Below are 144,179 nucleotides of genomic sequence, written 5' to 3' on the forward strand. Positions count from 1 at the left end.
CTATTTGAAGCATCCTTTGTACAAAGCACACACAAAAAAATAGTGAACTGGTGCATTTTTAACCACATTGACCACAGACATTAAACACCTGCTCCTGGAAGCGGTGCTGGCCCTTGTAGTCTAGGTGCAATAATCCACAGCACCTGCAGTGAGCGCTGTGCATTGGTGCAGTGCTCTGTGGGTACCTGAAACGAGATGGCTTGTGCTGGGTCAGTCCCACTGGTGCAATTCTCTAGGGTAGATGCATCCTTCTGTAAGATATTCCTCCTATTATACTTCAAAAGTTCAGTAGCTATAGTTGCCTGTTGCAGATGATGGGCAAAAACTCAAATCCTTTACATTTACAAAGAAAGCCCTTCTGCATAGTGTAGAGATCCTCAGAGCATCAGTAGCGTCCTTCCTGGGCTTCGATGACATACCACAGACATTCTCTTGGACAGTGAGGTCAGTAACGAGGGCTCTCCTCCTGCACTGTCTGCTGTGGCCACGTACCCTGAATCTGACGAGCCATGAACTCTCACAGGAGCAGTCAGATTTGCTGTTCCATTCTGCTGTTGTTTGGTATGTCTGGGAAGGGGAGAGAAATGTACTAACTGGGACTGGATGAAACCCAGTACGTGACATACGGCACTTGAATAGTGATGAAAGAGGAAACGAGGTGGTGACCATCCGAGATGTTTCTGTTTGGATTGGGTTTAATAGCCTGCAATACTGTAATTTCAGGTTTCAGAGTAGCAGCCGTGTTAATCTGTATCCGCAAAAAGAACAGAAGTACTTGTGGCACCTTAGAGACTAACAAATTTATTTCAGCATAAGCTTTCGTGGGCTCACTTCTTCGGATGCATAGAATGGAACACACAGACAGAAGATATTTATACATACAGAGAACATGAAAAGGTGGAAGTACCCATACCAACTGTAAGAGGCCAATCAATTGAGATGAGCTAGCAGCAGTAGGAGAAAAAAACCTTTTGAAGTGATAATCGAGATGACCCATAGAAGGTGAGGAGAACTTAACATGGGGAAATAGATTCAATTAGTATAATGACCCAACCATTCCCAGTCTCTGTTTAAACCTAAGTTAATTGTATCTAATTTGCATATTAATTCGAGTTCAGCAGTCTCTCTTGGGAGAACACTTCAACCTCTCTAACCACTCAGTGACAGACTTGAAGGTGACAATTTTGCAACAAAAAAACTTCAAAAACAGACTCCAAAGAGAGACTACATACAAAGCACTAGCAAAGTCAGTGCAAAATTTCATACAGACAATGACTTGTTTATACTGCTCTATACACTGAAATGTAAGTACAATATTTATATTCCAATTGATTTATTTTATAATTATATGGTAAAAATGAGGCAGTAAGCAATTTTTGAGTAATAGTGTGCTGTGACCCTTTTTATGTCTGGTTTTGTAAGTAAGTAATTTTTAGGTATGGTGAAATTTGTGGGTATTCAAGACAAATCAGACTCCTGAAAGGGGTACAGTAGGCTGGAAATGTTGAGAGCCACTCCGTTACTGAACTGGGGCTCAGAATTGCTCAATAGTTCCATTTGTGTAGTTATAGAAGTTGTCAAGGCAAAGTATTTTAAAAAGACCATTTCCCACATGATAGACTCATCTTTCTGAGCATTAATCAGTGTCGCTGCCCTCCCCTAACATGCAGACTTAATTTTTATCAAAATTCCCAGCCAATGGACTCCTTCGGGAGAATTGTTATAGAACCTACTTGAGCCCTGTGATAACCATTACGTTACTGGAAAATAATAAAATATATAGAATATGGTGGTAGGCTTTGCCACAACACTTGTAGTGTTCCATGTAGCAAAACCTGGGTGAAATGAAATAAACTCTTTAAAATACCAACAGATTACAATTTTCCCTATAGAAAAGCGGAATTCAATTAGAATGTTTTCTCTGGTAACCGGTGCAGGTGATTTGCTGATCTATGTCTCTATTTATTGCAGGTTTCTCCCAGCCTGTCTTCACTGAAATCCCTCGGAGTTCAGGCAATGGAACAGTAGGTCAGTCTGTCGTTATGTCTATCTCCTATAAATTCAATAGATCTTTTCACCATCCTCTGTCAATTCAATGGAATTTCAGCAATGCCCCTGATCCACTCACCATCTACACAGTGACTAACTGCTCTGTCAGTGCTGAGGGGATTCCCACCCATTGCTCTGGACATAATTTTATACATCTCACATACCAAGGCCGGACACCATTTTGACAGTCTCTTCTCACAGCAGAACCACGCTCTGAAATACTCAGAGTACTATCTCATTCTGCTGCTTTCACTTACCTGTAACTTCCATCCCAAATTGTCTTGTGACTTTGAAATCACTGGAAAAGATTTAGACCCCAGTGTCAGCCTGTGATGATGCTGCCCGTAGGAGCTAGCTGAGGTCACTCAATTAGGGTGAACTGCAAACAGAACAGGGTAGACAAACCCCAAACGCTGGTGGATATTCCAATACTTAGATTTACCAAGCCAGGACAAAATAACTTCTATATTACCATACAGGTTACTCAGAAGTCCAAACAACGCAGTTCCCTTAAAGTATCCAGCCTCAGGCCTCCATCCAGACACACCTGTCAGATATGCTGATGATTACTGAAAATCTTATCTCATCATATAAAAGAAAAGGTTCTTCCAATCCCAAAGGATCAGCCACATACCCAGGTCCAATTATAACTTAGATCTTCCCCAAAATACACGCTAATAGTCAATTCTTATTAACTAAACTAAAATTTATTAAAAAAGAAAAGAGAGAAAGTGTTGGTTAAAAGATCAATATACATACAGACTTGAATTCAATTCTTAAGGTTCAGATACATAGCAGAGGTGAGCTTGTAATTGTCAAAAGTCCTTTTAGAAATAGTCCATATGTTATAGTCCAATATTCATAGTCAGGGTGACTCCAGTCAGTCACTGGGGATCTCAATCCTTGTGGCTTAAGGTTTCCCCCTCTTGAAACCCAAAGCAGATCTGAGATGCAGAAAGATCGTGTCCCACGGTTTTTATACATTTCCAGCAGCCTTTTGGCCTGAGAAAACAATAGGCTCAACTTTCCTTCTTCTAAACATCATGGCAATTAGCACAGGATAATTTATCCATTAAAAAGTTCAGATACAGGTTACCACAACCTTCAAAGAGACATATAGACAATAATACTATTTCTTTCAAGTGTCTTCCTAAATACTGATACTCCTTTTTTGATCTTTGAATCAAAGCTATACTAATAGACAAGACTTGTTTGCTTACATCACAAGACCTGAGCAAACATCTACCCTTCTATCTCTAACAATGCAGACTTGCATTTCAAACCTCTATTCATTTACCTATCTTCCTAACCATTCTCTAAGGTTTGGCCCCGGGTTAGGTCAGTTTGTGAGTTAATTAACTCTTCTGGCCCTCTCATCTTTCAATGAGATATTATATTACACTCATAACGTCACACAGCCTCTTAACATTTTTCAACACTGGGTGGGTAGAAAGTCATAGTTTGGGTTGGGGGCGGTTTGTTATTTGTTTTTAGGGTGGGGGTGAGGAGTTGTACATTACTTTGTCAATACAATACTCTGGGATATGGTACCATTGAACCATTTTCACCAACCAATTCCTAAATATTTGTCTTGCCTTCTGAAAGGCATTCATACATAAACTGGCTTCTCATTCTATGGCCCACCCTCCAGAAGAGGCTCTCAGTATGTAGGTGGTAACTTAGTGCCATAAAATCAAGAGCACCGGGAAGTGTTTACGAGGTTACTAACAAGTAGCAGTGAGTGGTGTGACAAAGTTCTTCCTCTATCTTGGTGGGTCCTGCGCTTATTGGCGGATTTTCTTGCCTCAGAGATTCACCATGTGGGTTGGGGAACAGCCCAGAGACCTTCCCCTCTGGAAGAACCCACAGTCCAGGTCAATTGGGAGGTTTGGGGGGAACCCGGGCCCGCCCTCTACTCCGGGTTCCAGCCCAGGGCCCTGTGGATTGCAGCTGTCTATATGCCTCCTGTAACAGCTGCATGACAGCTACAACTCCCTGGGCTACTTCCCCATGGCCTCCTCCAAACACCTTCCTTATTCTCACCACAGGACCTTCCTCCTGGTGTCTGATAACGCTTGTGCTCCTCAGTCCTCCAGCAGCACACCCTCTCACTCTCAGCTCCTTGCGCCTCTTGCTCCCAGCTCCTCACACTCGCACCACAAACTGAAGTGAGCTCCTTTTTAAAACCCAGGTGCCCTGATTAGCCTGCCTTAATTGATTCTAGAAGCTTCTTCTTAATTGGCTCCAGGTGTCCTAATTAGCCTGCCTGCCTTAACTGGTTCTAGCAGGTTCCTGATTACTCTAGTGCAGCCCCCGCTCTGGTCACTCAGGGAACAGAAAACTACTCATCCAGTGACCAGTATATTTGCCCTCTACCAGACTCCTGTACCCCACTGGTCTGGGTCTGTCACAGTGGGGTAAGGACATGAGGCATGAAATCATTGCAAAGGTTATGCAGTGGGTTTGCTTGCCTCTGGTTGAAAGTAACCTCTGATGACAGAGGGTGGTGCAAGACTCTACACCACATTACCCCCACATAGGGGCTGTGCTAGGGATTGACCAGATGAGTGGTTGCACAGGAGTGACTGGGCACCTGCTGTGCGCAGCCCAAAATCAACGTATGAGAGGGCTGAGGATGGCTGGTTGGTGTGGGGGCAACACTGTCCTGTAAGACCAGTATGGAAGGGCTGCAACTGCTTTTGTCTCCCAAAATCTGAAGCAGCAGCTGCAGCGAGGTGAAGGAGGGGCTGCAGGAGGGCACCGGGCCTGAGCTGCAGCAGTGAATTTCGCCTCCACCTGCACAGACACCAACTACTTCAGCTGTACAGGAGCAGAGTGAATCCCACCCACATGAGCCTAGATCTTGTAAAGGACAGTTACCTGTTCCGTAACTGGTGTTCTTTGAGATGTGTTGCTCAGGTGTATTCCACATAGGGTGACCAGACAGCAAGTGTGAAAAATCGGGACAGGGGTAGGGGGTAATAGGAGTCTATATAAGAAAAAGACCCAAAAATCGGGACTGTCCCTATAAAATCGGGACACCTGGTCACCCTAATTCCACAGTAGGTGTGCGTGTTCACTACGTGCACCGGTGCCGGAAGTTTTTCCCTTAGCAGTACCCGTAGTGGGGGAGCCCCACTGCGACCCCTGGAGTGGCGCCTCTATATCGCGCTATAAAGGGGGCTGCATGCTCCCCCCACCCTCAGTTCCTTCTTGCCAGACAATTCCAACAGAGGGGAAGGAGGGCAGGATGTGGAATACACCTGAGCAACACATCTTGAAGAACGCCAGTTACGGAACAAGTAACTGTCCTTTCTTCTTCGAGTGATTGCTCAGGTGTATTCCACAGTAGGTGACTCCAAGCTATACCTGATGAAGGTGGGTAGGAGTTTAAGGGTTACCCGGGCGGAGCACCACCCTACCAAACCCGGTGTCATCCCGCGTTTGGGAGACGATTGCATAATGCGATGAAAAGGTGTGGACAGAGGACCATGTAGCAGCCCTGCAGATGTCCTGAATAGGGACACGAGCCACGTAGGCAGCCGACGAGGCCTGAGCTCTCGTCGAATGAGCCTTCACTATAGGAGGCAGGGGAACCTCTGCCAGGTCGTAACATGTGTGTATGCACAAGGTGATCCAGTGGGAGATCTGCTGGGTGGAAACCAGTTGCCCCCTCATGCGCTCGGCCGAAGCAATAAAAAGCTGAGAGGATTTTCGGAAGGGCCTGGTTCGGTCTAGGTAAAAAGCCAGCGCTCTACGCACATCTAGCATGTGCAGGCGTCTTTCCTCATTGGAGGAATGGGGCTTAGGACAGAGGACTGGGAGGAAAATGTCCTGATCCATGTGAAAAGCCGAGACTACCTTCGGCAGAAAAGCTGGGTGCGGGCGGAGCTGGACCTTATCCCTATGGAAGACCGTATACGGGGGTTCAGAGGTCAGGGCCCTAAGCTCCAAGACCTGGCGGGCTGAGGTGATAGCCACCAGGAACGTCACTTTCCACGATAAGTGGGACCAAGAACACGTGGCCAAGGGCTCGAAGGGGGGCCCTGTGAGGCGGGAGAGCACTAGGTTCAGGTCCCAGAGCGGGACTGGGGGTCTAGCTTAAGGGAATGCCCGATCCAGCCCTTTTAGGAACCGGTAAGTCATGTGGTGTGAAAACACCGAGTGGCCCTGCACTGGGGGGTGGAAAGCCGAAATGGCCGCCAGGTGTACCCTGACCGAGGAGGGCGCCAGCCCTTGGGTCCTAAGGGAGAGGAGGTAATCGAGGATGAGCTGGATAGATGCGGAGGAGGGGGAGGAACCCCTCTCCCTTGCCCACGTGGAGAACCGATACCATTTGGCCAGGTAGGTTCATCGTGTGGATGGTTTCCTGCTGTCAAGCAGGACCTGTCTAACATCCTCAGAAAACCTCCCCTCCTCCTCATTCAACCATGGAGCAGCCACGCTGTCAAATGGAGCGCGGCCAGGTTGGGGTGGAGGAGACGTCCTCCCTCCTGGGAGAGGTCTGGTCAAAGTGGCAGCCTGCGCAGAGGGGCCACTAAAAGTTGCAGGAGGGCCCCGTACCAATGTTGATGGGCCCAATCCAGGGCTATGAGGATAATCCGTACCCCGTCTGCCTTTACCTTCTGTAGGACCCTGCCTATCAGGGGGAAGGGCGGGAAGGCGTAGAACAGGCAGCCCGACCATGGAATTAGGAACGTGTCCGATATCGCCCCTTCGCCCTCTCCCACCCTGGAGCACAGTCGTGGGCATAGGCGATTCTGGACGGTGGCGAACAGATCTACCTGGGGAGTACCCCACTCTAGGAAGAGCCGCTTGGCCACCTCCCTGTGTAGAGACCACTCGTGTTGTTGGGAGAAAAACCTGCTTAGGTGATCCGTGAGCGTATTGTGCTTGCCAGGCAGGGGAAAAGCCCTCAGAAGGATGTTGTGGGCTATACAGAACTCCCACAGGAGCTGGGCTTCCTGGCACAAGGCCACGGAATGCGTGCCACCTTGCCTGTTGATATAATACATCACGGTCGTATTGTCCATGAGGAATCTGACCACCTTCCCCCCTAGGTGCTGGCTGAAAGCTACGCACGCCAGGCGCACCGCCCTGAGCTCCCTGACATTTATGTGCAGAGACAATTCTGAGGGCAACCATCTGCCCTGGGTTTTGAAGCTCCCCAGATGGGCTCCCCATCTCAGGTCCAAGGCGTCTGACACCAGATCTAGTGAGGGAGGGGACTCCCGGAAGGGGATACCCTGAAGCATGTTGCTCGGGAGGGACCACCATTTCAGGTCGGTCACTACATTGGGTGGCAACGTGATGACCTTGTCCAGGCCGTCCCTGGCCTGGGAATATTGGGAGGCCAGCCAGAGCTGGAGGGGCCTCATCCTGAGCCTAGCGTGTCGCACCACTGAGGTGCATGCTGCCATATGGCCTAGGATTTGAAGGCACACCTGTGCCGTCATCACAGGAAAGGTCGTGACCGAGGTGATGAGACCTTTGAGCGTCTCGAATCTGTCCCGGGGGAGGGAGGCCGTGGCCACCAGCGAGTCTAACAGTGCCCCTATGAAGTGTATGCGCTGAACCGGGACTAACATGGACGTTTCCTCGTTTACCACTAGGCCTAGACTCATGCAGGTATCTATCAGGAATTCCATCTGTGCCTGCACCTGGGACCGAGACTTGCCCTTGAGCAGCCAGTCATCCAGGTAGGGGAAGATCTGTAGCCCGTTCCTCCTGAGGTGGGCTGCCACCACCGCCATGCATTTGGTAGAAACCCTGGGGGCCATGGAAAGGCCAAAGGGAAGGACCGTAAACTGGTAGTGGTCTCTCCCTACCAGGAAGCAGAAGAAGCACTTGTGACCCTCGAAAATGTGGATATGGAAGGACGCATCCTGGAGGTCCAGGGCTGTGAACCAATCTCCCGGGTCCAGGGACAGAACAATAGAGGTCAGGGACACCATACGGAATTTGCAGCGAACCAGAAACTGGTTGAGATTCCGCAGGTTGAGGAAGCCTTTTGCCTTCAGGATCAGGAAATACCGGGAGTAAAACCCTTTGTCCTGGAATTCCTGAGGTACCCTCTCCACCACGCCCAGGGTGAGGAGGCGCGTCACCTCCTGGTTTAAAAGGAGGGCGTGTTCCAGGTCCCCAGGGACATCCCGGGATGGAGGATGGTGTGGTGGGGGTGAATCGAACTGCAGCCTGTATCCCTCGGAGATGGTACTGAGGACCCACTGGTCCGACGTTATACGGGACCAATGCACTCTGAAGGCCGATAAACGGTTGCCAAAAAACAACTTTATTAACTGGGGGGTTCCCATGGCAACAGGCCAGGTGGTCCCCCACAAAGAGTCAAAAACGCCTCTTCCCCTTCGAAGGGCGGGGCGTGGGGCTGAACGGGACTAGCGCTGGGACCTGCGCCTCTGGTCCCTAGGCCTCTTAGGCGGGGGCTCGTATCTGCCCCTTACGGGTGGAGCCGAGGGCTGTGGCCTGGGTTTGTCCTTGGCTGGCGGGACATACAGGCCGAGAGTCTGCAGGGTGGTGCGGGAATCCTACATCCCATGCAGATGAGTATCCGTTTAGTCCGCAAATAATGCCTTGCCGTCAAATGGCAGGTCTTGCATGAGGGACTGGGATTCCACGGACAACCCCGACAGCGACGCCCGTCGCATGGAGATAGCAGAGGCCATCGAACGAGCCGCTGTGTCAGCCGCATCCGAGGCCGCCTGGAGCGCTGCTTTCGCCGCTGCCGCACCCTCGTCGACTAGAGCTCTGAATTCCTTCCTGTTCTTTTCTTGGAGGGAAAGCTCGAATTGCGACAGAGACCCCCACAAGTTAAAGTCATACCTGCTCAGGAGTACTTGATGGTTTGCCACCCTGAGCTGGAAACTCGCAGAGGAATAAACTTTTTTCCCCTCCTGGCATCCTTGTCCTTGGGGGTGGGTGCAGGCTGGCCGTGTCTTTCACGGTGGTTGACGGACTCTACGACCAGTGAGTTCGGGGTAGGATGAGTGTACAGGTACTCATGCCCCTTTGTTGGCACAAAGTACTTTCGCTCTGCCTTCTTAGAAATGGGCGGCAGAGAGGCCGGGGTTTGCCAGAGTCCGATAGAAATGTTGGTTACCCCTTGGTGAAGAGGTAGGGCCACACGGCCTGGTGCCGAGGAGGACAGGACATTAAACAAATTGTCCAACGGCTCCTCCATCTCCTCAGCCTGGAGCTGGAGGGTGGTGGCTACACGTCGGAGAAGTTCTTGATGAGCCTTAAAATCCTCCTGAGAAGGAGGGGGGCGGCGCCACTATGGACTCGTCTGGTGCCGACGAGACGACCGGTACCGCCTCTAGGGCATCAGGTGGTACCAGTGGGTCGCACTCCATGTCCAGGTCCGGGTGCGGTGCCGGTGGTTCAGTACCCGAGGACTGCTCTCGGTGCCGAGGTGGGGACGCCAAAGGCACTTGGGATGCCCTAGCCATGGAGCAGGGCCTCGCTGGTGCGGGTGCCTGGGGCCACGGTGCCCACTGGCACCACTGTCCTTGCCATGGCGCCCCTTGCCATTGAGCCATCTGAGGTCCTACCAGGGTTACATGTACCTGAGGGACAATGCGTCCCGGGGAAGGATGGCTGCGAGCCAAGGCCCAAGTAACCGAGGAGCGCACAGTGCCGTAAGAGCGGCTGGACCGATCCCGTCCATGTCGGCTCCAGCCCCGGGATTTTGACCTCGACAACGATGAGATGTATACGTCGAAGGTGCTATCTCTGGACTCCCTGTGGCAACCATGGCTCTGACGCCTCAGTGCCAGTGCCGGTCGGGATGTACTCTGAGTATGGTACGCGCCGTGGTATGAGCGGTGGTGCCGATGGCGTCGCGACCTGCTATCACTCCGGCTGGAAGAGGAGCGTCTACGCTTTCTGTCCCAGCGCCTGCGGCCCCTGTGGGCCGAGGAAGATTCCGGCGACTCGCTCTCAGGTGACCCCGACAACGGAGTGGAGATCTGACGCAGGCTACTGGAAGGCCCCGCGGATCGAGCAGGGACCTCAACCTCCGACCTGGCCGGGAAGGGCTGGTGGGCACCCAGCGGTGGCTTTCCTCGGGACCGGGGGCCTGACTCGGGTGGCACGCCCGGTACCGGCAGGACGAGGATATCACGCGCTGCCTGAGCTGCCTCCGGCGTTGACGGAATTCCCATCGTCGGAGAGGCACGCGTGGATGGGGCCAGACTACTCCGCTCCACACGAGTCGGAGGTTTGGGTCCCGAGGGGGATCATGGGCTGCCCAACTCGGGTCCAGCCTCACCCCTGTCCTTGTCTCGGTGCCACTGGGTCTTGCCTTGCTTCCTGGCAGGGGATCGGTGCCGACTGGTGGATGGGGCTTCGCTCCGCACCGAGGATGCGGTGCCCGGTGCTGGGTTGGGTCGGCGCGCCGGTGCCGGGGCCAATGCCGACTCCATAAGCAGGGTCCGGAGTCGGATCTCACGTTCGCGCTTAGTCCAGGGCTTGAAGGATTTACAGTTTTTTGCAGCGCTCACTTATGTGAGCCTTGCCCAGACAGGGAAGACACTCGGAGTGTGGATCGCTTCTGGGCATGGAATTGTGACAGGAGTCGCACGACTTGAAGCCTGGGGCTCGGGGCATGCCCCGAGCCAGGCCATTAACTGTAGAAACTACTAATGGTCGAAGATCGTACTACTAAGGAAAAGACGCAGCAGCAATGCTGGAGCACAAGTTCCGACTACCTTTACTGGCGGCAAGAAGGAACTGAGGGTGAGGGGAGCACGCAGCCCCCTTTATAGCACAATATAGAGGCACCACTCCAGGGGTCGCAGCGGGGCTCCCCCACTACAGGTACTGCTAAGGGAAAAACTTCCGGCACCGGTGCACGTGGCGAGCACGCACACCTACTGTGGAATACACGAACAATCACTCGAAGAATAAGGGGCAAGGTCACATCACCTTTCCGCTGAGTGGGATTTCTCTAAGTGATAAAAGGTTAGGTTACCCGCTGCTTTTCTTACCACTGGGAACACTAGAAAGATCCCACTTCCCCTATGGGGAAGGATAGCAGATCTGGTCCTTTATGTTATGTATAGCATGTAACACATTCATATATGTATGCAAAGTATATGCATATTCCAATTCCTGTATATCTACTTCACTTAAAGTAATCTTTGGTAGTATTTTTTTTGCCTTTTTCCATTTGTTTTACAATCTAATAAAACTACTTTTAAAACTAAACAAAATTTAAGACTACAAATTTCAAACCTGCTGCATCTGAAGTTTGGCATCTCAAGCCATATTTAGGCACATAAATAGAAGCAGGCTGATTTTTTCAGAGTTGCTAGCCCCTTTTAGCTCCTATTGAAGGCACCTAAGTTTCAGAACATTGGTGCTACTATCCAGATATGGTTGTCTAATAGAAGAAAAAAATAGAGTGACATTTGGTCATGTGCAGAAGTTTTAATATATACTCCTAATGGTCCTGTACACTACTAGATTACTTATTCACTTATCTATCTACTTAATCATATTTGTCATCTATGACCTATCAAGTTTCAGGTATTTTTTAATTCTATTTTTGCTTTCTCTCCATTTTTACTTAATTAACTTTGAATTAATTTATAGCATTCTATCTAGAGACTTATTAGATCACTCTAGAACTTGAGTGTCTCACATACATCAAGGAATATTACCTCAGATGGGTGTTGTGAGGTAGAGGGTACAATACATTTTATGTTCATCTATAATATGCATCTGTCTTGCTTTAGTGTTTATATGTGCCTGCAATATTGCTGAAAAGTGATAGTTAAATAAAAACCCCTCACTACTATTGATTTGTTCTTTCCCTTACTTCTGAGCTGCAAAATAGTTGTAGACACTATCTGCTTACCATCGGCATATAAGCTTTTTAGACTCTGGAATTCTCTAGATTGTTTGTTTTCTATCCAACAGCTATACAATCACCCAAAAGGTGTGTGTTGTGGTTCAGAGTGCGTCCATCTCTCCATACTTGGGGATGGGGAGAAGGGATTCAGTTAAAAAGACAGTTCTTTGTATTAGGGTTTACTGTGTGCCAAATTGGATGATGAAATAGCAAATATAATGGAAAAATATAATTTCTCTGTGCTAACCAGAAGTCTTAAAAGGTAGCTAGCCCTGTTCTCCTAAGACAATCTTAGCATCTGCTCTGTACAGGCGTAAACTAAGTCAAGTAATGACCAAAAAGGAAGTCAAAAGGATTACTGTAAAGAGTTCTAGTAGCTCTGTGTGCAGAGTCTCCTGGACCTGTCTAAGGCCACCAGAATGATACTACCTGGAGACCTTTCTAATACCTTACACACTAAGGGAAGTTTGAGATGGGGAGTCGCATGCAAGGCTAAAGTGACATGGATGTCAGCTCACTGGCCAAGCTGCCCCTGTTCTTACCACTGGTGGCTGTCCACTTGGTGGGTTCCCCTCTGTTGTCCTGTTAGGGAGACTATCTCTCCACCAGGTATTCCTATACAGCAGGGAAGAGCTAGATGGTGGTTTCCCTTGTTTAGATCTCTCTGCGTGAAGGGACCTGATATAGTGCACTAGGTTTCTTTCTTTATTCTAAAGAAAGGCAAGTGTATGTTCATAGAATCATAGAATATCAGGGTTGGAAGGGACCTCAGGAGGTCATCTAGTCCAACCCCCTGTTCAAAGCAGGACCAATTCCCAACTAAATCATCCCAGCCAGGGCTTTGTCAAGCCTGACCTTAAAAACCTCTAAGGAAGGAGATTCCACCACCTCCCTAGGTAACCCATTCCAGTGCTTCACCACCCTCCTAGTGAAAAAGTTTTTCCTAATATCCAACCTAAACCTCCCCAACTGCAACTTGAGACCATTACTCCTTGTTCTGTCATCAGGTACCACTGAGAACAGTCTAGATCCATCCTCTTTGGAACCCCCTTTCAGGTAGTTGAAAGCAGCTATCAAATCCCCCCTCATTCTTCTCTTCTGCAGACTAAACAATCCCAGTTCCCTCAGCCTCTCCTCATAAGTCATGTGCTCCAGCCCCCTAATCATTTTTGTTGCCCTCTGCTGGACTCTTTCCAATTTTTCCACATCCTTCTTGTAGTGTGGGGCCCAAAACTGGACACAGTACTCCAGAGGAGGCCTCACCAATGTCGAATAGAGGGGAATGATCACGTCCCTCAATCTGCTGGCAATGCCCCTACTTATACAGCCCAAAATGCCATTAGCCTTCTTGGCAACAAGGGCACACTGTTGACTCATATCCAGCTTCTCGTCCACTGTAACCCCTAAGTCCTTTTCTGCAGAACTGCTTCCTAGCCATTCGGTCCCTAGTCTGTAACAGTGCATGGGATTCTTCCGTCCTAAGTGCAGGACTCTGCACTTGTCCTTGTTGAACCTCATCAGGTTTCTTTTGGCCCAATCCTCTAATTTGTCTAGGTCCCTCTGTATCCTATCCCTACCCTCCAGCGTATCTACCACTCCTCCCAGTTTAGTGTCATCTGCAAACTTGCTGAGAGTGCAGTCCACGCCATCCTCCAGATCATTAATGAAGATATTGAACAAAACCGGCCCCAGGACCGACCCCTGGGGCACTCCACTTGAAACTGGCTGCCAACTAGACGCTGAGCCATTGATCACTACCCGTTGAGCCCGACGATCTAGCCAGCTTTCTATCCACCTCATAGTCCATTCAACCAGCCCATACTTCTTTAACTTGCTGGCAAGAATACTGTGGGAGACTGTATCAAAAGCTTTGCTAAAGTCAAGGAATAACACATCCACTGCTTTCCCCTCCTCCACAGAGTCAGTTATCTCCTCATAGAAGGCAATTAGGTTAGTCAGGCATGACTTGCCCTTGGTGAATCCATGCTGACTGTTCCTGATCACTTTCCTCTCCTCTAAGTGCTTCTGAATTGATTCCTTGAGGACCTGCTCCATGATTTTTCCAGGGACTGAGGTGAGGCTGACTGGCCTGTAGTTCCCCGGATCCTCCTTCTTCCCTTTTTTAAAGATGGGCACCACATTAGCCTTTTTCCAGTCATCCGGCACCTCCCCCGATCACCATGAGTTTTCAAAGATAATGGCCAATGGCTCTGCAATCACATCCGCCAACTCCTTTAGCACCCTCGGATGCAGCGCATCCGGCCCCATGGACTTGTGCTCGTTTAGTTTTTCTAAATAGTCCCGAACCACTTCTTTCTCCACAGAGGGCTGGTCACCTTCTCCCCATACTGTGCTGCCAAGTGCAGCAGTCTGGGAGCTGACCTTGTTCGTGAAGACAGAGGCAAAAAAATCATTGAGTACATTAGCTTTTTACACATCCTAGACTCATAGACTCATAGACTTTAAGGTCAGAAGGGACCATTATGATCATCTAGTCTGACCTCCCGCATGATGCAGGCCACAGAAGCTGACCCACCCACTCCTGGAATAATTCTCTCCCTTGACTCAGCTGTTGAAGTCCCCAAATCATGATGTAAAGACTTCTAGTCGCAGAGAATCCTCCAGCAAGCGACCCCTGCCCCATGCTGCGGAGGAAGGTGAAAAACCTCCAGGGCCTCTGCCAATCTACCCTGGAGGAAAATTCCTTCCCGACCCCAAATATGGCGATCAGCAGAACCCCGAGCATGTGGGCAAGATTCTCCAGCCAGCAGGGCCGGCTCCAGGCACCAGGCAACCAAGCTGGTGCTTGGGGCGGCACCTGGAGGGGGGCGGCGCGGCGCTCGGGCCGCCGGGGAGAGCGGGGCCACAGCCGGGCTCGCCGCCCTCCCCGCGGCGCTCTGGCCGCCCTCCCCCCCCGCGCCCTCCCCCCGGCTGCCGGGGCTCGCCGCCCTCTCGCCGCCCTGCCCCCGGCGCTCTGGCCGCCGGGGGCGGGGGGAGAGCCGAGCCCCCGCCGGGGCTCGCCGCCCTCCTCCCAGGGCTCCGGCCGCCCTCCCCTCCGGCGCCCTCCCCCCGGCCGCCGGGGGGAGAGCGGAGCCCCCGCCGGGGCTCGCCGCCCCCCCCCCCCGGCTCCGCCCCCCCCCGCGGGGGGGGGGGGGGGGCGGCCGGAGGCTTTTTTGCCTGGGGCGGCAAAAAAGCCAGAGCCGGCCCTGCCAGCCAGACCCGCATTGATCATTGATACTAATTACCTGCGATGGCACGTTATTGACCTATTGACTAAAATCACGTTATCCCATCAAACCATCCCCTCCATAAACTTATCAAGCTTAATCTTAAAGCCAGAGAGGTCTTTCGCCCCCACTGTTTCCCTCGGAAGGCTGTTCCAGAACTTCACCCCTCTGACGGTTAGAAACCGTCGTCTAATTTCAAGCCTAAACTTCCCGAAGGCCAGTTTATATCCATTTGTTCTCGTGTCCACATTAGTACTGAGCTGAAATAATTCCTCTCCCTCCCTGGCATTTATCCCTCTGATATATTTAAAGAGAGCAATCATATCCCCCCTCAGCCTTCTTTTGGTTAGGGTAAACAAACTGAGCTCCTCGAGTCTCCTTTCATACGACAAGTTTTCCATTCCTCGGCTCATCCTAGTGGCCCTTCTCTGTACCCGTTCCAGTTTGAGTTCATCCTTTTTAAACATGGGAGACCAGAACTGCACACAGTACTCCAAATGAGGTCCCACCAGTGCCTTGTATAACGGAAGCAGCACCTCCTTATCCCTACTAGAAATACCTTGCCTAATGCATCCCAAGACCACATTAGCTTTTTTCACAGCCACTGTTACTAGGTTGCCTCCCTCATTCAGTAAGGGGCCCACACTTTCCTTGACTTTCTTCTTGTTGCTAACATACCTGAAGAAACCCTTCTTGTTACTCTTAACATCTCTTGCTAGCTGCAACTCCAAGTGTGATTTGGCCTTCCTGATTTCACTCCTGCATGCCTGAGCAATATTTTTATACTCCTCCCTGGTCATTTGTCCAATCTTCCACTTCTTGTAATCTTCTTTTTTGCATTTAAGGTCAGCAAGGATTTCACTGTTAAGCCAAGCTGGTCGCCTGCCATATTTACTATTCTTTCTACACATCGGGATGGTTTTTTCCTGCAACCTCAATAAGGATTCTTTAAAATACAGCCAGCTCTCCTGGACTCCTTTCCCCCTCATGTTATTCTCCCAGGGGATCCTGCCCATGAGTTCCCTGAGGGAGTCAAAGTCTGCTTTTCTGAAGTCCAGGGTCTGTATTCTGCTGCTCTCCTTTCTTCCTTGTGTCAGGATCCTGAACTCGACCATCTCATGGTCACTGCCTCCCAGGTTCCCATCCACTTTTGCTTCCCCTACTAATTCTTCCCGGTTTGTGAGCAGCAGGTCTAGAAGAGCTCTGCCCCTAGTTGGTTCCTCTAGCACTTGCACCAGGAAGTTGTCCCCTACACTTTCCAAAAACTTCCTGGATTGTCTGTGCACCGCTGTATTGCTCTCCCAGCAGATATCAGGGTGATTAAAGTCTCCCATGAGAACCAGGGTCTGCAATCTAGTAACTTCTGCTAGTTGCCGGAAGAAAGCCTCGTCCACCTCATCCCCCTGGTCTGGTGGTCTATAGCAGACTCCCACCACAACATCACCCTTGTTGCTCACACTTCTAAACTTAATCCAGAGACTCTCAGGTTTTTCTGCAGTTTCATACCGGAGCTCTGAGCAGTCATAGTCCTCTCTTACATACAGTGCAACTCCCCCACCTTTTCTGCCCTGCCTGTCCTTCCTGAACAGTTTATATCCATCCATGACAGTACTCCAGTCATGTGAGTTATCCCACCAAGTTTCTGTCATTCCAATGACATCATAGTTCCTTGACTGTGCCAGGACTTCCAGTTCTCCCTGCTTGTTTCCCAGGCTTCTTGCATTTGTGTATAGGCACTTAAGATAACTCGCTGATTGTCCCGCTTTCTCAGTCTGAGACAGGAGTCCTCGCCTCTTGCACTCTCCTGCTCGTGCTTCCTCCCAGTATCCCATTTCCCCACTTACCTCAGGGCTTTGGTCTCCTTCCCCCTGTGAACCTAGTTTAAAGCCCTCCTCACTAGGTTAGCCAGCCTGCCTGCGAAGATGCTCTTCCTTCTCTTTGTTAGGTGGAGCCCGTCTCTGCCTAGCACTCCTCCTTCTTGGAACACCATCCCATGATCGAAGAATCCAAAGCCTTCTCTCCGACACCACCTGCATAGCCATTCGTTGACTTCCACAATTCGACGGTCTCTACCCAGGCCTTTTCCCTGCACAGGCAGGATGGACGAGAACACCACTTGCGCCTCAAACTCCTTTATCCTTCTTCCCAGAGTCACGTAGTCTGCAGTGATTCGCTCAAGATCATTCTTGGCAGTATCATTGGTGCCCACGTGGAGAAGCAGGAAGGGGTAGCGATCCGAGGGCTTGATGAGTCTCGGCAGTCTCTCTGTCACATCGTGAATCCTAGCTCCTGGCAAGCAGCAGACCTCTCGGTTTTCTCGGTCGGGGTGGCAGATAGATGACTCAGTCCCCCTGAGGAGGGAGTCCCCGACCACCACCACCCTCCTCCTTCTCTTGGGAACAGTGGTCATGGAACCCCCATCCCTAGGACAGTGCATCTCATGCCTTCCAATTGGTGGAGTCTCCTTCTGCTCCCTTCCCTTAGATGTATCGTCTACTCCACTCTCCGCATTAGTACCTGTGGAGAGAACATAAAAACGGTTGCTCACCTGTATCTCTATTGCTGGTACATGGACGCTCCTCTTTCTTCTTCTGGAGGTCACATGCTGCCAATTTTCTTCACCGTCCCTCAGTCCCCTCTGCGCAACCTGCTCCGATTCTTCAGAACGTTGTGCCTGTAGAAGCATATCCTGACGTCTGTCCAGGAAATCTTCATTTTCTCGTATGCAACGCAGGGTCGATACTTGTTTCTCCAGACCTCGAACCTTCTCTTCCAATATGGAGACCAGCTTGCACTTTGTACAGACAAAGTCGCTTCTGTCCTGTGGAAGAAAGACAAACATGGCACAACCTGTGCAGGTTACAACAACTGAACACTCACCTTCCATATCACTTTCCTTCTAAGAGATGTCCGCGAGATGTAAGGCTCAGTGGGCTCTCTGCAGGCCAACTCCCAGGCAAACTCCCTCTGTTAGCCTCCGCTGTTCGCCGCTCAGCTGGTTCGCTGCTGACTGCCTTTTTATAACAGTCAGGCCCACTCAAGGCCCACCTGGAACAAAGCACTCCCAATTCACACTGTTCAAACAAACAATCAAACAATGAAGCACACGTTCAAACTGACAAACTGTCCCCTGCAACAGACACTCAGATGTTGTAGTGTTGGTCAGCGTACATTAAGGCTGGTTGAAATTTTTCTAACAAAACTTGGGTTTTCAACTTATCAAAAATTTTTGCTAAAAGAATCTTTCTGCAAAATCTTACTTTGTCATTAAAAAGGAATGCCTGAAAATTGACATGTTTCGGCCAAAACCTGAAGTATTTTATTCAAAATGGTGGCTCCGTGCATTGTACAAGTTGTAGTTTAGGTGTCTTCTGCTCCCATTCTCTTCTTTGGGGGTCTCTATCTGGACTACATATCCCATGTGGCACCATTGCCCCATGACTCCTATGATGCACCCACACAGCTCACCAAGAGGGGAAGAGGTGGTGCATTATGGGAGATGTGATTTGGCCTGACAGTCTGGCCCCGAGAAAAGAATGGGAGCATAAGACCAACCTCTACGATATGAGCCATTTTGAATCAACATCTAGTTTTTGACCAACATACTTTGATTTTCAATATTTTTGTGAAAAGGTCAACCTTTTCCAATGAAAAGTTAGATGAAAATGAAAAATGGATTTCACAACACCACAGGAGAAAAAGACCTATTTTTCCAAGCAGCTATAATGTTCATAGAGACTTGCCCTGAAGGTAGGAAATGTTTGTGCTGTGTTACACACCATTTCTTTTTGCAGGGTTATTCATGAATGATTTTACTTACTTGGAAGAAAGGAATGCCTTCTTTGGCCTAGCATCCAGTTGTGCTTCCAGAACCACTTAGCACCTCCTCAACTTTCCACTGGTTGTGAGTGAAAATATAAGGCGTTGGGTTAGGTGGAATCCTGTGGTTCTATGTCCCCTCTCTTACTCTTGGTTACAATTCCCTCACTCTCTTTTCTGATGCCCAACCATGATGCATCAAGTGGCAGGGAGCCAAGACACTGTTTCACCACATGCCAGCCAGGTGGGGGAGAGGAAAAGACGCTCAATTGCACTGACCTACCTGCAGGAACAATAAGTAACTTCCCAGGCAGCTCCTGGAGCAACTTGGATGTCACATTAGAACATAAACTAAGAAGAAAACACTGGTTGTGATGGGAGCGGCGCATTCACCCAGATGCTCTGTGAGTACCATGTATGGAACATGGATAATGTATGTTACATGTGCAGCTACTACCTATCGTGGAGCAAGAGACTTTGGTTTGATGCGTCAAGGTCAAGCATAAAATTTTACACGCCGCAGGGATTAATGGTAATAGGTGTGGTTTGCATCGTGGGAAAGGCTCCTCTGCTCCATTTTGGCTGGGTGGAGCCAGCTTTTTCCTGCAGTGTTGCATGTATTCAAATGGATCTTATGTTAAATCTTTTTCTCAGACATGTTTGTGGTCAGGCAACAGTCAAGGGGTTAATGATACAAATGAAAGAAAAGGCACCGAGTGTAGGTTCAGTTATAAAAATGGAAGTTTTTTATTGAGCTCAACTGGCAGTGAATTTATTGAGTCAAATTATCAACAAATTAACTGAGTCAAACTGGCAAAGTATATTTTTAGTCCTGAGTAGTTCTCCAGAGAAATGCAACATCCCAGAGGGAAAACCCCTCTTTTTAAAGAGGGGAAAACCTCTGGGAAATTCCTTTCTGACCCTCTAGGCAGCGATTGGAAAAATGCCCAGGAGACCAAAACAAAAAACTAAAGTATAAAATGAAAAATACAAAAATATCTGTTATAAGCAAAAGAGAGAGAGCAAAATGATATTTTAAAAATGTCTTGGCAATACATAAACTAGGGTCCAAATTCTCAAAGGTGCCTAACTCCCATGACCTAAATGCCTTTGAGAATCTGGGCTTGGGTTACCGAAGATCAGCAGGTGACAAAGCAATGACCAGCCATTTTTACCAAAATAGAAATTAGCAACCACTATTTCTATTGATGGCAAGCCACAGTGATATGGCAATGGAAAGCAGGCTAAGGGGAACAGCGCACTCTTAGCTTTGAAAATAAAATCCACGCCAACCCAGTAAACCCAGTACCTTTTCAAAAGATAAAAAGCTAAGTATAAGATATCAAGAAGATTGAATATTTATATAATATAAAAACCTCTATATCAGAATTCCTTGGCTCCAGCTTTCGGGCTCTCCGGCCCATCTTCTATTATGCCATTAAGGAGTTTTCCACTGCTTTGTTTAAAATATCACCGAGCATTGTACCAAACAACCCTCCACCCCGCACGCACAATCACATACCAACATGCACACTCCTCCAACACACCATTGCACCATCCACATCACACACACCTTTGCACCATCAACACATCAGCATGCTCACAACACACAAACATGTTTTAGATGTTGTTCTAAAAGATGTGCTCTAGGCGGTCAGACTAGACGATCACAATGGTCCCTTCTGGCCTTGGAATCTATGAATACACATCACACAATCCACCCACAAAAGGCCATCTGTATAAGATTTTTCCACCTTTCTGCCCAGCAAACACTGGAGTAAGCCCGACCGCTATCTCCTCCCTAATCCCTGCACTCACACACCCCTTTTCAAGACACACCTCATTCTAGCCATTCACCTCTGTCCTCCCCTTCGAAATGAGATGGAAAAATTTCATTTTGTTTACTTCTGAATTGCACTTTTCATTTTATTTTAGTTTTTGGCCACTGAAATAATACACTTGTTTTCAGACTTTTTTCTTCCCATTTCTATCATTTAAAAAACAAACACTTTTCCTCCTTCCTCACGGGACGAGGTGAGAAAAACAATTACATACAAAAACCACCCCATACCTTCCCCCTTCTCTCTTTTTCCTCAAAAGTAAATTTTTTTTCAATTTGAGACTGCACAGTCTCCCACCTACTATCTTTCTTGTTCCGTTGGTTGACACTGACTGAAACATAATGAATGCCAAGATTTTGTTTTGAGGGGTTTTGGTTTCTTTCACTTTTTCCATTTTTTCCCTTTTGATACAACTTTTCCACACTTCCTCATGGCTCCAGTCCTATAAACACGTATGGATGGGCTAAACTTTACAACTCTGAGTAGTTTCATTGAAATCATTGGATTACTCCCACTAGTAAAGTTAAACATGTGAAATAAGTTTGCAGAATCAAGGCTTAAATTCGGAAAAGTTGCAAAAAGAAAAATGAAACTACACCACTTTGTAACTTTTCACTGTTCCTTCTGCCATGCCATAACTTTTTGTAAAAATTTGAGAAGTTTTGTAAAGTTACAGATTGGCAAAAGGAAAAAGGAGGAGGAGGGAGGTAAAAAGAACACACCAACTCTCCTCAGGTATTATTTAGTTTCTTGCACTCAGTGACAAGATGAGTAAGAGAAACCCTACGACAATCAAAAATTTTGAAAGTCTATATAATAGCACTGTCATGCCGGAGCCTACTCTGAGTCAGTGTGAAGCAATGGAAACAGCTGCAATCATGGCTGAGAGCACTTTGTTCAGAATATCACCAGGATGAATAAACACTGTACTGTGCAATCTGTTAATATCCCATTTTTAAGTTCTCAGCCATTTTGACTTTCCAAATTACACTTGTGCAGTGTACAGCTACAGTATGGAAGGTTTGTGCCATGCCAAGAGTCCTAGACCATTGTGATATCAGGGGAACCCAACCAATCACCACCCTTATTCTACAGCTAGTTTGCATGCAGCAATTTCATTGGTTGTGTGAGGGTGACTGCACTGAAGGTGAACCAACTGCCTAACCTGTGTGCTCAATTGTCATGTGCACAAAATACAAATCTCCCAGCCCAACTCTTTCTACATACAAATCAACACAACTAACACACACAGCCCCTCACCACAGCATACACCCTTCATTTGTTACCTGCACAAACTAACGACTGTCCCAACACAACACACACATTCTCTCACTCAGACTTACCATAAACTTGAGCGGCAAAGCTGCAGGTCAATTTCTAGCTCAAAATAAGATTTTTTAGGAAAACTGGTCTATTTCTAACCCTGATTGAGATCAGCTGAGGGAATAATGTGAAAAAGATCAGCATTCCACCATTCTTCCACCAATACTAAATGATGGATAACCTTTGGCTTCGCTATGCCTGGTGGGATATTTGGAGGTTTAAGGTTATGTTCTGCTCTCAGTACTCTCTGTTCTTCAGCCACACCATCTTGGGTTGTGCTTTCATAAATTAATCAGGGTCAAATTAAGATGGCTTTGGTGGGAAACCTCTAAGAAAATAATGGCTGTGATATAACAGTTGGCATTTTTCCTACAGGGTCAGAATTGACTGAATAGAGTGAACAGATCTCATAATAAAACCTTTTTCCCTTCTGATATCCAGCCTTATTTTTGATTTTTTTAGGAATGTCATCCCCTTGTCAAGCGTAATGGATCCTTGTTCAACATTACAGGGGTAAGTGTTTTTCTTTATAAATGACTTCAAGGCTGTTTTATGTGGTCAACAGGTTGTGCAGCTGCTTCCTTGAAACGTGTACATGCACAACCTCCATTCACATTGGTGCGATCCATTCAGTACAAATTTTGTGTGTGCTGCCACCTGTTTTAATATACTGCTTTATAAATACTTCTGCTCATTCACTTACCTAAGCCCTGGTCTACACTGGGGGGGGGGAGGGGAGGTCGACCTAAGATATGCAACTTCAGCTACGCGAATAGCGTAGCTGTAGTCAGCATATCTTAAGTCGACTTACCTGGCCGTGAGGACGGCGGTGAGTCGGCCGCTGCCGCTCCCCCATTGACTACGCTTCAGCCTCTCACAAGCTGGAGTTCCAGAGTCGACAGGGAGCGCATTTGGGGATGGATTTATCCGCGTCTAGACGATAAATCAATCCCTGATAGATCGATCTCTAGTTTGCCTGGCTTCAATTTTGCCAGACGGTAGCTCTGTAGGTCCCGCTGTCTGTCTCTTGTACGTTTTTCAACAAGAGGGAGCCATTGGATGAATAGAAAATAACTCTGTCTTCATAAGGTTTATAGATCATAAGTTTTCTTCCAGTTCTATAATAATCCACAATATTGGGAATTGTGGTGATATTTATGTATTCTCACTGTATATGTTCTATGACTGTTTGGACATTGGTGGGCAATGCAGTCAGCAGCACTGAAGAGCCCGTACCAACGGTTCTATGTTCTTGTGCTTCTGCTGTTTTTGGACCCCAGTGGGAAACCAGCAGCAGCACTAGAGAGAAAGGGAAGATAGGAAGAGCCAGGCTAGTCAATTTTATGCCGTATTTATCCCAGATCTATGAAACAATGTTCACTTGGGGATCTAGGACAGGGGAATGGTAATGGGGACCTGTTCCTCAGAGATGTTAATGTGAATCTGGCCTAGAAAGGTTGTGATGAAATGTTAACCTTTCTGATAGTGGTTGGGTGGCGTATGTTTAAGCAGTTGGTGCTCTCTGTCCATTTCCTACTGGACAGGTGGCTGGATCACAATTAGGCCTCATCCTATACGCCACCAATGTAGATACATGCCACAGTGAAAAGCAGGCTGCGTTCACGCTGCGGTGTATAGCTACATGTGGCAGGGAAAGGGTCTGGCAGAGGGGAGGCACCAGAGAAAGGTTCTGGCAGCTCTCTGCAGTGGGTGAAAGGCTCTGGTGGTGAGCACATGGGGGACACTGCAGCATAGATGGAGGAGGCATGGCTTGGGTATGCAGAGACATTTAGGGTACCTATCCACCGGTTCTCTTCTCTGCTTGCCTAAGCAATGCCTAACCATCTACACAGTTATTTATAGCTGAACTAGGGGTATGAGCTGTGAAAGTACTCTACACACTGCCATAAGTGTAGATGTATCCTTAGAGAGGTGTGAGCCAGAATCCCAAATTCAGACGTCCCTGGTGGTGTGGGCAGGGGAGGGAGTTGAAATCTGAACCTGTATCTGAAATTGTGTAGCCTGGGCCCATCTCGAGTTGCAACTGGCACTCTTGTTTCATAGATTGTTAGGCCAGAAGGGATCACTGATCATCTCGGCTGACCTGGGGTATAGCACAGGGCCTAGGACTTCTCTGAAATGATTCCTGGTTGAACTAGAGCATCTATTTTTAGAAAAAAACACCCAATCTTGATTTGAAAATTGCCAGTCCCGGCGAATCTCCTGCAGCCCTGGGTAAGTTGTTCCAGTGGTAAAGTAGAAGATTCAGCCCCTTACATGCAGAGAACAGGGGATTAGCGGTCCATTGTCTTTACCACTCAGCCACTTCCATCTCAGAGGCTGGCAGCCTCAGAAGGGTGGCGAAGAACAGAACAGGCATAGAGGAGTGCATCCTGACAGGGTTGGCAAAAGCTAATGTAGAAAGTTTTCATTGCTGCTGTTCCCCATGCTGTGCTTATTGTAGGCCTCATTCATCCCTGCGCTGGTGCAGAGCCTGAGACCAAGAGTAGGCTATTTCCTCTGTCCAAGGGGCCAATTCAACTCTCAGGGTAGCTTAGAGCAGCTCTGTGGGATACCCTAACTTGTGCCCTGTCAAGGCTGTACATCTCTGGGAAATTAGATCACATCATAGGAAATGGGGTAGGGGGTGTCAAGGCTGATTCCCCACTCTGGCACTTTGAGTGCAGAAGGTGGGGGCCCGCAAGGATTCTAAACATTAATACTGGACACTCCAGGCTTGTATTAAACTCCCAAGGTTACAGCTTCTCTCTGACTTTTGATGGGTAGATGCTGCCACCACCCAAGTGCAGAACCTCTTGAGAGCCCAGGAAGGCGCACTTGGGAATTCCTTCCTGTGGGCTACCCTCAAGCCCTTTCACCCCTCCGCCCCCCGAGGGAAGAGCTGAGAAAAAAAAACAAAGGAAATCAGCTGTTGCCACCAGCTAATTAAACAACATGCACAAACCTCTTAGGGACACAAAAATCCAGTTCTGTTCTTAAAAAAGGTAAATTTTATTAATAAAAACAAAGGAAAGAAAATGCATCTGGAAACTCAGGCTATTGCTAGACTTAAAAAGAGCAATTACAAGGATTGAGTACCGAGAATAGCTTTCTTGAGGTTCAGCTTAAAGGTTACAAGCAGAACAAAGCACCTGGGGTTAGCACAGAGGAATCCACAAGCCATAAAGAAATAAAAGGGATAAACCTAATCGCATCTTCCTAGACATTTCCTGATCTACTTACATATCTGGGGTTTTAAATGAGTAGTTTCTAGGTATGATACTGATGATTTTTTCACACCTGGCCCAAGCTTCTTACAGCATAGCTCTGCCCTGTCCCCTCTCTCCAGGAGAACAAGAACAGATAAACAAAAGGAGAGTCTTTTCTCAATTTTAAAAAGTTCTAGCCTTCCCGTTAGCTCTTTTGGTCAGGTGCCCACTCACTTCCTTTTACCTATGCATAGCAGTGAGACTTTTAACCCTTTACAGGTAAAGCAAGTAGAGAAGAGCTACTAAGAGGGATTTTACAGTTAACTGACTGGCTGGGTGTCCATAAAATGGAGCTACCTCTCTCCCCCTTCATTTATCATGTGCCCTGTCTGCCATAGGCCTGGCTACAAGCTGGGACTAGCCAAAGCATAGGGATGCTGCAGCCACACCTCCTCTCATTCATTCTTCTGGGAGCTCCACCAAAGGGAGTGGAGAGTTAATAAAGCTGCCTCTGTGCCTGGCAGGCAGGCCCCTTACCAGAATGGATAGTGGGGAGAGGACTCCGCTGGTCAGCTGCTTTGTGGCCAGTTTGCAGATCACAGAGCACTAGTGAATAAGGCCCTCACTGAACAAACTGAGGACTTCTCTCTCAAGTACTCTCCACCCAGCACTTTTCGCAGGCACTCGGGGCTGGCCTTGGGTCAAAACGTACCCCAAGAGAGCCAAAATTTGGGGTCCCAAAGCAAGTGGTGGTAATTATTCACCTACAATTCCAGTGGGGCATTGGCCACTGTCAGAAGACAGGATACTGGGCTAGATGGATCCATTGGTCTGACTCAGTGTGGCCTTTCTTATGTTCTTAATACCCAGGTAAGTCTCATCAATGTTATCGCTCAGTAAAACAGAGTGGAGTGCCTAAGGCTGGGCTAGAGCTATTGCAGAGAATGTAATGCGTACAGAGGCTGCACCAGCAGATCCTGATTCCCACTCACACGAAGGTCCCTTTGTGCTGTTTTGGCAGCATAAGGGGGCCTTAAATGGGGTGGAAATGAGTCCCTGAGGATACTTTTCATGCCAAGGATCTCCACAGCCAATGTAGAGCTGGAGTAAGGGCTCTGGGTATGTCTGCATTGCAATATGAGGGTGTGATTGTAGCACAATAGAAATCATGCCTCATAGTGATAGGCTCAAGGAGCTCGATATAGTTAGCTTATAGAGGAGGTTAAGGGAGGGACTTGATCATATCTATAAGCAGCTACATGGGAAAAAATATTTGATAATGGGCTCTTCAATCTAGCAGAGAAAGGTCTAACATAATCCAATGGTTGGAAGTTGAAGCTAGACAAATTCAGATTGGAAATACAGTATAAATGTTTAACCGGGAGGTAATTAAACCATTGGAACAATGTACCAAGGGTTGTGGTGGATTCTCCATGAGTGGCAATTTTTAAATCAAAATTGGATGATGTTTTTCTCAAAGCTCTGCTCTAGGAATTATTTTTGGGGCAGTTCTCTGGCCTGTGTTATATAGAAGGTCAGACTAGATGATCACAATGGTCCCTTCTGGCCATGGAATCTAGAAATATCAGTGCTAGCTTTAAACTGGCTAACATGGGTAGCAATGGTAGTAAAGACGTGGGGGCACAAGTTAGCTGCCTGAGTACAAGCTGAGGTATATATTCAGGTTGCTAGTACATGCTGAAGACTGGGCCACCACATCAACGCAACTACTATTGGGATTGAAAAGGACCATGGTCAAACTGCCCTGCACTGCTGCTATTTTTGGCTTGCTAAGGATTGTGGGCCATGGGAAGCAGAGCATAAGATGGAGCAGCCCTGAGGCTGATCTAGATTACACAAGGGTCAGACAGGTCCTGGCTGCTCCAGAATACAGGAGGTGCAGAAAGGGCTTAGAACCTCCCCCTCCAATATCTCTACTTCCTGCCTTGAGTGCAGGAATGGAATGGCTGAGAGTCAAGCCCCCAGTGCCGCTACTCAGTGAAGCACATTGGGGTACTTTCGATATAAGAGCTGTATAAAATCTGACAAAAGAGACTGATGCATATTTCAGTGTCCAACTAATACTATTTTTAGATCTGTTTCGATACTGGAAGGAATATATACATACTCAGGCACCGGCTCATCATTCTGTAACTCATCCTGCCGAGGAGGCCTGCACTAGCAGGTAACGTTTTGGTACAATGCCAGCAGGATCCTGTAGAAACATACACTAAAAATCAGCAATACGGTAATGAGGGGATCAATGCAATCACTACACGTGACCTGCAGTTCCATATGAATCCCTCCCATAGGAGAATGTGAAGGCTGCACAGTTAGCATCAGGCACGGCCAGAGCTAAGGTCATACTAGCTCTAGGGCTGCCCAAGGAGAGGCTGTAGGAGCTGCATGTAGCTCTCCTCTGTCGAGAAGTGTCTTAATGCAACATAGGACATTCGGGGCTGTGAAGGATTTTGAAGAAAGGGGAGGAGAGGAATTGTGGAGCTCCCGGGGATGTGACGACATTCATTTTGCAGCAGCAATAACTAGTAATTGTCCCCAAAAGTTACCAGTGGTCTGAGCATTGGATTATAGGCCAGGAACCCCTGTGATCTAATTCCAACTAAAACTGACCATCCCTCCGAGTTAAGTCACTGAGACAGAGGTAAAATCGAGGGATAATTTCCATACTTAACTCAGAAGTGTTGTGAGAATCAGTAATGTTGGTAAAACCTCCTACATCCTTCATGCCATTCCCGTACTGCCCCAGCATTATTAGAGCTGAAATCACCACAGCTGCATTACATGGTGGAGCCCCCAGAGCAGACCAGCCAGTGTTTCACTTAGGGGCTGGAGATGGATGTGCCTGAACTCTGGCCTTCACTATTTTCGACACTGGTGAGGCCTCATCTGGAGTACTGTGTCCAGTTTTGGGCCCCACACTACAAGAAGGATGTAGAACAATTGGAAAGAGTCCAGTGGAGGGCAACAAAAATGATTAGGGGGCTGGAGCCCATGACTTATGAGGAGAGGCTGAGGGAACTGGGATTGTTTAGTCTGCAGAAGAGAAGAATGAGGGGGGATTTGATAGTTGCTTTCAAGTACCTGAAAGGGGGTTCCAAAGAGGATGGATCTAGACTGTTCTCAGTGGTACCAGATGACAGAACAAGGAGTAATGGTCTCAAGTTGCAGTGGGGGAGGTTTAGGTTGGATATTAGGAAAAACTTTTTCACTAGGTGGGTGGTGAAGCACTGGAATGGGTTACCTAGGGAGGTGGTGGAATCTCCTTCCTTAGAGGTTTTTAAGGTCAGGCTTGACAAAGCCCTGGCTGGGATGATTTAGTTGGGAATTGGTCCTGCTTTGAGCAGGGGGTTGGACTAGATGACCTCCTGAGGTCCCTTCCAACCCTGCTATTCTATGATTCTATGAACCCTAGACAACAAACAGTGAGCGGGGGTGCAGTGGAAGGGGTGGACTGGCTGTTGAAGGTGCATTGCCTGTTTGGGTGTTCACACCACAAGTGGAAAATTGACTCTAAAGACTATTACCAAAGCACTGCTGGGTGTGTGTGTGTGTGTGGGGGGGGAGTTTTACTTAGTAGTTATATAGATAGATATTTGTGTTTTATTTTTTGCTGGTTTCCCCCAAGGTGATTCTGTGTCTCTTTTCCCCCCTTCTAATACAATGTTCCCTGCTTCATACACAGACTCAGTGCTTGCGACTGGGGAAGTATTGCCTATGGAGGGTGCACAGGGGATGTATTTAGTTTTCCCAGGTTTCAGGGACGGGGGGCTTGAGCTGGCGGTGTCTGATAATTGCTAAAGGAACTACCAGCTAGCTGAACCTGACTCTTGTTGCTGCCAACAAAACCTGTCAGATGGGTGGCAGTCTGCTAGAACAGGGCACAATCTTCTAGCCAGTTGCAGATAGAAATGGTGTCTTTGTTGCTGTGGATATTTGAGTGTCCAACAGCACTGAGTCCAAGAGGACCCCGAGGCTATGGACTGCCTTAACATTCTGGGAGCACATGTTCTCGGGATAGTTATGGGGGAAGGAAGTTCTTCAAAGCACTTCCTTCTTTCTACCAGCATCACCTCAGGCATGCCCATGTTCAGCTTTAGCCTGCTGGTTTTCATCCAGGTGCTTATTTGGCTAACTAACCATTGAGATTACTGGCAGAGGTGCTGTTTGAAGTTGACATGAAGGAGTTGTAGACCTGGGTGTTTGCAAATTGCTGGCCCTGCAACCTGTGTTGCCTTATTTGTTCCCTTGTGGCTTCAATTAGATGTTGAATAATAAGGAGTGGGTGGACTGCACCTTGTGTAAGCAAGAGACAAGTAGGTGCTATAACAATCTCAGGGAAGTCTGATCTGACTCTAAGTTCTCATGGTGCAGAGGGACCATAGTCATTGCTACACCCTTTAAGAGGGTGCAACCAGCCCCCACAATGACAGGGAAATGATTAAGTGAGGTACATACAGATAATCCTGGCAAGTGACCTGCATCCACATGCTGCAGAGGAAAACTAAAAACCCTCAAGATCACTGCCAATCTGACCCAGGGAAAAATTCCTTCCCGACCCCACACCTATGGCAATCAGTTAGAGCACATGATCATGAATCAGTCAGCCAAACACCTAAGAGAGAGAATGCTCGGTGCCACCTCAGAGCCCTGGACCTCCCTCCAATGTCCCATCTCCAGCTGTGACCATCCCTGAGGCTTCAGATGAAGGAGATTAAAAAAATCCTCCCAGAATACATTAGGGGGTCCCTTCTTGACCCTGGCAAATGCTGGCTCAAACCCTGAAGCATGAGCTTTAGGAAGAACCAATATATAAGCCAAAGAGAGCCCCAGGACTGCTGAGCCCTGCCCCCTACAATCACATACAACCCTGTTATACAACTGCACTCAAAAATTTGTCCAGCTCTCTCTCCGAACTAATTAAATTGTTTGGCCCCACAACAACTAGTGGAAGGCTGTTCCAGAACTTCACCCCTCTGATGGTTAGAAACCTTCTTCTAATTTCCAGCCTGAATTTGTTCATGGCCATTTTATATCCATTTGTTTTTATGCCAGCATTGTCCTTCAGCTTAAATAGCTCTTCACCCTCCCTAGTATTTACCCTCCTAATGAATTTATACAGAGGAATTTTTTCCCTCTCTGCCTTCTTGTTGCTAGACTAAACAATCCAAGCTCTTCCAATCTCCTCTCATAAGATATACCCTCCATTCTCCTGATCATCCTAGTAGCTCATCTCCTCACCTGTTCCAGTTTAAATTCATCTTCCTTGGACATGAGTGACCAGAACTGTACACAGTATTCCAAGTGAGGTCTTACCAGTGCCTTGTACAGTGGCATTAAAACGTCTGTCTCTACTGGAATGCCTCACCTCATGCATCCTAGGATCTTTTTCACAGCTGCATCACATTGGTGACTCAGAGTCATCCTGTGATCAACCCACACACCCAGGTCTCTCCTCCTCTGTCATTTCCAACTTGTGTTCTGTAGCCTTGCATACTTCTGAGGTTAGTTTAACAGGGTTGTAATTGTCTGTATCACTTCCTCCCCCCCCCCACCCTTTCTTAAATGTAGGTATGACACCAGCTATTCTCTAGTCATATGGTACAACCCCCAAATAGATTTATTACAAATTTTTGCTACCGAACTAGCAATCTTATCTGCCAGTTCTTTCAGTATTCTGGGACGGAAGTTAGCTAGTCCCCCTGATTTTTGAGCACATTAAGATTTTTAAGTTTTTCTTCTACCTCAGATGTGTAATTTCCATTTCTAAACACATATTTCCATCAGCCATACTGTTAGCCCAAAACAGTTTAACCATGGTCTACACAGATCAGAAGATGGGCTGTCTGCAGATCCCACCCCCTCCCACATCTATCATTGGGTGATTTATTAAGACAGAGGCAGAATAAGATGTAACACACACACACATTTATTATGTCACTAGTCAGTAAACTAGACAAGGACCCCCTTAAGACAATAAACAACCTAAGGAAGACACACTTGTTGTTAACAGTTACCAGAGCAAGAAGCTCAGAGCCCTTAAACCCCCTTAACCTATGGATGTAAAACAGAGGAAAACCACAATGGATATTACAATACCATATCCTGAAGACAGGGACACAATGACAAGAACTCAGGATACCAACAGGGATAGTGGTGAAAATCAGGGGTGCTGGACACCAAACAGGAACTCAGGAACTGGGTATTCTTCTCCCTCTGGACAGGTCGTCTCCCTCTTGGGCAGGTCTTCTCCCTCAGGTAGGTCTTCAGTGCTTGCCCACGCAGTCTCTGCTTGACATCGTAGTCAGTATGCGCTCACTAATGGTGTGTAGCAGTTGAGTACAAGTATCTTAATAGAGACCAAGAATCCAAAGTCCTATGAGTCCTGGTCCTTCTGGGGCTCCTGGCAGCTAGCTGAACTGTGTGGGACACTGACTGCCACTCAGATGGACAGCCCTGAGTGACAGGCGTGCCACTCACTAACTAACCTGCAGTTGCTAGGCAGATTATGGCTGTCACATGACCCTAACTGCCCTGACCTTTCCCCTCCTTGATTTGAAAAAGGCTGAAAGGGAACTAATTCATCTGAGGAGAAGGGTATCCAAGATGGAGGCTTAGCTGTCCTTTTACAAATCCAAGATGGACATTACATAAAACAGGTCAGAAACAGATTTTACCCAACAATACTGCCTTCATGCACATGTTCCATATTATTATCCTAATTGAATACCAAGGCAAAATATTCATTTAGTTTTTAGATTATATTTAGATTATTTTTCATCTCCTTCCCAGACACACTGCACAGTGGCCCAACCTCATCCTTCCTTATCTCTTTTCATTTATATAACTAAAACACCTCTTCAGATTTATTTTAATTTCCTTGACAAGAGCAAATTCAGCTTGACTTTTATTCCTATATTTTCTAACCTTCACAATGTAGCTTTCTTTGCTGATCACTTCCTTTTTTCATTCCCTACAGGCTTTCTGACTTGGGATGCACATTTGATAGCCTTTGTGTAGTTGACCTGAAGAAATTTCAAGCCTCCTCTGTATTTAAGTCCTTGCACTCTTCAGTCCAGCTGAATTTTTTAGCTAATTCCCTTAATTTTCCAAAGTCTGCCCTTTTGAAATCATAGATAAACAGATAATGCATGTTCCAAAGGTGAATCAAACAATTTTAGTCCAAAATTCCACCACCAGGTTTAGTGCACTTGTTAACACTGGGTGTAAATTGCACAGATAGAACAACTAATATTCAAGTGTTTTTATACTTAGATTGTAAGTTTTTCAGGGCAGGGACTGTCTCTTTGTACAAGGCCTAGCACAATGGGGCCCTTATCCATGGTTGGGGATCTACATGTTACTGTAATCCAAAATAATAATAATAAAGAGTTACCTGTTTAGATTTATTTAAGCACAGATCTAAACCAGATGCTCAGTACTTTAGAGGAAGTATAATTTTATTTTCATTTCTAAATTGTGGACATAATATTGAAGGAAGGTAAAGGACAAATTGCCCAGGAGGCTGCTGCTTTCTATACATAAAACAACATATTGGACATTCCATTCTTAGCAAACACAAGTATAAAGTGACCATTGATCAAATTACATTTCAGTTGCACACTAATCGAATACAATGCAACTTTGCAGAACAGAGCTTTAAACACGTACATACAATTCCTTTCTCATGTGCTGCAACAACATAAATTACTACCATTTAGGGTTGCCAACTTTCTACTTGCATAGAACCGAACACCCATGCCCCGCGTCACTCCGCCCCTGCTCACTCCACCCCACCCCCATCAATCACTCTCCCCACCCTCACTCACTCGCTCATTTTCGCTGGGCTGGCTCAGGAGGCTGGGGTGCAGGAAGGGGTGAGGGGTGCAGTCTCTGGGATGGGGCCAGAAATGAGGAGTTCCGGGTGTGGGAGGGGGCTCTGCCCTAAGGCAGTGGGTTGTGATGCAAGAAGGTGTGAGGGCTCCGGCCGGGGGTGCAGACTCTGTGGTGGGATCAGGGATGAGGGGCTTTGAGTGCAGGAGGGGGCTCCGGGCTGGGAGGTGGAGCCGAGGGGTTCAGAGTATGGGAGGCGGCTCTGGGCTGAGGCAGGGGGTTGAGGTGTGGGAGGGGGTACGATTTCCGAGGTGGGGCCATAAATGAGGGGTTCAGGGTGCGGGAGGGGGCTCTGGCCTGAGGCAGTGGATTGGGATGTGAGAAGGGGTGAGGGCTCTGGCTGGGAGTGTGGGCCCTGGTGTGGGGATGGGGATAAGGGATTTGGGGTGCAGGAGGGGGCTCCAGGCTGGTGCTGAGGGGTTCAGAGTGTGGGAGGGGGCTCTGGGCTGGGGTAGAACGTTGGAGTGTGGGGGCATGTGAGGGCTTCAGCTGGGGGTGCAGAGTATGAATATGACCTCCATTTTGGTTAGCAAATCATTTGTGAACTGTTCCTGATTTCTGCATATTCATTATTTGTAAGTATTCACCAAATAGTTTTTATGAAAAATTTTCAGCCTATTGATTTCTTCCAAATTGTTCAATTAGTATATCTTCCATTCAGCATGGGTGTTGGAGAGAATATTTGCTTCAGAAAATATTAAGATTAGTCAACAAATATGTTTCTTTACTTTAAAAAGGGAGAATAAAAAAATGAGCAAAAAAGTCAGTGTAAACGCTCTGCTTGAGCTCATTTCATGCACATATACCCGCATTCTATTCTGAAGCGCCGACCCATTATCTTTTCCAATTTAGCTAATAATTCCCCCTGTGGAACCGTATCAAATGCCTACTGAAATTGAGGTAAATTAGATCCACTGTGTTTCCTTTGTCTAAAAAATCTGTTACCTTCTCAAAGAAGGAGATCAGGTTGGTTTGGCACAATCTACTTTTTGTAAAACCATATTGTATTTTGTCCCAATTACCATTGACCTCAATGTCCCTAACTACTTTTTCCTTCAAAATTTTTTCCAAGACCTTGCATACTACAGATGTCAAACTAAGAGTCCTGTAGTTACCCAGAACACTTTTCCTTTCTTAAAAATAGGAACTATGTTAGCAATTCTCCAGTCATATGGTACAACCCCTGAGTTTACAGATTCATTAAAAATTCTTGCTAATGGTCTTGCAATTTCATGTGCCAGTTCCTTTAATATTCTTGGATGAAGATTATCTGGGCCCCCCGATTTAGTCCCATTAAGCTGTTCGAGTTTGGCTTCTACCCTGGATGTGGTAATATCTACCTCCATATCCTCATTCCCATTTGTCATCCTACCATTATCCCTAAGCTCCTCATTAGCCTCATTAAAGACTGAGGCAAAGTATATGTTTAGATATTGGGCCATTCCTAGATTATCCTTAAACTCCACTCCATCCTCAGTGTTTAGCGGTCCCACTTCTTCTTTCTTTGTTTTCTTCTTATTTATATGGCTATAGAACCTTTTACTATTGGTTTTAATTCCTTTTGCAAGGTCCAACTCTACATGGCTTTTGGTCTTTCTCCCTTTATCCCTACATGTTCTGACCTCAATAAGGTAGCTTTCCTTGCTGATCACTCCCATCTTCCACTCCTTGTAGGCTATCTGCTTTTTCTTAATCACCTGAAATGCTTGCTCATCCAGCTTGGTCTACAACTCCTGCCTATGAATTTCCCCCCCTTTCTTGGGATGCAGGCTTCTGATAGTTTCTGACTTGAAGTAATTCCAGGCCTCCTCTGCCTTTAGATCCACAAGTTCATCAGTCCAATTCACTTCCCTAACTAATTTCCTTAATTTTTTAAAGTTAGCCCTTTTGAAATCAAAAACCCTAGTCACAGATCTATTTTTGATTATCCTTCCATTTAGTTTGAACTGAATTAGCTCCTGATCGCTCGAACCAAGGTTGTCCCCTACAACCATTTCTTCTATGAGGTCCTCACTACTCACCAAAACCAAATCTAAAATGGCATCCCCTCTTGTTGGTTCAGCAACTATTTGGTGAAGGAATCCATCAACTATCGCATCCAGGAAAATCTGAGCCCTATTATTATTACTAGCACTTGTCCTCCAGTCTATATCTGGGAAGTTAAAGTTTCCCATGATCACACAATTCCCGTTAGTATTTACTTCATTAAAAACATTAAAGAGGTCTCTATCCATATCCAAATCAGATCCCGGTGGTCTATAGCACACCCCAAGTACTATCCCAGGGGAGGATCTAGTACCTTTCTTCCCCAATGTGATTTTTGCCCAGACAGACTTTGTCTTATCCATTTCATCACTTCTTATTTCTTTACAGTCTATCTCATCATTGATATACAATGCTACTCAACCACCTTTGCCTTTATTTCTGTCTTTCCTAAACAGCACATACCCTTCAATACCTGTACTCCAGTCATGACTACTATTCCACCATGTTTTTGTTATCCCTATAATATCTGGTTTCACTTCCTGCACCAGTAGCTCTAGTTCCTCCATTTTGTTACCTAGGCTCCTTGCATTAGTGTACAAACATCTTAATTTTTGCTGTTTGGCTTTGCTAACATTCTTTACCCGATTGGGCACAGACATTCTACCATCAATATCACCTATTAGACTGGTATCTACACTACCCTTCCTCCTAATGTCCATTCTCCTACCCATGGCTGTATCCTCTCTTACTTCGTTTTCTTCCCTCTCAATATTAAAATCCGGCGTGGAGATTACCTGGACATCTCCCAACCATCTCCCCCAAATTCCTAGTTTAAAGATCTCTTGATCAGTTGTGCCAACCTCCATCCTAGAAGTCTATTTCCCTCCCTACTCAGGTGAAGTCCATCCCGAGAGAACAGTCCTCTGTCCATGAATGCTTCCCAGTGGCCATACATCCCAAAGCCTTCCTTATAGCACCACTGCCTGAGCCATCTGTTGATCATTATAATCTTGTCAAACCTTTGTTGCCCTTCTCTAGGAACAGGCAGAATCCCACTGAAGGTCACCTGAGCCTCGATTTCCTTAAGCGTCTTCCCCAGCCTGGCACGGTCTCCCTTGATACGTTCCAGTGAGAATCTAGCCGTATCATTTGTTCCCACATGAAGGATAATCAGTGGATTCTTTCCCGCTCCCGTTAGGATCTTCTTCAGCCTCAGATCCACATCCTGTATCTTAGCACCCAGCAGACAGCACACCCCTCTGTTCTCTGGATCAGCTCTGGTTACAGGCCTGTCTATTCTTCTCAGTAATCCCTTTGCTATGCAATAAATAGCACTGAGGATAACAAATATGTTCTGAGGGAGAGAATATCCATTATCCTCCCTTCACACGCCTCTTCATCAGAGCCTAGTCTACAGTACGTTACTTGTAATACCCAGTGAGTGCAGCCCCACCAGTGGTACCAACAATAGATGCTACAGCAGTGGTTCTCAAACTTTTGTACTGGTGACCCCTTTCACATAGCAAGCTTCTGAGTGTGACCCCCATTATAAATTAAAAACACGTTTTTTATATATTTAACACCATTATAAATGCTGGAGGCAAAGTGGGGTTTGGGGTGGAGGTTGACAGCTTGCGACCCCCCCATGTAATAACCTCTTGACCCCCTGAGGGATCCTGACCCCCAGTTTGAGAATCCCTGCGCTACAGCATCAATGATACGCAGGCATTTTTACCACCTTCCCTGAGCAGGTCTAGATGACACAATTGGAAAAAAATGCATGTGCCATCTCCAAACCGCCCACCTCTGCCATTGCCACCACCAGTCAGTCTGCCTCTGCTGGGAATAATTATGAGTAAGACAAAAACTCAAATGCAGACACAACCTAGACGTGAACTAGTGGGGGGATAAAACCCATTCTTTCACCAATACTAAATTATGGCTAAACTTTGGCTTTGCTATGCCTGGTGGGATATTTGGAGGTTTAAGGTTATGTTCTGCTCTCAGTATTCTGGAGGAATGCCATGGAAGTCAATGGAGTTACTCCAGAGTATGTAAGAACAGAACTGGACCTGAATCTGTTACTGCAATAATAATGTAGGTTTCTGTGTTGGATAAAATAGAATATGTCTCTGGGCCCCAGCACGATGTAATACAAATGCATTGTGTAAAAGAACAGGCTTGTCACATAGCTATGTTCACTGGCCACGGTAGTGACAAAGATTGGGTTAGGTGATAAGAGGGCTTTCTCTCTGTTTCAAACACCTGGTGGTCACAACTCAGTGTAAACACAAGAAGAGAAAGCCCCATGTTTTTTCAGTCTCAAGACCAGTGAAGCAGGAAGCTTGAGTCGCTTTAGCTAAAGCAGAGTTATCATTGTGGTTAGCATGAGTTCTTCAAGGGCTGTGTGTCTGAGTGAGGAGGCAACTATGTTCCCTACAGGGAGTTATCTCGTATATACAGAATTCCACAGGAAATAGTTACTGTCTTTAATACTCAGTACACTGAATTATATTTAAATTGTTGTGTTCCCTATGTCCTTTCTGGTGATATGGAGGTTCCTCTTGGGACAATTAGAAGGCTCTGTGCATGGGTTGATGTTGCACCATTTCATTCACCCCATGCAGAAGACGGTTACTCACCTTTGTAACTGTTGTTCTTCGAGATGTGTTGCTCATATCCATTCCAATTAGGTGTGCGCGCGCCGCGTGCACGATCGTCTGAAGATTTTTACCCTAGCAACACTCAGTGGGTTGGCTGAGGCGCCCCCTGGAGCAGCACCCTTATGGCGCTGGATATATGCCCCTGCCGACCCAGCGCCCCCTCAGTTCCTTCTTGCCGGCTACGCCGACAGTGGAGAAGGAGGGAGGGTTTGGAATGGATATGAGCAACACATCTCGAAGAACAACAGTTACAAAGGTGAGTAACCGTCTTTTCTTCTTCGAGTGCTTGCTCATATCGATTCCAATTAGGTGACTCCCAAGCCTTACCTAGGCAGTGGGGTCGGAGTGAGATGTCGTGGAGTGAAGGACTGCTGAACCAAATGCCGCATCATCCCTGGACTGCTGCACTATGGCATAGTGGGAAGCGAAGGTATGTACTGATGACCAAGTTGCTGCTCTACAGATCTCCTGTATGGGCACATGAGTCAGAAAGGCGGAGGATGAAGCTTGAGCCCGAGTAGAATGGGCAGCGAGGCGGGTAGTTGGGATACCAGCCAAGTCATAGCATGCACGGATGCACGATGTAATCCAAGGCGAGATTCGCTGCGAGGAGACCGGGAGTCCCTTCATCCGGTCTGCCACTGCTACGAACAGCTGGGACGCCTTCCTAAAAGGTTTTGTTCGTTCGATGTAAAAGGCGAGAGCCCTACGAACATCTAGGGAATGTAGCTGTTGCTCTCGTTGCGAAGCGTGCGGCTTCGGAAAGAAGACCGGGAGGAAGATGTCTTGGTTGACATGGAAGGCAGACACTACCTTAGCGAGGAAGGCGGGGTGTGGTTGCAGCTGTATCTTGTCCTTATGGAACACCGTATATGGTGGGTCCGATGTGAAGGCCCGAAGTTCTGACACTCATCTCGCTGATGTGATAGCGATGAGGAAAGCTGTTTTCCAGGAAAGGTACAGAAGCGAGCAGGTGGCCATCGGCTCAAAGGGGGCACCCATGAGTCTAGATAGGACCAGATTGAGGTCCCACGTAGGGGCCGGAAGATGAATTTGCGGGTACAGACGTTCCAAATCCTTGAGGAACCTGCTGACCATGGGATTGGAGAAAACCTAGCGCCCATTTTCGCCAGGGTGGAAGGCTGAAATCGCTGCTAGGTGTACTCTGATGGATGAGACAGCTAGGCCTTGCTGTTTCAGGGACCAGAGATACTCTAGGATGGTAGGTACTGGCACCTCCAGAGGGACAGTATTGCTCAGGGCACACCAGCAGGAGAAGCACTTCCACTTGGCCAGGTATGTGGACCTAGTGGAGGGCTTTCTGCTACCCAAGAGTACTTGCTGCACTGAACTGGAGCAATGCAGCTCAGATTGAGTTAGTCATGCAGCATCTACGCTGTGAGATGGAGGGACTGCAGGTCCGGATGACATAACCTGCCGTGTTCCTGAGTGATCAGATCTGGCCACAATGGTAGAGGAATTGGTTTGGTCACTGACAGATTGAGGAGTGTGGTGTATCAATGCTATCTGAGCCACGCCGGAGCGATCAAGATTAAGTGGGCCTTGTCTCTGCGTAACTTGAGAAGGACCTTGTGGACCAACGGAAACGGAGGAAAGGCATAGAGCAGGTGGTCTTTCCACGGTATCAGGAAGGTGCCCGACAGGGAGCCCAGGGAGCGTCCCTGGAGAGAGCAGAACACCTGGCACTTCCGATTCTCGCGAGAGGCAAAAAGGTTTATGTGGGGAAATCCCCACTTCCGGAAAACAGAATGGATAATGTCCGGACCTATCGACCATTCGTGAGCCAGGAAGGACCTGCTGAGGCGATCTGCCAAGGTGTTCTGGACTCCTGGGAGAAACAACGCCACCAGGTCGATTGAGTGGGCTATGCAAAATTTCCAGAGGTGTATGGCTTCCTGACAGAGGAGGGACGACCGCGCTCTGCCTTGCTTGTTGATGTAAAACATGGCCGTTGTGTTGTCTGTGAAGTTTTTGATACAACGGCCCTGAAGGTGTTCGCGGAATACCTGACACGCCAGGCGTACTGCTCTCAGTTCCCTTACGTTGATGTGCAGGGTTATTTCTTGTGCGGACCAAAGACCTTGTGTGCGAAGGTCCGCGAGGTGAGCGCCCCAGCCCAGAGATGACGCATCCATGGTCAGGACTAGAGAGGGCTGTGGGGCATGGAATGGCATCCCCCAGCAAACAAAGCTGGGGTTTAGCCACCAACCCAGAGAGGATAAGACCTCCGTCGGCACTGTGAGTACTGTGTCCAAACTGTCTCAGCCTGGACGGTACACAGATGAGAGCCAGGTCTTAAGTGGACGGAGGCGTAGTCTGGCATGTCTGGTCACGAAGGTGCACGAGGCCATGTAGCCCAGAAGACCAAGGCACGTGTGTGCTGTCGAGGTCGGGAAGCTTTGGAGGCCGTGAATAATGGTCATCATGGACTGGAAGCGGGCCTGCGGTAGGCACCCCCGGCGCGATTTGAGTCCAGGATCACCCCAATGACATCTATTCTTTGGGTTGGCTCCAAAGTGGACTTTTCGGTGTTAAGCAGCAGGCCCAGTTGCCTGAACAAGCTCATGATGAATCGAACATGAGACCGCACCTGTAGCTTGGAACGACCCCGAATGAGCCAGTCGTCGAGGTAGGGAAACACTTGGATCTGATGTCGGCGGAGCGAGGCCGCTACGACAGCCATACACTTTGTGAAGACCCTTGGTGCTGTGGACAGGCCAAAGGGAAGGACAGTAAATTGGAAATGCTGCTGGTTAACCACAAAGCGAAGGAATTGCCTGTGTGGCAGATACATTGCTATGTGGAAGTACGCGTCCTTCATGTCGAGGGAGGCGTACCAGTCTCCAGCATCCAGGGAAGGGATAATAGTCCCTAGGGAAACCATGCGGAACTTCAACTTTACCATGAATTTGTTGAGTCCCCACAGGTCCAGGATGGGCCGTAGTCCCCCCTTTGCCTTGGGGATTAGGAAGTAATGGGAGTAAAAACCCCTGCCCCTCAAATCCTTTGGGACCTCTTCCACCGATCCAATAGACAGGAGCGTCTGTACCTCCTGTAAGAGGAGTTGCTCATGAGAGGGGTCCCTGAAGAGGGATGGGGAGGGGGGGCAGCGAAACAAACTGAAGATGGTATCCAGTTTCCACCGTGCGTAGGACCCAGTGATCTGATGTTATGCGGGACCACGCAGGGAGGAAATAGGAGAGGCAGTTGAAGAAAGGCGGGAAAGGATCCTGCAAGGAGACTGGTGCTCCGTCCTCAGGCACACCTTCAAAAGTTTTGCTTGGGTCCCGCCGATGGTTTTGGGAGGCCCTGATTCTGGCCTGATTGAAGACCAGATTGTCTCCTCCTATTACCACGACCACGCCTTCTAGCGAAGTCTTGCCGTGGTCGAGGGTTAGGGTAGGTGCGCTGCGGTTGGGGCCAGAAGGGCCTATGTTGCATCACCAGGGTATGCATTCCCAATGAGCGCATGATGGCCTGGTTGTCCTTCAGACTCTGCAGTCTGGGATCAGTTTTGTCTGAGAATAGACCCTGGTCATCAAAGGGCAGGTCTTGAATAGTCTGCTGCAGCTCCAGTGGAAGACCGGACACTTGCAGCCATGAAATGCGGTTCATAGCCATGCCCGAGGCTAGAATTCTAGCTGCTGAGTCTGCCGCGTCTAAAGACGCCTGCAGGGATGTCCTCGCCACTTTCTTGCCCTCTTCTAGCAAGGCCCCAAACTCCTCCCTGGACTCCTGGGGAACCAACTCCTTGAACTTCCCCATCGAGTTCCAGGTGTTATCATTGTAACGGCTCAGGAGGGCCTGCTGGTTAGCTACCCTGAGTTGTAGTCCACCCGTAGAATAAATCTTGCGCCCGAATAAATCCAGGCACCTAGTGTCCTTGGACTTAGGGGCAGGTGCTTGTTGGCCGTGTCTCTCCCTCTCGTTCACAGACTGTACAATGAGGGAGCAAGGTTGGGGGTGAACATACAAATATTCATAATCCTTATAGGGCACCATGTATTTCCTCTCCACCCCTCTGGCCGTGGGAGGGATAGATGCTGGGGACTGCCAGATCGTATTGGCATTAGCCTGGATGGTCTGAATGAACAGTAAGGCTACACGTGTGGGGGCATCGGCTAATAAAATGTCCACCACAGGACCCTCAACTTCCACCACCTCCTCCACCTGTAGGTTCATGTTCTGTGCCACCCTACGTAGCAATTCCTGGTGTGCACGAAGATCTATAGGCGGTGGGCCAGAGGAGGACGTGCCTGCCACGGCCTCATCAGGCGAGGATGAGGAGGACACCCCTGGGACTAGCAGATCCTGGGGAAGGGCTGGTTGAGGAGGATCCGGTTGCCCTAGGTCCACCCCGCTAGGGGCATGAGCCTGTTCTGGTGGCAGGGCAGTCACCTCCGAGGCTATCGGGGGAGGGCGGCTCACAGTGGCCTCTGGCACCCGTGGCTCCGAATGAGCAGAGTGAGAAGCACCTGAGGGGACACCTTGGGCTTGGTGGTATGCCCAAGGAGTCCAGAAGGACCATTGTGGGGGTCCCTGGTCAGGATCCTGTCCTTCGTCTTGCCCCTGGCTAGCACCACCCGTGTCTTGGCCCTGGACGTGGTAGCCACTACCCGCTTGGGACAACGTCAAATTTAGACGTGAAGGCCAAGGCGGTGCCGAATGCACATGCTGCGTTGCACCGTCCCGCTCTGTCTCTCCGCGCCTGGGAGCTGGGGACCGGTGCCAGGGTCTCAAGCAGTACCGCGATTGGGATCGGGACCAACGGTCATAATGGTGCCAGGAGGCCGATCTAGATCTCAACGAGGACCTACGGCCCAGGCGGTGCAGGGATCGGCTGCGAGACGATCGGTGCCGGGACTGGTGCCGGGAGCTGGATCGGTACCGATCATACCGGGAGGGAGACCTTCGTGAGGCGGAGTGGCGCCGCAAGTACGACCGGCGCTGAGATGGGGATCGGTGCCGGGACAGCAAGCACTGCTGAGACCGGGACCATCGGCGGGACCACGACCTGGACCGGGACAGAGATCAGTGCCGAGCTGTCTCGCTCTGCGATGGAGGTTGCATGAAGGCGGGCTTCCCTATGGATGGAATAGTCCGCACCGGCGGTGCCGGAGAATGAGACGGTCCAGGCTCAGTTAGCGCGATCAGGTCACGAGCGGTGGAGAAGGTCTCCGGAGTGGACGGCAGGCCGAGCTCAACCACAGTGTGCATCGGGGAGCTTGTGTGCACCGGACTCAACGGCACTTGCGGCGCCGGAATCAATGGTGCCAGAGTTGGAGCCTTTGTGGGGCGGTCCGGCATGGGCCGTGGCTCCAATTGGGGCACAGGCGGCGCCTGCAACTGCAGGGGAGCAGCAGGTGGTTTGTGCTGCTTCTTGGGCCGCGGAGACAGTGAGCGGTGTCGCATCTGTGCCGGTGCCAGAGACGTCTGGTGCCGAGAGTCTTTGCTGGTGCCGGGTCGTTCCGGTGCCAGAGGCGCGCTTCAGACCGATGGCGCCTGGTCTACGGGTGGTGCCGAGGGCACCGGGCTAAGTGCCGCTTCCATTAGGAGCTGTTTCAAATGAAAGTCCCGCTCCTTTTTTGTCTGAGGCTTGAAAGCCTTACAAATGTGGCACTTATCTGGTTGATGGGATTCCCCCAGGCACTTCAAGCAGGAGTCGTGGGGGTCTCCCGTAGGCATCGGCTTGAGACAGGCCGAGCAAGGCTTGAAACCCGGAGACCTAGGCATGGGCCCTGGTACCGGGGAGGAGGGAAGGGGATGCTGTGGTCAAAGACCCCCACGCAGTTATTTTAGTTCAAAGACTCAAGCCTGAGGCCAGTTTATTGACATACATACCAGTGCACTGGGGTGCAGTCCGAAGACTGACACCCCGAGCAGCAGCTCGCAGGCTGCTTTATTTCGTCAAACCGCAAGCAAAGTACAAACAATAGTCATGAGTTAAGAAATTAGGGTTGGGGTTAGTCCCTCCCCCAAACCGCAAGTTAAGAAAGTAGGGTCGGGGTCAGCCCCCCCCCCCCCCCGTACCTTCCTTATTAATTTTCCGAGAAGTGGTTTTCCCCAGGGGTGGTACTTGGCACCAGTTTGGGTACATTTCTCAAGACACGTTATTTTCCGGGGTCTTTTGGTTAAAGATTGGGGGGGGGGGTTCCATGGGACGCCTAAAGAGGATCTATGATTGGCTATTTTTGCAGATAGCTGGAATCACGGAGTGGGTCACAGATCACGCAAAGGAGAAGCTGCATGAGTCAGTTTGCATTTAGCTAAAGTTACCTATTGCTTCACACAAGCGGTTATTATATTTCATTAGCCATGAACATATTTCATTAGTGCTGCTGCTGGGGCTTTTTTATTCTTTCCCTCCTTGCCCCACCTTGCCCCTCCCCCCTCCTCTGGACATGACACTTGACCGAGTTTGGCAGAAAACTGTGCAGTTTAGTCTAGTTCAAGCTTTAGGCCTGCCCTACTCTGTGTAAAGGCCATCAGCATAACAGATCTGTTGGAGGGTTTATTTCGGGGCCTTCAGATTCACAGCTCTGGCTATTAAAAAGAAGGCCCCCCTGTTCTATTTCCCCACAGGGATAAACCCCGTTTCCTCCAAGTACTATCTATACTATCTACAAAACTTACTATTAACTACACTATAACTGTTAAAACTATTAAAAACTACACTAAACAACTATCTACAGTACAACGAGTAAAGAGCTAGGGATGTGGAGATCAGCTATGTCGCACTCCACAGTTCCAACGACCGTCACGGGCGGTAAGAAGGAACTGAGGGGGTGCTGGGTCAGCAGGGGCATATATCCGGCGCCATAAGGGCGCCACTCCAGGGGGTGCCTCAGCCGACCCACCGAGAGTTGCTAGGGTAAAAATCTTCCGACGATCATGCACCCGGCGCGCGCACACCTAATTGGAATCGATATGAGCAAGCACTTGAAGAAGAACTAAGAGTTCTTGCTTGAGTCTCAAAGTAACTGGGCCAAATTCCACTGTCAGTTAGAACTTGCAAGCTTGTTGAAGCCTATAGGGCAGCACTCATTAACTGATAGCAGAATTTGCTCCTCTAATTGAACCTGGTCAATTCTATTTAGAAATGATGTCTCCTCTTTTGTATCAGTTTCATGTCATCTGACATTACCAATTATAGACACCAATGGCTAAGGAAAATTACAAACAGGGTTTCAGCTCCATGTGGATGAGGGTATGCCTTGACTGTTAGTTAGATGGGTGGATGGATGGACAGAATATTCATTATCCTCTCCCAAAAGTGCTCTCATATTTATACATTCTTACTGTATTTATTGGAAGCAGGATTGTTAGAAATTCTTAGAAACCTGGGGTTTGACTGTTTCTTATAGTCGTCTCCTCAATATTTATTTGGTCCCAGAGAGACACTGAAGTTGACGCCTCACCAAGAGTGGGAAGTTGACTGGACTTCATGATAGGGTTAGTTGAAAATTTTCTATTAAAAGTTTTTTGGACAGTTTTAGAACAATTCAATTTTTCACCAAAAAGTGTCTGCTTTTCTCAGAAAAAAAAAAAGTTATTAGAAAAATGAAAATGGAAAATATTTTGATTATCAGTAGAGCTGGTTGGGAAATTTCCATCAGAATAAAAAATTGAACAATAATCAGAATCTTTTTGTGTGGAATTAAGAGTAAAATTGAAGGGGTTTTTTTCATCATGAATATGGAGAAGGACACTTGAGTAACAGACCCTGAAAATTCCATGCCTAGTTATGAACCACGTTTTGGCTTTTTGATGAAGTGTGACACATCTCAAGTAACTCGGAGGGGAGATACCTGAGAACAACTTGAGAGAGAGTAATTTGTTTTGAACTGGTGTTACAGAAACAAAACAAAATGATAACATGGATATTTTCTTTTCAAAATGGTTGGATGGATTATTGGCATTAGGCAAAATATATTCATTCAACTTTTGTGATGATTTAACTCTTTGTTAGTAAGTCATCAGCTATGACATATGATTGAAAATAACAACTAGTGTTTCTCCTAGGAACAGAATTCTTGAAGTAGCTATATTGGCTAATATACCAGAATACAGAAGGACTCACGTAGGTACTGTAAAGGATGTGTTCTGAGATGTGGGTCTAAATACTGTTGTGCTCTATCCTTCCACACACATGGAGATCAAGGTATTTAATTTTTGGTGGCTGCTAATTCTATTTGTGTAAAACTGAGTAACTAGTGAGACTTGTATTCCAACAGGTTAGATGGGTTTACTGTAACATGGATTAATGTTAGGTTAGGCAATCCTTGTGCTCAAAGTAGCATGGAGCTGTCTCTGCTAAACCACCAGAGATTTTTAAATATGTACTAGGCCCAGAAAATTAAGAGCTAAATGAAAGTATTTTCCCATCTATATAAGCATACTTCAATGAAAGACTAGTTAGGTATATTCTCCTTGCTTCCTCCTTCCCCTCCCCTCCCCCCAGCACTTTCCCCCAAGTTTTCTGATTAATTAGTAGTCTTATGTAGTCTTTCCTCTGAATTAAGTTTGAGGATCCAGCTATGTTTTTCTTTAAAGTACTTTCTCTAATTATTTTGAAATCTATGAAGTGACACATTCTATAATGCAACCCGAGCTAACACCTATTTTAGGCCATGATTCCAGAAAGCGCTTAGGTCCCAGTCAGGGCCGGCTCCAGGGTTTTTGCCGCCCCAAGCGGCAAAAAAAAAAAAAAAGCCGCGATCGCGATCTGTGGCGGCAATTCGGCAGGAGGTCCTTCGCGCTGAGCTGGAGTGAGGGACCGTCCGCCGAATTGCCGCCAAATAGCTGGACGTGCCGCCCCTCTCCAGAGTGGCCGCCCCAAGCACCTGCTTGGCAAGCTGGTGCCTGGAGCCGGCACTGGTCCCAGTCCTGCAAAAACTTGCTCACATGCTGCTTAACTTTGAGCACTGTAAGTAAGTCTGTTGAAGTGTTTGGATTATTTACAGTGGGTAAAGTTAATCACATGAGCAAACTTTTGCAGAATTGGAGCTTTAATCATGTACTTAGGTCCCATTAACTTCTTTTGAAGGAAAGCACAATGCTTACAGCTAAACATGTGCATAAATACTTTCCTGATACTAAGGATGCTTTCCTAAATAAGAGCCTTCAAATGTAATTTACTGGTATTTTTTAATAATTTGCAATGTGAGGCAAGGTAGCAATTGTTAATCATAGTTGCTGCTGTGTGAGGAATTTTTAAATAAAGAGACAATGGTGTTTATGGGTGTTTGTGGTTCTTTTTATAGAAGGTCTGATTTTTCTTCCTGTTTGTTTTTTATATATTAGAAGGCCTGGTCTTATCTGCTTTGTTTTTCCTCCAAGAACCCATGAAAACTGGAAATAGAATTATGACATCACAGGTACCAAAGAAGTATAACCAGGTTGAGAGGGAAAGTAATTTTTTCAAGACCGTTTAAAATTTTGTTTTATTTTTGCATCTATTAAATACAAATGCCCTGCCACAGCTTAAGAAAGAGTCTCTTTGTTAGAGAACACTGCCTCTTCAGATAAGGTTTGAAAAGTGTTATGGTTGATCTCCTCTCAGGGATAGCGGTGCAATACAGAGATTGAGCCCAGTGGGTGTGGAATTATGAGCAAAGGGCCGTATTCTGCTCTGTCACCCCAATGTAAATTCATTGACTTCAGTGGAGTTACTGTGGATTTACACCAATGTATCTGAGAACAGAATTTGGCTCACAATGAGGTTCAGACCTTATTTTAGTAAGTACTAACTTTAGGAAGAGATCATAGATTCATAGATTCATAGATTCTAGGACTGGAAGGGACCTCGAGAGGTCATCGAGTCCAGTCCCCTGCCCGCATGGCAGGACCAAATACTGTCTAGACCATCCCTGATAGACATTTATCTAACCTACTCTTAAATATCTCCAGAGATGGAGATTCCACAACCTCCCTAGGCAATTTATTCCAGTGTTTAACCACCCTGACAGTTAGGAACTTTTTCCTAATGTCCAACCTAGACCTCCCTTGCTGCAGTTTAAGCCCATTGCTTCTTGTTCTATCCTCAGAGGCTAAGGTGAACAAGTTATCTCCCTCCTCCGTATGACACCCTTTTAGATACCTGAAAACTGCTATCATGTCCCCTCTCAGTCTTCTCTTTTCCAAACTAAACAAACCCAATTCTTTCAGCCTTCCTTCATAGGTCATGTTCTCAAGACCTGTAATCATTCTTGTTGCTCTTCTCTGGACCCTTTCCAATTTCTCCACATCTTTCTTGAAATGCGGTGCCCAGAACTGGACACAATACTCCAGCTGAGGCCTAACCAGAGCAGAGTAGAGCGGAAGAATGACTTCTCGTGTCTTGCTCACAACACACCTGTTAATACATCCCAGAATCATGTTTGCTTTTTTTGCAACAGCATCACACTGTTGACTCATATTTAGCTTGTGGTACACCCACATCTAGAATCAGCTAGATTCTATTTCAAAACTTCTGTAATTTTGCATACCTGTTTCAAGTGATGGGGGCAAAAAGCTGAATTTTTTACATTTATAAATAAAGCCCTCTGCCTGTTGTAGAGACCCAGAGCGTCAGTAACTTCCTTCCTGGCTGAGATGATATTTCAGACGTTCACTTGGACTATGAGGTCAGTACTGAGGGGCTCTCCTCCTGCACTATCTCTGCTGCAGCCACATATACTGATTCTGAAGAGACATGAAGTCACGCAGGAGTTGCTGGTCTATCCTGCTGTTACTTGGTAAGTGCGGGAAGGGGAGAGATCTGAAAATGCCTCATTGGAAATGTTCTAACTTGAACTTGATGAATAGGCTTTGCATCGTTTCTAAATTGTAATCAGCACTTACATAGTTTCACATCATGTGAGGAAAAGGGAACTGGTTGGTACAGTCCAAAAAAGGTTTTCTGTTTGTATTTGATTTAATTTAATAGCTTGTAATGGTTTGATTATATTAATCAGTTAAGCCTTGGGGGCACAGTGAGTATGCAAGGTGCAGCATATGATAAGGTTTTATTGTACAGGTATCTTTTCTGAATGGGTTCATTTGCTGTTAACTATTACAACATATCTTACATTATTTCCCTGTAGATTAGTATGAACGCTGTTTGAACCCCACTGATTTCTGTTAGTTCAGAGCTCACACACTGTGGGCTGGGTTCACGGCAGTAGGCAGAGGTCTGTCACACGCACCTTCACTGGGAGGATGAAGTTTGATTAACTTGAACTTCCAAGGAGAAGACCCCTCTCCCTGGCACCTCCTAGCACAGTCCCTCCTTTCCTCCTTTTGATGTCTTTGGAAGGGAGTGACCCATCCCCCACTAACCTAGTCCTAAGCAACCTCCTCCATCTCCCCTGTGGGGTCTCCAGGGTGTACCAAGTGGTCTCTGAACCAAGCAAGGTCTTTGGGGCCAGCTTGGTACAAGCTATTACATCTCCAAGTCCTTAAAGGGTCTTCTGAGAGGAAGGAGTCAGCTGGACTTCACCCTCCCTCTTTCTCCCAGTGCAGATGCCAAGAGAGTAACCCATCAGCCCTTAGTCTTTTTATTAAATGAGTAAAAACTAAACATTCTTGAGAGCTCTTTGGGTTTGTCACGGAGTGTGGGGGAGTCAGGGCCCTGCACCCCTCTTCCTGAGATTTACCGTGACTCTCAGCCAGCCAGTAGAACAGAAGGTTTATTAGATGACAGGAACACAGTCCCAAGCAGAGCGTGTAGGTACAACCAGAACCCCTCAATCAAGTCCTTCTGGGGGGTTTAAGGAGCTTAGACCCCAGCTTGGGGTTCCCTGCATTGCACCACCCAGCCCAAACTGAAAACAAAAACTCTTCCAGCAGCTCTCTCCCCCCTCCCCTCTGCTCCTCCTCTCCTTTGTTCAGTCTCCCAGCCACAAGGTGTCACTTCTCCCAACCCCCCTCCTGGCTCAGGTTACAGCTCAGGTAGCTTCCTTCCCATCCCCAGTGTAACTCCCCTGCAACATTCCCAGGTCAAATCCGCCCTGCTCCGTCACAGAGTTATTTTAAGAAAGCCTATTTCCCAAAATGATGGAACCACATTTCTCACTATTACTGTCATGATCTGCCCATGGTTGGTTTATTCATTGGAACACTGGAAACAGCTTTATTCTGACAGATTTCATGGGGCCCAGCCATCCCCTCAGATGCATATCCACAATTTCCACTGACTTCAGTTGGAGCAACCCCGGATGTCTCTGGGGATGAGCATACCCCTGGAGATTTGTTGTTCAGCAAGAACCAAGGCTACTGCCTTCTCCTTGCATGTGGATTTCATTGTGTTCAAATTTGCAGCCCAGTGTACCCCTGGAAAGCAATGTTCTTGGAGCTACAATATTGAAGGTGTAACCATGATTGGATTGGAATATAATAAAACGTGACACATGCAGCTAGAGTTTACCTCAATGTGCCCAGGTTTGGTGCAGTTTGTAACACTGCATATTTTGTGGGAAACTGTCTTTACCAATAGCATTAGGTTATTATTTTCCTACAGACACTATGAATTATTATAAGGGGGAAGTTTTCTCTGGTGCCAGATGCAGATGATTTGCTGATCTCTGTCTGTGTGTTTTCTGCAGGTTTCTCCCATGCTCTTCTCATTGACATTCCTCAGGATTCAATCAATGGAACTGTCAGTCATTCTGTCCTTCTGCCCGTCTCCTATAGACTCCAGGGACCATTTCCCTCTCAACTGTCCATTCGGTGGGATTTCAGTAACACCCCTCATTCACTCACCATCTACACAGTGACTAACTGCTCTGTCAGTGCTGAGGGGATTCCCACCCGCTGCTCTGGACAGAATTATACACATCTCGCATACCAAGGCCGGACTGTATTTTTCCCTGAAAATGCTTCTCTGCTCCTTCAGAACCTGCAGCTCAGCGACAGCGGAATCTACAGCGTCACCTTCAATGTACCACAGCAAACCAGACACATCACATTAACTGTATCTAAACCTCATTTCAACCGTGGAAATGCAGATGATGGTATGTATGTAACTTAGAAGACACACAGCACTGAGGAAGTCTGTCCCTCCATTGGTAACAGTGACAAGCAGTTCCTTCTAATGTGCATCATTTTGTGCTTATGTACATGAAACCTCATCTATATATCGTTACCCAGTCATCTGATTTAGCTAAATCTTTCTGCAGTTCTTCAGTCTTCTCTAATCGTGACTAAACTAAATATCTTGTATCGTCTGCTAAATTGGCCACTCACTTCACAGTTCACTCCCTTCTCCAGATCATTAATACATAAATATCGGTCCTGGTGTGGATCCTTCAGGCACTACCCAAGCAGATGCCATCTGTCTTGAATGTTTGGAGCGCGCCAAGTATATATCGGACACTTCCATTAATAATATTAACCATCTATACCACATACTGAAGAGTTGTGTTTGCACTTTGTTTATTTTATTTTTTAACCAGTTTCCAATATCTGGCAGAACTTTACCTCTCACCCCTTCACTACTTCATTGCCATAAAGCCTCTTGTGAAGGACTTTACAAAGGATTTTGGAAAGTACAAGTAAATAATAGCAAATATTATTTTACTGATGCCCTGGGAGAATTCTAGCAGAGTCGAGAGGCAAATGTTCCTTCCCAGAGGCCAAACTGGTTGGTCTCTATCAGATCATTTTAATTGTATCATAGGTAATTTCATCATAGAGCAGCTGTTGCCTCAGTTTCTCCTTACACATTGGGTAGTGTAGTCCTTTGGCCAAACCCCAAAGATCCTTCCCAACACGGATAAAAGCAAGAGTCCAACAAACCAAACTGAGTAATTTCCAGAACCCGGTGATAGAGACTCATAAACAGCTATTGATCTCCCCTGGTTTCCCCAAGTCTCTAGTTTTCTAGCCCAAAACAAAACTTTCTCAAGTTGCTTTACAAAGTCCCTCTAAGCCTCCCCCAATTTTTTCCTAAACCCTTATTGGGCCTTTTGCTTTGAGAAACCAATAACAGGTCTTATTTCCTTCAGGTAGAGACAATCACAATAGAGCCTGACTCTTCCCTGGTCTCTCTCTTACTAAAGCAAAAGACTTTCTTTTATATTCCTGCTCCTTTACCCAGCATACATTGCTCCCCAGTCTACTATTCTCATGGTCCCTTTGGATTACAAGTCCCAGAATGCCTCAGTCTTGGGATCAGGACCAGGGACCAGGAATTGAGAACCAGAACTGGAACAGGGCTAAAGTTGGACCATGAACCCTTTTATAGGACCAGCTCACCCAACGACATTCATATAGGTGTCTTGTAACATTCTGTTGCCTGCCTAAAAAGGCCCGAGATGGCAAACAGGGTCCGTCGCCCGGTGTGCTTGGCACCAATAAAGACACCAAGGGGAGAAAGCAAGCTAAGTTTATTTCAGAGCTCTGAAATGGCACTAGGAGACCAGCATGTCTCAAATCCAGTGCAACAAATACAAACAAATTTTACCTTTTATACTCCAAACTGTTTGCATATATCTCTTTGTCTGGCTGTTCCCCCTTACCCCTCCCTTCCAGACAACTGTTACAATAAGCTCTACATAAGCTTGTGAGAAAACTTTCCCAGTCTTTGCGACCTTGGGTTAGATGCCTGTAAACTAACTACCCCTCCTTTCCCTGGCTCCTTATCTCTATTATTTCTGCTAGTGTGAGTGAAACTGCAGCCATCTGCTAGAAACGCTGACCAATACATTTCTGCTTCAGCCTGCTTCAGAGCATGTAAGCAGTTAGCATAGAAGTAGGTGAGAGTTCACAAGATGGGGTTTGGGGGTTCAGGTAGACCCAGAGCAAAAGAGTTTCATCGACACTTTTGGCCTTCCGCTCTCCCGAGTTACCTGGTAGCTATGCCTAGTGGACCCCAACAATTCCATAGTTATTAGTTCCGTCAGTTTACCTGATACTGAAGTAAGGCTCATTTAACTGTAATTTACAGGATTATCTGTATTACATTTAGCATTTATTAATAAGTACATTAACGAATACTTTCCATAGCTCAATAGCTCATTTAAGGATACAATTAGCTGGCTTTAATCTTATGATTTTTAGCAGCTCAGCCCTTCATTCTTAAGATCTTTAGAACTCTTAGATGAACACTACCCAGTCCTGATGACTTTTTTCCTCTTTATCTTATCAATTTGTTCCAGCACCTCTTTTGACGCCTCAGCCTTTGACAGTGCTTCTATTTTATTACCTGAAAAGAGTGCAGGTGAAATCCTCTCCCAGGATAGGTATCTCCCCAATGTACACTGTGGGTAAGAGTGATACAAAGTAGTCTTCTAGGCCAAATGTTTCAAGAGTGTTTTCATTAATTTTAGATGACTTCATTTTGGGTACCCAAACTGGGGATTCTTAGGGCCTGATTATCAGGGGTACTGAGTACCCACAATTTCCAATTTCAGGTGCCTCTGAGAATTAGGTCTTAAGCAGTGTTGCCAACCGTTGTGATTTTATTGCAAATCTCATGATATCTGATGCTTATCTGAAAGCTCCAGCTCCTGGAGTCCTGTGAGAATCTCTGATTTACGTAAAAAAAAAAGAAATTTCTAGCACCCATAGTTGTGGACAATATTTGAACACATGAATCCTAAAGGCTCAAAAGCCAGAAGGGAAATAAAGATTTCAAATCTAATTTTTTAAATCTCATCATTTTAAAGCCAATTTCATTATTTTTCTCTGGCCTGAGTCATGAATTTTGAATTCTTGGGGTTGGTGATCGTGTTTAAGTCTCACAAATAGGGAGCCCAAAAATCTGAAATGCTCAAAATCAGAGGACACATTGAAAATCTAAGTCTGAGCTTTTCTACAATATCCTTAGGCTAGCATCTGATTCTCTCAGTCTTCATATACCAAACACATTTACATAATTTGGTGCAGTTTCTTTTTATGACTTTGGCTAATTGTTCATCATATTCCTTTTTAATCCCCCCTCATTTCTACTTTACAATTTATCAGCTTTAGCTCCTGGTCCTTTGACGGGTTTTGCTTGGATTGGACTTTTGAAGTACACCATTCCTGCTTCAATATTCACTGATTCCTTGACACTTGACCATTTTTTATTGACTTCCATTTTCCTTGTTTTATTTATTGGTATGGATGCCTCTCTTATTTCATATGCTGTTTCATTGGCCTCTGGGCTGATTCTAGGGATTTTAAACTCTTCATATTTTTCTTTAATTACTTTCTAATTGGCTTCCTTTTAAAAAAAAACAACCAAAAAACCCTTTCTAACGTTTAGTGTGACAGGGCTAGTTTTTGATGTTTTCCCCTCCCACATGTTGAACTCATGATGTTGAAATGAATTATATTTTGAGTATTAATATATTACACAGTTGGTCAACTATCGATACTTCTGAAACTAGCTCCGGTGTGTCAATTGAGACTCGAGCGAGAATAGCCTCTCCTCTTGTGTGCTGTAGAACTAGCTACTCCAAGAAATAATGTTTTGTGGCATTGAGAAATTGCTTCTTCTAACTGTGTCTCAACATGTCATTTGCCTAGATGATATGCAGTTTGCCGAAGTTATCCATTGTCACTGTTCCAATAGAGTTTGTGGCCTCCTTGATCTACTTTGTTGATCTGCTAATTGCTATCATTAAGCTGGTTAGAAGGGCAGTAGTGTAATCCACTATTCCTGTTATATTCCAGTCATTTGGGATTTGTAGCCAGGCATGTGTTACCAAATGCTTCTATCCCCTCAGAAATGCTATTTCTTTAGATTCTACTGGAATTGTTTAGGTACAGGGCTACTGCTCCCACCTTTACAACCAAATCTGTTCTTCCTGTATAGTATATTCCCATGTATTACAGTATCCCTTTGGTTGTGGTCATCCACTGTGTTTCTGGGAACACAACTAGATCTTTTTCCATTGTTTTAGAGTGTTCTCTCCAACAAAGCAGTCTGAAATTTGATATATTAAACATAGGATTAACCAAGGTAGCTTCTGAATCTACTCACAGAGCTAATCGCACCCAAAGTCTTATCACCATAGAGGTGAACATCAGGAAGGGACTGACCACATCCTTATCCTGTTCCAACTCTCACTTCCTCCAGGCTGAGATCAGAATCTTACCACAATCCCATCAGAAGAAAGGAGCAACCACACAAACCCCCACTCTTAGAATTCATGGATCTAGAGGATTTCCACTGCTTCCAGTTGGAGAGCTGTTTGTCTGTGGGTCTGTCTACACTGCAAGTGAAGGTGTGATTGGAGCATGGGCAAGCATACCTGTGATAGCTTTAATCTAACCAGCAGGGGAAACAACAGTGTACATGTGGTGGCACAGGTTGGCAACTTGAGTGTGTACTGCCACCACATCCTCGCCATTGTTGTAACCCATGCTAGCTAGGTTAAAGCTAGCATGGGTATGCCTACCTGTGCTACAGTCACACCTTCTCTTGCAGTGTAGACATACCATATGAGCCCAGTCTGTCAGTGGTCTGGTCAAACACTAAATGATCTTCTATCCACATCAATTAACACATTGGTCCTAAATGTCCCTTTCCTCTCCATTACCCACACAGATTGTCATGGTTTACTGATAAACAGTGACCAATGAAATGTGAGAACAGGAGGCTTGATCACCAGTGGTGGAAGATCCACATGGAATTTGACCAACTATGGTGTAAAGGAATATGCGATCCTAGACCATGATTGGGAAGGAAACAGGGACCTTTCTTTTCTAAAGCAACAGCACCTGGTAAATTTTGGCCAAAAGAACAGTTCTAGACAATGACCATGGTCAATCCAGACTGCCTTGTGTCTACCATAGACCTGAGCACCTTCTGCTCTGAGGAGGTCTTCTCATATTTTGCAGGAAAAACTGCAATATCCCAGACAGCCTCTCACCCCTTGAGTTTTTACCTTGAATTTTATGTTCAAATGAAATGTCAATTCAAAATCATCACATTTCATTTGGTTTTGCATTAGAGACATGTGGAATTGTGCATGATTTCAGTGCAAAGCCATAAGTCAGCCTAGGTTTTCTGGAAAGGTATGTGCACTTTCTGAGGACCCAAGTCTGAGTTTCCAGGTTGTAACAAAAGCCAAATATAGCTGAGTTTTGTGCGGTTTCAAATTTCATTGCAAACATTTTGCACAGTGCCAATACTGAATCAAACTAATTAGTACTGAATGTAAATCTTTTTCTGCTCAGTATGATTCCAAGAGGCTGTTAAACTTGAAAAGACGAATTCATCTTATTTTGATAAAACTGGATGTATGTCCAGCCTTCAAAATTTTAATCTGGATCCCAACTTTCCCAGTATTTGAGGTTGTTTAGATTTGGGGTTTTGGTTTGGCCTGCTATTTGGAGAGCACTCATCATTTGGCCATATTCATATCTATGGTTTAGTTTCAGGCTCATCTCTAAATAAAAGTGAATTAAGTTTAAGGGTAGCTGGATGGTTCTCTTTCTCAGGCCATGTCTACACTACAAAATTAAGTCAAGGTAACTTACTTCAGTGTACAGCCACTGCAGTAATTACATCACTTGTGAGTGTCTAGACTTTGCTCCTTGTGTTGGCAGTGCGCGTCCTCACCAGGAGCACTTGTATCGATAGTGTTGGCGTGGGGCATTGTGGGATGGCTTCTTAAAGCCAGTAACAGTCGATGTAAGTAACGCAGTGTCTACATTGACACTGCATCGACCTAACTACACTGACTTTGATGCTATGCCACTTGTGGAGGTGGAGTTTTTAAGTCAGTGTAGTGGGGCAGTTACGTTAGCAAGAGTGAAATTGGAGTGTAGACACTTCCATAGTTAGGTCGATGTAAGCTGCCTTGCGTTCACCTAACCTAACTCTCGTGTAGAGTTCGACCAGGCATCAGTTTTGTTGTTGTATCAAGTAAAAACCAAAATAAATCAGAAGCAAAAATCAAAATTAGCCTGTGCCTGTTACACAACAATGGGAAGTAAATATATGGAATCCAGACAATGTGTAATAATAATCTCTGAGGCATAGTACTGCTCAAGAACGCCTCCTCACTTCCTGTATCATATTGCGGTGTGCCGTTCATTAAGCAGGCGTGTTTGTGCCAGCTAAGGTCAAAGTTCCATTCTTAGTTCTCATAACTTTCCAAAACTTTCACTGATCAAGTTGATCAAGTTGAAATTTTCAAAGCGTGGTGTCTGACCAAAGGTTACTTGTTTTGGAAAGACTGAGCAAAAATAGTTCAGCAATTTTGGAAAATGGAAAAATATACTTTCTTCATGACAAAAAGTTTCTTACAGCCCACGTTTAATAGCGCTGGTGCCAAAAAAAGTTAGGGATAGAAAATTGAAATTGGCAGGGAACTAGTGCTCATTGAGGACAAATGCTCTTAAACATGCCAGTGAACATTTGGGTTTAATTAATTGGAGTTATAGTCCAACTTCAAAAAGATCTCACAAAACTAAGTGATTGGGCAACAAAATGGCAAATGAAATTTAATGTGGAGAAATGTAAAGTAATGCACATTGGAAAAAATAACCCCAACTATACATACAATATGATGGGGGCTAATTTAGCTATAACTAATCAGGAGAAAGATCTTGGAGTCATTGTGGATAGTTCTCTGAAGATGTCCATGCAGTGTGCAGCGGCAATCAAAAAAGCAAACAGGATGTTAGGAATCATTTAGAAAGGGATAGAGAATAAAACGGAGAATATCTTATTGCCCTTATATAAATCCATGGCACACCCCACATCTTGAATACTGCGTACAGATGTGGTCCCCTCATCTCAAAAAAGATATACTGGCATTAGAAAAGGTTCAGAAAAGGACAACTAAAATGATTAGGGGTTTGGAACAGGTCCCATATGAGGAGAGATTAAAGAGGCTAGGACTTTTCAGCTTGGAAAAGAGGAGACTAAAGGGTGATATGATAGAGGTATATAAAATCACGAGTGGTGTGGAGAAAGTGAATAAGGAAAAGTTATTTACTTGTTCCCATAATAAAAGAACTAGGGGCTACCAAATGAAATTAATGGGCAGCAGGTTTAAAACAAATAAAAGGAAGTTCTTCTTCACACAGCGCACAGTCAACCTGTGGAACTCCTTGCCTGAGGAGGTTGTGAAGGCTAGGACCATAACAGGGTTTAAAAGAGAACTAGATAAATTCATGAAGGTTAAGTCCACTAATGGCTATTAGCCAGGATGGGTAAGGAATGGTGTCCCTAGCCTCTGTTTGTCAGAGGGTGGAGATGGATGGCAGGAGAGAGATCACTTGATCATTACCTGTTGGGTTCACTCCCTTTGGGGCACCTGGCATTGGCCACTGTCGGCAGACAGGATACTGGGCTGCATGGACCTTTTGTCTGACCCAGTATGGCCATTCTTATGTACTTATGTTCCTTTGGCAATTACATTTCATGCATGTATACAATGAACAGCATGATTTTTAGCACTGTTTGGCAGTCGTCTGAATAAACCAAGGGATGCACTACTGTGCTCAGGGAATGACACAGAGCGCTAGGGTCTGATTCTCCGAGCATGTGCTGTGAAGTGCTTACTGCTCTGAACTCCCACTTAGAACTGGGTGAACATCTTCAGACAAATCGTTTATTAATCAAAAACGACATTTGCATCCATCAAAAACTATTTTCAAATTTGACATGAATTTGCGGAATAGTTTCAGCCAGAACAAAATAAACAAATAAAATTGGGGAGGGGGTCTAGATTCACAAAACAGCTGGAGGAGGAGGAGTTGTTACTGCTTACCTTATAACCTTTAGCCCAGTGGTTAGGGCACTCACTTGAGACGTGGGAGACCCAAGCTTGAATCCTTGCTTTCGACCACAGATGTGAATGAAGATCTCCCCTCTCCCTGGAGAGGGCCCTGACTTCCAGGCTACAGACTAGTCTGGGGTGACACTCTCTTCTGTTGAAGTTGTTCCACTTTGTGTTAAATACTTGTATGGTCTCTGGGTCAGAAAGTAAGAGAGAGAATGACTCTCGCACTCACCTGGAAGGGGGGTGACACGAGTTCAAGTCTCTGCTTCAATAAATAGTCAATACAAAGTCCAACAGCTTCAGCAGGGGCTTTTGAGAGCCTCACCCCAGAATAGCTGATAGCCTGGTGGTTAGGGCACTCTGCTAGGAGGAAGAACTGATGGGTTCAAATCCCTGCTCTAAATAGGGGATATGAACCTGGGTCTTTGCTGTCCCAAGTGAGTGCCTTCACCACTGGGCTTGAAGTCCTAAGGTGAGCAGCTTTTTCTTACCCACAAACTGAGAAATCAATTATTTGCCCAGCTGTATCCCTCTGCCTGTGTCTTCTAAGCATGCAGTGAATGAGGCAGGGCTCTGCAGAAGCCCTTGTGTCACTCAGTGCACATCTTTCAAGGTGTAGTGGGAGCAAGGGCTCCACAGATGCACAGTCATCCTGGTAGCAAGTACTGAGAGACATTAACTGAAGTCATCACTTATGCCAGTGGTTCTCAACCAGGGGTACATGTGCCCCTGGGGGTATGCAGAGGTTTTCCAGGGGGTACATCAACTCAAATAGCTATTTGCCTAGTTTTACAAAAGGCTACATAAAAAGCACTAGCAAAGTCAGTAAACACTAAAATTTCATACAGACAATGAGTTGTTTATACTGCTCTATACACTGAAATGTAAGTACTATATTTATATTCCAATTGATTTATTTTATAATTATATGGTAAAAATGAGAATGGAAACAATTTGTCAGTACTGATGTGCTGGAATACTTTTGTATTTCTATGTCTGATTTTGTAAGCAAGTAGTTTTTAAATAACTCGGGGGTATGTAAGAGAAATCAGACTCCTGAAAGGGGTACAGTAGTCTGGAAAGGTTGAGAACCACTGACTTATGCTGTCCTAGCACTGCTGCCTGAGTTCAGCACAATCCTGTAACCTACCAAGACCTTCTCTGAAAAATATACATTTGCCATTATAGTTATTTCTTTATAAAATACTCAGACAACTTATTTCCTTTTATATGTCAGGAACAGGATATCCACATCTTGTCCTTCTTCATGGACTCTTGATCACCGGAGGCTTAAGTTTTCTCCTGCTCCTCCTGTTGCTGTTCTTCTGCTGCAGATGGCATAAGGGTGAGTGGTCTTGCTCATACACCTCACTCACTGCTGTTGGTGCTTCAGATTCTTCAAAAATACTTTTTAACCAACAAATCCAAGTGACCCTGACTAGCTTCTGGGAAGTCCATATGCTGCCCTCCCAGCCAGAGTGAAGCTTTCCCATTACATTGCGTCCTGAAATGTGCACAATGCTTCTGATCCATTGGGAAGCCATAGGGAAGTTGTCACAAGACAACTAAAGGGACATGGATTTATTTAGGGTTCTCTGACATAGTAGCAGGATAAAGACTCACAGATTGACTCAATGGCATCTGTATATAAAGACATTGTGCTGGTGCAATGCAATATTGCAACACATGTTGTGATTCAAGATGCAAACGCTGGAGTGTTTGCAGCTCAATATCAGGGCACTAAAATATATTGTCCCATGTCACAAATAATAATAGGTGATGTCTCTAGTATAATATGGAGCCTTTGCAGGTGGAGGGATGGAAAGTTGTGAGCGAAACTTTACGACCTCCTCCTAAAGGAAAGGTCACAGGGAGACACAGTATTTTGGAGGGATATGTACCTAAAAGACTATAGTTAATACAAATGATTGAACCTAAAGGCCTGATTCTGCTCTGATTTATACCAGTGGAAATCAGGAGTAATGCCACTGAAGTTGCTGCGGACACATAGTGTAAAACTGGTGTTAGTAAGGAGAGAATCAGTCCCATAATCTTTAGACACTTTCCAATGGATCTTTCAGGAATGTGAGGTTAATTATTTGTAAATAAATTTTCCCCTTTTGCTCCCAGAACACACACACAAATCTCTAACTCAAAGACAAAAATCCATTTCTCTTTGTGCCACTAATGGATGTCTTTGGTTTCAAAAGCACAGTGCGACTACTGATTACAAGAATTAACAGGTCTGCATAGATACAAGTGATTTATCTGAAGCACATAATGTCTACAGTCCCTGTAAAATATTAACTATTCAAACAACGTTCACAGGTGCAGTTCAGCAGAGGAGGACAAGAATCATAAAGCAACAAGAAGAGGTACTGTAAAATATAATAAAACACAGAGATCTGGTCTCTCCATATAAGAACATAAGAACATAAGAAAGGCCGTACTGGGTCAGACCAAAGGTCCATCTAGCCCAGTATCTGTCTACCGACAGTGGCCAATGCCAGGTGCCCCAGAGGGAGTGAACCTAACAGGCAATGATCAAGTGATCTCTCTCCTGCCATCCATCTCCATCCTCTGACGAACAGAGGCTAGGGACACCATTCTTACCCATCCTGGCTAATAGCCATTTATGGACTTAGCCACCATGAATTTATCCAGTCCCTTTTTAAACATTGTTATAGTCCTAGCCTTCACAACCTCCTCAGGTAAGGAGTTCCACAAGTTGACTGTGCGCTGCGTGAAGAAGAACTTCCTTTTATTTGTTTTAAACCTGCTGCCTATTAATTTCATTTGGTGACCCCTAGTTCTTGTATTATGGGAATAAGTAAATAACTTTTCCTTATCCACTTTCTCAACATCACTCATGATTTTATATACCTCTATCATGTCCCCCCTTAGTCTTCTCTTTTCCAAACTGAAGAGTCCTATATAAATTACACTGGTTTAACTAAAATCAGATTTTAAACTGAGTTAAACTGATGTAAATTCCTGTGTGGACACTCTTAGATCAGTTTACAACTGGTTTGTGTTATTTTAGTTAATTCATTACCTGACCAAATTAAGCTAAATCGATTAAAAAGCCAGTTGATCCCAATAGAACACTGCTGATTTAGACCAGCAAGGGATTTGGCTCATAAGCAAGTTTGTGAGAATATTTAAAGAAGGCAAATTTTTAACAAACAAATATAAGCATTTGCACCAGAAGCCTGGTTCTATAAGTGACATCATCCATGTATCCAATTAAGAATGTTGAATACTTGTAACAAGCTGTTTGCAAACAATCTGCACACCTAGAATTGCTTCCTAACAATATACATCATTCACAGGACATAACAGAAAAAGACAATTTCTGAAATGATTAAAGATTAAATATTTGCTCAGTTCTAAAACTAACTAAGGTGATTAGTAATAAATATAGGTTGCCTTAGTGAGATATTTCTACTTTTTATGTGCTTAAATGATCAGTTATACATTTTTATTTAGATTTTGGGGAATAACAAAAACAGCGAAATATGCAAATACATAAACATATGGCTGTAAATGTGAAATTCAAATACAACAATACTCTGAAATGATGACAAAATGGGATACAGTAGCTCCTCACAGCTCCAGTTTCCCCTGCCACTCTTCTAATGCAGCTTCAGCCCCAATTCAGTCCGCAAGCCTGGCTCTTCCATGTTGCCAGCTGCTTTTACATGACCTTAGGCTCTTCCCTGCAATGAATGTGATCAGCAGCCACCATGGTATTGCAGGGCAGGTGCAAGGAAGTTTCGTGCCCTAGGCGAAACTTCCACCTTGCGCCCCCCCTCCAGCCCTGCGGCAGCTCCCGCCCCCCCCCCCTGAGGCGCCCCCCCCCGCCCCCCGCGGCAACTCTCCCCTCCCCCGGGGAGCCGTGCGGCAGCTCCCCACCCCAGCTCACCTCTGCTCTGCCTCCTCCCCGAGCACGCCGCCCCTGCTCTAATTCTCAAACAGCTGTTTGGCGCTGCAAGCCTGGGAGGCGGGAGAAGTGGAGCGGTGACCGCGCGCTCGGGGAGGAACGCTGTAAAAAAAAATTGGGGGCACTGCTTTTTGGCGCCCCCAAATCTTGGCGCCCTAGGCAACCACCTAGTTCGCCTTAATGGTAGCACCGGCCCTGTAGTATTGCTGACAATATTTTGGGACTCTGACATAACATTATAACAGCAAAGCACATTACAGAGATTGAAACACAACAAACTGAGTAAATGCAAACTGCCTCATGCCCTGCAAGGCACTAGACTCTGACCCTGGTGGACTGCAAAGGGAGCGGTTGCCTTTGATTTGCACCTCTCTATTAGTCATTCTTGGCCTGTTTCCACAACTACAGAAGAAGCTTAGTTGGAGGTTCTCCTTTATGATCATTCACATCCCTTTTCTTCTTGTTCTACCCCCCCCCCCACCGACACACCCTACACACTGAAGCCTCTGACCACTCTGCATACAAGCGGAACTAATTTCATTTTGCGTATCCATAGATTCTCATTAGCACAAATTAGATAATTGTACTTTGCCTCTTTCACTTATCTTCTGCCTCTCTCTACTATCTGTCGAGTACTTTACATCACTGCATATATCACTCCTGAGCCGTGCTTGTGGCTACTGGAAATTATAGGGCTACTTTTTAATTAATCTGGGAGACAGACAGAGACAAATGATAGGCTACTGCAGGATGCTCCTAACTAGTAATGCCTATTTTCTGTACAGTACTTATTGGGATATGATTTTGCAACCCTTGTGCACAATGGCTAGACTGGGGAAATAGGTGGATTAAAGCATTTTAACACCACTTACCATTTAGTGTAGACTGGGTTTAACACATTTAAAACATTAGTGGGAAACTGATGGTTGACTATGAAGACAGAGCATATTTTTAAATGTGCTAAACCCTGTTTACACTAATATGTTGGCTAACACATTCTAAACCATGACCTGTTTTCCTAGTCTAGAGCCCATTGAATAGTACTTACAACATGTGCAAGCCTCATACAGTTTTGTATTATGTGAGTGCTGAGATGTATGAGCATTGACATTGGCTGTTAACACTCCTCCCTCCCCCACACATGGTGGCAGATATTGGAGGGTGGGCCTTCGGGGAAGAGGAGTGCTTGACTTTCATGCAGGCTATTAAAACCTGGCTGCTGAAACTGTGGGTTTTGTGGCCCTGGAGGCCTTGTCAGCAAACCCTGCAGCCTTCCCCTCCGAGCTGCCTGGACAAAGTGAGCATGAGCCCAAAGGGGCTGAGCTCTGACACTGCTCCAAAATCATTAACTGATTTGTTGCAGCATTTCTCTCAGTGAGCAAAAGTGAATTCACTAGAGAAGGACACAGATATTAATGATAATTAGCATTTGTAAACGGGAAGGAGAGTTGTTAATCTGAGACTGAGGTCAAATCTGTTCTGTGATGCCTGGATAATGGTGGTGATCATTGATTATTATTTAGTATTTATATCATGGTAGCACCTATTGGCTATCCAGGCCAGGGCCCCATTTGCCAGGCAGTATGTAAAAACTCCCTATTAGCTCTCTCAGCATTACAGGAGTTCTCCTTCTCAGTCTTTCTGACTCTGAACATGTGCCTCCACAGGGATGCTCTTGCAGCCCTGCCATTGGTCGTTCTGGGTGGTTATTTCCCCTTGCTGAGGGTCAGCGTGGTTTCATCATTTTCTTGCAGCAATAGCAAGGGTTGCTATAGCTCTGCAAGGTGTGGTTTTCTGTGCTTCTCCTACATAAACTGGTGATGCCTGTCTTTGCAAGACTAAGTTGTCTGCTGCTGGGGATGGAGGAACCAGCTCACTTTAAAACCAAAGCTGCATGAACCACCACGCACGTGCTAAACACAAACTTGTATAAAGCTGAGCTCGGTGTGAATACTGGGTCCCCCATATGTCACCACCTCCATCCCCCAGCTCTCTCTGCCTCTCCTTCCCTCTCCCCATTCCTTACCTCCCACCAGGCTCGGCATGGCTGACTCTCATCCTTCCCACTACTACTCCTTTTCTCCCTGTGACACCCACTACAGACAAAAGCTCAGACAGTTCCACTGACCCACCTACAAACAGGCCCATGACTAAACCTGTGTGAACGACTCAACTTGAGTCACAAATGATATTGACCTCAGTCCTGAGCTCAGACTGCCTCAGCCAATCAGCACTGCTCTGTTCTAACTGTGGTAGCTTCTGTGATCTCTCCATAAAAGGCTTTTTGCAAATGTTTACCTCTCTCTGGATATTTGTGTTCTGCACCGATCTGCTGTGCAAGGCATGACCCGAGTTTGGGTCAGGTCTTTAGGGATAGGTCCATGGGGTAAGCACATGGGAGAAATATCACGTAATTTCTACCGTGTGATTTGAGCAATGTCCCTGATTGGCTGAGCCTGTTTTCCATAAGCTGACTGGTCCTGGGCCCCTATTACAGTACTTTTGCAGTATGTCACAATGTCAGTCTTGGCCTCTGTAAACTTAATTTGTTCCTTATTTTATTGTTTTCAATTGCAGTCAGTAGTTCCCGGCCCAACTTTAAGCTCAAGGGAGGAGGATGGAGAAGGAACAGCTGCTGAACCAATTGTTGCTCCTTGGTGTTGTATGATAAAGAAATATAAATAGATAAATATATAGTAGATATATAAATATAAAAAGAAATTTCTTTTATTATGATCCCCATAAATAAGTTTCTTAACTCAGTGTGGGGGGGAGGGGGTGTTTGTTTTTATCTAGGTCCCAAACCATGAGGAATCTCACATGGAAAGTTCGTTACCAATGATGATATCAACAATTTATGCAAGGGTTGGAGAAGACTCTGGGCAGAGGCAGCGCAGATCAGAGTCACAGACTGAATACGCCTCTATAAACTTCTCTTAACAGCAGCTGTAACCCCAACATGCACAGCTGGTTTTAGGCATGATCAGCACATGCAGTTACTCTGGGAGCCACACAGTTCAAGAGCACTGCTGTAAATAATCAAATTATCCTATTTAATGGGAATGGTACATAATGGCAATGTTGTTTAGATGGTTTTTCCAGACTTCCGAGCTTTTCAGAAGAGTGTATTTTACACATGTAAATAGATGATGGATTAAATCTGAAGTGTCTTTGTGAACTCAGGACTCATCTGCTTTAAGGTGCTGCTTGAGGCACTGAAACGTGTAGATTCTCATTATTGTCTCTTCGTACTGGGGTAGAGCCTGGAGGCCCCAGTCAGGGATCAGGATACCATTGTGCCAAGCAATGTACAAACACAACCTAAAGATGGTTCCAGCCCCAAAGCATGTGGGAAATCTTAAGCACTAATATGGGTTCCATTGAGATGTACCCTGTGTGCCCCTGCTCCACTAGCTCTCTGGGTGCCTATGATATGCAATATGCATAGCATTTGGAGCCACCAGGTGGTATCCAGAATACGAAATCTACTGTACCTTGTTCTAGGCTCTGCTGTTGTCTGTGTGCTCTGTGAAGATCCTGGAATGAGCTGTTCTTTATTCATTCTAAAGTAATTTTGAAAACACTGAGTGAAGATAAAAGGAATTGGGTGAGTGGGGTGTGGAATTGCTACTTATCTGGGGAAGGAAGGATCTTCCTTTTGCAACTGTTTACATTTTTCATTTGGCAGGAAGCTCATGTCCATGGGCTCCCCTTAATTTGGGAGCCTGGAAATGTAACAGAGAATCAGATTATTTTTAAAATAAGTTTCTTTCCCTTTCACTGTGAAGAAACCCTTGATACATTAAACTGATACAACCCGTGCTGAATATTTGTTGTTTATTTTTCCTGGCATCACAGCCTCTCCATGGTTCATTCTGCAGCCAAAAAGGCCTGGCTTTAGGGATCCATGAAAATTGTGGCAACAGAACCCTCCATTTTGGTTCAACCCACATGGAAATACTTTGGGTTGAAATTACCCAAAACATTTTGGTGAGAGTCAGTTCAAAATAAAACTGTTTCTCTCTGTTGTGGCTCATTGTGTTATGGGAGTCACAGTTCGGGTGCCCATTTTTTCCTATGGGCTGAGCTCCCTGGTCACACTACTTGTCCCATGAGGCAACAATCTTCCCAGTCACTGAATGCTGTGGTGCATCATGGGAGTCACATGAGTGCAGGTATATCATAGAGATGTAGTCCAACCAGGGAGTCTGGCCCATTGGGGAGTGCAATAATCCATGGCACCTGCACTGAGCACTGTGCGTGGGTGCAGTGCTCTGTGGGCACCTGAAACGAGATGGCTTGTGCTGGGTCAGTCCCACTGGTGCAAGTTACATCGGTGCAATTTTCTAGGGTAGACGCATCCTTCTGTAAGAGATTCCTCCTATTACACTGGTCTACAATTTTTGAGAAGTCGTCTGCTTCAGAGATAAAATGTGCTATTTATTCTGCATTTTGATGTGCTGAATTCAAATATGACAATTAAAACAACTGATTGGCTACTGTTTCTAAGATATTTAAGTTTTTACATTTTATGTCTATGGATATTGTGTAGATAGTAGAGTTTTAATCATAAATTGTAAACCTAGGTCTTTTCATGTGGTTATGGTTGCTTTACATGATAATATTTCACCTGTCCTGGGTTATATAAATAAAATTTATTATGAAACAAAAGGCAAAAAACTCTTATGTACATAGTTTAGTCCTATTCAGTGTCTACTCAGTGCTTCTTGGCTTGTCTCTTGTATTCATTAAATGGAGCATCTCTTGTCCCTGTCCAGCAATAGTCTGCAAGCATTGATGGGCTCCATTTGCCCTGATAGCGTTTCTCCATTGTTGCAATGTCCTGGTGAAATCGCTCGCCGTGCTCGTCACTCACGGCTCCACAGTTCGGTGGAAAAAAATCTAGATGAGAGTGCAAAAAATGTATCTTTAGTGACATGTTGCAACCAAGGCTTTTGTATGCCTTGAGGAGGTTTTCCACCAACAACCTGTAGTTGTCTGCCTTCTTGTTTCCGAGAAAATTTATTGCCACTAACTGGAAGGCTTTCCATGCCGTCTTTTCCTTGCCACGCAGTGCATGGTCAAATGCATCATCTCGAAGAAGTTCACGAATCTGAGGACCAACAAAGACACCTTCCTTTATCTTAGCTTCACTTAACCTTGGAAATTTTCCACAGAGGTACTTGAAAGCTGCTTGTGTTTTGTCAATGGCCTTGACAAAGTTCTTCATCAGACCCAGCTTGATGTGTAAGGGTGGTAACAAAATCTTCCTTGATTCAACAAGTGGTGGATGCTGAACACTTTTCCTCCCAGGCTCCAATGACTGTCGGAGTGGCCAATCTTTCTTGATGTAGTGGGAATCTCTTGCACGACTATCCCATTCGCAGAGAAAACAGCAGTACTTTGTGTATCCAGTCTGCATACCAAACAAGAGAGCAACAACCTTCAAATCGCCACAAAGCTGCCACTGATGTTGGTCATAGTTTATGCTCCTCAAAAGTTGTTTCATGTTGTCATAGGTTTCCTTCATATGGACTGCATGACCAACTGGAATTGATGGCAAAACATTGCCATTATGCAGTAAAACAGCTTTAAGACTCGTCTTCGATGAATCAATGAACAGTCTCCACTCATCTGGATCGTGAACGATGTTGAGGGCTGCCATCACACCATCAATGCAGGCTACAAGATCACCTTCCATGAAGAAGAATGGGACAAGATCCTTTCGACGGTCACGGAACATGGAAACCCTAACATCACCTGCCAGGAGATTCCACTGCTGTAATCTGGAGCCCAACAGCTCTGCCTTACTCTTGGGTAGTTCCAAATCCCTGACAAGGTCATTCAGTTCACCTTGTGTTATGAGGTGTGGTTAAGAGGAGGAGGATGGGAGAAAATGTGGGTCCTGTGACATTGATGGTTCAGGACTAGAAGTTTCATCCTCTTCCTCTTCCTCGTCTGACTCAAGTGAGAATGATTCTGGTGCATCAGGAACTGGCAGTCCTTCTCCGTGGGGTACTGGGCGTATAGCTGATGGAATGTTTGGATAATGCACAGTCCACTTTTTCTTCTTTGACACACCTTTCCCAACTGGAGGCACCATGCAGAAGTAACAATTGCTGGTATGATCTGTTGGCTCTCTCCAAATCATTGGCACTGCAAAAGGCATAGATTTCCTTTTCCTGTTCAACCACTGGCGAAGATTTGTTGCACAAGTGTTGCAGCATATGTGTGGGGCCCACCTCTTGTCCTGATCTCCAATTTTGCAGCCAAAATAAAGGTGATAGACTTTCTTAACCATAGTGGTTATACTGCGCTTTTGTGATGCAAAAGTCACTTCACCACAAACATAGCAGAAGTTATCTGCACTGTTCACACAAGTACGAGGCATCTCTGCTCACTTTGGCTAAACAGAAATGTGTCCCTTTGCAAAATCAAACACTGACAAATAAGAGAGCACGACACTGTATGATTTCTAGAGCTGATATAGGGCAATTTGTTCAGCAGAGTGATGTAAGCTTGGTTATGATTGCATCATCCATGACTTCTAGGAATAACATGATGCAATTCATATCATGTATGACGCAATACCAGCTTCAGATTGCATCATTCATTGTTTTGCCTAAAAAGCAAGTACTGTCCAAACCCAGTCATAGATTTATTCATAGATCCAGTCAAAGATGTATTTTAGTCATTTCTGGTTTAAATTGAGATCCCTTCCCTTTATAACTCACTTATCCTCCGCCATTCCCAAGTCAAGGGTCGTATATACTGACCCAATAGCATATCTTGAAAACTAGAGCCAATCAACAATTTTAAGCATCATTTTCGTTCTCAGTGACCCAGAATTAGTAAAGTTTGACTACATTTATTTCAGAAGCATTTTGGCTGTAGAGCAGTGTTATACTTCAAAAGTTCAGTAGCTATAGTTGCCTGTTGCAGATGATGGGCAAAAACTCAAATCCTTTACTTTTACAAAGAAAGCCCTTCTGCATAGTGTAGAGATCCTAAGAGCATCAGTAACTTCCTTCCTGGGCTGCAATGACATATCACAGGCGTTCATTTGGACAGTGAGGTCAGTAACGAGGGCTCTCCTCCTGCACTGTCTGCTGTGGCCATGTACACTGACTCTGAGAAGCCATGAACTCTCACTGGAGCAGACAGATTTGCTGTTGCATCCTGCTGTTCTTTGGTAAGTCTGGGAAGGGGAGAGAGCTGCAAATGCCTCATTAGAAATGTACTAACTGGGACTGGATGAAACCCAATATGTGACATACAGCAATTGAATAGTTTCACATCATGTGATGAAAGAGGAAATGAGGTGGTGACCATTCAAGATGTTTCTATTTGGATTGAATTTAATAGCCTACAACACTGTAATTTTAATCATCATTGTATTATTATACTCTGTTAGCTCCTAGGAGGTACAGTTTGTATGAAAGATGACATACACAGCAAGGCTGGTGTATTATACAGGGATCTTTTCTACATGGCTCTGTTTGCTGTTAACTCTTTAAAATGTCCTTTGTCTTTCTTTGGTGTTAGCTATTTAAGAAGATTGTTGGCTTGGGAATCACAAATTAAAACCTTTGTGTTATGCTCATACCAGTCGGCTCAGGTCCATCACATGCACAGTCCCTTGGAGATTCAAGTTCACACTGTGCGTGTGTCTATGTCCTGCCCACCTCCCCACACCAATCCTGGATTGTCAGGGGCATTTCAGAGCAATTTGAGTAATAGTGTGCTGTGACCCCTTTTATGTCTGGTTTTGTAAACAAGTACAGTAACTCCTCACTTAAGTCCACCCGGTTAATGTTGTTTCATTGTTACTTTGCTGATCAATTAGAGAACATGCTCATTTAAAGTTGTACAATGCTCCCTTCTAACATCATTTGGAAGCCACCTGCTTTGTCCACTGCTTGCAGGAAGAGCAGCCCGTTGCCGCTAGCTGGGGGAGGGGGGGGGGCTTGTAACCAGGGTGGACCAGCAGCCCCCCTATCAGCTCCCCGCTCCTCTGAAAAGTCCTTTCCTACCCATCTCACAGTAGCCCACGTCCAAGTTTCCTCCCCCCCCTTTTCATGTGCGGTTCATAATAAAACATCTGTTTCTGTTAAGTACTGTTTCCGAGAGTGTCTTTTGGAGGGGATTCTGTCTGAAGGGGGGGAAGGGGTTTGTTACTTGGACAGGACAGTCACCGTTAGCAGGCTACAGAGGCGGGGGCAGGTCCAGCATCAGGACACATACACAGCACAGTCACCAGTTACCCTGGTCAGTCTGGGAGGCGGTTTTCTTGTTCTGGGGTGCGAGGGGGTTGATCTGTGACTTTGTGGCGGGGGAGGGCAGTTAGAGATCCTATGCCGCGGTCCTTATCCTGGATCACAGAGCCATGCAGCAGGGGATCTGTTACCCTCCGCCCCCTGCCAGAAAGTCACTTGGCCGACACATACATGCAGTCCCGCCCAGGACTGCTGGCAGGCTGCGTTGAAACAACCAATCCAGCACTGCGGAGCCTGTCATTCCCGGACTTTAGAAGCATCATTTGCATCAAAACACTAAGCCCGCCCCCCGCCACAGTCTGCGTCCCCGGTTTAAAACATTCCCGCGAAAACAGTAAAAAAGAGAACCTTGTTCATTAACAAAACAGAACAGATTTTATTTGTTGGGAAGGTGGGGAAGGGGGTATGTAACTTGGAAGGATAGTCAACAGTAACTGGGTAAAGAAACGGGGGCAGGTTCAGCATCTGTGTCCACAAAGTAAAAAGTCACTGGAGACCCTGTTCAGTCAGGAACCTGGCTTTCAAAGCCTCCCTGATGCACAGCGCGTCCCGCTGTGATCTTCTAATCGCCCTGCTGTCTGGCTGGACGTAATCAGAAGCCAGGCTATTTGCCTCAACCTCCCACCCCGACATATAGGTCTCCCCCTTGCTCTCACACAAATTGTGGAGCACACAGCAAGCAGCTATCACAATCGGGATATTGGTCTCGCTGAGATCACAGCGAGTGAGTAGGCTTCTCCATCTCCCCTTGAGACGGCCAAAAGCACACTCCACCACCATTCTGCACTTGCTGAGCCGGTAGTTGAATAGTTCTTTCCCTGAGTCCAGTGCGCCAGTGTAGGGCTTCATGAGCCAGGGCATTAGCGGGTATGCAGGGTCCCCGAGGATGACTGTAGGCATCTCCACATCCCCAACAGTTACTTTGTGGTCCGGGAAGTAAAGACCCTCCTGCAGCCGTCTACACAGACCAGAGTTCCTGAACACCCTAGCGTCATGAACCTTGCCAAGCCATCCAACGTAGATATTGGTAAAACGTCCCCGATGGTCCACCAGTGCTTGCAGCACCATGGAAAAGTAGCCCTTCCGGTTGATGTACTGGCTGGCCTGGTGGTCCGGTGCCAGGATAGGGATGTGAGTCCCATCTATAGCCCCACCGCAGTTTGGGAATCCCATCTCGGCAAAGCCATCTCTGATGAGCTCCACGTTTCCCAGGGTCACTACCTTAGATAGCAGTAGCTTGACGATTGCCCTGGCTACTTGCATAACAGCAACCCCCACGGTAGACTTGCCCACGCCAAACTGGTTAGCGACGGACCGGTAGCTGTCTGGCGTTGCGAGCTTCCAGAGGGCTATGGCCACTCGCTTCTGGACAGTCAGGGCTGCCCGCATCCGGGTGTCCTTTCGCTTCAGGGCAGGGGACAGCAACTCACACAGTTCGAGGAAAGTCCCCTTCCGCATGCGAAAGTTGCGCAGCCACTGGGATTCATCCCAGACCTGCAGCACTATGCGGTCCCACCATTCCGTGCTTGTTTCACGGGCCCAGAATCGCCGTTCAACAGTATCAACAAGACCCAGTGACAGCGAGATGTCCTGGGCGCTGGGTCTAATGTTCTCAGAGAGGTCGGAGCTAGTGTCCGACTTCATGCCGTCACGGTGGTGCCGTAGCCTCCTCTCATGATTGATCTGCAGCTGCCTCTGGTACAGGTGGAGGAGAAGCTGCGAGGCGTTGAGAACTGCCACAACTGCAGCGATGGTCGCAGCGGGATCCATGCTCGCACTGCTGTGGCGTCCGCGCTGTCAGTAATCAGAAAAGCGCGCGAACTGATTTCCCGCCGGCGCTTTCAGGGAGGGAGGGAGGGAGGGCGTGAGTGACGGACGGATGACGACAGGCGCCCAAAAGCGCCCTCGACACATTATTTTACCCAGAAGGCATTTGGGGCTCGACCCAGAATTCCAATGGGCAGGGGGGACTGCGGGAACTGTGGGATAGCTGCCCACAGTGCACCGCTTCCAATGTCGACGCTTGCCCCGTTAGTGTGGACTCACCAAGTCTCACAAAGTCGAATTACTGTCCTTAGTGTGGACACACACGTTCGACTTAGTAATATCGATTCCACATAGTCGAATTAACTAAAATCGAAGTACTCTCGTAGTGTAGACAAGGCCTGAGTTCCCTGTGCTGCAGCCACCCAGCAGGCTATCAATTGCAGCTGTCCCTCCCCCACTGCCACGTGCTGCTCCTGCCCTCTGCCTTGGAGCTGCTCCCCGAGATTCCTGCTTGCTGTACGGGGGGGGGAGAGGAAGAGGGGAGCTAATGTCAGGGTGTCCCCCTCCCCCCTGCTCCTGCACCCCGCTTACCCCATCTTCCATAGAGCAGGGGGGACACACCAGGGCTCAGGATGGAGGGAGCTTGCAGCAGCTGCAGTCTCAGCAAGCTGATCTAATTAACAAGGCAGTGTACTTAAAGGGGAAATGCGCATCTCTCTCTCTCACACATACCTCCTCCCTCCATTCCTGCTGCCTTGTAGAGTGAGAGAGGTAACCCTTGAGGGCTCAGCCAATTGCTAGTTCAACATTTAGCAGTAAGGGAAATATCCCACCCTATGTCTCCTCCATCTCAACCAAGCTTCACAATCATCATCACTGTGTATCAGTATTAAATTGCTTGCATAAAACTTATACTGTGTGTGTGTCTGTATGTGTGTGTGTGTATATATATATATAATATAGTCTTTTGTCTGGTGAAAAAAAATTCCCTGGAACCTAAGCCCCTCATTTACTTTAATTCTTATGGGGAAATTGGATTTGCTTAACATCATTTCGCTTAAAGTCACATTTTTCAGGAACGTAACTACAATGTTAAGTGAGGAGTTACTGTAGTTTTTAAGTGCGGTGAAACTTGGGGGTATGCAAGACAAATCAGACTCCTGAAAGGGGTACAGTAGTCTGGAAAGGTTGAGATCCACTGCTTTACTGAACTGGCGCACGGAATTACTCAACAGTTCCATTTGTGTAGTTACTGAAGTTGTCAGTGTATCTTAAAAAGACCATTTCCCACATGATAGACTCATCTTTCTGAGCATTAACCCATGCTGCTGCCCTCTCCCAACATGCAGACTTAATTTTTGTCAGAATTCCCAGTTCAACATGCTTCTTCGGGAGCATTGTTATAGAACCTACTTGAGCCCTGTGATAACCATTACGTTATTGGAAAATAATAAAATATATAGAATATGGTGCTAGGCTTTGCCACAACACTTGTAGTGTTCCATGTAGCAAAACCTGGGTGAAATGAAATAAACTCTTTAAAATACCAACAGATTACAATTTTCCCTATAGAAAAGCGGTATTCAATTAGAATGTTTTCTGTGGTATCAGGTAAAGGTGATTTGCTGATATTTGTCTGTTTATTGCAGGTTTCTCCCAGCCTGTCTTCATTGAAATCCCTCAGAGTTCAAGCAATGGAACTGTCGGTCAGTCTGTCCTTCGGTCTGTCTCCTATAAATTCAATAGGTCTTTTCACCGTCCTCTGTCAATTCAATGGAATTTCAGTAACACTACTGAACACCCGCTGCTCTGGACATAATTATACACATCTCGCATACCAAGGCCGGACTGTATTTTTCCCTGAAAATGCTTCTCTGCTCCTTCAGAACCTGCAGCTCAATGACAGCGGAGTCTACAGCGTCACCTTCAAAGTACCACAGCAAACCAGACACATCACATTAACTGTGTCTGAACCTCATTTCAACTGTGGAAATGCAGGTTCCAGTAAGTATGTAATTTATAATGTGCTCAGCACTGATGCAGGCTGACCCATCCCTGATGGCACTTACAAGAAGGAAGAGGGGTTTGCAGAAATCAAATATTTATCCTATGAGCAGACATAGATCTAGGTGGGCAAGACAATTCAGATGATGTCACAGATTCTGATGTAAATGGATCTTCAATAGCAACAGCCACTTCCCATTCCCGTCTCTCAGATTAAGTCACAGGTGTAAAAGGTGCCACTTAAAGTACAGCACAAAGGCAAATATTTTGTCTCAGCCGAACACAAATATTTTTGCTGGTCCTCCTCAGCCTCAGGCAAGAAACAAAAAATCAGGGCCCGTTACATGTCCATGACTTATACCAGGGGTCGGCAACCTTTCAGAAGTGGTGTGCCGAGTCTTCATTTATTCACTCTAATTTAAGGTTTCGCGTGCCAGTAATACACTTTAATGTTTTTAGAAGGTCTCTTTCTGTAAGTCTATAATATATAACTAAGCTATTGTTGTATGTAAAGTAAATAAGGTTATTAAAATGTTTAAGAAGCTTCATTTAAAATTAAATTAAAATGCAGAGTCTCCTGGACCGGTGGCCAGGACCTGGGCAGTGTGAGTGCCACTGAAAATCAGCTCACATGCCGCCTTTGGCATGCGTGCCATAGGTTGCCTACCCCGGACTTATACCATAAACACCCTTGATTGAATCTTAGAGAGGCCACTGCCCACGGCACCAGCTACTGGGGGGAGCCCCGGGGGGCCAGCGGCTGCTCCGGTCACTGCCAGGGGCCGGAGGAGGGAGCCCCAGAGGGCCAGTCACTGCTCCAGCCACCCCGGGACCGCTGCTCAGGCAGTCACCAGGGCCAGCTGCATCGGCCGCTTCTCAGATGGTCCCCGGGACCAGCTGCCTGGGGCTGCCAGAGCAGTGGCCGGTGGATCTGGCCCCAGGGCTGGGGCCGCTCCAGCAGCGGCTGGTGTGGCTGTCCCCAGGGCCACCTGAGCAACTGGTTCCAGGGCCAGCTGTTCGGGCGGTCCTGGGGTCAGCCACACTGGCCACTGCACAAGTCACAGAGGTTGCAGGAAGTCATGGAGTCCGTGACCTCCGTGACAAACATGGAGCCCTACTAATAGGGTTAAGGAAGCAAATATAAATTCATTGCCAGGAAAATTTGCAGATGACACAAAAATTGGTGGAGTGCTAAATAACGATAGAAGCAGGGCAGTTATACAGACTGACCTGGATCCCTTGGTAAGATGGGCTCGCTGGAAGAGCACACATTTTAACACAGACAAATGCGAGATGAGTTATCGAAGTACAAAGAATGTAGGTCACCCTTACAAAATGAGGCACTATCTCCTGGAATGCAGTGACACTGAAAAGGTTTTAGGGATCACATTGGATAACCAACTGAACATGAGCTCCCAGTGTATTGCTGTAGGTAAGAGGGCTAATGAGGTCCTTGGATGCATAAGGATAGGAATATCCTTTATGAGTGGGAAAGCATTATTACTTTTGCCAGAAGCTGGGAATGGGCGATGGATAATTTGGTGATTACCCATTCTGTTCATTCCCTCTGGGGCAGCTGGCATTGGCCACTGTCGGAAGACAGGATACTGGGCTAGATGGACCTTTAGTCTGACCCAGTGTGGCCGTTCTTATGTTCTCTGCATACAGCATTACTGAGACCATTACTGTAATATTGTATCCACTTCTGGTACCACTTGCCAAAAAAGATGCTGAAAATTGTAAAGGGTTCAGGAAAGACTGACAAGGATGATCTGATGTCTGGAAGTCATGCCTCAAGAAGTTCAAACAATCTAGTTTATCCCAGAAAAGGTTAAGAGTTGACTTGATTACAGTCTACAAATACCTACATGGAGAAGAGCTTTCTGACAGCTCTTTAATTTAGCAGGCATAATCCAGGAGATCCAGGGATTGGAAGCTGAAGCTAGAATAATTCAGACTACAAATAAAGTGCAAAGTTTTAACAATGAAGGTTCTTAACCGTTGGAGTAACTTCCCTAGGGATGGATGATGGATTCTCAGTCGCTTGAAGTCTTTAAATCACGACTGGATTCTTTCTAAAAAAAAGATGTTCTAGTTCAAACAGACCTTATGGGCTTGATGCAGAAATTACTGGGTAGGTCCCATGGCCTGTTTTATGCAGGTCAGACTAGTCGATCATCTGGCCTTAGAATCTCTGAATCAGGATTAGTTGGAGGATCAGTTTGCCTCTGAAATGCTGGGTGCTCTCAGCTCATGTTGCCTGAGTCTCATAAGGTTTGCAGTGAATGAGGCAGGGCTCCACAGAAGCCCTTGCATCACTGAGTACCCATCCCAGCTTAGAGGATGAAGTGAAGGCTTCACAGCTGCTTAGACATCCCAGTAGTAAATGTAATCCATCCCCTGTCACCCATTCCCAGCTTCTGGCAAACAGAGGCTAGGGACACCATCCCTGCCCATCCTAACTAATAGCCATTGATGGACCTATCCTCCATGAATTTATCTAGTTCTTTTTTCTTGTATGGTTAAATTTTCAATGGTAAGTTTTTGCATTTATTTTTGGGGGGTGTCAAAAAGACAAATATTCAAAAGCATTATCAGACCAAAGTAAATATGAAATTAAAATACAGAGAAATACAGGGAAAATAGGCTACAGTAACTCTCCACAGCTCCAGTAATGTAAGTCAGTTCCTCCTCTTATACAACAGTAGCCTTTCATATAGGGCCTCATCCAATAGCCATTGAAGTCAATGGAAAGACTCCCACTGATTTCAAAGGGCTTTGTTTGAGGCCCATAGTCAGCTAGGCTGACTTCTTTGTTTCTAGCAATTTTTACAGGACTGTAGGCTCTTCATTGGAATGCATATGAACATCTCCCAGCTAGCCATGATCCATCAGCAAATACCCTGCTGACCAAATTTGGAAACCTCTGACCTAGCGCCATGATAGTAAACAGGCCCACCGACAGCAATTCCGGGCCCCAGGGTAGAACAGTCAATGGGCCCCCACGCACACACAGGCTGTGCACGCTTGACATTTGGGCAGTGCTGCGCCCACGCTGGCTGGTGCCCAGCAAACTGTCGGCTGCACTGCTGGGCAGGCTCTTCCAGCACGGCCAGGGCTTCCACATGCCCACCTGGTAGGATTGCCAACTGTCTAATCGCGCAAACCCAAAGACCCTTGCCCTGCCCCCTACCCCACCCCTTCCCTGAGACCACACCCCTGTCCCGCCCCTTCTCCAAGGCCCTGCCCCCTGCTCACTCCATCCTCCCTCCCTCCATCACTCACGCTGTCCCCGCACTCACTTTCACCAGACTGGGGTAGGCGGTTGGGGGGTGGGAGGAGGTGCGGGGTGCAGGCCCTGGGAGGGAGTTTGGGTGCAGGAGGGACTGCGGTGTGCAGGCTCTGGGAGGGAGTTTGGGGATGGGGTGCGTGCTCTGGGCTGGGGTACGGGTGAGGGGTGCAGGATCTGGGAGGGAGTTTGAGTGCAGGCTCTAGGCTGGGGCAGGGGGTTGGGGTGCAGGATGGAGTCAGGGGGTCAGCGCTTACCTCAGGCAGCTCCCAAAAGTGTCTGGCACACCACTCTGGCAGCGGCTTCTAGGCAGGGAGCCCAGGGGTTCTCTGCAGCGCTGTGTGCCACTGCCCGCAGGTACAGCCCCCACAGTTCCCATTGGCCACAGTTCCCAACCAATGGGAGCTGCAGAGTCGGTGCTCAGGGCGGGGGCAGCTCATGGAGACCTCCTGCCCCCCTCCTCCCACCCGGGCCGCAGGGACGTGCTGTCCACTTCCCGGAACGGTGCGGAGCGAGGGCAGGCAGGAAGCCTGCCTTTAGCCCCACTGCGCTGCTGCTGGCGGTGGTGGCTGGGGGCCCCCAGGTCCTTTTAAATCACCTGGGCCCCTGGGCAATTGCCTCCTTTGCCCCACCCCATTGCGGGCCTGATAGCAAAGTACTTTCATTACAGAGATTGAAACACACACCAATAACTAAGCAAAAACTCTCTGTCAAATGCTAAGCAGTATAAGGGCATATGGTATCATGACCAAGGGGCACTAGACTCAGGCTCTGACCAACTGCAAAAGGAAGTTTCCTTTTGTTTGCACCCTTCTGTTAGTTGCAACCACAGAAGAGGCTTAGCCGGATTTTCTCCTCTTTATGATCGATCAAATCCCCTTTTCCTGTTGTACCGCCTCTGCCCCACACAAACTTCTTACCTGCCTGCATATTAGTGGAATTACTTCACTTTGCACATCCATTGATTGCTTCATCCGCACAAATTAGATAACAGTATTCTGCTCCTTTCAGTTAGCTTCTGCTTCTTGCATCCAGCAACTAACATCGCTGTGTAACTCATTGCAGAATTTTGTCCGTAATAATTTTTTTCTGAAAAGCTCAGAGCAAATTTTACTATTGATTTGAATAAAAATCGGTGAAAGAGTATCAGAGATCCAAGAGATGGGCAGCTGTCCATCTGCTCCTGGCCAGTAAGGCCAGTTCTCTATACAGTTCTTATTAGGACCTGATTCTTCATCCCATACTCTCATGGAACAGAACACAAATATATGAAGTTTGCAGAGATTGTCATATTATCTGAGTGCTGAGACATGGGAGGGTGTAACGCCAGCCAGGAACAATCCTCCCGCACCGGTATGGTATCAGATATATTGGGAGGGTGGGGCCTTAGGGAAGAGGAGCATATTGAAGCCTAGCTATTGTAACTGTGGGTTTTGCGGCCCTGGAGGCCTCATCAGCAAACCCTGCAGCCTTCCCCTCCCAGCTGGCTGGCCAGAGCGAGCATGAGCCCACAAGAGCCGAGCTCTGACACTGCTCCAAAGTCATCATCTGGTTTATTGCAGCATTTCTCTGAGCGAGTAAATGTGAATTCACTAGAGAAGGACACAGATATGAATGGGATTAGAATTTGTAAAAGGGAAGGAGAGTAGTTAATTTGAGGGGCTAGTCAAGTCTGTTCTGTGGTGCATAGATTATTAATTAATACTATTATTATTTTATTATTTAACATTTATATTATAATAGTGCTTAGAGGCCACCAAGTCATGGCCCCATTGTGCCAAGCGCTTGTACAAACATGTATGGTACAGCTTCACTGCAGAGTTAACTTTGGTGAATAGCACTTGGGTCTGAACATGCAGGTTAGCCTTGCCCGGGTTCTTTGTGCTGAGACACTCTGGGCTCCATTGCTAGTCAACTGTGAAAGACCTTTTCTGTCTTTCAGGGGGACTTGTGGGAAGACAATGAAGAAATTGGAGCAGAGGTCCCCAAACTGTGGGGCGCACCCTCCTAGGGGGGCAAGGAGGAATGTTGGGGGGGTGCAACTGGGGCTCGGGCCTGAGGCGGGGAAGGAGAGCCACCCAGCTCTGTTCCTGGCCCTGGCTGCTGGCCCTACGCCTGGGGCTGAGACTCTGTGGCTGGCCTGGCCCCAGCCTCGGCCCCCTTATCCCTGTCCATGTCCCCCCTCCTGGAGCCATGGCCCCGCTCCTGGCTTGGCGGGGGGAGAGGGAGAGGACAGGGGTAAAGGGGAGCGTGAGGTAAAACGTTTGAGGACCACTGCATTGGAGGGTAGTGGCCTAGTGGGTGGGGGGAAGCAGTAGATGTGATATTTTTTGAATCTAGTAAGGCTTTTGACGCTGTCCCACATGACATTCTCATAAGAAAACTAGCGAAATGGGGTCTAGGTGAAATTACTATAAAGTGTCTGCACAACTGGTTGAAAAAACAAACTCAATAGTCAAACTGGGATGATATATCTAGTGGGATCCCACATAGGTCTATCCTGGGTCTGGTACTATTCAATATTTTCATTAATGATTTGGGTAATGGGGTGGAGAGTATTCTTATCAAATTTGTGAATGGCACCAAGCTGGGAGGGGCAGCAAGCACTATGAAGGACAGGAGTAGAATTCAAAATGACCTTGATTAATTGGAGGTTTCAGAGTAGCAGCCGTGTTAGTCTGTATCCGCAAAAATAACAGGAGTACTTGTGGCACCTTAGAGACTAACAAATTTATTAGAGCATAAGCTTTCGTGGGCTACAACCCACTTCTTCGGATGCAAGTGGGTTGTAGCCCACGAAAGCTTATGCTCTAATAAATTTGTTAGTCTCTAAGGTGCCACAAGTACTCCTGTTATTTTTGATTAATTGGAGAATTGGTCTGAAATCAACAAGATGAAATTCAGTAAAGAAAAGTGCAAAGTACTACATTTAGGAAGGAAAAATCAAATGCACAAATATGATATGGGGAATGATTGGGTAGGTGGTTGTGCTGTTGAAAAGGATCAGAAGGTATAATGAATCACAAATTGAATGTGATCCAAAAATGGGATGCAACTGCAAAAACATCTAACATAATTCTGGGATGTATTAACAAGAGTTTTGTATGTAAGACATGGGAGCTAATTGTCTCACTCTACTTGGCATGGGTGAGGCCTAAGATGGACTACTGTGTCCAGTTCTGGGTGCCGCACTTTAGGAAAGATGTGGACAAATTGGAGAAAGTCCAGAAAAAAGCAACAAAAATTATTAAAGGTTTAGAAAACCTGACCTATAAGGAAAGATTAAAGGACCTGGGCATGTTTAATCTTGAGAAAAGAAGATTGAGGCAGAACCTGATACCAGTCTTCAAATATGTTAAGGGCTGTTACAAAGAGCATAGTGATCAATTGTCATATCCACGGAAAGTAGGACAAGAAGTAATGGGCTTAATCTGCAGCAAGGGAGATTCAGGTTAGATATCAGGAAAAACTTTCTAAATAGAAGGATAGCTAAGTAATGGAATAGGTTACTGTAGCGCGGTGATCACCCGCTCCTGCCTGGGAAGGGTTAAAGCCAGCCCTGCAGAGGGCTGGGGCTGTGTAAAGAAGCAAAATCCCACATGATTGGGGAAGTGGCTGCAGCTGGGGCCATGCCCCAAACTGAGCAACTCAGCCTTATAAGAAGGCCAGGGCAGTCAGAAGCTGAGGAGTCCCCCTCTGACTGGAGAGAGACAGGCTTGGTTGCAGGGAGCTCACCTGGGGACTTAGAGTGAGGCAGGGCTGGGGAAAGGCCTTGGGGGCTGGGAAGCCCTAGGCCAGCAACTTCCCCAGGCTGCAGGGCCTGGTCCTAGGCTCACATAGGTATTGGGGTTGCAGAGGGGCAGCCTGAGGGTGGGTAAAGGCAGCCAGTCCAAACCCCTTGTTGCCTGTGATGATTGGCTGATAGACTGCAGTCTGCCCCAGGGAGCGGGGGCTAGATGGTGACTGGCAGTAGCCATGACTGAGGTGACATTGGGATAGGGGGTGGGAGTTCCCCTGGGTGGGGAGACCCAGAGAGAGAGTGGGGTACTGCCAGGGGGGGCAGCACCCAAGCCAAGGGCACCGGGGTCTGGGTGGGACCTGGGGGCCAATGACATGTGGGACACCTGGCCTGCAGAGGGCGCTCTGATGACTAGTGAGCTAATTCCTGAGATGACCAGCAGGAGGTGCCGCAGGGGTGAGTCTGCATCTGATTACAGTTACCAAGGGAGGTTGTGGAATCCCCGTCATTGGAGGTTTTAAAGAACAGGTTAGACAAACACCTCTCAGGGATGGTCTCGATAATACTTGGTCCTGCCTCAGCCAGGGGCATGAACTAGATGACCTCTTGAGGTCCCTTCCAGCCTGACATTTCTATGATTCTGGGACTATCAGCACTTGAGTCATCCAGCCTGTGTCCTCACTGCAGAATAGTTGGGTTCCAGCCTGAGTAAAGGGGAGCCTGAGTTCTAAGCTGCACCCCAGCCAGGTCAGCTTAAAGCACCACCAAACCCAGGTAAAATGTTTGTGCGTGTGGATGGTAGGGGAGTTAGGGCTAAAACTAAGAGCCCAGGGTAACTGCATCGAAGACCATACCCATAGAGAATGATTGCACTCCTGTACTTCCCCATCTGCCCCAACTCATCCTTTGACTGCAGCATCATTGGAGTTCTGGTTCTTTCTTCCAACTCTGAATGTGTTCCTCAGCGGGCACTCCCCTGCAGCCCCTGACTCCAGCCCTTTAGGTGGTTATTCCCCTTGCTGAGGGTCAGGGCGGTTTCACGATTTTCTTGCAACAATACTAGGGGTTTCTATCAGCGGCGGCTCCAGGCACCAGCGCAGCAAGCACGTGCCTGGGGCGGCAAGCCGCAGGGGGCGCCCTGCTGGTCCCTGCGAGGGCGGCAGTCAGGCTGCCTTCGGCGGCATGCCTGCAGGAGGTCCGTCGGTCCCGCGGATTCGGCAGTAATTCAGCGGTGGGTACGCCGAATCAGCGGGACCAGGGACCTCCCACAGGTGCGCTGCCGAAAGCCGCCTGCCTGCCGTACTTGGGGCGGCAAAAAATCTAGAGCCGCCCCTGATTTCTACAGCTCCACTTTGTGTGGTTTTCTATGCTCCTCCTGCACACGCTGTCAGCACCTGCCTTTGCAAGACTAAGTTGTTTGCTGCTGCGGAAGGATGAATCAGTTCACTTTAAAACCAAAGCTTCATAAACCTTCATCCCTTTGCGAAACACAAACTTGCGAAATGCTCAGATAATGTGTCCCTCACATATCACCCCCTCTGTTCCCTAGCTCGCTCAGCTGCCTGTTTCTCCCTCTCCTCATTTGTCACCTCCCATCTACCTTTGCATCACTGACTCTCTTGTCCTTCCAAGTAATCCTCCTTTGATCTCGGGGATATCCTAGCATCATGACCCCCACAACCTCCGACAGTCCCGCTGACCCACCAGCCCATGACTAGAGCTGTGTGAACTTCTCAGCTTGAACCACAGCCTTGGTTTGAGCTCAGATGCTCTCAGCCAATTAGCACTGCTCTGCTCTGCTCTACTTGTGGTAGCATCTGTGATCTCTCCATAAAAGGCTTTTGCAAACATTTTCCTCTCTGGATATCTGTGCACTTTACCAGTCTTCTGTTCAAGGCATCTTCTCAGTGTGGGTTTGGCCCTTGGGGTTAGTCCATGGGGCAAATCAGGTGGTAGAAGTAACATGTTATTTCTCCTCTGTCCCTGATCGTTTGAGTCTGTTCTGCATAAATCTATGGATTCCAGGCTCCCTGATGAAAATATTTTTGCCATGTGTCATAATTAAGTCTACGTTTATGTCACGGAGGTCATGGAAGTCACAGAATCCCTGACTTCCAGAGACCTCCTGACATTCTCTGCTTCAGCCCCAGGGGCGGCAGGACTCTGGAGCTGGCAGCCAGCGGGGCCCTGGCAGGGTTCCAGTGACAGGTGACAGCAGCAACACGGGCCCCCCTGCAAGGTTCCAGCGACAGGTGACAGACTCCTGAGGGGACCCTACTTGGGGTTCCAGCGAGGGGTGACAGCCTTATGCAGGGGGAGGGGGATGCCTTAGGCAAGTGGTTGGGGGTGTCTCGTTTCTCTTTGGGAAATATGGTCACCCTGCAGCTCCCAGTCGCTGTAGACGGAGAGGACCCCCCCCTGCAACTTCCAGCTGCCATGGGTAGAGGGGGAACCCCACAGTTCCCAGCCAACCATGGAGCCGCAGCAGCAAAAGTCACAGACAGGTCACGGATTCCGTGAATTTTTGTTTACTGTCCGTGACCTGTCCATGACTTTTACTAAAAATAACTATGACAAAATCTAAGCCTTAGTCATAATGTCAATCTCCGCCCCTAATCTCATCTTAATTTGTCTCTTGCAGCTGCCATCATTTTACTTCATTGTTTTGAATTGTTGTCCTTAGCTCTGGGACCCTTTTCAGAGCTAGAGCTGGGTTGTGGAATCTCCATCATTAGAGATTTTTAAGAGCAGGTTAGACAAACACCTGTCAGGGATGGTCTAGATAATACTCAGTCCTGCCTTGAGTGCAGGGGACTGGACTAGATGACTTCTCGAGGTCCCTTCCAGTCCTATGATTCTATTAATGTATTTGGCAAATAGTAAATTTGATGAAAAATGCTTTTGGGGGGCCACTGAAACTGTTTGCCAAATTCAATCTGAGTTTACAAATAGTTTCAGCCCCAAAATGGGATTTTTTTAAAAAAAAAAAAAAGTAGAAATGAAACATTTCAACCATTTCAAAATGAAATACCATTTTGTTTTGAAATTTAGCCAAATTAAAAAAGGGGGGGTGAAAAACACATGAAAACATCTCAAAATGAACACCGCTGCCCTAAGGAAACTAATTTCTGGTCAAACAACCCCAAATGAATTTTTTTTTCATTGAGAAACAAAAAAAAATCAGTTTCGGTTTGAACCAAACTGATTTTTTTCCAGATTTTTTCAGTTCAGCCCCCAAAACCAAAAAACAATTATTCGCTCAACTCTGTTCAAATCCAAGAGAGGAGACTGGAACAGGAACAATCACTCCTTTTGCTGTTATATAATGGAAAATAGAATCATAGAACCATAGGGCTAGAAGGGACCACAAGTGTCATCTAGTCCAGTGTTTTCAAACATTTTTTCTGGCGACCCAGCTGAAGAAAATTGTTGATACCTGCAACCCAACGGAGCTGGGGATGAGGGCTTTGGAGTGTGGGAGGGGCTCAGGACTGGGGCAGAGGGTTGGGGTGCAGGGGTGAGGGCTGCAGGGTGGAGCTGGAAACGAGGGGTTCAAGGTATGGGAGGGGGCTCTGGGCTGGGACATGGGGTTGGGGTGCAGGAGGGGGTCAGGGCTCTGGGCTGGGGGTGCAGGCTGGGGATGAGGGGTTTGGGGTGCAGGAGGGGGCTCCAGGTTTGGGGGGCTCAGGGATGGGGCAGGGGATTGGGGCATGGGCTTACCTAGGATGGCTCCCAGTCAGTGGCACAGCGAGGGTACTAAGGCAGGCTTCCTGCCTGTCCTGGCACCGCGGACTGTGTTGCGCCCCGGAAGCGGCCAGCAGCAGGTCTGGCTCCTAGGCGGAGGCACTCAAGCAGCTCCATGTGGCTCTCACCTGCAGGCACTGACAGCCCTCCCTCCAGCTACCAGCCATTGGGAGTGCGGAGCCAGTGCTTGGAGTGGGGGTAGCGTGTGGAGCCCCATGGCCACCCTGCCTAGGAACTGGACCTGCTGCTGGCTGCTTCTGGGGTGCAGTGTGGTGTCAGAACAGGTAGGGACTAGCCTGCCTTAACCGGGCAGCACCCCCAACAGGACTTTTAATGGCCTGGTTGGTGGTCCTGACCAGAGCCACTGCGACCCAGTGCCTTACATTCCGCCATGCAGTACTGGGTTGCGACCCGCAGTTTAAAAACCACTGATCTAGTCTAACCCCCTGCCAAAATGCAGGATGTGTTGTCTCTAAACCATCCAAGACAGATGGGCATCCAACCTCTTCTTGAAACCTCCAGTGAAGGAGCTTCCACTACTTTCCTAGGCAGTGTTCCCTTGTCCTACTGTTCTTACAGTTAGGAAGTTTTTCCTGAGATTCAATCTAAATCTGCTATGCTGCAGTTTGAATCCATTGCCTCTTACCCTGCCCTCTGTGGCAAGAGAGAACAATTTTCTCCATCTTTTTTTATGGCAGCCTTTCAATTATTTGAAGACCGCTATCATGCCCCCCCTCCCTTAATCTCCTCTTTCCCAAACTAAATATACCCAGTTCCTTCAATGAGATTCTCTTATTCGTCAAGGCTGATCCACAGGTGTAAGATTCTTACCTTCTTTTTTATTTCTGATCTAGATCCAAAATCCTGAGGAATCTCACATGGAAAATTCATCACCAAGGAGGTTACCAACAATTTACATAAGGGCTGGAGAAGACTGTGGGCAGAGACAGCCTACATCAGAGTCACAGACTGAATACACCTCCATAAGCTTCTCTGAACAGCAGCTGTAACCCCAATGTGCAGAGCTGGTTTGGGGCATGGTCAACACATGCAGTTACTCCGGAGGAAACACAGTTCGAGAGCTTCCACTGTAGATAAATGGAATCTTCCTATTTAATGTAAAAGGTACAGAAATAGCAACACTGTTTAGAGTTTTCCCAGATTTCCAGGGCCTAAGAAAAGTTTATTTTAAAAATATAAAGTGATGATTAAGCCTGAAGTGTCTCTGTGAACTCAGCATTCACCCTCCCTGAAGGCAACCTGCATCTGAGCTGGCTTTTCATCCAACCCAAAGAGGTTCTGGCCCATGACTAGATCCATGACTAGGGCTACTAAGTCTATGGTAATAATAATAATATGGGGTGGGAAACAATCAATTTCTTTTATAACAGCAGCCCTGTAATCTAATTTGACTTTCATAGCACATTAAGGATTGGTGTTGGTTTTGAAACTGGCTACGAATGCTTAAGGAGAGCTGCCTCTTGTGTTCAGGGTGGTATATTATCGTAAACAGGACGATTTCATGCAGCCAGACTTTGAGAAAATCTCAGTGAACATTTCTGAGACACCTGGTGCCTGCTTTTCCAATACTAAGGACCCACTGCTTCCATTGACTTTCATGTCTACTGGTTGTATGTGCATAGTTGGGCACTATGTTCTGTCCTTTGGTGGAGTACATGATGCAGTGTGGCTTTTCCAGCTCTGCTACTACGAACCTATCCATTGTATACTGAAGTTCCTAATGCACCAATATACTAATTATATGGCAAGCACAGCTGCCCCGTGTTATTGTGCAACATGTTCTCCATACACCTGGGTACCTTACACTGTAGGGACATTAATTTCAGGCCCAGTGATCTGACAGGCAGAAAGAAAATGTGGACAAGTTTGTACTGGCCAAAGCTACTGGATGTTCTCTCCAGTGACTCTCCTGTTTTCTGTGACTTCCTCCTTCCCACTTCCCCTTATGAGACATCTTAGTCTTATAAATCCTCAAGGGAGATCTCCCTATCCTGTGTTTTTCCAAGATTATATCTTTATTGTTACCAGCTTTGCCGTTACTTTGGGGTACACTTATTAGCGTTACTCTTCAGGGGTGAGGGTTCTGTACTTCTATCAATGTACTGCTTGTGTCACTTGTGTTCTCATACGGAGTTCTACTTCTCCCTGCTGCAAGTTCTCTCCCAATGGAGCTATCCTGCAGGACCTAGTTCCCCAGGGCTGGGTTCTTCCAGCCCCAGAATCAGACGAACACACACACATTAACAGAGTGTGTCTGAGAGGACCAGGTTAATCAGCACTCCCAACCTGATCCCTTATATGTCCCTGGACTCAGTAGGCTGGGTCGAACAGCACCTCCAAGCTGTCACCCTCATATGTCCAAGGTTCAGCATATCCCTATCCCACTTTCATGTTACAATTGTTCTGGTAGTAACCCACTTGATGAGCAAACCCCACAGGATTTTTGGGTGCTGCAGGGATCTTTTAGCTTACGTACGAGGAGTGTTGCTGCAGAGCAAATGAGGAAAGCAAAAAACACCCACGGGGGGGGGGGGGGGGGGCGGGAGAGAGAGAGAGAGGGGCAACCAGCTTAATCCTGAAAGTAATTTATTTCCAGGTAATAACCATAGGGGAGCCAAGCAAACAAAACAGTTGTAATATTAAATTTAACTTAAACTTGATTATAAAAGTCAGGTTTAGAAAACTATAACTGATCAGACAAGTCAGGGTCAGAAGGCTATACCTAGAGTGAGAGAGAGAGCTGGGTTCTCACCACTCCATGAAGCTTGAATTGATCGGGGGTCCCAGGTGGTGGTGGTAGCTGAGGGTCCAGAGTGCAGGAGACAGGCATGACCAGTCAGGAGAAAATGAAGTCCCAGTGGAACTGATGCAGATTTTGGATCCACGCATCAGAACACTTACTTGAGCATAGGTAGGGGGTTTTGTAGAGAAACAACAATGGTTCAAGGGAGAACACTTTAAAAAAAAAAAATCTAGTGTGTAAACAAGGGAGTATACCAAATTTGTTTTGTTCAGGCTGGACATGGGAGCTGATCATTCCTGGCTTTGGGCAGTGTTCCTTGGAGGGAGCTCACAATGCAATTAGGGAACTTCACTATTTTGGATACCAATAAAGGGATGCTGTAGAAACCCTGGACTCTCATATTGCTTCTGCAACTGTGGGCTGAAATATTCCCTTTAATTGGAACGTGGCAGTTTTCGAGGGTAAGCTGAAATAGCTGAAATGACATCCAAAGTAGGCTCAGTGAAGTAATGGCTAAGATCCTGTTAGCAGCTCATTGACATGACTGTTGTTGGAGGAGGAGAAATGTGATCAAATAAACACAGGTAAAAAATTATTTATGGACATTTTCATCCACTTCCGTTTTCCTGTTTAGTGTGTTACTATTGAACTAATGATATGTTAACAAACCACGTATTTATCTTTTTAATGTTTGACAAAGAGATGTGCCTGAACCATGGGGGGGGGGAGGGATAGCTCAGTGGTTTGAGCATTGGCCTGCTAAACCCAGGGCTGTAAGTTCAGTCTTTGAGGGGGCCACTTAGGGATCTGGGGCAAAATCAGTACTTGGTCTTGCTAATGAAGGCAGGGGGCTAGAGTCAATGACCTTTCAGGGTCCCTTCCAGTTCTATGAGCTATACCTATTTAACCCCCCCACACACAAATTTTAAGAGGATTCAGATTCTAAAAGTAGAGCCAGAACAACATTTTGCAAATACCCCTTTCTCCATAGTGAGTTGAACCAAAATGCCATCCCCAAACACCCCCATATGTAGGGATGATCAAGATCTGGATCCAGCTTAGGGATCTTGAGTCCTCTCTAGTTTGAAAGCAATTATTTTTAGCTCTGATCACTTTCTAGACTCTCCAAGAAAGAGGATGGGAATGCAGCTATGGACCCTTCTGTAAACCAACATAGCTCCCTGCTCCAGGTGCACAGCCACACCAGCTGTTATGTGGTAAGAGGCTCTTTGTCATTGACCTCATGGTATAAATGAACATCTCTGAAATGTCCCCTCAGCCCAGGAAGGAAGTTGTCACCACTTGTGAAACTCTCTCCCTCGTTAACCGTTCACCTGCCTTAAAAGAGTCTGAGTGTTTCTCCTTTGTTGGACAATGTCTATACAGGTTTCCTTTGGAAATTACAAGGACTCCTGCATTTCCATTGCCTTGCCCATCTCCCCTGGAAAGGAGAATTTTCCTGCAGAACTTTTAATCTTAAGACATGGTATGATCCTAAACGTAAGCCTGAAGCTATAGTGGGTAGGCTGCTCATTGCTACCAAAGAGTGGACAGATGCTCCACAAGGGAAAGGAGCTCTGTCACCATCTATTGCTGAACAGGGGAAAGTACAACTACAGATGGTTCATTTGCATAAGCTTGCTATCCAGAATTCCTTCAGTGACACTTTGCATATGAACTCTTAATTGGTGGGGTAGAGAGACTGAACTGAGCAGAGAGAAAAGGGGCTCTTTACTTGTGGGAAAATGTGCATCCCAGCTGGGAAGGACTCTGGCTGAGGGTTCTATATGTCCTTGATTGTTCTGCACTGAAGGTTTTGCAAAGAGAAGATGCATGGATGACTGAGGAGAGATGGTACAAAGACACTTGTACCAAAAGGCAGTAGCAGGGTTGCTCTTTGCTGAAGGTGCAGAGGGCAGCAACAGAGCTGAATGATCTCTGGTGAGGGTCCCCTCCCCAGCATCAACAAAGTTATCACCATAGCTGGCTGAGGTGGTGAAAACCCCGGACCAGACCAGCCAGCATTTTCCCTAGGGGCTGGAGGTAGGGCTTGGCCAGTTGTATTCCTGGAGTCTTGGACTTACCTAACCACTGACATCAAACTGGGAGTGTGGTGTAGCAGAGAGAAAAGGGGGGCTGAGGCTAGGGTGAACTGGAGTAAAAGATTACTGGTAAAGTTACCAATAGGCTGGATGTTGTACTGGTTATTCATTTATACAGATTATTGCTGTGTTTCCTTGTCCCCTGATAAAGTTTTTCCTTGTTTTATATGCAGGGTCAGTGCTTGGGGGCAGGGAAGTATTACATGCTATAGGTGCCCGGGGAGGTATTTAGTTTTTCCCAGGTTTGTGTGTTAGCTAACATGTTTCAACAGGCTAGTGTAGACAAGGCATACTGCCTTTGACACATGCTAAGGCCTAGGTTTTAACTCAAGAAGTTTAGCACATGTTAAATTGGACACAGCCTTGTCTACACTAGACATTTCAAATATAGTAGCATGTCCTAATGTGACAGTCATGATCTTGGTTTATGTACTGAGGACCTCCCAAGCAAAATGCATGAGCTGTTACAGGATGAGCTAGAGAGCCATGTAGGGTTGCCAACTTTCTAATCGCACAAAAATAAACACATCTGTCCCGCTCCCTGCCCTGCCACTTCCCTGAAGCCCCGCCCATTCTCCGCTGCCCCGCCGCTGCTCACTCCATCCCCCCTCCCTCCATCGTTCGTTCTCCCCCACCATCATTCACTTTCACCAGGCTGGAGTAGGGGCTGGGGTGTGGGAGAGGGCTCCACCTGGGGGTGAAGGCCCTGGGGTGGGGCCAGGGATGAGGGGGATTGGGGTGCAGGAGTGGGCTCCGGGCTGGGGCAGGGGGGCTGTGGTGCACGGGGTGAAGACTCCAGCTGGGGGTACAGGCTCTGACGTGGGTCCAGAGATGAGGGGTTTGGGGTGCGGGCTCTGGCTGGGGTGTGAACTCTGCAGTGGGGCTGGGAATAAGGCATTTGGGGGTGAAAGAAGGGGGGATTGGGGTGGTGTGGGAGGGAGTTTGGGTGCAGGAGAGGACTCTGGGCTGGGGCAGGGGGTTGGGGTGTGGGGTCCCGATGGTGCTTACTGCAGCTCCAAGTAAGCAACTGCCAGGTCCCTGCTGCTTCTAGGCGCATGGGCAGCCAGGAAGGCACCACGCGCAGCCCTCATGCCTGCAGGCACCGCCCCCGCAGCTCCCATTGGTCACGGTTCCTGCCAGGTGGTCCCACGTTCTGCTCCTCCTGTGTCTTACTGGTACAGTGTACCAGCTATAAATAGCTTACTTGTCCAGCATACCAGACTGGACCACCCTACTTGCACCACTGACAGGGCCTTAGTGTGGTCATAGATATGTGATTCTTGATATGGCATCTTGTTGCTGCCCACCTAGGTCTTCAATGGCTTAAGCAAAGAGCTTGGTTTACTGACCAATGCAAAGTGTTATAACGTACTGGTTTGGGGATGATGTATGAAGCAGAAAAGATCACATTCTGCTCTTTCACCTACCCAGCTCAACTCCCACTGCTGGCTGCCAGAAATTATGGGTTTGATTTTTAACCAGAAAAAAGTACAATTTTTAAATACCTTCCCTGAGTAGTTACTTTAGCTTCGTCCACCTTAATCTCTCTTCTGTAGAGAGGAGTGATGTGAACCCCAAAGCCAGCAGGTACAAGGGCAAGAGGATAAAAGCAGTATAGCTCTGCCTTAGTCAAAGCATCTCTGTGAACAGGTCGGAACTAGCACTAGCCCTCTGCTTATTGACTAACTCAGGGGTCCCCAATGCGGTGCCTGCAGGAGCCATGGCGCCCGCCCAGGAATCTAAGTGTGCCCACATACTGGCCAGCGGACAAGCATCCGCCGAATGCTGCCGAGAAGCAGTGTCATCCAGAGGCGTCACCGCCAAAATGCCGCCGATTTTCAGCGGTTACACCTCTGGATGACGCTGCTTCTTGGCGGCATTTCGGCAGCAACGCCTATTGACGTTATTGCTTGTCGGCAGCATTTCGGTGGATGCTCACCCGCCGCCACAGTCCTCCGTGGCTCGTCATCTGGCACCCGCCAGACGAAAAAGGTTGGGGACCACTGGTCTAACTGATTTATAGACTGTCTTGTGCTGGAGCAGCCCAAGGTTTTTATTTACAAACTGAAAATATAAACTACATTTAACTACCCTCAATCTCTTCTCCACTTCTCTCCATCACCTCTTTCCTGTATTGCTCTTTCTGCCCTAAAAAAGCTTATTAAGGGTCTGAAAGTGCACCACTGAGGGCAGCAGGAGTTCTGTTATTGAGCAGGATTGAGCCCTAATAGCGGATAGAAATACCAGCATTTCCAATACTAGAATATAAGGATATAGAGTCCTGAGTTATCTGACTCAGTCCATATGCCTCTGCCCGTCACTCTGTCATCATCCTGTCCTTGTCTTCTCCCCTCCTCTCTACCCTTTCCTTCCCTCCACCTTACTGTTCTAGCCCCACACAGGATGGAAGAGGTAGACATTTTCCAGCACAGAGAAAATAAAACTCAATCAAACCTCAGCTGATTTGCCTTTCTGGAATACAAACAGGAATTTTACCCAGTGCCCCTTCCCTATTTGCTAGGGTGGGGAATGGCTGAAAAGGTAGAGCTGAAGATCCACTCAGTCATTGTTCTGCTATTTTAAGTCCAATTGTTTGATTTCCCCCCCCCCCCCCCCCGATCTTTTCTTTCACTTCCAGTTGACATATCAGGCCAATTACCTCTTTGTCATGCTTTCTCTCACCCTAGTATCATGTCTCATTGGGAAGATGGGGGTTCAACTACAATTCCCTATTCTCCTCGGGGTGAAAAAAGATCCAGTAATTTGAACATATTAAAAGGCTCTTCCCCCCTCCCCACACCCCCGGTCAGTGCACCCAATGATAACGGGGGAAAGGAAATTTTAGGATTTGGTTACTAATTTTATCAACCATTTTAAGTAGTAATAGGTAGGGCATCAAATATGCAAGAGACTAGTTCAGAATATACAATTGTTACAGCATTATTCGTACTAAAATTCTACCAGTGATTTGTTGATATTCAATTTACCCCATTCACTCCACCTTTCCCAACATAGTTCAGGTGTTAAAATATTACAAGACCACTTTCTCTTCATTCTTTTATTCCTGTGAATCACATTTCTGGGTCTCAGGGTTCTTTATTCTTTATTTTTAACATGTTGTGTCTGTATTGATGATACAGAGCTAGGTAACAAGGTGCAACAAACACAAATGTGTGTGTTCATTATGAAGAAATCTTTGGCATTTTTGGGTGGTTGATGTAGCACATGCTTAGCTCCGAAATAAACAGTAACATGGTTCTTTCTTTATACCTTTCTATAGGGTTTTTGTGTGTGTGTGTGGGGGGGGGCATTCCTGCTACTGTCTGTGGGCCCCACCCTGTTGACAACATTGGGCCAAGTTCTTTGGCCCCTATATTCTTGATATTCACTGGTGTAAATGAGGGCCGATAAAGTTCATTGTGTTACCATTAGACCCACCAGTTGTTGGTGGAGTTGCTTAAAAACTGTTTTTTTCCTTTGGCTGCACATTTTTATATTTTACATTTTTTATCGTTCCAAATTGGGAGAAAAGTAGAAACGTTTAAATTTTTTAACAAAAAACTTCTAAATGATCAAATTGGAAATGTCAAAATGGAAAATGTTAACTTTTGATTTAAACAAAAAAATTGATGTCAAGTGACCTTTTTTGCATCGAAACCACATTTTGAAATGGAAAATGTCATTTCAAAGACCATCTGAAAAACAAAAATGTCATTTTTTCTGTAATTTCTTCAGAATATTCTGAATTCAACAAAGCCACATTTTCATGGGAATTTTTTGTGTATGAGAGAAAAATGATGAGCATTTCTGTCTTTCATTTATGTTGATAATTATAATTCCTTGTTTCTGTTGTGAGTTCCAGGTGTTATATACATAAATCAGCAAAATGCACTGTAACCAATTTCAAAGGAATCCTAATTGTTTGTCAGGAAAGTTCAGGTTGTTTCTACCCAAAGCTTTAGTTGAGTTTGCCCTGTGGATTTAGGGGATATAGGAGATAGCACCACATTGGAGCCAGGGTCTTTGACCCTAGTTGTACCATGGTGCCTATGTCACCTAAATTTCACCTCTCTCTGGCTCAGTTTCCAGGCTCTAAAATGGGGAGACTATTGAATTACTTTAGTAAAGCACTTGGAGATGTATGGTTGAAAAGCACCATCAGTATGTGAGAGCTAAATAGTCTTATTCTTCCCTCTGTATCCTCAGCCATGGAACGCTTCCAGTTCTATGTTGAGTTTTGAAGATTCCACACATTCTGCTGATAAAGAAGTCTACAGACCCCTCTTAGAAGCTGATGCAGGGTACCTGGGGGCAGCCAACTCTTATTTCATCAGCAGGATTCAAAGTTTTCCTGCAGTAAAGGCAGGAGGGAGCATGTCTAGAAAAAAAATTGAGCCAGAAATGAAAAAACTCAGGGAGGTGAAGATTTAGACCTTGATTCTGCAGCCCTTATTCATGTGAGCAGAGGTTGCAGAAGTGGTCCCACCAGTAGCATGGCAGAGGAACAAAACATTTACTTTCAAACTGCAACCACTTCATTCCAGTGTGCTGACTTCATGCTATTCCTATTTCCTCCCTCTCTCATGCTTAATCCTGTTCAGACCCAAGAGGAATAGTCACTGCAATAAGAATGTGTAGCACAGAACTCCCCCAGATTTAAACCCATTCACTGATTGATTGACCAAACTCACCATGTGTGTGAAGTGCAGGAAAAGCACCGGGAAGAGGGCCCTGATGGTGATGAAACCGCAGAGCACAGAAACTGCAAATATGGCACATACTGCTTTGGACGTACTCCTTGCCTTCATCTCCTCTGATCCTGAACAATTCAATTGGAAATAAAGTGTGAATGTTTGTGGTACTGCACTGGTTGGCAACTTATGCCACTTTCATTGGAGTAGGGCCCTTTTCAGGAGGGAATTTAGAATGTCTTTTCTAAATGTTGAATGTTGTGTGTCAATATTGGGTTTTTCTATGTGCTGTAAGTACCAGCAGCTCTTTCCTCTTCCAGAGCTGAGAAGCAAAAGATACAGAAATAGAAAAGGCAATATTAGCAATGCAGGTGCTGGGTGGGAACATGTGACTGCCTGGTGCATTGGAATTCAAGAATTATAATAACCTCCTTCTGCTCCCATGAAAACTAATGGGATTCAATTGGGGTCCAAAATCTAAGATACGTACATCAGAGTGAAAATGGAGCTGGCGCCTTTTGACAAGGTGAAACCAAAATTGATCCTTTTGTCAAAATACGTTTCAAACTACTTTACAAATCGAATCAATGTGATTTCTCTCTATCACTGCTGACCATGGTATGTGAGGGGGTGGGGAAATCAGACCTCTTTCCGGGCTTGTTGGACACTCAGGCTATCCCTATTCCTGATGCTGAGAGGTGTATCAAATCTGCTACATAATCTGCATTTTCCTATTTTGAATTGAGGCATTGTAGATGGGTCAGTGTCCTTCAGTGTTGAGCATATCATCCATCACATACTCACCAGGATCTGCATTTCCATGGTTGAAATGAGGTTCAGACACAGTTAATGTGATGTGTCTGGTTTGCTGTGATACTCTGAAGGTGACACTGTAGACTCCGCTGTCACTGAGCTGCAGGTTCTGAAGGAGCAGAGAAGCATTTTCAGGGAAAAATACAGTCTGGCCTTGGTATGCAGATCATATAAAATTCTGTCCAGAGCAGCGGGTGGGAATCCCCTCAGCACTGACAGAGCAGTTAGTCACTGTGTACAAAATGAGTGGATTAGGGGTGTTACTGAAATTCCAGTGAATGGACAGAGGAAAGAGAAATGGCCCCTGGAGCCTATAGGAAATGGACAGAAGGACAGAATGATTGACAGTTCCTTTGATTGAATCCAGAGGAATGTGAATGAGAAGAGCCTGGGAGAAACCTGCAATAAACCAACACAAATAGGGATCAGCAAATCGCCCACCCCCGATTCAGGAGAGAGAATGCAGCCGCCATTGTTCTGTCACCACCAGTGTGCATGACAGTCCCTGTTTCTAGAGCCTAACATGGAGGCTCTTTTTGGACACAGAGATACTTGTTATTGTGGGACTGAGCCAGTCCAGTTTGCAAGGGAAAAAATCCTACTCTCCCACCCCTTCCCAGACCAGGTGTGTGATGGGAACAAGCTCTCTACCCCCAAGGAGCACCTCTCCATTCTGTTTCTTCTGCAGCTGGAACCATGCAGGAAGTGGGAAGCCCATGGTAGCTCTTTGTGCTGTACAGCTCCAAGGGGAGGGAAAGTGGCAGGGGAACCTTTTTAGAAAGGCAATTGAGCAAAAATGGTAATGGAAGGAGGTTCTGGACCCTCTGCCCCACAAATGTTGTCTGGGCCGGGCCAGGTTTTGGATCCCCCAGAAGTTGGAATCAATGCAGTGGAAGAGGCCTTTGCTCCTACTACTGTTGCAGCTGCTGTTTGTGTTTTGCATCCACAGTTCCTGCACTCTTAGTCTTCTGTGAGGCTCCAGTACAACCCAGCTACTGAGTTTTATATTGAGGGAGCCCTGTACTCCCCCAAAATTGTTATATAAGGGGCAGACAGAGATCTTCAGCTCACTATGCCACTGCTTCCCAGTGCACAGGAATGTCCTCACACAGACTTGCAATGAAATATCAAAAGGTGTGAATTACAACTGATTAACGTTTTTTATGCAAAATTCTGCAAACATGATACATAAGCAGATTTAGAAACCAATTTACTTAAGATGGTACAAAATATTTCAAATTGAGTGTCTTATATTGATTTACCAATTTAAGCTAAGTTGACATAGTGCACTCTTGATCTGAAATTAGTCTTAACAAAATGTTTGGGTTGATTTAATTAAATGGGTTTCCAAACCAGCTTAATTTGGTTCTTGGTTCTCAATCAACTGTTTGTAGACAAGCCTTAAGCCTTTGTGTTTTGCTATCACTTCATCTTCTTCCCTCACTGACACCCTCTTCCTAATTAGGCATTGGAGGAGGCATCTGAAGGATTTTAGTCACAATCTCTGTCCCTCTGGAGGTGTGACCATAATAGCATCCTACAACCGTAACCAAGGGGAAAGTTGCCCATTGGAATAGGGGGCTTCCTCTGGGGCTGCAGAACCCTGGATACTCATGGGGCTTCTGCAGGTATGGGGTGAATGGAAGCCTGTACTAAATGTGTCCTGGGTCAGGAGTCAGCCTACAAAAACCCTCCATCTCGCACAGTTGGATAATGGAGTCTGGGCACAAGAGAGACTAAGGGAAAGGGGTGTCTAATTGTTGCTGGCAGTGCATCCCAGGTGCAAGGACTCTGGCAGAGCTATATATGCTGTTGATCTCTTTCTATGGAAGACTTTGTGAAGAGTTGGTGCAGAGGGGAAAGGTGGCCTTCCACTGCAGCTGCAGAGGGGAGCAGCAGAGCTGAAGGAGTCTGATGAGGGCCCTCCCCCGACCAAGCACCGCAACAGCTGTAATCACCATGGCTAGCTTAGGGGATGGAGTCTCCGAACCAGACCAGGCAGCATTTCGCCTAAGGGCTGGATACAGACCTGCTCAAACTCTGGACTTCACTAACCATGGACAACAAACGGTGAGTGGGGTGCAGCAGAGGACGGGGGAGGGAGAAATGACTGGTAAAGAGCCATTGCCTTATTGGAAGTCCACATCAGCAGCTGTCGAACTGAGCTAAAGACAATGTGCGATTGGGGAGTCATATTTAGTATTCAGATCTATCTGAGTTTTTATTGCTGTTTTCCCACATTCATTCTGTGTCCCCTTTTCCCCTAATAAATTTGTCCTTGTTTCATGCAAAGACTCAGTGCTTGTGAGCAGCGAAGTATTGCCTGTTAATGGCACCCAGGGAAGGGATCTGGCTTTTCCTAGGTTTCTGAGAAGGGGCAGGAGAGGAACCCAACGATATTTGAACCCAGCCCTTTATGCTGCTGGCAATACCTGGGAGAAGGATTATTATATTGAACACCTGCTGCTGACCCCCAAATCTGACCATCCCCAACATTTGGGAGTGTTTAGATTCTGAACCTGGATTCAGATCCAAGTTCTAGAAGAGCTCCTATCTTTGGGGAGAGTTAAAGCAAAACCCCAGCTCAGAACATCCCCAGACTTCGGGCTGTTTAAAATCTGAATCCGACTTTGGCATCTTAAGCTGATCTATGATTTTAGATCAAATATTTCCAGCTCTGCCCCATTCCCCAACTCACCAAGAATGAGAAGGATGAAAAAGCAGCTCTGGACCCTCCTGGAAAACATTGCGTGTCTCCAAGCTCAGACAGTGGCCCCAGCAGCACCTATGCGGGAGGAGGGTGATGTGTTACTGATCTCATGATTCAAGCAAATGGCTCTGAAATGTCCCCTCTGCTGAGTAAGGAAGTTGATACCACTGGGAGAGTTAATGTCCTTTAAGCCCTTCCCCTCTTTTAAAACCTGTGAGTGACTGTCTTAACTGCTGGAGAATGTGTGTGAGATTTTCATGTGTAAATTGAAAGAACTCTCCTATTTCTCTTGAGATAGAGGAGAATCTCCTTTAGGTGTTGGTAATATAGAGTTCATGACACACAGCTGAGTCCTAATTCCCATCTGGTCCAGGGCATACATTTTAACTTAGGCTGGTCTGCTGTGCTACATTTCACAACACTCTTGCATCCCTCCACAGAGCTGATGTCTCGTGCTCATTCTGCTCCCCTTCACCCACCCACATGGTGAAGCAGGTGTATAGACACCTTTTAGTTTATTTGGGGAGGCTAGAGTTAAAAAATAATAAAATAATAGTTGTTAAATGTCACTTTAAGGAGTAGTTTTGTACCATGTTCAAATATGTCACTTTTAATTAAGTGAGATAATTCAGCTTCTCTTCCAAATACTTTCCTTTATTAGTGCAATCCCTAGTTTCTGGGAGGTGGTTAAAGCCCCCCAAGTCTCCAGGTGTCTACGCCCACATAGAGGGGAGCTGTGGTGCTTCACAAAATTTTCCTGTTCTTTACTCCCTGCATTGGTTGGGATGAAGTCCAAAGAATCCTCTTATCTTTGCCCAATGTTGCTATGGTCCCCAAATGGCAGGGGAAAGAATCATGCTCTTTTCACATTTTTGGGGAGCTAAAAAGTCTCTCCTCCTCCCCCAAAGTGGGAGAGGAAGGAGGTCCAGCATTTCTAATGATGCGTAAATACATTAAACCAAACGCTGCTGTACCCAATACCTATCAGAAAATGTTGAGATACAACAGATTAGAGCTGCCATTGTCCATTGTGATTTAGTTGGTGATTGGTCCTGCTTTGAGCAGGGGGTTGGACTAGATGACCTCCTGAGGTTCCTTCCAACCCTGATAGTCTATGATTCTACGATTCTGAGAGTCTACCGGAATGGAGCGTTGGTCTATACTGTATATCAGTGGAGCCCAGAAATGAAGTTTCATAGCTAAAAATAAGTTGATTGTGAATCTTATAAATATATTCACATTGCAGACACTTTAATTTCTGAATTCCTGGTACATCCCTAGTCTCATCTGGAGATGAGATAAGAGGCTAAAGGCTTTCAGGTGATCTTGGCTCTCCCTGTTCACCATCCGCTTCACCCGTATAGTTTTGTGCCGTTAATCAAGTATCCAAAACAGCCCTGTGTGGAAGTTAATTCCAGGAAACCAGATATTATTTCTGTGTACTGAGATGCTGTGCTAAACCACAGCAGAAAGAAGGAGGAGACATAGTCTCTATCCTAAGGAATTTTCTCTCTGAGTAGACAAACAATACAGTTCATATTCATAATACACCAGGTGCTAAATATTCTAAAGTTACTTAGACAGTGAGGCCCAGATCCTCAAAGGTAGTTAGGGGCCTAACTCCCATGATTTCAGTGGGAGTTGGGTGCCTAAATACCTTTGAGGACCTGGGCTTTAGGGCCAGATTTTCAAAGGTGTTTAGGTGCCTAAAGAGCAGATAGGTGCTTGTGGTATTTTCAAAAGCACCTAGGTACCTAACTTCCACTGAAATCATTGGAGTCAGATACCTAACCTGCTTAAGGCACTGTAGAAAACCTCACTAGAAAACCTAACTATCTTTGAAAAACTGGCCCTAGGTCACTTTTGAAAAGATGACTCAGGCTCTTCCTTGCCCTCTCACCTTCAGTGACCACCTGCTGTGCCCCCTCTTCATTTTCCAACTCCAAGTCATTTAGGTGCTTTTGAAAATTTTAGCCCAGGTGACCAGAAGATGAAACTACATTAAAGCAGTGCAATTAAACAGCAAAGAATCTGAGCTAGATTTTGGCTTTAAGCCCTTGGCTGCATTGTGGCCAGAATTCCACTGGGGGAGCACACACTGGAGTGGGAAAGTTGCACAGTGCACTCCCATGTATCCACACAAGTCCTCTGGGCAGCATGAAGGCATAATGATGTCTTGGCCCTCATTTCACACTAAATTTTGCTACCACTTTTTGGGAGACTAATATCCCTGGACTAGCAGAGTATCTGCACTCCCCAGCAAGTCTGTTGCTGCACCCTTCACAGAAGCTGCACCCTCTCCTTCTCATTGTCCACCCACACAAGGCCAGCCATAACCATTAATGCTGGTAGGCTTTGCATGATAAGAATGCTTTAGGAGTGATTTAACTGAGGAAAGGAAAAGGGAATTCTACTCTATCAAAAAATTTCTCCAAAGAATAACAACTCACTAACATCTTGCTCAACATGTGACAGTAACTGCCTCTGTTCCAAACATTTAGTCTCATCAGACAAAGGGAAAGGCTCAGGTCAAATGGTACCACATGAATGAGTTTGTCCAGTCACTGCAGAGCAAGAGAGAAAGTGCAGTGTCCATGAACATCTACAGTACTCCAGTCACTCAGAATTATTTTCTCTGATCTGAAACAGTAGGCAAAGCACTACAGCATCTCAGAGCTCTTATGAGGTCTCGAAAGCAGAAGTACTAAACCAAGCTTTTCTTGTCACAAGCTATTTCACAACCAGCTTTTGACTCTGCAGTTCCGTCAGTCGTCTCATCCTCGCCTTCCCTTCAGAAACAGAAAAAAGTTCTCTACAAGTAGACATGTATTGGTGAACAGAACTCCTCTTCCTACCACATAGATCTCCAGTTGGTGGGAATTCATAAGGGATAATGCACAAACTCATTCTTCTGGCAAATGGTTGCACATCCACAACACTGGCTGGTTGCATGTTGATAACTAGTTCTGCTCTCTGTTATGCTGGTGTAGCTAAGGGCAGAATTCACTGCTCCAGAAACAGAAGGTCAGGAGGAGGCGGTGGTCTCAGTCTAAGATCACCAATACAGAAAGTGTGAGTCAGTTACATCAAAGAAGTGTTTTTGCTGTGGTTAGCATGGTTCCTTGACTAGCAGTGGCTTAGATCATTCTGAATAGCATGAGGTAACCACATGTATTATGGGGGCTTGTGTCATGCACATACAGAAAGTTACAGGAAATGTTTGCTGCCTTGAAACTGTTACACCTTGAATAATATTTAAACCATTTATTCAGCTTTAACTTTACTGAGGCTATGTCTTCACTGCAGAGCCTGTGCTGGCATTGCTATGCTGGTATACTTCCCTAGTGTGCACACAGCAGATGCTGACAGAAGGAAGAGTTCTGCTAGTGTAGGAACATCACCTCCCCAAACGTGTTTAGTTGTGCTGACAAAGGCACGCTGCCATCAGAATAGCTGTGGCTACACTGGGGGTTTTGTGTTTGTGTTTTTTTCACACCCCCTCACTGATGTGGTTGTGCTGGTATAAGTTTTAAGTGTAAACCAGGCCTGAGAGTCCCCTTTGGACACTGAAAGCCCTCACTGCCCCTTCACCAAAGGCCTTTAACTCTTTAAAAATGAATGACTCTTTTTGAATGTATCTAAAATCACTCACCCAGCCACCTGCCAGGAGCATTAATCAAATGCTACACCATAGAGAGCATCCTCTCATTCCTGGGGCAATTTAGCAAAAGACCTTTGGATTGACCTTCATGGAGACTGTTTGATGGAAGTGTGACATTGCACCCCATAATTCTTTATAGAAATACGTTTATGAGTGTAAATGTGACATAACTGGAATACGTTTTATGCTAGATATGCCATGTAACATATATTTGCAAAGGTTATGTTCTACTGAATGTATTCATTCTATTTGCATGCGTGTATCATTTTTATATCTGAAGTTATGAGCATTGGCTCTATGCTTATTTTTAAAGTGTTTGCTGTAGGAAGCACATAAGGCAGATTTGGTTAACATAGTGTGAAGGGGTTATTCAAGTAATTGGGAGTACTTAGCTAACAATGGACTTTGGAGATGCCAAACCACATCTGAGCTTTCTTGGGAATGTTCAAACTAACATGTAAACAATGGCGTCGGCCTGCAAAAAGCTGAATCATTCATAGACGTGACTTGCCCAGGTGACTGCAAAACTCCATCTTGCTGAGGGGATTTCACACAGGAGGACAGAGGGGTTTCCACCCACAAGAGAAAGACTATATAAGCCCCTGGAAACTCCTCCATTTTGTCTTCAGCTGGCTCAAGAGATAGCCTCTCCACCCCAAAGAGATGTCTGAAAGAAACTGGAACAAACGACAGTAACTACGGGGGTATGAGTGATTGCTGGACCCAGACTAGGAAGGAGTCTAGTCTGTAAAAGAAGCTTATTGGAACATCTCTGAGGGTGAGATTTACCTGCATTTAGTTTCTTACTGTATTAGGCTTAGACTTGCGTGTTTTATTTTATTTTGTTTGGTAATTTACTTTGTTCTGTCTGTTATTACTTGGAACCACTTAAATCCTACTTTTTACTTATTAATTAACCCAGAGCAAGTATTAATACCTGGGGGAGCAAACAGCTGTGCATATCTCTCTATCAGTGTTATAGAGGGCGAACAATTTATGAGTTTACCCTGTATAAGCTTTATACAGAGTAAAATGGATTTATTTGGGGTTTGAATCCCATTGGGAACTGGGTAGCTGGGGGTTGGAGACAGGAGCACTTCTTAAGCTGTTTTCAGTTAAGCCTGCAGCTTTTGGGGGATGTGATTCAGACCTGGGTCTGTGTTTGTAGCAGGCTAGCGTGTCTGGCACAACCAGGCAAGGTACTGAAGTCCCAAGCTGCCAGGGGAAACGGGCTTAGAGGTAGTCTCAGCACATCAGGTGGCAGTCCCAAGGGGGTTTCTGTGACCCAACCCCGTCACAGGAAGCACTCCAGGCAGAGTGACATTCCTCCATGTGAGCGTTTCCTGATGACCTGCAAATTTATGATTTTGTGGCAGGAACTTTTTATATTCAGAGTGCAAGGATTTTAACACACGCGCTTGCCTTCCTGGTTCTATACACAGTGATTTGTCACTTTCAAACTTGATCCTCTGTACCCCTGTGTGGATATCTACGGCTGGTTTCCGATGAAGTACTGTCCTTTAGTGACCTTGTTTTATCTTCATCACTGAAGGCAGCTTTGAGGATTTAGTACCTTTCAAACGTAGCTTTTTTAAACCACAACAACATGCACTGGGCCAAATTTATCCCTGTGATAAGGAGAAACAAGCCCTCTCTTCTTCTTTGTCAGAATTCCCTGGTACAATTGATTTCAGCTCTGTGGATATTGCTCTGTAATGCAATATAGTGTATAAGTTACACTGTATGTTACCAAGTGGGTGGAAACTTATGAAAGAAGGGGCTGAATGTCATTCTGTTAAATATTTTCTTCAGGAGCAGATCACTTGGTTTGCATTTGAAAAGTCTGCAGTTAGCCTTGCTTTTCCCAAGTGACATAGGCCCCATCAACAGAAACTTCTGAAATGTTTTACATTCATAATTGTCTGTATCACTGGCAGTGAAGGAAATCACTCGTAGGTTCTAACAGAGGTGAAAGGTTGAGGGAAAATCAACCCTCAACATAAAAGCAACTTCCTTCCTGGGAGGAGAGGGCATTTCAGACATCAGTAATGAGAATCTCCTCCTCCATAATTGCTGCCATAGTTTGAGCGCAGAGAAACATGAGGTTTCACAGGAGCTGCCAGAGCTTCTCCCCAGTCCTAATATTTATCGGTAAGTCTGGGAAGGGGGACAAGCAGAAAACACTTAATAGAAAATGTAACTGGAGCCTGATAAATCTCAATAACTACCAGGAAAAAAACAGAGGGAAGCATCATGATGTAGAGGAATGGGTTCAAGATCAGCAGCCAGGATCTTCTGTGTTCTAATCCCAACTCTACCAGTGACTTGCTGTGCAATATTGAGCAGGTCATTTCACATCTCTTTGCCTCAGTGTCTCCATTTTCAAAATGAGTAGGATACTTACCTCATGGGGGTATTGTGTGGATGACTTAGCTAATATCTGTACAAAGCTTGAAATGTGTTACTCTATATTTGTAATACACCTTTTAAAATATTTTTAATGATTTGTAATTAATTCTTTGTTTCACTCTAGACACACAGAAGGGAGCTATCCCCAAATGTTTGTATTAGTATTTAATCTAATGGCCTGTATTGTCTGTTTATATAATGATTGTGTTACAATATTTCACTCAGGCTAGAATTCTGAGATGGGGTTTATAACAAGATTAGCCCTTACACAGCGCTAGAGCATGGCTTTCTGTGTTTACATGAAAGACACTATAAAGAATAGAGTTGCATTACATGGATGTTTCTGATAGCTGGTGTGACAAAGTTCCTCCTCTATCTTGGTGGGTCCTGTGCTTAGTGGTGGATTTTCTTACCTCAGAGATTCACCATGTGGGTTGGGGAACAGCCCAGAGACCTTCCCCTCTGGAAGAACCCACAGTCCAGGTCAATTGGGAGGTTTGGGGGGAACCCGGGCCTGCCCTCTACTCCTCGTTCCAGCCCAGGGCCCTGTGGACTGCAGCTGTCTATAGTGCCTCCTGTAATAGCTGCATGACAGCTGCAACTCCCTGGGCTACTTCCCCATGGCCTCCTCCAAACACCTTCCTTAGTCTCACCACAGGATCTTCCTCCTGGTGTCTGATAACGCTTGTGCTCCTCAGTCCTCCAGCAGCACACCCTCTCACTCTCAGCTCCTTGCGCCTCTTGCTCCCAGCTCCTCACACTCGCACCACAAACTGAAGTGAGCTCCTTTTTAAAACCCAGGTGCCCTGATTAGCCTGCCTTGATCTGCCTGAAGAGGTTGCGGCAGACTACCCCCAGCTGAAAGCAGAAATCCTGGCCAGATCTGGGGTAATGACAGCAGTGTGGGCCCAGCAGTATCACGGCTGGAGGTACCAGGAAGACAAAACCCCGCGGTCCCAATTGTATGACCTCATCCATCTCGCACGAAAGTGGTTGCAAACAGAGTCCCGGAGTCAGGAAGAGATACTAGCGGTTCTGGTCATCGACCGATACATGAGGGGACTACCACCAGACCTTTGTGCCTGGGTAAGCCAGAATGAACCCTCCACCTATGACGAGGTTGTCGCCCTGGTAGGGAGGCGAAGGACAGCGAGGGAGCTGACCCGACCAGTTAAGGAAGAGGCACCCTGGATTAAACTAGCAGCACCGAGCCCTAAAGTTCGGGTGACTGGGCCACCAGGAGGGCCCAGGTGGAAAAAGAGAGAGGCTGAAGGCCCATCAGAGGCCACAAAGAGTCGGAGCACTGAGGGAGAAGAGGATCGTGATGTTAGACTGCCCAAACCAAGAGACGGGGGAACGCCTAGGGCTCCATACAGATGTTATGCCTGCGGGGAGTGGGGACACATAGCTGCACAGTGTCCCAATGCTGAGGAGCCTATGCAGTGTAACCTGGGGAACTGGGCAGATCCATGCTCCCTAATCCACCTTGTGGGGGTCTCACTAACCCCACATATGTATACCAGACTAGTGAAACTAAATAGGGTAGGGACCACAGCACTGGTTGGTTCGGGGAGTGCTATCACGCTTATCTCAGGGAAGCTCGTGAAGCGTAGTCAGCTGCTGCAGGCTAAACATACGGGGATAACATGTGTCCATGTGACAGTTAGTTACACAATAATGTAGAGAATCCTGGCTGCCCTGCTAAAACAATTCAGTGCTACATGTCCTGTAACTGTGAGAAAGATAAAGTCAGATTTTACTTTCAATATACTATACGCAAAGTACTGTACAATACTGGCCCACCTGATTCAATTACATGGATTCTTCTTATTACTGCTATTTGTTAAGCATCTAGAATGTGCTTGGTGATGTACAAGACACATAAAAAGGCAGTGTCTGCCCAGAGGAGCCTACAGTGTAAGACAGACACATCTGAGACAAGATCCATTGGGAGACCTAGGAGAGGTGTTAGATTAGGATGTGTTCTTCCCTTTTTTTAAAGATATATTTTCTTCCTGTCTTTCCCTTTCCCTTAAATAACAATGAGATGGAGAAGGAATTTGACTTATGTGAGTGGGCCTTGTAAATTAACCTTTGGACACGGCAATATTACAACAAATGAATGTAACTCATATGTGCATTCACTGGAGAATATGCTATTCCCTCAGAGCATGGGGTCTGGCATAAGCCTACAACAAAGCCAGGAAACTAGTTCTAAGGCCTGAGATCTACAAGAACAGTTTGCATGGACTCATAGTGTATCTGAGTTGCCCCAAACATTGCTACCATTGGCTCTCCCTACATGTATGGGTCACACTGTGGAGGCAGAATTCTATATACACACACACATTGCATCATAAATTATATCAGATCTTGAGGGGAATATGCCATGTAAATTGGTTCCTCCTCCTGTCCAGTGGGCTATGTCTCTCTTCCAACCACGCAGCAAATCTTCATCATAAATGCTGTGTGGGGAGAGGGGAAGGGGAATAAAACTTCATAGCTGCTTACCCCCTGTGTGCAAACTCCCATCCTTATTGCATGATAATCACGTCCTTCTGCTCCCTTCTAGACAGCATGAAGGCATGAGAGGAGCACAGAGGCCAGTGTAAGAAAGGGAGCTATAAGCCACTCTGTGCAGGTTTTCACAGCTTCTCCCCAACTGCTGAGTACAAAAGGTTTTAGGGCCAACACTCAATCAATTTCTCCTAACTTCAGAAGAACCACTAACCACTGCACTGAGGGGCCTTAGCCAAAAAGCTTCCTGACCTCTCCTATAGTAACTAGCTGCTGCCTGTAACAAGAGACTAGACTGTGGCTGACATTTTTCCTGTGAAAAATTGTATGTTTAAGACAAACTCTAGCTACTGCTAGATAAAATACAGATAGCTCATAGTTCTTGTATTTTTCAGAGTCCAGTGAACCTACAGAAGATAACAACCCCCCCATCCCTGGGCACCCAGTAGACTACATTGCTGGAGGCTGCTCTACTTTACTCTTTCTTCTGCTGCTGCTGTTGTGCTGCAGGTGGTGCCGGGGTGAGTAAATCAGCTCATTGGTTTCACTTGCTAATATTTGTGCTTTAGGTTCTTCAAAGACATTTTTAAAGCAAATTCAAAGCTGTATTGGTGGGTTTGGAGGGAGATGGCATCACTCATGGTACTGGGCTGGCTGCTCTTCTATCCCCTTCTTGGCTTGTCTGAGTGAACCCCCTCTGGTGTCAAGCCCACTCGCAGACCGGCCCCGCACTACAGCTCCCTATGCATCAACAGTACTTACCCAGCAGGTCTGACTGGGCTCAGCCCCTGCAGTTCTTCCCTTCAGGAGTCTGTGATCAGTGGTGCTCAGTAACAAAACAGCCTCCTTAAAACAAAGGGGTGCTTAGTGTAAAAACAAGCAAACAAACAAAACCACCCCTGAGCGACATAGTTATGTTGACCTAACCCCCAGCATAGGCGCAGCTATGTTGACAGAAGAGGCTTCCATCGACATCACTGCCATCGTTCAGGGAGCTGGTGTTTCTACACTGAGTGCTGGTCTGCACCAAAAAGTTACTTCAGCATAGTTATGTCTCTCAGTGGTGAAAAATCCATACTCCTGAGAGATGGAGTTAAGCTGACCTAACCCCCGATATAGACAGTGCTAGGTGGATGGAAGAATTCTTCCACTGATCTAGCTACCGCCTTTTGGGGAGTTGGATTACCTGCACCAATGGGAGAACCCTTCCCATCACTGTACTGTGTCTACACTGAAGGGCTACAACGGCGCAACTACAACGCTGCAGCATTTTAAGTGTAGACAGCCTGACAGAAAAACTTCTTCCATCGGTGTAGGCAGCATCTACACTATGGGGTTATGCCAGCATAGCTATGGTGATGTAGCTGTGCCTGTATAGTCTCTGTAATGTGGACAAGCCCTTTCAATCTGTCTCTCTTCCATCTCCTCTGGCATGTCTGGCCTGGTCCACACTAACCCCCCACTTCGAACTAAGATAAGCAACTTCAGCTACGTTATTCACGTAGCTGAAGTCGAACTATCTTAGTTCGAACTTACCGCGGGTCCAGACGCGGCAGGCAGGCTCCCCCGTCGACTCCGCGTACACCTCTCGCGGAGCAGGAGTACCGGTGTCGACGGCGAGCACATCCGGGATCGATCCCAGAAGATCGATTGCTTACCGCCGGACCCGGAGGTAAGTATAGACGTACCCTCTCACTCGTAGTCTAACCTTAATATGGCCAAGCTAATCTCCTTAGACCTGAATCTGCTCTCACTTACATTCATTTTACACTGGTCTAACTCCATTAGAGTTGGTAAAAAAAATGAAAAATTCATTTTCTCAAAAAAATTTGACATTTCAGAGTTGTTTGCATTAGGAAGGGTTTGAAATGGACCCATTTTTCACTGTTTGGAAAATTTTCACTGATTTTTTTTCAATTTTTTTTTTATTAAAAATATTACTGCAAGTGCTAGTACCGTGGTATCTGTAATTTTGTTGTTTACTCAAAATCCAACTGCATAAGAAAAATGTTGATAGCCATTTTGATATTTTTTTTATTTTAAAATGTTTAAAGTGTCACAAAATGTTTCACAAACACCAAAAAAGTCATCAAGTCTGACCAATTGTCCCCAAAACATTAATTTTCGAAACAATGCAAAATTTCACTTTTCTTTGTGCTACATTGTACGAGGCTTTCATAAGTTTCAGGAAGATCATGAGAATCATCAGTAATTGCCAGCAGTACAGATATTACTTGTATATGCAACATTGAGGGCACAAACTAATCATGTCTATACAATATGGGCTCAATCTAACTTATCTCTACTAACTATTAAAGTGAACTTTACAGGTGCAGCTGGATCACAAACAACCAGAATTATAAAGCAAGAGCAGGTAAGAAATAATAAAACTATGACCTGGTACATCTGGGTGCAAAATAAACCCACACCTTGTGAGAAGACAGAAAGTAGGATCTGGTTCTAGCTGAATAGTAACCACATTGGGTAATTTCTTTTTGTGGCTGGAACATTTATGTGTGGTTGTGTTTGGAAAATTAACTCTGTGGAAATGGAGTTGAGGGATCCTATTTTGATCATGTCTTGAGAATTTCTTTATCGGATGTGCTCAGCTCGCAACGAAGAAGATAACTTTCCTAACTCCCAGCCCAGCAAACTCACAGCTGGCTCTGAGAATCAAGCTAGGCGCTTTCCATCACATGCATCATCACCGGTGATACAGGTTTTGTAGGCCAACTTATACTCGCAGTGCCACTCTTCAGTGTAGACCCAGGCTTCAATGAAACCTGCTCTTCCATCAGATAGTCTGGTTGGATCTGGAGAATAGCATGTGTGCTCATATGGAAAGAGGCAATCTTAATTGATGGCTGGCGTTGCACTCATAAGGGAATGTCAGGGTTGTATTTACCTGCACCCTGCCCTTTTAAGGGTGGAAGGCCTGCTGAGGAGTTTGAAAACTGTCCCTGGTCTGGGAGCAGAATACTGGCACAATGCATTAATGGGTAATACTAATTCTGGGCATCCATTAAATGGAGCTCATAGACACTAATATCTGAACTATAAGCAGTAGGGAATAGTCTGGGGACAAGGTTTCCTTCCCATCACCTTCCCCAAACTCCAAAGCACCACAGCTGTAGACTGAGGTTCTAAAGTGGGGAGAGGCTGGGGAAGGGGGAGAGCGTCACTCATTCTCATTGCACTGAAGTGTATTGGTTGAAGCTGTGGATGTTGTGGGCCTCAGTATTAGGATGACCAGATGTCCTGATTTTATATGGACAGTCCTGATATTTGGGGTTTTTTCTTATATAGTCGCCAATTACCCCCCACCCCCTGTCCCGATTTTTCACACTTGCTATCTGGTCATCCTACTCAGCATCAAACCCACAGCCCTTCTCTCAGAATCAGTGATCAAAGTGAGACGGAGCTCATCAGAGCTGAGCTCCAGCAAATCTACCGTGCTAAACCCAAACCAGAAACTCGGCTTCCTGCGGACGTCATAGGGACGAGAACAAAGAGGCCAAAGACTGAGCAAAGGAAATAATAGAAATTTGTGTAAAAAATTGAAAGTGAGGCGGAAGGAAGGAGGGTCAGATCAGATCTGCTCTTTGATGCTGCCTGCTCCTCTGCTTCCCTCTTCTCCCCCTCCCCCCGCTCCCCTGCATATCATCACCCACTCCCTGCTCTTCAACTCAGCTCTGTGCTCCAACATTAAATAGTTTTTGTGCTTCCCCATCTACTCCCTGCACTCTGGTCCCTGACTCAGGCCTGTGCTACAGCATTAGAGACTTCCTCATTCCTCAGCCCGGCTCCACCTGGCAGGCCCGGACTCACCCGCTCTGTGAAGCTGCTACTCCCACCCACTGAAAGTCTGTGTGGTTTTTCTTGTAGCTGTATGTGGTTTGCAACACGCTCCATTCTGTGCTCTTGTTGTGCTCTCTTTCCCACGCACTCTGCTGCCAGTATCTGCCGTTAAGAGAACAAGCTGCCTGCTGCTAGGGGTGGACAAAGTGCTTCATTTTAAAAAACAAACAGTTCAGCCTGAACCCTCCCCTGTTTGCTAAGCCCCCTGGAGTTCTACTCATTCCTTCAGTGCTTTACAGTTTGAAGAAGGGGAACCTCTACCCCCATTGCCTCCACTCATGTCTCCCCGATCTTTGTCCTTCCCTCTTCCCAGCCTGAACCAAGACTCAGAGTCCACAAGACTGAACTTCATTCTCCCAGATACTTATGCATTTAAAAATGCATCACTAAACCACCTACTGCTTCACATGATTTAAAGTAATTATTTAAAGATAGCACAATCCATTATAAGCCACTCAGCTTAGTCTCCACAGTAGAACTCCCTTCGTGGTAAGCAAACATCAAATAGCCCACCATTCCCTACTTTCCATAGGCAGGGCTCATGTGATCTCCTTTTATCCAGACCGACTCACGTGCCTCGGAGACTCATCTTTATATTGATTTTTGCTGTAGGTCCAGAATCCTGAGGACTCCCTTGTGGAAAGTACTCTGCATTTACAAAGCCCCTACATGAACACTAGCGAAACCCAAGAACATCCTTTGACCAGATCAGAGCCACAGACTGAGTATGCAACCATCGGCTTCTCTGGATGATAACCTAGCCTGACACTGACAGCAGCAGGTTTGGGGAGTGAGAAGTACGTGCTATTCCATTACTGAAGCCATGTGATTGGTGGTTCTGTTGGAAACAAAGGAATTGTTCCTTTTCAGAAACATGGAAACTGGAGGCAGTAAGGAAGGACTGAGGTCCCATGATACTCAGTCCCATGATACTCAGTCCCTGAAATCACCCAGAACTGCCCAGACACTTTCACAGATTTCCTAGGCCCAAGGAAAATGTATTTTAAATATGTAGAGTTTTAATGGACTAAAACTGAAGAGCTGTCGTGATCACCAGGAAGAGCTACATTCCCAATTTTGAGCACAAGAAGTGTTTCATGTTTTTGAGCTGGATACCTCAGGAGCTAAAGTGACTTCTGCTCGCATAACCCTATGCAGGCATCAGTTCTAGCAGAGCTCTGAATGCCTGGAATATTCATTATGCATCAAGAACGGCAATCAGTCCATCCATACAGCATATTCTTTGTTCAGTGGACTGTACACCTGCCATTGTGAAGCATTGGTTAAATATAAAAGAAGTGATTTCCTTTTTTCAGCTGAAGGGACAGCTTTCTAAGGTCCCTTAGAAACAAACATATCTGTATGTTTCTTTACTGTTGCCAACTCTCATGATTTGATCGCAACAGTTACAATATTTGGTGTATATCTTAAAGCCCCAGCTCCTGCAGTCATGTGAATGCAGAAGAAGCTCAGCTTTCAGTTGAAAGCTAGAAAGAATGTTTCTAGCTCTCAGGATTACGCACAAAAAGTGACCCTAGTGCAACTTAAAGGATAAAAGCCCATAAGGTCAATAAAAAGAACTCCAAATGTATTATTTTTATTATTTTTAATCTCAAGATTTCTATCCCCTTTTGGGATTTTTGAATATTTAGAGTTGGTAATACAGTTCAATTTTAATCCCTTCGTGTCCTTGGGAATGTGGATGGGGATAGATGGGACAGGGCTGTCTATGCTAGAGGAGAACAAGAATCAAACAAGGAAGTGCAAATTAGGCTCTTTTACAGCAAGGTGCCTTAAACATGTGCCTAACGTGAAGCAAATGAATAGTCTGAAGGAACTCACATGTGAAATTGCAGAACTACTAACTGTGGTATGTAACCTATCGCTTAAATCAGTTTCTGTACCAGATGACTGGAGGATAGCTAATGTGATGCCATTTTTTAAAAAAGGGCTCCAGAGGTGATCCTGGCAGTTACAGACTGTGAAGGAGCAGAGAGACTGCTGCTGGGCACAGCAGGGGTTAAAGAACACCTGTGGGTTCAGCTAGCCCTGCCCGGTTATACCTGCAGCCAATGCCAGGCCTGGAGGGGGGAGAAAAGAAGGAAGTCTGGCTCAGTCAGGGGCTGACTGGCGAAGAGGCAGGACCTCTCTGTATGTCTGCCTGAAGGCACAGACCAGCAGCCTACCTGCCAACGCAGCCACTGGAGGCAAGTAAATCTTCCCCTGCCGAGGGGAATCTACAGATAAGCCCCAACTGTGGGGCAACTGGACTAGCGGGGCCATACCCCAAACTAAAAGGACTTGCATAGGGAGCAAGCCAGGAAAACAGGCCCTGTACACACACCCCCACACACACCCCATGGCTGGGAGAAAGATCCATCTCCCCTGTTTAGGGGTTGAGCGACACAGGACCCTGGGCCAGGACCTGAGAGAGAAGAAGGGGTCAAGTCCCGCTACAGCCCCCCAACCAACAATCGAGCCCCTAGGCTCCCCAGCCACTGAGGGCCCTATCACACAGACCATTAAGTCTAACTTCAGTACCAGGCAAATTGATTGAAACTATAATAAAGAACAGAATGATCAGACACATAGATGAACACTGTTTGTTGGGGAAGAGTCAACATGGCTTTGGTGAGACATGATTTCCCTTTACAAATCTATTAGAATTATTTGAGGGGGTCAACAAAGGTGGACAAGGGGAATCCAGTGGATACAATGTACTTAGACTTTCAGAAAGCCTTTGACAAGGTCCCTCACCAAAGGCTCTTAAGCAAAGTAAGCTGTCATGGGATAAGAGGGAAGGTTCTCTCATGGATCAGTAACTGGTTAAAAGATAGGAAACAAAGGGTAGGAATAAATGGTCAGTTTTCAGAATGGAGAGAGATAAATAGTGGTGACCCCCATGGGTCTGTACTGAAACAAGTACTGTTCAACATATTCATAAATGATCTGGAAAAAGCAGGTAACTGTGAGGTGGCAAAATTTGCAGATGATACAAAACTACTCAAGATAGTTAAGTCCAAAGCAGACTGCGAAGAGCTACAAAAGGATCTCACAAAACTGGTTGTCTGGGCAACAAAATGGCAGATGAAATTCAATGTTAATAAATTAAAGTAATGCACATTGAAAAACATAATCCCAATTATATTTACAAAATGATGGGGTCTAAATTAGCTGTTACCACTCAAGAAAGAGACCTTGGAGTCATTGTGGATAGTTCTCTGAAAACATCTGCTCAATGTGCAACGGCAGTCAAAAAAACTAAAAGACTGTTAGGGACCATTAGGAAAGGAATAGATAATAAAACATAAAATATCATAATGCCTCTATAAAAATCTCTGGTACGCCCACACCTTGAATACTGCATGCAGTTCTGGTCGCTCCATCTCAAAAAAGATATATTAGAATTGGAAAATGTACAGAGAAAGGCAACAAAAATGATGGGGTATGGAACAGCTGCCATATGAGGAAAGATTAAAAAGACTGGGACTTTTCAGCCTGGAAAAGAGAGATGACTAAAAGGGGATATGATAGAGGTCTATAAAATCTTGACTGGTGTGGAGAGAGTGAATACAGACGTGTTATTAACTCGGTCACATACCACAAAAAACAGGGGTGACCCAATTAAATCAATATGCGGCAGGTTTAAAACAAACAAAAGAAAGTTCTTTGCTGCTAGGGGATGTTGTAAAGGCCTAACCTATAACTAGATTCAAAAAAAGAACTAGATAAGTTCATGGAGGATAAGTCCATCAATAGCTATTAGTCAAGATGGTCAGCGATGCAACACCATGCTCTGAGTGCCATTAGCCTATATTTGCCAGAAGCTGGGAGTGGAAAACAGGGATAGAGCACTTGATAATTTCCCTGTTCTGTTCTTTCCCTCTGATGCATCTGGAATTGGCCACTGTCAAATGACAGGATTCTGCACTAGATGGACCATTGGTCTGACCCAGTGTAACTGTACCTCAGTGGGTCACAACTGAGGATGCCAAATTCAGGACAAACTGCTGAGAAATAGGGCAAACACAACCCAAAACTGGTAGTTATTCTTCCATAAGATATATCAAACCAGCAACAAAAGTAAACTTCTATTTCACCACACTGGCTAACAAGAAGTCATAAAAGCATTTTCCTTAAGTAATCCAGTCCTTGTAACACCACCAAAAACACTGGATTTAGAAATGTGTGGTTCTTTAAAAACCAATCTCTTCAAATAAAAGGTTCTTGTGATACCAAAGACCAGCCACACACCCAGGTCAATATATAACTCAGATCTTACCCCAAAATCACACTGATGACAATTCTTTAGTATCTAAAATCTAAAGGTTTATTCAAAGAAAGAAAGAAAGAAAGAAAAAGAAAGGTGAGAGTCAGCTCCCATTAGTATAAATTCATATTCCAGAGGCTGGAGCAAGATAGAGGCCAAATGGAGGGGTTTCCAGGACCTTTTATATCTTCTGCCATGTGGAGGGAACCCATTGTTTCAAACAAAGCCCTCAGCACAGCTAGTGGAAAATTACAGGTGACAAGATAGTGTTTGGAGTCACATGGGCAAGTTACATGTCCATGCATGAAGGTTTGGACACAGTAGAAGCCATTACCTATACCTCAAACAGCACATCTGCAGAACAGTCCATTCAGTGTAGATGGGCGTCTCCCATGGTCCATTCACCATTAAGTGTTTCTTGATGAGCCACTTAATTTGAATAGTCCCTCCAAGATGTGCTGAACTACCTTGTTAGTTACCCCAGGAGCAACCATTTGAAATCCAGGTAAGTATAGCGCCATTAGCCTATATTTGCCAGAAGCTGGGAGTGGAAAACACGGATGGAGCATAACTTCAAATACAAAAATGATACATGCATACAGATAGCATAATCATAACCAGCAAATCATAACCTTTTCATAGACATCTTACATGCCACATTTTGTACAAGATTTGTTGCAAATATATAACAGTGGTTGTAAGATTGATCTATATGGTCATATTTTAATCAGATAACGTCACACCCAGTATGGCTGTTCTTATGTCCCCTACTGGGATGGGGAGGGGCTATTTGCTGAATCTGGGCCTCCAAAAGTTAAAGGGACATCCACAACTTGAAAAACCGTGTGCTCATCTGAATAATTTCTACCTACAATTGTTATAAATAACAACTAAGACAGCTGTCAATGAAAATGACTGGAAAACATTTTTTATCACTTTAAATTTTTCAGTTTGTGTTTTTGCAGCCTTTTCTGTTGTCGGTTTCACTGGTGTTTTTTGATAGTGGTCTGTACTTCCTGTCTCATGCACTAGCATGATGACATGTACTGCTCTGTGGTAGCTCACTTGTGCGTTCTTCCTCAGGCTCCAAAAGAAAAATCTTTACCAGCAACAACCTCAGCAAAACTGAAACTGTAGAGGAGGCAAGCAGCAAACAGGCATGCAGAGGGGAAGGAAAGGGAGGGTGCCCTAGCTTAGCATGTAGCTTTCCGCCACCCCAAAGACATTTAAAAAGCAGAGCAGCAAAACCCTTTAAACAGTTTTGAAGAGAATTTCAGGACATACTGTTTAAAGGGTGTGTGACAGATATGACTAGGTCGCTACCAAATTCACGGCTGTGAAAAATGTGTCATGGACCATGAAATCTGGTCTCACCCATGAAATCTGATCCTTTGTGTACTTTTATCCTATACTATACTGATTTCACAGGGGAGACCAGCCTTTCTCAAACTGGGGGTCATGACCCATAAAAGGGTCACGGGAGGGCAATCACAAGGTTATTGTATGGGGGTCACAGTATTGCCACCCTTACTTCTGCTCTGCCTTAAGAGTTGGGTGCGCACCTAGCTCTGAAGGCAAAACCACCATCAGCAGCAGCACAGAAGTAAGGGTGGTAATACCATGACCCCCGCTACAAAAACCTTGCAACCCCCCCCCCCCCCAAACCTCCTTTTGGGTCAGGACCCCTACAGTTATAACACCATGAAATTTCAGATTTAAATATCTGAAATAATGAAATTTACTATTTTAAAAATCCTATGACTGTGAAATTGACCGAAATGGACCATGAATTTGATAGGGCCCTAGATATGACAATGCCTTGCAATATCTGTGGGAGTGATCTTATTTTATGAAGTTTGTGTATCATTGGTGACCAGGAACTGTATGTAATTCCATTGGGGAAGGTGACCACAGTTCCTCCAGGAATGAAGAACAGTGGGGGATGACTAGGCATATTTACTCAGCTTGTAGCACCTCCAGACAAGTACCCCATCTGGAGAGACTCAAAAATATTGGTTCAAACTGGATTCTCCAGAGACCAACAGACAAAGAAATGTTTCTTGGCTAAATACCCTGAGTTTAAATTGACTCAGGGCTGCTTTTCTCATACGGCAAATGGACAGGACCTTCTGTCCAAGGGGAGCCCCAAACCTTCCAGGGAAGCGTTGGAAGGACTGTAGCCTACTGAGGCCCCAGAAGACTGAATGGTGACCTCTGGTAAGTTTCTAGTGTGCGTATAGGAACTTTTATTGTTTTAAACGTGTTTTCTATGTAATGCTTTCACCTTAAGAATAAATGTACTTGCCTATAAAGAGCTGTGTGGTAACTTATAACTGCTGGCAATCCCACTGTTCAGAGCTCTCAGAGAGAAAGCTAAGTGCAGACACTGACATTTGGGCAGTCTGGCTTGTTGGGGATATCACAGTGTAGGCAGAGAACTCTACACCTGGAAAAAACAGGCCAGGAGGTAGATAGACATGGGTCTATGCCCAAGAAAGGTGACAGCTCAGGAGCTGGGAGCCCAGAGTGGAAATCCTTGGTGAACCACTGAGGAGGAATACAGATGCAGTTGTACTGAACTGTAGCAGGCTGCTTAGCAGGTGATTAAAAAAAATATTATTATTGTTATTATTAATACTAATTAATTAATAATGATAATTAATACATAATAACAATAATACTTAGCCCTTATATAGCTCTTGTCATCAGTAGATTTCAAAACAATTTACAAATTAGTTACTCGGAAATTCAAGCTGGCAGCATCCTTTGAAACTTTCCCATTTAAAATCAGAAGAAAGAACCAAATGGACACAATGAATGGAAATGATCCAGCTGAGCAATGTGTTGTGTACGGAAACCACTCCTCTTATGATGAGTGCATGGACCCTTGCAAAACACATGGCATATTCTTTTCAGAGGAATTTCTGGCAATATGTAAATGAATCGTTTTCAGAAAAAAATATAACATCCACCTGCAGAACAGGGAGTTTGCTCTGTAATGCTTTTTTATGAAAGACAAAAGTTGGAACCCCACATTCGTTTTTCCTGTCTTGTATAAGTCCATGTACTGCACCTGCAGTTAGGCCAGGAAAGTGGCTGAGAGATATGTACAGAGACTAGTTACTTTTGAAAATTGTGAATCAGCCATGGGATAATCATCGGAGTTTGCAGGGCTACCTTTTGCTGTGTTTCCTTCCTGTTTGGTGGCATCAGACTGCTTCTTGGCTGCTGAGTCTTAAAATTTAGACTGTACTCCCTGCAATGGGCTTTAATTTTTAATTGTCCCAAAACAGGGTAAAATTCCCCTGGAACACATTTGAACAATTGTTTCAGTTACCATGTTTGGATACTAGTACATACATCCATAACTAATAAGTATCAGAGCAAAACACAGATGAGCAGAGAAACAGAATTTATTTTGTATTGGGAAAAAAAATGAAGAACGGTGAAAGAAAAAGCCTTTCATTCTAAGGGACCAGAGACAGAACAGTGGGAAAGTGAGAATGTGAGCTAGTCTAAAGCTCCGGCTACAATACAGACTTCCACTGTGACAGCTATTTAGGGAATGTGAGCAGGTGTGATCCCTGACTGAAACAACTGTGCCAGAACGCCTAATGTAGATGCAGTTATACCAGCAAGCTGCACTTTTACCCATTCTGCTTGTTTTGCTCAAGGATGGGAGGAACAAACTATATAAGTAAAAGTGCAGTTTTGCCAACATGAGCTGTGTCTACTCGAGGAGCCCTTTGCTGGCATAGTATATAGATATAACTATACTGGCAAAGTATTCCTAGTGTAGACATGGCCTAGTCTACACATAAAAGTTTTATTGGTAAACCATGTCAGTTATGGGTATGACGTTTTTACTGAAATCATTGTTAAAGCAGTACAATCCCTTAGTGCTGGGTGCAGTCTTACTGGTATAAAGGTGACTGAGGGCTTGTCTACACTACAGATGTTCTGCTGGCACAGTTATACCAGTATCACTATGCTGGCCAAGCCCCCTACTGGAGAAGCAGTGTAAGATGGCTGAAGGAGTTTTTCTGCCAGCAGAGCTAAATCACTTCCCCAAATGACATTAGCTAAGCTGACAGAAGCACTCTTCTGTCACCATGGTTGTGCCCAATGGGGATTTTGCCAGCATAGCTATGTTGGCAAAGGGGTGTGATTCCCACCCCCCCCCCCCCCCCCCCTCCGCTAGATGACATAGCTATGCCAGTAAAATTCAGTAGTACAGTATAGGCTAAGTCTCATGCCAGTATAGCAATTCCCCATATGGCATATTCCCCATATATCAATTCCGCACCTTTATTCAAATATAACTGCATCCACACTAGGGGAAGTGTATTGCTCCAACTATATCAATATAGTTAAAGTGATACAATTTCTAGTGTAGACAAGCTCACACTCATGGAGGGATGTTTCTCTCAGAGCTCTTCTGCAGGGCTCTAACCTTCAATACTATTTTACCTCACTTTAACTCCTCGTGTTCTGTTCTGCAGAGACATGGATGATTCAGGCAAACCCATTCCTCCTCTCCATTGCTTCTTTCCCTTTCTTTAGGAAAAAAGAAAATGCTGCAATAGGATGCATTTGAGCTACATTCTGCCCCATGTCCTGGAAGTGTGATCACATCTGTGACTCTCAATCATATCTTGCCTGTCAGTCTGCACAGTCAAATAGTAAAGAAAGGTACCTGCAGAGAGCAAATATCACTTGGGAGTCTTTGGTGTCTAGCATGGAAGAGAAGTCAAGGGTCTAGTCTGGTTGGCAGGTTGGCTTTGAGTCCTGTCTGTTCTGTGCAATCAAAAAGGTATCTCTACAGTACCTTCCACAAACGTTGTGGTGGGATTAGGCAAATTCACCTCTGCTCCAGTTGGAGAGCTCTTCTCATAAACATCGGACTGGGAGGGACCTCCTGGGTCACTGAGTCCCATCTCCTGCTATCGCAGACAACCAGTCATATAACCTCATTCAATAAAAAGTTCCTTATTTATGTATCTTCATGTTGATCTTTGACCAAATTGAATAATCTGGACTGGGTCACATTCTTCTGTTTGGGCATGGAATTGAGACTGTAGAACTGAATCAAGCAAAGGTTCATCCAGTTCCTCTGCGTATACCCTACTATCAGCTATCCAACTTGACACCCTAACTCTTCTGTGCTATCAGTGTGAGAGACTTCATTGATAAAATTGGTTCTGTAGAGACTTAGCCCATAAAGTCCACAGGCCACTCCCCCAGAGATACCTGTGAAAATCAGCCTGGAGGGAGGAAATCTCCACTAAGATTCAGGGTTTTCCCAAATTATTCTTTGGGGGAAGTAGGATTTGCCCCCCTACACATTCTTCACCCGTGATCATGCAGCTCTGCTCCCACTCCATCCCCAGGATCCTGATAGCTATCAGGCCCTTTCCCTCTGCATTGAGTCTGGAGCCCCTTGCTTCCCCTCCCTGCTTCCTGGCAGCACTGTTGTTTGAGTCAGTGCAGAGAAACACACAATGCTAAGGCTGGGTGTTGGAAATCAGAGAGCGAGCCACAAGTCTGCAGATCTAGTGCTCCACTGCAAGCCGAAGAGAAAGATGGGAGAGAGGAGAGGAGAAGACAGGAGGAAAACAGTAAGTTATGACTTGAGGGAGGGGTGTGGAAATAGGCTAGATCAGTTGGGGCTTGGGGTTGTATTTAGGCTGAGATTTTCAGACACCCAAATTAAGGGGATCTGGCCATCTAAACCCCTTATGTGACTCTGGAAATCTCACTCTGTGTATAAATTATAGTCCTATTGTTTGCTCGCATGTGCTGTGGTTGCCTTAAAATTTCTTTTGACTTTTGTATGGGTTATTACTTTAAAGCCAATGCAGTTTAAACTGTTTTTTTCCCCAACAGATGCTGATCTGCCTCTTCCCGGAGTTACTCAGGAAAAGCTGCACATTCTTTGCAGGTAAAGTGTCTCTGCTGGGCCATCCTCGGGTGCAGCTCCAATGGGCTCAACACTGCGCCAGACCCTCAGCGGGTGTAAATTAGTGGAATCCCTTTGACGCCTTCGGAGCTATGCCAGTTTGCACCAGGTGAGGATGTGGCCCTCAATTTTATTTTATATGTGTGCTCATTTTAAAAGGCCATTGACGGGATCAGGCTCCTAGTTATTGGTCCAGATGTTATACCAAAAGAATAAAAACCAGCAGGATCTTATTAATAGGGATAAGGCAAAGATGTCACACTTATTGTAAATATAATAAAGCAAAAGATAAAAGTAAACAACATTGTTTGACTACTTATTCCTATCACTACTTATTCCTTATACACACACACACACACATATATATATATATTCATTCACACAATCATTCATTCAAGTTCTGTATAGGTGTTATAGTTACCAGCCTAGAAGTTGCTCATGCCAAGTTACTGGCCAGGTATCTTGGTCATGAGGATGGAGCCAAGTCCGTGTCAGGTGCACCTGATGCTCCTGGAGGTTGGCAGCAGAACCAGAGACTCAAAGTCCTCAGTCTTTAGAGTCCATTCTTATAGGAATTAATTCCTATGTTAGTCTATGGGAACTGTTTCATCCTGCTGTTGCTGACTCAATCAGCAGATGGCACATTCCTGGTGGCTCCACACTGTCCACAGTTTGTGTTTCTCATCCTTCCAGGTGATGGGGTGGATCCCAGTTTACCCTCCGGGGATTGTCTGGTGGTCCACTTGACACTTTCTTCAGCCGATGGATACTCCCTTTTTAGGCGGACACCTCCCTAACCATTCATGTACATCAAGCATTCATCAACATACATTCCATATCTTAACCATATTTTAATTTACTGTCTCCACCACTTTCGGGGTGAGTGCTAATTCATTTGAGACTCCCGGCCCTTTAATCACAGAGGGTGGGGGTCTGTTCCTAGGAGCCGTTGCTCTTACAATGAAGTGAAAGTCACTTAAGGGCTTATAGCGTTTGTTTACACTGTATCAATTACTGTATCCCTTTTCCCAAAGCAAGGGGGGGAAACTGGCTTGTAACTAGTATGTATATAACACTGCAGGCTGCGGCTTGTGGAAGGGATGTAATAAAGCACGCTGGTGGTGAAGTACACCTGGTGGCATGGTGGTCAGTAACTGAGGCTGGAAAAGACTCTCAGGGGACTTCCCCCCGACAAGCACCTGCATGAAAATGCCTTGGTTTGCGGAGGTGCCAAGCACCCACAGCTCCCATGGAGGGCATTCCGTTTTTTCACACTCTTACAAGAAGGGAGTATGGGTGACAGCTGGGAATATGTTAGGGGTTATGAACCATTTATAAATGCTCTCAGCTAGCAACTTGTACATCCACTGGTGCAGCATGTCCCCCTGGCATGATCATTGTATTCCCTGGGGGTCTTTAAACAGCCCTCTTGTGCATAAAACTTGCAGGCTTTTTCATCTCTGGCTTCTCTTCCCTTTCTGCCCAGTGCTGTTGCTGATTTTCCAAGGGGCAGCTGAAGCAGATGGAACCCTAGAGAGAAAAGCTGCAGCTGTGGGATCCTTGGTGCTCCTGCCTGCACCAGACAACATAAAGGGGATGACGTTCCTGCAGTGGGAATATCTAAATGTCACCGCGTCCCACTTCATTGTGCAGTACCATGAAGGTTCACCGGATCCAACTGCCCATGCACCCTCTGGAGGCAGAGTCATTTTCTATCCAGCCAATGGACCCCTCTTGCTGGAAAATGTGCAAGAGACAGACAATGGGATCTATGCAGCAACGATCAATATGGTAGAAAGTGAAGCCAGGAGAATCCTGCTGGAAGTTCTCAGTAAGTGAATGACACAGAGGAGATGGTTTTAGTCCTCGTATGTGTGCTTGTGAGTACATTAACGAAGAGGCCCCTGATGAAGGGATCAGAGTTCAGTGCAGTGAGAAGAGCTGTAATGATTTCAGCCAGCCACAAAAGAGACGCTCACTGGCAGACTTAGCTGTGGCCTGCAAATAGGGTGACCAGACAGCAAATGTGAAAAATCGGGACAGGTGGGGGGGGGGGGTAATAGGAGCCCATATAAGAAAAAGACCCAAAAATCAGGACTGTCCCTATAAAATCGGGACATCTGGTCACCCTACCTGCAAATGATGGAAGCTGTGTATGATACTGCTCTGAGCTACCTCCCTGGGTGCCTGGGGTGGGAGAGGATCTCTGAGTCCCAGAATGGGGGCAACAAGGTGTCAGTGCGGTGCTGTGTTCACTCAGCTCAGGGACTGCAGAAGCCGCTGTGCTCTGGTTTCAGAGTGCCCCTTGCTGGCCACATGCAGAACAGCTTTGCCATCTCTTGTATTGGAAAACATTGGAGACTTAATACAGTGCACAGGGAATCAGTTGCAAAAATGCCACCGACAATTATGGGAGTTAAATTCCCGTATTGGTTAGTGGCCTGTTTTCTAAGCAGAGACCCCAGTGCTGATGGAGAGAGTTAAAAGAATACAATATCTCTAACCATTTGCACTGGCCCTAACCGTTGCTCTCCCATAGTTTGTCTTACTTTGTAAACTTAGTAGCTGTGTGTCTTTATATAATTGTTTTGTACTATATATATCGCATCACAGCTTTCAATGATCCGTAAGATTAGTAATTTATTATTTAATTACCTAGAAATCTAAAAATATTTGTACACATATCTTATTATTTTCATTTTCTGAATATAGTATAAATGCCCTGCTAAACACTCTGACAATGTAACCCAAGTAATACAAAAACAGCAATTGACCGCTACTGCTACCATAATATATGCTGAAAATCTATATTGTTGGGGCTTCTTACAGGACTATTCTAATGCGTAGACAAGGGCAAATGTAGCAATATCATTAGAAATTTAAGATTATAACTTACATTGTAGGTGTGACCCTAAACCAAACATTTAAAAGTGCTATAAGATAAATACTAAAGAAGTGTTGTGTATTCTGTACATTTCCCAGAGCCTGTGTTCCGGCCTCAGATATGGAGCAATTCTCTTCTGGTACAGTCAGCTATTAAGTTATTCTGTGATGTGTCAGAGGGCAGAGTGGACACTATTGTTTGGAAGAAGGATGGGAAGCCCCTTCCACAGGAGAGAGATTTCCACTTCTCCAAAAATCTAAGGATTTTGAACATACCAGAAGGGCAGAAATCAGACTGTGGCTCCTATTCCTGCAATGTCAGCAATGAGATCAACTGGCAGGAATCCTCACTGAATTTGACCATTGCAAGTAACTGCTTTTGTTAGCCCAGCTCTCCTTGTCTAAGGCTCCCGGGCTGATTTGGACTCTTCTCCCATGTCCTGTCCCCAGAAGCCTGGCAAGTCTTTCAGTGGCACTTTGTGGCCCAGCTGCCAGTTTAAATTCACTTTCTTTTCTAAAAACAAAATGTGGACTATTGATCCGTTCCTTTGCCACTGGCAAGGGTCTGATAGGGCCACAAGCTGTTGCTGAAAGGGCAGCCAAATTCCTTAGGGCAGTTTAAAACTCTCACGCTCTTCACCCCAATTCCCCTACCACCTGCCTTTCTGTTTCTGCACCATCAAAGTTCCACCCCTTCTCAATTAAATATAATGTGCATGTCATTTTTTATTTGTGCCCCAATGATGAAATCCCAGGGGTGCATGATTGGTTGCTGATGCTTAGCTGTGCCATCACCAGCAAGGCCCAGCTGACTAATTAGAATGTGCCTTTGGACAAGAGGTGTCCACAGCTAGACTAAATGGGTGGTCACATCACAAACAGAGCCTGTCATCTCTGATGACTATGAACTTTATTCTTTCAGTAAAGAGCTGGGAATAAATAGGACTTGGTCTCAAAGAGAACCCAAAGCTCCAGCATCTCACAATCCTGCCGGGCTGCCCCAACTTGACTGTCAAGAGGTGGTGAGGTCTTTTTTTACTGAGTTTCTTCAGCTTTCCCATTACCTTTGGATTCATTCTCCAGGTATTTCACCTGCATTGCAAGATAGTCTGAGAATTTCTGTGGTTGCATTGGTGTTTGCTGCTGTCTCAGGATGGGGCTTAATTGTCCCATTTTGTCAACCAGAGAAGCTAAGAATTAGTAAGTATTCGATCTCTTTGCCTGTGGATTTCAGATAGTATGTCCAGTGAAAGCAAAGTCAAGTCTGCTGCTTATTCTGTGCATCAACATCATTATTATTATTTATTATTGTTTGAAAATATGCCATTTAAATTTTGGAAAATTCCTTTTTCAACAACAAAGAAATTTTTTAAAAAATCTGCTTTTCTTTAAAAAATAAATAAACCTCCAAACAATGAAAAATGTTTACAGCAGAAAATCAAAATTGTTTCAATTCTCAAGTTTGCAGTATTTTGATTTTTTCAATGAAAATCCAAAGAATTTCCAAACATTTTTGAAGCAAATAATTTGTTTTCATTGAAACTTTTTTGTGGGAAAATAATAATTTCTCAACCAGCTCTTTTAATTATATTATTTAGTTGCAGTAATAGTACTGCAGGGTCTATTGTGTATAAAAACACATGAAGAGGCAGTCCCTTCCCGAAAGATCGTGTATAGTACAAATTCAGCTAATACCTGGCTGTTGGCCTTACTCTGTAGTAAATCTTTCCAAACTCTTTCAAATAGAAATGATGCACCCAAATGATAAATATGTTATTTAATTAAACTGATAACAGAGAAGAGAAGATTTGTAAAGGAAAGAACATGAAATGCAATACGTTTCAACTTTTAATTTAGAATCTATTGTGGGAAAACAAATAGGATTGTATTGCCCAAGAAACACTCCCAAAATCCATGGTTCCTTAGTTCCTGTGATTATCTGTAGGAAAAAGGAGCTCCCATGTCTTTCAAATCCCCCTTCGTAGTGGGACAATCTTGAGCCATCTCAGGTAGCAACAGGAGTAATATAGCCTAGAGCCATCTCTGTATGATAGGAGTGGGACTGCAAATCACAAAGCGGCAAGACACCCACTAAAATCCCCTTTCTCAGAGCCAGTTCTCAGCTCATACCCCGTCTGCCAGACAGTTATTCCTCCTCGCACTGCCATGGAAGGTTGGTTTTCACTCCAGAGAACATGTTAATTCCCCTGGGCAATCTCCCTGTAATGTGAGCTGCTCAATACCTGCCAGGTTCCTTTCCATACAGCTCAGCAGAGGGAGGGAGGGGGTAACACATGCACAGTAAATAGCCTAGACACAGAGAGGGGGTAGGGTGAACAGATGTCCTGATTTTATAGGGACAGTCCCGATTTTGGGGTCTTTTTCTTATATAGGTTTCTATTACCCCCCATCCCGATTTTTCACACTTGCTGTCTGGTCACCCTAAGAGGGGGTGTTGTTATCCCCATTTACCGATGGGGAACAGAGCCCATTTCCCAGTCAGTCTCCAGCACAGGGGCTCAGATGGAGCAGCGGCCAGAATTGTTCTGTCTAAGGTACTTCTCTGGCCCCGAGCCCACCACACTACACAGACCTCTTTGACTGCCCAAGAGCATGCTTGTCGTTGAGGGGCCCACTTGCCCTGCCCAGATTTCTCTGTCATCAAAAACTGTCTGCAGCTGACATCAGAAACCAGTCTCTTATAACTGACCTGACCATACGCGGGCCCGGCTTTGACTTTCCATGCCGCTCATGGACCCTTCTGAACTGGTTTTGAACAGGCCAGGATCAATGTGGAGACAGCCTTCACACCTGGGGCCAACGAGAGGACCCCACCTGTGGCTGTGGCCAAAGACAGACAATCTCACATCACTGACGACTGCCCTCTGGCCAGAGTTGATGGTGGTCTGAGGGCTCTGCACTGGATTGATGAGGCTGCTGCAAACTGGCTTAGCAAGCTCCACTTCCGATAAGAAGGTCTGCAGGGAGTTGAACCCAGGTCTCCTAAGTCTGCCCACATCCATCTTGCTCTCTGCCCATCTTCCTACCACTGCCTGCCCTCTCCCAGGGTGAATCCACCCTGTAGTGCACGGCTGCTCCTGCAGGTGCAGGGCCATGCCATTTGCACCACCCCGGGCCTGTGTGAGTAAATCTGATCACTCCTATGCTCCTGCAGTAGGATACAATACCATGGTCATGAGGCTGTAGTTGAATGGGACACTTATCAAGATAAAAGTCATGTAATTAAATAAATGCCCTTACTCGTGTTGCTCTACAGCCAAAATGCTTCTGAAATAAATGTAGTCAAACTTTACTAATTCTGGGTCACTGAGAACGAAAATGATGCTTAAAATTGTTGATTGGCTCTAGTTTTCAAGATATGCTATTGGGTCAGTATATACGACCCTTGACTTGGGAATGGCGGAGGATAAGTGAGTTATAAAGGGAAGGGATCTCAATTTAAACCAGAAATGACTAAAATACATCTTTGACTGGATCTATGAATAAATCTATGACTGGGTTTGGACAGTACTTGCTTTTTAGGCAAAACAATGAATGATGCAATCTGAAGCTGGTATTGCGTCATACATGATATGAATTGCATCATGTTATTCCTAGAAGTCATGGATGATGCAATCATAACGAAGCTTACATCACTCTGCTGAACAAATTGCCCTATATCAGCTCTAGAAATCATACAGTGTCGTGCTCTCTTATTTGTCAGTGTTTGATTTTGCAAAGGGACACATTTCTGTTTAGCCAAAGTGAGCTGAGATGCCTCGTACTTGTGTGAACAGTGCAGATAACTTCTGCTATGTTTTTGGCGAAGTGACTTTTGCATCACAAAAGCGCAGTATAACCACTATGGTTAAGAAAGCCTATCACCTTTATTTTGGCTGCAAAATTGGAGATCAGGACAAGAGGTGGGCCCCACACATATGCTGCAACACTTGTGCAACAAATCTTCGCCAGTGGTTGAACAGGAAAAGGAAATCTATGCCTTTTGCAGTGCCAATGATTTGGAGAGAGCCAACAGATCATACCAGCAATTGTTACTTCTGCATGGTGCCTCCAGTTGAGAAAGGTGTGTCAAAGAAGAAAAAGTGGACTGTGCATTATCCAAACATTCCATCAGCTATACACCCAGTACCCCACGGAGAAGGACTGCCGGTTCCTGATGCACCAGAATCATTCTCACTTGAGTCAGACGAGGAAGAGGAAGAGGATGAAACTTCTGGTCCTGAACCATCAATGTCACAGGACCCACATTTTCTCCCATCCTCCTCCTCTGAACCACACCTCATAACACAAGGTGAACTGAATGACCTTGTCAGGGATTTGGAACTACCCAAGAGTAAGGCAGAGCTGTTGGGCTCCAGACTACAGCAGTGGAATCTCCTGGCAGGTGATGTTAGGGTTTCCTTGTTCCATGACCGTCAAAAGGATCTTGTCTCATTCTTCTTCATGGAAGGTGATCTTGTAGCCTGCAACAACATCGATGGTGTGATGGCAGCCCTCAACATCGTTCACGATCCAGATGAGTGGAGACTGTTCACTGATTCATCGAAGACGAGTCTTAAAGCTGTTTTACTGCATAATGGCAATGTTTTGCCATCAATTCCAGTTGGTCATGCAGTCCATATGAAGGAAACCTGTGACAACATGAAACAACTTTTGAGGAGCATAAACTATGACCAACATCAGTGGCAGCTTTGTGGCGATTTGAAAGTTGTTGCTCTCTTGCTTGGTCTGGATACACAAAGTATGGCTGTTTTCTCTGCAAATGGGATAGTCATGCAAGAGATTCCCACTACATCAAGAAAGATTGGCCACTCCGACAGTCATTGGAGCCTGGGAGGAAAAGTGTTCAGCATCCACCACTTGTTGAATCAAGGAAGATTTTGTTACCACCCTTACACATCAAGCTGGGTCTGATGAAGAACTTTGTCAAGGCCATTGACAAAACACAAGCAGCTTTCAAGTACCTCCTTGGAAAATTTCCAAGGTTAAGTGAAGCTAAGATAAAGGAAGGTGTCTTTGTTGGTCCTCAGATTCGTGAACTTCTTTGAGATGATGCATTTGACCATGCACTGCGTGGCAAGGAAAAGACGGAATGGAAAGCCTTCCAGTTAGTGGCAATAAATTTTCTCTGAAACAACAAGGCAGACAACTACAGGTTGTTGGTGGAAAATCTCCTCAAGGCATACAAAAGCCTTGGTTGCAACATGTCACTAAAGATACATTTTTTGCACTCTCATCTAGATTTTTTTCCACCGAACTGCGGAGCAGTGAGCGACGAGCACGGCGAGCGATTTCACCAGGACATTGCAACAATGGAGAAACGCTATCAGGGCAAATGGAGCCCATCAATGCTTGCAGACTATTGCTGGACAGTGACAAGAGTTGCTCCATTTAATGAATACAAGATACAAGCCAAGAAGCGCCGAGTAGACACTGAATAGGACTAAACTATGTACATAGGAGTTTTTTGCCTTTTGTTTCATAATAAATTTTATTAATATAACCCTTTTGCTGATTTTTAAAGTGTTACATAAACAGGACAGGTGAAATATTATCATGTAAAGCAACCATAACCACATGAAAAGACCTAGGTTTACAATTTATGATTAAAACTCTACTATCTACACAATATCCATAGACATAAAATGTAAAAACTTAAATATCTTAGAAACAGTAGCCAATCAGTTGTTTTAATTTTCATATTTGAATTCAGCACATCAAAATACAGAATAAATAGCACATTTTATCTCTGAAGCAGACGACTTCTCAAAAATTGTAGACCAGTGTTATCAGTAGCACCTTAGATGATTAAAGTGCCACGGGATACATCTGATAGTAGAAGCTTTAGGTGCTTAGTCTGGATGTGTCAGTAGTGATTCCACCAAGCTTCCTACAGTTCTGAGTGCTGCTAACTCTGGGGGTTTGCTATTCTCCTAAGGGGAGAGCTGTAGAGATGGCTCAGTGCCTACACTCATGGGCTGGTGTGTGTCTCTTCTATCCTGGTGTACGCAGCTGCTCTGCTGTGGATGCAAGAGGAAGGTGGAAATTATTATTTATTTTGTATATTAAATATGTATGAATAGGAACCCCAGTCAAGGACCAGGACCCCATTGCTGTACAAACACAGAACAAAAAGACAGCTCCTGCCCCAAAGAGGTTGTAATCTAAGTAAATTACACTCGCTCTGAGAGGAACTATAGATTAGCAGGTTTCAGAGTGTAAGGAAATGAATGAAGCAGAATGAATGAACCTGAAGAGGGGGAAGAAACCCACAGCCAAACAAAGGAGCAAGTTCAACACTGACCAGGACAGAGGGAGATCATCCTATGAATGCCAGACCAGGCAGGCTGGGGAGGTGTAGGTGTGATTGTGGTGTGTAACTCACACCAGGAGAGTGTGCATCTCTGTGCCCATCTAGAGGCTCGTACATAAGAGCAGTTTATGAGCATGATATTTCTTCCCACTAGAGGGCTGGGTTCTTTAGCTCAAGTGATAAAGGCTCATGCTTAGACCTGGATTAAAACATCGCTGATGGGCCAAACAGGGTCAGCTATAGGTGACCACAAAGGCCACGTTCAGCCTTCTTATCCATCCAGTTCTGGGCTTTTCTGATGGTCAAACACTAGGTGGATGAGGTCATATCTTTTATTGGACCAACTTCTGTTGGTGAGAAGTTAATCCAATGAAAGATATGACCTCACCTGCCTTGTATTTCTAATATCCTGAGACCAACACGGCTACAGCTCCACTGCATATGGTCAAACACACATCAATTGACCTTGACAGGTTATTTTAGATCTAATGTTCCCTTAGCTGATCAATGGCTTTTGTTGGTAAAATCTACTGGCCAACAAGGAGAAGCAGGAATATAAATTCCCCACCACACTAGAAGGCCCAAGCAGAGCAGGTGTCTCATTCGGTGCTCCTCTGGCTTTCTGTGCCTTTAACACCTAGATCTCTATTAGACATTCGACATTACTAAGCCAGAGGAACCACTTCTAACACTTCTCATTCTGGTTCAATTCACTCTTTCTTCTAGGTCCCTCTGCTGCCTGTGTATTGCCTGAAATTCTCCTTACGTATGTGATACTGGTAACATGCCTGCTAATAGCTGTAATGACAGTCCGGCCTCAAAAGCTCAATGGGTTTACAAGCAAAGCATGTGAGTCATTTTATTTGAGTAAACTTTCAGAGGACTTTTGGTGAGATGATTATGTCCCCAAATGGAACTTCAGCCAAACTCTTCCCTGTACCTCATTAAACAGGTGCTGAGGTTCCATCCAGAGGTCCCCAGTTGCATCAGGCACCTGTTGTTCTAGGTACTGTCAGGGCTGGCTCCAGTGTTTTTGCCGCCCCAAGCGGCGGAAAAAAAAAAAGTCGCGATCGGTGGCACTTCGGCGGCTGCTCTACCGCTGCCGGTTCATTATTTGGCAGCAATTCGGTGGTAGGCCCTTCCCTCCAAGGGACCCGCCGCCGAATTGCCGCCGAAGACCCGGACGTGCCGCCCCTTTCCGTTGGCTACCCCAAGCACCTGCTTGCTGCTCTGGTGCCTGGAGCCGGCCCTGGGTACTGTGCAGACACACAGGGAGATTATTGCTGGGGTTAGGATGCTCTTCTGGAATCCTCAGGCTTTGCGCTGCCTTAGTGATGCTTAGATGACCCCTAGGCTCTGTTCCTCCCTGCTGGCATCCTGGACCCAGGAGTCCAATAGGAAAAAAAGTGGCAGTACTCTACCCCACTCCACCCTTAAACCAAGAGCTACCTAGTCATGATAGCAAAATGAGAGATCACATCTATAACCTGGTGCAGCTCCTCACAACAGGATCGTCCTTCTTTCTTGTGTGCTTTAATCAGCAGTAAAATAGTGATCAATCTGACATTTAAACCATTAGCATCCAGCTTCTAGGTTAGAAACCCTCTTAGCTGAATGAGGGAAGGGTTTTCTTTCAGGCTGTCTGCAGACATTTAGCTCAGGCACCTATAGGGCCCCTATGTTATAGCATCGGAGCACCTCTCAGACTTTAACATCTTTATCCTCGCAATAACTCTCGCAGGCGGGGAAGTACCATTATCCCCATTTTACAAAGGGGGAACGGAGGCACAGAGGCTCAAAACATAAGAACAACCATACTGGGTCAGACCAAAGGTCCATCTAGCCCAGCATCCTGTCTTCCAACAGTGGCCAATGCCAGGTGCTTCAGAGGGAATAAGAACAGTTAATCATCAAGTGATCCATCTCCTGTCACCCATTCCCAACTTCTGGCAATCAGAGGCTAATAACCTATCCTCATGAATTTATCTAGCTCTTTTTTTAACCCTGTTATAGTCTTGGCCTTCACAACATCCTCTGGCAGAGTTCCAGAGGTTACTGTGCATTGTGTGAAGAAAAACTTCCTTTGGTTTGTTTTAAACTTGATTTCTATTAATTTCATTTGTTGACCCCTTGTTCTTATGTTAGGAGAAGGAGTAAATAACACTTCCTTATTTACTTTCTCCACACCCATCATGATTTTATAGCCCCAAAAGTATTTAGGTACCTAACTCCCACTGAAATCAGTGGGCATTAGCCTGAGACACTAAAGCCCAGATCTTCAAAATCAAAAGTATTTAAGGTGCCTTCATTTACACCAGTGTAACTCTAATGAGTTCAGTGGAGTTACTCCTGACTTGGGCCCCAGTTCAGCAAAGCATTATGCACATGCTTAACTTTAAGCCCATGAGTAGTCCCGTCAATTTACTTTAAGCACATGAGTAAGTCTCATTGAGGTCAATAGAATTACTCATCAGCACTCTGCACCTTATAGAACTGAGTCATTAGCTTGCCCAGTGCAGGCGCCTGTCAAGCCCAATGGATTGTTGAGACATTCCTAATTCAGCAATTAGCCTCCAAAATAGACAGCCCCAAAACTCACATATAAAACTGGTCCTGTTCCAAATACATTTCCAGTGTCAAGTCCAAACCATTCCTGAGTTATATATGGCAAAAAAAGCATGTATCCAATTCTCATATATCAGAAATGGCATGTCCAAATCAACTAGTGTTAGGGCACAGACTCAAAAGTCCTGGATGCCTCACAATCATTTCTGCTCCACACACTATGCTCAGTTCTGGATGCCAGATACCCCTTTGCCACCCAAATCCACCGTCCCTTTTCCCATTGGACAGTGAAGCATGGCATTACTTCTTTATCTGCACTGATCCTGCTCTATGTTGGCACCATGAACATTTCAATGGTAATTACACATAAATATCAGTGGGCACAGTTAGGGTCTGGCTTAGTTAATAGAATTTCTTCATCTTTCACCTTGAAAGTGGGTGTGAGCACTAACACAAGCACTTTCAGACAGGAACATGCAGTAAGATCAAAGAGCCATCTGTTTCTCCAGGCTTTTGATTATGGCAGGCTGGATGTGAAAGTGTGTTATAATGTACGGAACAGACTGGGAACCTTGTTTTGTGCTTTTTGTGCAGCGATATTGTAACAATTCAGAAGTCTTTGGAGAATTGGTTTTGGATGAAGCCAACTCTTGGCAGTATGTTGTAACACTTGATTTTAATTATCTCTTTAATTACCTAAATTATCATAGAGAAATAAGCTTTTTGTTCATTATTTATTTTACAAATCTAAGCACAATATAATAATGGGATACCAAAATCACCAGAATCACACTCTGTTCACATTGGACCTGATCTAAATGCCTCTTGGAGTCAACTGGAGTCTTTCCATTGACTTCAGTTGGTGTTGGATCAGGCCCATACAAAAGTACTGTTGGTTTCTGTGTAGTGGTTTCATAGAAATACAACAGTGTCTTCCTTTTCTCCTTTACAGAGTCTTTGACACACTTCTGCTTGCCCTCTTCAGTAGGAGTCCATTCACTTCTTTCATGAGTCCTGTGTGTCTGCCTTTGTTTTCTTGTGTCATTGGACTTCCCCAGTCTTACCCTACAGGCTAATATTCCAAATGCTTCTTAACTGTTTTGGTTTCATTGTGAGGCACGTAGTATCGGTACTGAATAAATTGCCTCAAAATAGTTCAATATCTTTTTTTTTTTTTGCCTTCTTTTTTGGTGGATTGATTTTTTTTCTATTACTTTCCCTTCCAATTTTTTTCCCAACCCAAACTCGTAAGGTAGGAGAGCTCATTTTTAAAAACAAAATAAACAATATTTTAAACTATCCCTTAGATATTATTTATTGAGATTTTATGATGCCAATGCTTATACACTTGGTGGTTTATAAAGTCTACAGGAGGTAGTAACTATGTTGATGGGAGAAGCTCTACTGCAGATACAGTCATGGCTACACAAGTCCTGTACAGATACAAAACTTGTATCCGCATCCGATCTGCGATCCGCCAACATATATATAAAGCAGATATCTGCAGATTTGCAGGGCTCTAGATATAAAATTTGGATCCACATACATCCATGATCTGCAAACATGGTCCATGGATATCTGCATCTGTGGATATCCGCAGATATCTGCAGATTTGCAGGGCTCTAGGTATAACTAAGTTGTTCTGGGGCATGGATTTTTCACACCCCGAGTGAGGTAGTTGTACCAATGTACGTTTATAGTGTAGAGCTGGCCCTACGCTACAAATGTATGCCAGTATAGGTACATCACTTAGGGGCATTGACACCAGTAAGCCATGCAGTTACTGCCAAACTCCCGGGCCAGGTCTACACTATAAACTTAGAGCAGGGCTACACTACAAACTTGCATCAGAGCTGCTGCACCACTGCAGCTGTGTCACTGTAGTGCCTCTGGTCAAGATGCTCTAAGCCGATGGGAGAGAGCTATCCCGTTGGCTTAGTTACTCCACCTTGGCGAGAGGCGGTAGTTATATCTACACGGGGGTTAAGGTCGGTATAACTACGTCATGGAGGCAGGGCTGGATTTTTCACACCCTTGAGTGATGTAGTTATACCGAAGTATGTAGTGTATAACTGGCCTTACATGGGTTTAACTGCCCCACTCAGGGGTGTGAAAAATCCCCCCTCCCCACCCCGAGTGCTGAAGATATACTGATCTGATAGGAACAATGAGGAGTCTGGTGGATGTGGTCCACTCCCAATAATTGATTACCCTCTCTTGGTATTGACACCTCCTCATCAATTATTCGGAGTGGACCACATTCACCCTGACTGAATTGGCCTTGTCCACACTGGTTCTCCACTTGGAAGGTAACTCCCTTCTCTTCATGTGCTAGTATATCTATGCCTGTATCTGTAATTTTCACTTCATGCATCTGAAGAAGTGGGTTTTTAACCCACCAAAGCTTATGCCAAATAAATGTGTTAGTCTTTAAGGTGCCACTGGACTCCTCATTGTTTTTGTGGATACAGACTAACAGGGCTACCCTTCTGAAACCTGATCTGATGGGCTGCGGTTAATGTAGACCTGCCCTGGGGAGGAGCTGGGACTATAGAGCAAGGCGCTGTCGGGGAGGGTAGGCAGCGGAAATGATTCACCAGTGTCTTTAGCAGCCCTGGGCCCTGCCCTAGGGTTGCTATTAGCTGAGGTAAGTGTATGTTGCTCCATTTACAATTTAGCTTCGGATCAGCTGTTGGCGATTTGGCACCTTCCTGCCCCGGCTGCCAGCTGTTTGCTGGGCGTGTCTTTAACTTTCGGTTTCACTCTTAGTCGGTCACCACGTCCCGAGCTGGGACTTTGCACCCCGCTATGATATTTTATGCCCCGGCCCACCCATCGCATGGTGGGGACCAGCGCTGGGAAGAGGGTTATTAGGAAGGTTTCTTTGGTGCTTTTCTTCTCCTGCCCCCGGCCGTGCAGGAGACCCGCGCTCCCCAGAACAACGGGGTGAGGAAATCTGCCCTGAGCGCTTCCCTCTGCGGGCCGAGCTTCCGGCCCTTTCACAATGATCTGCCCCAGCGACCCTTCTGCGGGTTCCCCCTGACCTGGGGGTGCACCCGATCCCTGGCAGGCGCAGGCGGCTTAAGGGTGTGGCCAGCACTGGGCAGTCAGACGCAAAAACCACAGCTTCCCTCCTCCCCGCAACACACCCAGCAGCGCAGCCTGCGAGAGCCCCCATGTTAGGGTGTGTGCAGCTTTCTGGACTCTCCGGTTGACGCGGCTCGGTGTGAGAGCCAGGCTTGGAGCAGAGGGGTGCCCCAGGGAGAGTTCACAGAAGAAGCCTTTATCTACAGAAGGTGCCCCAGGGGATGGGAAATGTTTTTAGTCTGCAAAGCAGTCCCTTCCCCTGGGACCCTGCAGTGGTTCTCTCAAGCCTTTTGGGGAATAGACAGAGAAATTATAGCTTTATATTCCTGTTTTCTCTCCCAATATTGAATCGGAACATCCTTTGTTTCCCCCCGCCCCTCCCAAGGAGATCCAGGAGCCAGTCCCCAGGAGTCACAGACTGCTATGAAGCTGGATAGCATAAGCATATTTAGAAGGGTACTGAAATGTAACACTCACTACCTACTGATTGGCATCACAAGTTATAACCCAAGTTGTCTTGGCATCTTTTTCATTGTTAACAGGGCCCACAGGATTCCATATGCACTTCTAGATGAAGGAGTGCAGTAGGAAATGCTAAATTCAGTGACTAACAATGAATGTGTATTGAGTTCTGATCACAAATATTATGGTAGCCCCCAAAGGCTTTGATCAGGGTCAGACCCCATTGTGCTAGGCACTGTGCAGTTGTCATCGTCTCTTACCTTGAAGAGCCTACATCCTGCAAAGGTCTGTGTGAGTAACTTTACTCATGTGAGCAGCCTAACTGGAAGTTAATAGGACTGTGTCAGTAAGGTTAGTGGGGGTGTATGTATCTGCGGGATCTAGCTTTGAGACAAGATGCAGCAAGTGAGTATATCAACAAAGAATGAGGGAAGTGGGAGAGAGCAATGATAACATGGTTACTGAGGTTCAGTTGGGCATGTCGACACATGAAAATTATTCTAGAATAAGTTAAGTTTTAAATGTAAAGCATTCCAGTGTAGCTCCATGTGTAGATGAGCCATTATTAGTGGCATGCTGCTGTTTTAACTGCCACCTCGTTCCTTAAAAAACAAAAGCCAAAATAGCACTTCTGCCCATTTCTAAATATTTGAAAACACTAAAACTAGGCTGGATGAAGCACTAGAAAACTTCCTGCAATGGCCCCTAGGGAACAAACTATATGTGACCTAGCAGGTGTCTTTCATGTGCTGATACATAAGGTAAAGAACAAACATTTGTAACCAAGAACAAACACATTGGGTGTCCAATACAAACATGTTAAGTACCTCAGGTTAATTGATTTCCAGACAGGAGTCAGTGCTTCCGAATTTTCATCCTGCTGGTAAGCTTAGTTCTGGAGGTGTTGTGTCTTCTCCACTGGTCTACATACTGATCTTCAGCTAAGTACTTAGCTGAAGAGGGTCCTGTGGCACCTTTAAGACTAACAGAAGTATTGGGAGCATAAGCTTTCGTGGGTAAGAACCTCACTTCTTCAGATGCAAGTCAATCAGAGGGGTAGCCGTGTTAGTCTGAATCTGTAAAAAGCAACAGAGGGTCCTGTGGCACCTTTTGAGGTTCTTACCCATGAAAGCTTATGCTCCCAATACTTCTGTTAGTCTTAAAGGTGCCACAGGACCCTCTGTTGCTTTTTACAGATTCAGACTAACACGGCTACCCCTCTGATACTTAGCTGAAGTAAACTAGTGTTGCTTCAATGGAGCTGCAACAGTTTTACCCAAGCTGAGGATCTGGCTTCATGTTACAATTGCTGCTACTTTTTGTGTGTCATTATACTTTGGTTTCTTGGGTCAGACGATTATCTTGGAGACTTGCCTTTACCTTGGTAAAATGAGCTTAAGAAACCAAAGCAGACAGTAGCCTCTAGAGCAGTATATTCAAACAACAAGTAGGAGAGAAGGACTTTTCAGCAATTGAGTTAGATCTCTTGTAGTTGTGTCCCTGCCCTAGTCTAGCCTTTTACTCGTGCGGATGAGTATCCAAGGCCCAGATTCTCAAATATATCAATCAATGGCAGTTAGGCACCTTAAAATCTTTGAGAATCAAGGTGTAAACCACCTCCTGTATATCACAGAAAAATAGAATTGTCTTTCTTTCTTGGAAGTTACTGTGGTTTCTTTAATGTTTGGATTCCAGTTTTAAAGTCACTAGATGGTTAAACAGTTTTCCTTTCACAGATGCTGATCTGTTTCTTCTTGGAGACCCTGGGTAAAGGCTGCACATTCGTTGCAGGTAATGTGCCTTTGAACTAGGCTCAGTCTGGAAGCAGCTTTAGTGAGCTTTGAACTATATTTTATAAGTGTCTGTGTTTTAAAATGTATGAAAGTGATCAGGCTCTTTGTTCTTGAGTCTGGAAGGCTATTTGCCTAACTAAATAAATTTTTAAAAAATTCTGTATGTTGGTGAAAGCAGTTAAGAAGTACTATATAGTGACTGCATTGTGTGTGTCTGTATTATAATGCATCTTGGATGGGAAGTTAAAGCAACATGTAATTAACTATTTTATGTTAATTGTTACAGTTCATCATTATCTACTATAGCAACAGAGGACAAAGAGATCCTCTGCATACATGCAGGTAGAGCAGAAACCAGAGTTGAGATCCACTCTGCATGAGAACTTGGCTCAGTATTTTGTGTTCCCTTTTATGTCAGTGAAAGTGTTTCCCCCTCCCCAACTACAATGGGCAGACCTGCTACTGGAATACAGGCATGTGCCATGCTGCTTCCACAGCATCTAGAGCTATTCAGTTTACAGCAGTCTACAAGAGAGTCAATGGAGTGATTTTGGAAGTTATTGATCACACAGACCCCTTGGTGAAGGTTCCCTCCATCTGCCAGGAGATGTGTCACTGGTGAACATGGAGCATTGTTCTTCATGTACAGTAACTCCTCACTTAAAGTTGTCCCAGTTAACGCTGTTTCGTTGTTACATTGCTGATCAATTAGAGAACATGCTTATTGAAAGTTGCGCAATGCTCCCTTATAACATCGTTTTGTAGCTGCCTGCTTTGTCCACTGCTTGCAGGAAGAGCAGCCCGTTGAAGCTAGCTGGTGGGGCTTGGAACCAGGGTGGACTGGCAGTTCCCCTATCAGCTCCCCATTCCCCTAAGTTCCCTGTGTGGCAGCCGCCCAGCAGGCTATCAATTGCTGGCAGTTCAGCTGTCCCTCCCCCCACTGCCCTGTGCTGCTCCTGCCCTCTGCCTTGGAGCTGCTCCCCAGAGTCTCCTGCTGACTGTGCGGGGGAGGATGAAGGGGGGCTAATGTCAGGGTGTCCCCCTCCCCACTGCTCCTGCACCTCGCTTACCCCATATCTCCATAGAGCGGGGGCGTGGGGAGACACGACAGGGCTCAGGACGGAGGGAGCTTCCTGGCAGCAGCTACTGTCTCAACTTGCGGATCTACTTAACAAGGCAGTGTACTTAGATTGCGGTCAGCGCACTTAAAGGGGCAATGCGCATTTCTCACACACACGGTGTGTGTCTCTGTGTCTGTCTGCCATGCTGTCTCCCCTCCCTCCATTCGTGCTGCCTTGTAGAGTGTGAGACTACATTAACAACAATGGGTTAACCCTTGAGGATTCAGCTGATTGCTAGTTCATCGTTTAGCAGGAAGGCATTCCCTGGGAAATATCCCACCTTCTGACTTCACCACCTCAACCAAGCTTCACAATCATCATTGCTGTGTGCCAGTATTAAATTGTTTGTTTAAAACTTATACTGTTAAAACTTACACATATATATATATATATATATATATATATATATATATATATATATATATATGTGTGTGTGTGTGTATATCTCTCTCTATATAATATAGTATTTTGTCTGATGAAAAAAAATTCCCTGGAACCTAACCCACCCATTTACATTAATTTACATTAATTCCTATGGGGAAATTGGATTTGCTTAACATCGTTTTGCTTAAAGTCGCATTTTTCAGGAACATAACGACAACATTAACTTTTAAATGAGAATAAGATATAGACACAAAAAACTGACTGCATCATGTTACAGTCTCACACTCTTCACAAGGGTTGACATAATGATCTCAGCAGCGTTAAGGCAGAAGAACATCCCAAGTGCATGGAATGTGTAACAAGAAGGTGCTGATCTGTTGATACAAAAGCAGAGGAGGTCACTGTTAAGGTTTTGTATTAGAGTGCAAGTTTGAGAACATTGAAGTTTTTTGTTGTGACCTTTCTATATTTTAAACCAGTGGTTCTCAAATGTATCTATGTCTGTAGTAGTTTGTGCCCCTCCAGCTGCCCAGTTCTGAAGGGAGGGCAGAGAGCAGCAGGTGCAGGCTGGGAACCTGGCTCTGAATGCTGTACCACCGCCAGCAGCAGTGGAGAAGTAAGGGTGGCATAGAATAAGTAGACCCCTATTCAGCCCAGCACCACACCACTATACCTGGCATCATAACCCACACAGTACTGCCCGTCTCTCTGGGGGCAGGACTTGGGCAGACATTGGGAATGCATTCCTAGGGTGCTGAACTTCCTCAGGCTCATGCTCTTTGGGTTGAAGAGCCGGTCCCCCTTTAACCATAAGAACATAAGAACGGCTGTACCGGGTCAGACCAAAGGTCCATCTAGCCCAGTATCCTGTCTACCGACAGTGGCCAATGCCAGGTGCCCCAGAGGGAGTGGACCTAACAGGCAATGATCAAGTGATCTCTCTCCTGCCATCCATCTCCATCCTCTGACAAATAGAGGCTAGGGACACCATTCCTTACCCATCCTGGCTAATAGCCATTAATGGACTTAACCACCATGAATTTATCCAGTTCTCTTTTAAACGCTGTTATAGTCCTAGCCTTCACAACCTCCTCAGGTAAGGAGTTCCAGAAGTTGACTGTGCACTGCGTGAAGAAGAACTTCCTTGTATTTGTTTTAAACCTGCTGCCTATTAATATCATTTGGTGACCCCTAGTTCGTGTATTATGGGAATAAGTAAATAACTTTTCCTTATCCACTTTCTCCACATCACTCATGATTTTATATACCTCGATCATATCCCCCCTTAGTCTCCTCTTTTCCAAGCTGAAGAGTCCTAGCGTCTTTAATCTCTCCTCATATGGGACCCGTTCCAAACCCCTAATCATTTTAGTTGCCCTTTTCTGAACCTTTTCTAGTGCCAGTATATCTTTTTTGAGATGAGACCACATCTGTATGCAATATTCAAGATGTGGGCGTACCATCGATTTATATAAGGGCAATAATATATTCTCAGTCTTATTCTCTATCCCCTTTTTAATGATTCCTAACATCCTGTTTGCTTTTTTGACCGCCTCTACACACTGCGTGGACATCTTCAGAGAACTATCCACGATGACTCCAAGATCTTTTTCCTGACTTGTTGTAGCTAAATTAGCCCTCATCGTATAGTTGGGGTTATTTTTTCCAATGTGCATTACTTTACATTTATCCACATTAAATTTCATTTGCCAATTTGTTGCCCAATCACTTAGTTTTGTGAGATCTTTTTGAAGTTCGTCACAGTCTGCTTTGGTCTTAACTATCTTGAGCAGTTTAGTATCATCTGCAAACTTTGCCACCTCACTGTTTACCCCTTTCTCCAGATCATTTATGAATAAGTTGAATAGGATTGGTCCGAGGACTGACCCTTGGGGAACACCACTAGTTACCCCTCTCCATTCTGAGAATTTACCATTAATTCCTACCCTTTGTTCCCTGTCTTTTAACCAATTCTCAATCCATGAAAGGACCTTCCCTTTTATCCCATGACAGCTTAATTTATGTAAGAGCCTTTGGTGAGGGACCTTGTCAAAGGCTTTCTGGAAATCTAAGTACACTATGTCCACTGGATCCCCCTTGTCCACATGTTTGTTGACCCCTTCAAAGAACTCTAATAGATTAGTAAAACACGATTTCCCTTTACAGAAACCATGTCGACTATTGCTCAACAGTTTGTTTTTCTATGTGTCTGACAATTTTATTCTTAACTATTGTTTCGACTAATTTGCCTGGTACCGACGTAAGACTTACCCATCTGTAATTGCCGGGATCACCTCTAAAGCCCTTTTTAAATATTGGCGTTACATTAGCTAACTTCCAGTCATTGGGTACAGAAGCCGATTTAAGGGACAGGTTACAAACCTTAGTTAATAGTTCCGGAACTTCACATTTGAGTTCTTTCAGAACTTTTGGGTGAATGCCATCTGGTCCCGGTGACTTGTTAATGTTAAGTTTATCAATTAATTCCAAAACCTCCTCTAGTGACACTCAATCTGTGACAGTTCCTCAGATTTGTCTCCTACAAAAGCCGGCTCAGGTTTGGGAATCTCCCTAACATCCTCAGCCATGAAGACTGAAGCAAAGAATCCATTTAGTTTCTCCGCAATGACTTTATCATCTTTAAGTGCTCCTTTTGTATCTCGATCATCAAGGGGGCCCACTGGTTGTTTAGCAGGCTTCCTGCTTCTGATGTACTTAAACATTTTGTTATTACCTTTGGAGTTTTGGGCTAGCTGTTCTTCAAACTCCTCTTTGGCTTTTCTTATTACATTCTTGCACTTAATTTGGCAGTGTTTATGCTCCTTTCTATTTGCCTCACTAGGATTTGACTTCCACTTTTTAAAGGAAGTCTTTTTATCTCTCACTGCTTCTTTTACATGGTTGTTAAGCCACGGTGGCTCTTTTTTAGTTCTTTTACTGTGTTTCTTAATTTGGGGTATACATTGAAGTTGGGCCTCTATTATGGTCTCTTTAAAAAGCGCCCATGCAGCTTGCAGGGATTTCACTTTAGTCACTGTACTTTTTAACTTCTGTTTAACTAACCCCCTCATTTTTGCATAGTTCCCCCTTTTGAAATTAAATGCCACAGTGTTGGGCTGTTGAGATGTTCTTCCCACCACAGGGATGTTGAATGCTATTGTATTATGGTCACTATTTCCAAGCGGTCCTGTTATAGTTACCTCTTGGACCAGCTCCTGCACTCCACTCAGGACTAAATCTAGAGTTGCCTCTCCCCTTGTGGGTTCCCGTACCAGCTGCTCCATGAAGCAGTCATTTAAAGTATTGAGAAGTTTTATCTCTGCATTTCATCCTGAAGTGAAATGTTCCCAGTCAATATAGGGATAATTGAAATCCCCCACTATTATTGAGTTCTTAATTTTGATAGCCCCTCTAATTTCCCTTAGCATTTCATCATCACTATCACTGTCCTGGTCAGGTGGTCTATCTAAGAATGTTATATTCTTATTAGAGCATGAAATTTCTATCCATAGAGATTCTATGGAACATGTGGATTCACTTAAGATTTTTACTTCATTTGATTCTACATTTTCTTTCACATATAGTGCCACTCCCCCCCCCCCCGCATGACCTGTTCTGTCCTTCCGATATATTTTGTACCCCAGAATGATTGTGTCCCATTGATTGCTCTCAGTCCACCAGGTTTCTGTGATGCCTATTATATCAATATCCTCCTTTATCACAAGGCACTCTAGTTCACCCATCTTATTATTTAGATTTCTAGCATTTGTGTACAAGCACTTTAAAAACCACCAAGGCTATGTCTTCACTGCAAAGTTAACTTGGGTTATTGATTCTCAAATTACTTCTCTCAAGTTAGCCAAGCCTGAGTGAGAGCAGACACACTGCAAAATAACACTCGTGTTACTGTATCCACACTGGTATTTCACTCACACTTGTGGTGGTAAAACTTGTGCGGGCGCAGCCCATGGTTTTATAGATTAAGGCCAGAAAAGATTGTGATACCATTCTGTGTAACACAGGCCAAAGAATTTCAACTAGTTACTGATGCATGGAGACTAAATACTTGTGTTTGGCTAAAGCATATCTTCCAGAAAAGCATCAGTCTTGATCTGAAGAATGCAAGAGATGGAGAAACAGCCGTTTCCCTTGGTAGTTTGTTCCAGGATACCCAAGGACATCTAGGTATCAACTGTCAGAGGGCACGGAGAGTTCATAGGATTTTACAAGGATCCCCTAAGTTGGATATAAACATAATAATTCCCTAAAGAGTGGCATTGAGATCTCTACTGGGAGCCAGTAGCCCACTCGTCATCTTAATCATTGTGCTGTGTCTGGATGGAGAATAATTAAGGAATTAATGTTTCTATGGTGAAAATTATATTCCTAGGGCAGGTAACCAGCAGGTG

The sequence above is a fragment of the Emys orbicularis genome, chromosome 9, assembly GCF_028017835.1.
Source record: "Emys orbicularis isolate rEmyOrb1 chromosome 9, rEmyOrb1.hap1, whole genome shotgun sequence".
NCBI classification, from domain to species: Eukaryota; Metazoa; Chordata; order Testudines; family Emydidae; genus Emys; species Emys orbicularis.